We start from the raw sequence: 144179 nt of genomic DNA on the forward strand, positions 1-144179 counted from the left end.
CTACTTTCAGAATTAATTAATACGACAAGACGGCTCTTCGCTTTGCAAAGCACAGAAAGCACACTTGCAAGATGAGGTAAACTTAGGACACCTGTTTATCAGGTTCAAGTCGCTCTCCAATGACGGAGGTAGATGTTCACCATAAAGAAACGCCAGGCCAGATTTCCGTCCGTCAAATTGTTGAGCGTTGAGCGACTGGTGGATCGAACTCAGACAGGCATCTCAGCAGCGAAAGTCCTCAGGCGAGGCTGCCGTCTCTGCCCCAGAGATCAGCTCGTCGGGAAGGTAAACACGTTCGCAGCAACATCAAACCCCGAGCAACGCACTGTGCCTCCAGTAAGTCAACTCTCCTAACGTATGTCAACTATGCCCACATATCGCCGCTCGACGCCGCAGGCGCAACCCCTGCAGAAGCGCCTCCAACAGGTACACAGAAACCGGGTTAAGACGTTCCCGCAGAGCGGCTTCTATCAATATTGTACGCACGCGTCTCACATGTGGATCGCACACGGCTCAACTGCGTCCCTGATATACCCAGTTTAATCCGAGCTCTTCGTTCTTGGTCTTCCTTTCTCACTGTCCTCTCTTGTTTCTTGTACATATTCTGTATTAGCCTCTATCTCTACACCTTTTTCCACTTTTTCTCCGAATTTCCAACATCATGCTGCATTTTGCATTTTCGAACGCTTTTTCCACATAAACAGATCCTGAGAACGTGTCTTGTTTTTTCTTTGTCTTGATTCCATGATCAATCACGAAGTAAGAACAGCCCCTCTGATGGCTTTTACTTCCAAGCGTACCATACCAACCGTCAACCAATAGATCCTGCATTTTTCTCTTCTTCTTCTGAACATTTTTGTTTTTAACAGTTAGGATGTGTGTGTTACTAAGTCGATTGTGCTATACTTCTCGTACTTAGCTGCTCGTCCAAGTTTTGATACTGTGTGGATGATATTTTCGACTATATCCACATATATTCTACGTTTTCGACTATATCCACATACACTCCTGGAAATTGAAATAAGAACACCGTGAATTCATTCTCCCAGGAAGGGGAAACTTTATTGACACATTCCTGGGGTCAGATACATCACATGATCACACTGACAGAACCACAGGCACATAGACACAGGCAACAGAGCATGCACAATGTCGGCAGTAGTACAGTGTATATCCACCTTTCGCAGCAATGCAGGCTGCTATTCTCCCATGGAGACGATCGTAGAGATGCTGGATGTAGTCCTGTGGAACGGCTTGCCATGCCATTTCCACCTGGCGCCTCAGTTGGACCAGCGTTCGTGCTGGACGTGCAGACCGCGTGAGACGACGCTTCATCCAGTCCCAAACATGCTCAATGGGGGACAGATCCGGAGATCTTGCTGGCCAGGGTAGTTGACTTACACCTTCTAGAGCACGTTGGGTGGCACGGGATACATGCGGACGAGCATTGTCCTGTTGGAACAGCAAGTTCCCTTGCCGGTCTAGGAATGGTAGAACGATGGGTTCGATGACGGTTTGGATGTACCGTGCACTATTCAGTGTCCCCTCGACGATCACCAGTGGTGTACGGCCAGTGTAGGAGATCGCTCCCCACACCATGATGCCGGGTGTTGGCCCTGTGTGCCTCGGTCGTATGCAGTCCTGATTGTGGCGCTCACCTGCACGGCGCCAAACACGCATACGACCATCATTGGCACCAAGACAGAAGCGACTCTCATCGCTGAAGACGACACGTCTCCATTCGTCCCTCCATTCACGCCTGTCGCGACACCTCTGGAGGCCGGCTGCACGATGTTGGGGCGTGAGCGGAAGACGGCCTAACGGTGTGCGGGACCGTAGCCCAGCTTCATGGAGACGGTTGCGAATGGTCCTCGCCGATACCCCAGGAGCAACAGTGTCCCTAATTTGCTGGGAAGTGGCGGTGCGGTCCCCTAGGGCATTGCGTAGGATCCTACGGTCTTGGCGTGCATCCGTGCGTCGCCGCGGTCCGGTCCCAGGTCGACGGGCACGTGCACCTTCCGCCGACCATTGGCGACAACATCGATGTACTGTGGAGATCTCACGCCCCACGTGTTGAGCAATTCGGCGGTACGTCCACCCGGCCTCCCGCATGCCCACTATACGCCCTCACTCAAAGTCCGTCAACTGCACATACGGTTCACGTCCACGCTGTCGCGGCATGCTACCAGTGTTAAAGACTGCGATGGAGCTCCGTATGCCACGGCAAACTGGCTGACACTGACGGCGGCGGTGCACAAATGCTGCGCAGGTAGCGCCATTCGACGGCCAACACCGCGGTTCCTGGTGTGTCCGCTGTGCCGTGCGTGTGATCATTGCTTGTACAGCCCTCTCGCAGTGTCCGGAGCAAGTATGGTGGGTCTGACACACCGGTGTCAATGTGTTCTTTTTTCCATTTCCAGGAGTGTATATTCTACGCAGCAACTTGAATATTCGTTTGGCAGCAATTCCTGTATACCTATTTAGAAATTCCAAACGAACGTTACCTCCATTGATCACAAACCAGCGCTCTGTTAAATTCTCACTGGGTTCACTGTGCCTTCCATATCGCCTCTTATTTGAGTCACGTCATCAGACACCATATCGTAGTCGTAGCGCCATCAATGTACCCCTATTCGCTGTATACTATGCGTTTAACATTGGAATTCCCATCGCATTCTTAATGCTGAGCCCTTACTTTTAATTGCACCTAAAGCTGTCTTATTTCTTCTGTATACTTGAATCAGTCCTTCCGATGAACGATTCTTCTTCGATTTGATCAGATATTTCCTTCAACCATATCGCCTTCGCATTCCTAAACTTTGTATTTATTTCATTCCTAAGTATTTTCCTGTTTCCGTTGATCCACTGAAGTTTATCTCTTGTTATTCGAGAGTTCTTATCCGTTGGCCTCCTTGTGCGTATGTTTGCCTCTCCAAGTACTGGGATCAGCCGTTTCAGAGCTTTCCATACCTCTGAAAAGCGTCGTATGTCATTCTTTATCGAACAATATATTTCCTATGAGAACTTCAGATGCATCTCGACATTTGGTTGTACTTCAGTATCTTACAACTTTCCAGTTGATTCTTACGCACAGTTCTCTTGAACTTCAGCCCACTCATCGTCATTACTAAACACAGATCTGAATCTATATCTACTCCTGAGTGTGCTTTACAATTCAGTATGTAATTTTAAAATTTCTGCCTCGCCATCATGCAGTCTAGCTGGAATCCTTCCGGCTGATTATGAGCCTTTTAGGATTGCCCTAAAATCAGTCTGTTCCCGTTCCTTCTTTGGCAAGGCTGTTGACAGAACGAGGCTGATTCCTAAGGTCGGAACATTTCGGCCACCTTTGTTGAAGATTCTTCTTCATATTTTAAGCAGTGACTGTGGTCGATACCGCGACTCGGTGTGTTTTAACTAGTAATCGAAACCTTACCTCAAGACTAAAGGTCCCCTGATAGTCTGATTAAAACTAATAAATGTGCTCAAGAAGTCGTCAGTCTAAACGTGTTTCTATTGATTAAGAGAAAGGCTGGACGTTTGAGAAAGTGTTCCCTCTCTATGTTCATTGAAAGCTACGAACTGTACTGTTGATAGGTTTAAAGATTGGGCGGTGGTGTTCAACTGCTCTCTTAACCCCTACGCAGAAGGCGGAGGTTGCCATGATAAAGGCCTAATTTCCTCGTCACCGTATGCTCTATGTACTTACCACCACATGAGAACCTTAACGGTGAACAAACAGCTTATTGCTGAACTTTCGTCATAGGAGATTACAAAGCAAACATTTCATTTTGGGGCTTCACCACAATTTGCCTCAGGAGTGAAGTAATTGGGGATCCCACACAAATTATGCCACTCATTTCAGCACGACATCAGGATCATCCCTAGCAATAGAAAGGCCTCTCTTCCTGATCACGTGCCGTAACGCACACTGTTTAGTGGGAGGTGGATCAAGACGTTCGTGGAAGAGACCTCTCCACATCTCGATTCATGAGTCAGATTGAGCAGTCGATAAGCTAACTCGACTCTTTATAGCCAGGACTGGGTGGATTACATTACATCTTTGATCCGCAAAGTCACTGAAGCACCCATCTCAAAGTCATCATGAACGCCTAGGAGGCAGCCTGTCCTTTGGTGGAATGATAGTAGTTCGGCAATCAGACACTGACGCACGGCTACGCGAAGGTTCAAGAAGGGTTCTACAGACGAGAACTGTGTCAACTATATGAGTAGCGACTGCAATGGTGAGGAGAAGATTACAATAAGAAGAGGTCATGGCAAGAGCTCCATCAACATTCCACACCCACAAGTAAATTATATCAAAGACGTACGAGGATTTCCTCAGGGCACTCGCGACAGTTAATAGCAACCTTCTGGCAACGCTGAGATGCTTCGCCCGGGCGGTGGCTGACTTCTTAAAAACGTTACGGTCGATAACAGACATGATCTAGCTTTCAGACACTATAGCATGACACAGGATATATATATATATATATATATATATATATATATATATATATATATATGGTTGGGTTATTCGTTCCACCAACACGGAAGAATACCGCCTACCTACCTCCCTAGGGAAGTGAGGTTCTGCATTCTCTACAGCTCATGATCTTGCACTCGACTACGATTTGATAACGCACAGCATGTTTTATCAGAGGAGGTTTTCCTTCAGTTCTTTAGAGGATGATCCCGGCTACGGCATTCAGAGCAGATTTCGGTTTACTACGCAAACTCTTTTTCATCCCCGAGGGAACTGAAATGTATGAAACGATATCGTGACAAGGAAATTTCTCGTCTGCTTTGATTCCCAATGTGCCCTTCTAGCTACAGGGCGTATGAGTCCAGCAAACAGGATGGCGTAAGATACCCAAGATGCTGTCGTTATCTTGCAATGGCAGGAGAAGGAAATCAGTTTGTGTTCAGTTCCAAGTCACATGTACATTCCACCTAAGTGTTAATTCTGTTGCCAAGGAGGCTTCCTTAAACTTCCTGTTTGCTGTTTTTCCTCCCCGCATCCAGTCACCACACACTTGATCCGGAACCCTGTATGTCGGTAAGAGGCTCAGTAGCTGGAAGTGAGGAGCAATAATCTGTCGTCGGCGAAACTTGCAAACTTGCAGTGCCACTATGGCTTACGTTCTTCCGACCATGATGGACTGAAGAAGTGGCTCTTATAAAGCGAAGAATGCGAGACTGCCGCTTGACGCATGGCTGTTCCGACAGGAGGACAAACCAGCATATTTTAATTGATGACCTCAGGGCAGACCTGTGTCTCCCAGAGGACCTATCCTCTGTTACACCGCCGTAAAAATATGCAACATGTTCTATGGCTGTGTTCGGTGGCATATCGTTATAATATGTGCCTACAGAGGGTTTGTAGCGTAGGTAATTCGTCTGCGACGGACATCAGCGATCAGATGGAGCTCAGGAGGCCTATTTTGGCTCTGTAGACGTTGTTCATTATAGAAGTGTACAGCGCTTGCAGGAATAATTTGAGGGTGCAACCATTCCCCACTGACGAGTAGCCGTATTTAAAAGCCTCAGTTATTTACACAGGGTCACACTGCGGGCAAGGAGGAAACTGGATGAATGTATTGAAGGACTGCAGCACATAGTGTATCGGTGGTTTCAACAGCGATCTGTAAAAATTTTGACACCTGTACTCCAGGTTCTCGACGTCCGCTAGTACAGATGCACGTCAAGATCGACATACTGTGCGACCACCAGTAGTCGACTGAACATCATTCAGGGACGAAATTAGTACACATTTTGCACCTGCTTTACCAGCAGGAACAGTTGGGAAACGTCCTCCTGAAGTACGATTAAGGTCATCTGTGCCGCTGGCCAGGCTACCAGTGACATTGCCAAGCATGGCTACTTTGGTGTCATGAAAGAGTTGACTGGAGCGTAGAACGACGTTCTCCTGTCTTAAGTAATGAGAGTTGATTCCGCCTGCATGATAGTGATGGACATTCAAGTGTCTGTTGTAGACCTGGTCACCTGCCTATTCCATAATGCATTCGCCCACGACACACAGGTCCCAACCCACGTTTCAAGGTGAGGGAGGCCATCAGTTAGAGCTCGAGGTTTCTGCAGGGTGAAGTAACAAGTGTCCGCTGCATTGTACATTGTATTATCCCCATGGCAATGCATTTTCTTCGACAGAAAGGAATGTGCTTTTTCCTCAAGGCATTGTACGTCCACATACACCTGCTGCAACGCTACGTGCTCTTAGTGGAGAACAACAGATGCCTCGTCAGCTGAACAAGTATGGGAGATGATGAAGTTGGAAGTTACCCAGACTTCAGAGCCTGCAAGAACCATTGCCGTATTGCAACAAATGGTGCAAGATGCATGGGAAAAACTATCGCAGGATGCCATTTAGCCCTGTTACGATCGTTTGCATGCAAGAAGACGTGCCTGCGTTGTTGTCACTGGGTGAGGACTATTTGGGCATCCTTTACTGTGATATGTGTGTTTTTTTTGATCTGAATTTGTTATCACATACTCCTTTATTTGAACTACGTCAACTCTCTTATCAATAAAATGACTTTATCTTTGAGGGTGTTGCATTTTCTTCTCCGGTTGCGTATACACTCTGAAAGAACAATCAAAAAATCGACGCACCATGGAGGAATTATCCGAATGGGTTGGAAACCGGTAGATGTGACGTCCATGTACAGACAAACAATGATTACAATTTCAGAAATATTTGAACGCTTATTCAAGAGAAAGAGTTTCACAACGAGCCAAAACCGCATTGGTCCACCTTTGGCTCTTATGCAGTGAGTTATTGGACTTTCAATGATTGACAGAGTTGTTAGATCTCCTTCTTAGGGATACCGCACCAAAGTCTGTCCTATTGACGAGTATGATCGTCAAGATCCCGAGCTGACTGGAGGTCCCTGCCCATAATGCTCAAAACGTTCTGAAATGGGTGAGAAATCCGGCCACCTTGCTGGCCAGTGTAGGGTTTCACCAGCACGAAGACAAGCAGAGCCGCGCGGGATTAGCAGAGCGGTGTAAGGCGCTGCAGTCATGACTGTGCGGCTGGTCCCGCCGGAGGTTCGAGTCCTCCCTCGGGCATCGGTGTGTGTGTTTGTCCTTAGGATATTTTAGGTTAAGTAGTGTGTAAGCTTAGGGAGTGATGACCTTAGCAGTTAAGTCCCATTAAGATTTCACACGCAAGACAAGCAGAAGTAACCCTCGCCGTGTGCGGACAGGCGTCATCTTGCTGAAACGTAAGCCCACAATGGCTCACCAGTATGGACAACGTAAGGGTGCCACGGATGTCCACCAAATGGTCCTGCTCTGAAATGAAATGACCCCTTAGATCAATACTCCTGGCTGTCGCGCCGTACGGCCAACGACAGCCAGGTTGGTATCCCACCACTGTCTGGGGAGTCTGAAAACATGTCTTCGCTGATCATTGGGGCTCAGTTCGAAACGGGACTCAACAATGAGGATGATTCTGCTTCTGCCATTGTGATTCTAAGCCCCATAACCAGCAAAGGCCTGTGTGGAGGCTGAGCCGTGTGTCGGCTCCCAACATATATAGCGCTGTAAAGATTATTCTGAGTCCCTCCATTCTTTCATATTTATCGTTATGCTGCGTACGATTCCGTTGAGATTCCCCTCTGGCGGCGTGTCTGGTCTTATCGATCTTCGAGTCGTTGCTTCCTGTTAGCCTTGTGTAAGGGAATAAGATTTTTTGGGGGGATGGCCGGTTGGTTGCCTAGCGGTGACGAGTCGGTCGGTCGGTTTTTAAAATCGGGAATTACAGAATGTCGTACGATGAGACCGCGGCGTGTCGTGACAGTAGGGAGTTAGCCGTTGTTCCGAGAAGCCGCGTGGTGTATCCTGGCGGTGCGAGACGAGTGGGATGAGCTGACGGGATAAGGCTGCAAGCTCTTTCTGTGAGCACCCGCGGGCTACGGCTGTGGTTCCGAGTCACTACTTGGTGGGAGCGGCAATGGATGTCTTTAAATTTTCCGTCTTGAGGCGGGAATGATGGACTAGTAACTCGCCTAACCTGAGGAGTGGTATTTCGCCGCCGTGGGTGCAGAGAAGACGAGGGCTCCGGTGACAGAGCGCGTGGCTGCGTGACTGTGCCTAGTTGGGTACGCTGGCGACGTGTACACGGTCGGGTGTGAGGAACCTTTGCATCGGAGTTCACCTGCTGTTTCTCTGATAAACTGCAAGTTAAGTTGGTTAAAGGTTTAGATGTTAATTGAAGAATTTTGGTTTGTGCAACCAGCGTCTTTTCTGCCTTGTGGCCTCCTGTGTTCGGGTTTCCTGTCCCTGTCGCCGTTGTATTTATAGACAGGGATCTTTTCCGCTTCTTATTAGTACTGCCTGGTAGGAAGTGTATTTTTGGGCAGTGATTATTGTTTTAGGTTACATTTTTTTCTTCCTGGTGGCCTCCTGCGTTCGGATTTCCTGTCCCTGTTGCCGGTGTAATTATAGTCAGTGATCTTTTGAATTCTTATTAGTACTGCCTGGGAGGAAGTGTATTTTTGGGCAGGGATTATGGTACCTGATTTGATTCCTCCTCCTCCCCTGACGTCGCGTGAAATCGATGTGATTGCTGAATGTGAGGCGTTGTGGGTCTGTTAGTCTGCTTCTAATCTGAGCGTCCTTCGGGAGACAATTTTGGCCGCCCTTACACCCGGTTGGTTAATTATTTCTATCCCAGGGCATTATGGTGGCAGGACATGGTATTAATGTTGTTAGTTATTGTAAAATGTTAAATGGTTGTGTTTTACTTAGTTTTTTTGGCCCCTGTTTAAAAAGGTTAAGTTTGCCTTTTGTTGGTGGGTTTTTAAAATTACGTGGCTTTAAAACTGTTAGTTATTGTGAAAGGTGAATGACTGTATCTTTATTTTGATTGTTTTAATCTACTTGGCATCCTTTGAAAATGGTAGTTCTGCCTCCCTGTTAGCGAGCCCTTGTAATTTAATATCTTGTTGTGCCAAATTTTAAAAGAAGCTGGCTCCTTACATGTTCGGTAGCGAAATTGTATGGAAATTGATGGTTTTTTTTCATTACTTGGAAAGGTTTAAATGCTTTATCAAAGTCTGTATGAAGTAAAATGGCTTGGCTATTAACGGTAAAGTAAAGTTTTTAATTTCATTACTTGGAAAATTTTGATTTGTTATCAAATGTTTTATCAAACTCGGTTTTAAGTAAAATGGCTTGGCCGTCAACTGTAAAGTAAATTGTTTTCAAAAAGCACTCATGCCTACTAGCTTTTGGATCTGTTCCTGGTCAAGTGATAAAGAAATGACTTTTAATGGTTGAAATAATCAATAACTAAATTGTAAATTGCAAATCTACAGTAACCAACTAATTTTGGTCCCGTTTCCCAACTGGGGGTTTTCCTTGATTAATCGTAACACCCGTCTCAGGGACGATCTGGAGAGCTGTGAGATACCAACCTCACTGTCACCAAGTGTATGACCCGACAGCCATATCTGGGATGATACTTCTTTTCATAGGAGGAGTCCTTTGGTTGCCATCCGTGAAAGTACAGCGGTACACCAATGATATTCTACACCCCGTTTTGTTTCTCTTCATGGCGAGCCAACCTCGGGGGTGCATTACAGAACGTAATGCCCGCCAATAGGCAGCCAGAGTTTCCACTGTTTGTGGTCGTGCTTGCAAAGCTTACCTTGGGCAGCAGGTTCGCCGCAGGTCTCCCCAACTGAGGACGTTAGGAGAATTATTGACTGTGCCTTCCAACTGAGGACGTTAGGAGAATTATTGACTGTGCCTTCCAACAGCTCGGGATCTGGTCGATCAAACACTTCAATTGGACAGAATCAGGCACGATATTCCTCAAGAGGATATTCAACCACTCTGCAATTCTGCGTCGAGCCGAATAACTACTTGCATAATTGCCGGAGGTAGGCAAATGCTTTATTGACTTTCTCTATTTGTGAAACTCTTACTCTTGAGTAAATCATCCTATTTTTCTGAAACCGTAATTATTTGTTTGTCTGTACATGTTCATTCGACCTTCCGATTTCTATTCCATTCGGATAACTTCTTCGCATTACATAGGGTTTTTTCCTCTTTGTTTATTTTTTGCATTACAATGTATGAAAATGAGACGGTTGTGGTATACGTTTTTTCGGGTGTTGACAGAGCCCTGTCCAGAAATAAAGGCTGTGAGATTTTGGTTCGTAACACTGCTATCGAGTCACCCTGCCACAGACGTCTGGACCCTTTTAAATGTATCTGTCTCGGTGCTTGATTTTATTTGTATTTATTCTGCTGCGTTTTCAGGCAAAGGTCCCGAGTTCGAGTCTCGGTCCGGCCAGTTTTAATCAGTCAGGAAGATTCTGCTGTGTTTTGTCTGCATTTCAACGTCTGTATTGTATATGTCAACGTGGTATTATATATTCTTGATTACGTTGTTTGTGAGTACAGCGTGTTTTACAATTTATTGTTATAAAAATTTCGACCAACCTCGTCTCTACGAATTTCATGCAAGAGCATTGACGACCTGGCAGTTTAGAGCCGTAAAACAAATAACGCTAAGTAACCCTAACTGCACAGGTAGAAACTGATGGAATGGTAAGAGACTGGATTCGTGTTAGAGGGAACACTGGTTGAAATCCCCGTCTATCTATCCAGAGTTACGTTTGCTGTGATTCCACAACATCGCTTGTTGTGAATGCCCGACGATTCCTTCAAAAAGATCAGCCGATTCTCTTCACAACGTCACTCAACTCGAGATTGCAACGACCTCGTCGTCGACGAGACGTTAATCAGAAATTTTCCCTTATCGTCTGCACGCGTAAAGACAAGTTTAAACGCAGCGTTTGGAATTACATGGTTTTCGGCACAATGTTAAACTCTAATCTTCCTTGTCAAGCGCCAATTAAGCCTTGTTTGTATGGGTATATGTGTGTGTGCTTTAATTGTGCTTACTAACTGTTGCTGAAACAATTACAGCTGGAAAGGAGACCGACCAGTTTGCTGTAAAGAGCCAATAGCGTTTGCCCATATAGCACTCTTTTATCAGTACGACTTTTCCACATTCTTAAACATTAGGCCTTTCCATAACCAATCAACAAAAAAAATTCTAGGAACGATGAGGCAAGCATGCCACAGTACGGGTAGTATAACTCAGCTGCAGAGAGGACCCCACTGTGTTGGGAGTGAATGATGGACGTAATTCACACAGATCGAACCCTGCATTCCCCGGCGGCGACAGAATTCAATTAGCGGCTGGCAGGGTTCAGATGCCACGCGCGCCCCTCGGCACCGCTCTGCTACCTGCTGTGACCTCACCCTGTGTGGTTTTTGTGACACGTGTTGTGTGCTGATCACCGTGTTTCCACGGCCTTCTACCTGGAAAGCACACGTGCGTACATTGTCAACATTAGACTTGCCAGCGTATAACGCTTTGCTGGTAAGCTTGCAACTGTAAAGGAAAACTGAAATATATCAAACATTTACTAAAGATAAATAGAATTTTAACTTCTTATATAGAGTGAATGCGAACTCCACCACAAAATTTCGAAGGTCGTTCATGGATATTTTCCATTGTGGAACCATTTGAGCGCGAGGTCGGTAGTCAAATGCGTAGTAAGGCTCATTAGAATATTTTGTGCTAGCAATCTTGACAGAAAAAGTGTTAGCTGCTAATAACTCACCAGGTGAATCAGACGGGCGATGGAAAATGAGTGTCCAGGAGGTGCAGAGATCAACCTTCTATGAGATGTATGTACACACATAAAAAAAAAAGTTTTGCATCACCTCGGTGTCGGCCGTTGTAGCCGAGTAGTTCTAGGCGATTATCTCCGGAAACGCGCTGCTGCTACGGTCGCAGGTTCGAATCCTGCCTCGGGCATGGATGTGTGTGATGTCCTTAGGTTAGTTAGGTTTAAGTAGTTCTAAGTTCTAGGGGACAGATGACCACAGATGTTAAGTCCCATAGTGCTCAGAGCCATTTGAACCATTTTTGTATTCGCCGTGGCATACAACGAGGGTTGGAACTTTAATAGTTGTTGTTGTTGTTGTGGTCTTCAGTCCAGAGACTGGTTTCATGCAGCTCTCCATCGTACTCTAACCTGTGCAAGGTTCTTCATCTCCCAGTACCTAGAGCAATCTACATCCTTCTGAATCTGTTAAGTGTATTCATCTCCTGGTCTCCCTCTACGATTTTTACCCTCCACACTGCCGTCCCATACTAAATTGGTGATCCCTTGATCCCTCAAAACATGTCCTACCAACCGATCCCTTCTTCTACTCAAGTTGTTCCACAAACTCCTCCCCAATCCTATTCAATACCTCCTCATTAGTTATGTGACCTACCCATCTAACATTCAGCATTCTTCTGTAGCACCACATTTGGAAAGCTTCGATTCTCTTCTTGTCCAAACTATTTATCGTCCACGTTTCACTTCCATACATGGCTACGCTCCATACAAATACTTTCAGAAGCGACTTCCTGACACTTAAATCTATACTCGATGTTAACAAACTCCCCTTCTTCAGAAACGCTTTCCTTGCCATTGCCAGTCTACATTTTATATCCTCTCTATTTCGACCATCATCAGTTATTTTGCTCCCCAAATTATCCTCGTTTTGCTTTTGTTAATGTTCATCTTATATCCTCCTTTCAAGACAGTGTCAATTCCGTTCAACAGCTCTTCCAAGTCCTTTGCTGCCTCTGTGGCAACTATTTACACTCCTGGAAATGGAAAAAAGAACACATTGACACCGGTGTGTCAGACCCACCATACTTGCTCCGGACACTGCGAGAGGGCTGTACAAGCAATGATCACACGCACGGCACAGCGGACACACCAGGAACCGCGGTGTTGGCCGTCGAATGGCGCTAGCTGCGCAGCATTTGTGCACCGCCGCCGTCAGTGTCAGCCAGTTTGCCGTGACATACGGAGCTCCATCGCAGTCTTTAACACTGGTAGCATGCCGCGACAGCGTGGACGTGAACCGTATGTGCAGTTGACGGACTTTGAGCGAGGGCGTATAGTGGGCATGCGGGAGGCCGGGTGGACGTACCGCCGAATTGCTCAGCACGTGGGGCGTGAGGTCTCCACAGTACATCGATGTTGTCGCCAGTGGTCGGCGGAAGGTGCACGTGCCCGTCGACCTGGGACCGGACCGCAGCGGCGCACGGATGCACGCCAAGACCGTAGGATCCTACGCAGTGCCGTAGGGGACCGCACCGCCACTTCCCAGCAAATTAGGGACACTGTTGCTCCTGGGGTATCGGCGAGGACCATTCGCAACCGTCTCCATGAAGCTGGGCTACGGTCCCGCACACCGTTAGGCCGTCTTCCGCTCACGCCTCAACATCGTGCAGCCCGCCTCCAGTGGTGTCGCGACAGGCGTGAATGGAGGGACGAATGGAGACGTGTCGTCTTCAGCGATGAGAGTCGCTTCTGCCTTGGTGCCAATGATGGTCGTATGCGTGTTTGGCGCCGTGCAGGTGAGCGCCACAATCAGGACTGCATACGACCGAGGCACACAGGGCCAACACCCGGCATCAAGGTGTGGGGAGCGATCTCCTACACTGGCCGTACACCACTGGTGATCGTCGAGGGGACACTGAATAGTGCACGGTACATCCAAACCGTCCTCGAACCCATCGTTCTACCATTCCTAGACCGGCAAGGGAACTTGCTGTTCCAACAGGACAATGCACGTCAGCATGTATCCCGTGCCACCCAACGTGCTCTAGAAGGTGTAAGTCAACTACCCTGGCCAGCAAGATCTCCGGATCTGTCCCCCATTGAGCATGTTTGGGACTGGATGAAGCGTCGTCTCACGCGGTCTGCACGTCCAGCACGAACGCTGGTCCTACTGAGGCGCCAGGTGGAAATGGCATGGCAAGCCGTTCCACAGGACTACGTCCAGCATCTCTACGATCGTCTCCATGGGAGAATAGCAGCCTGCATTGCTGCGAAAGGTGGATATACACTGTACTAGTGCCGACATTGTGCATGCTCTGTTGCCTGTGTCTGTGTGCCTGTGGTTCTGTCAGTGTGATCATGTGATGTGTCTGACCCCAGGAATGTGTCAATAAAGTTTCCCCTTCCTGGGAGAATGAATTCACGGTGTTCGTATTTCAATTTCCAGGAGTGTATTTACAGCTCGTACAAAATAGATACGTGTTTCAAAGTTTTACTGACCTTCAAAGTAATCAAGTCACCAGCACTGTGTATAACCCTTTGCCAGCGATGTGGAAGTCGTAGGATACTCTTAACAGTGCCAGTTGTGTTGACAGTTGGAGCGGCGCGGTCTGTTGCCCGACGAATGTGTAGCAATTCTGAAGCGAATGCTGTGAAGTTTTTCCTTCAGTTTAGAAATCGAGTTGAACTCACGAGGGCTTAAGTCAGGGGAGTGCAGTAGGTGGTATAGCACTTAGCAGTCCCATCAGTCAAACAAATCAGTAACAGCTTGCAAAAGGATGGTCAGGTCCTACCTCTGTCTCTAGACTGGTCGTAGATTGAGTTCCAAAGATGAACAGCATAGAGACAGAAGTGATGGCTCTTTCAGCATGACCTGACCATCAGTTTGCAGGACAAGGCTCGAGCACGCTGGCAACGGGTTATACACAGTACTGGTGACTACTTTGGAAGTCAGTAAAACTTTGAAACCCGTACCTGTCTTATACAAGCTCTAAATAAACAGTTGCCACTATTAAAGTTCCAACCCTCGTACGTTGCTCATATCTGTCAATTATAGCCATTTCTCTTAATGCCAACATGTTGCCATTAAGGAGAGTAGTTAACATATTGAAGTGTTGCATCTGCAAGCAGTAGGGAAAATAAGTTTTACCACATTCAGGAACGTATATAAATTGTCGTAATTACTTTTATTTGTGCATAATCCGTCCTTTCTATACTGCGACTACATTATGCTGGTTAACTTTCACTGAAATATTTAATATCTCACTCTAAAGAAATTTAACAAACTCAGATAACAACTTTACGACATAACTAAGATTTAAAAACAGTAGTACGTTCATATTATCTTTGATAGTAAAAGAGACACTTTTCTAGGTATTAATTCTTAATGAGTCTGTTTCATATGACAATTTGACAACCGTTGTCCTAGTCTCACCTCGGAAAGTCCGAAATGTCGTTATAGCTGGAAGAACCTCAAGATTTACTGCAAGGAGCTGCTGATAACATTTTGCCTTGGACCATCATCAAGTTCAAATTTTATCGTCAATAATAATGTGTACCAAACAGTACATTGCTCCTTGCTATATCTGTAGCCAGCACTAACGCTACGAAAGGAAGAATTCTACATACAGCGACTGTACTGGATACTTGATGCTGTAACACATCTCCCGGTTGTGTACCTATTTTGTCTAGATCTTTTTCGAAGTTCATACTACCATATGTTTTAGGTTTTGGGTCAAAGACGTTGAGGATCGGTTTCAAAAATTTGTAATGATTCATTCTTCTTACATGGCTTGAAAAACCGAACTGTTCGTTTGCGCATTGTGTCCGTAATTTTTTTTTTGTTGTATTAAATGTTTGTTATTTGTATTTTATTATAAAGATACCGTTTTTATCATTTAGACTCAGTACACTATCGGAGATCATTCTCTCTTTTCTCACTAATTGCTCTTGTAACCCTCTCTTAGAGAGATTAAGGCGCTAGCTTGAAAAAGACACAAATGTTTTGTGACAAAGATGTAATGATGAATGATGTTAACGAAAAGCCTTTGGTTGTAAATATTTCGTGTGGATTTGGAAACCATTTCCTTTTTCCTCGCACTTAGTTTCAAGGCTTCTTCATCTAGCTTACCGGCTGATATCGATTCGCGTTGGTATTTAAAGCTATTCACGTGTTTTATTGCTTCGTACGTGGTGTTAACTGTGTTGTATTGTCGTTGATATCTGACTGTGCTTATCTTATTTTCCAAAAGATATTCGGAAGCCAGTTTGTTCTGCTGTTTTATTCAAAACAATAATTTGTTTCGTTGCCGATTCGAAGCATTCTGTCGTAATGGCTATATCACCTGCAAAAGGTAAACAGTCTGTTTCATTATTTGAATCATATTTTTTATTCGCTTTTACTGTTATTATTATTACTGTTTGCTTCTAACAACATGGCTATTTAAATCACGTTTTAAAACTGAACGTCTAAGAATACAATATGTGATTTATTTACGTGAAACAGTATATAGATTAACGTGGGGCGAAGGGGATTTAATTGAATGAGCTGTGCGGATTTATTGCGAATCGTTCGGCCGCATTGAAATTACGGCGTTTTTCTTCATTGAAGGTTTGGATTTACAATGCGTATCCTCCGTGCGGCATTCCGCTGGCCCGGGCGCGGCGGAATGCGACAGCTGTCGGGCGCAGTAAAACACACGAGGCGGCTACCGTAGCGGGGCGACGCGGAGGGCGCTTAATTCCATTTTATTTCACCTGCCGTCGGCCGGACGACGGTCCGTTTACGGGTGCAGTTTAGCGCCCAGTTTTTAGCGTAATGTCTCATAAATCTGCCCATTAGTTTTCACGCACTGTCCGTAACGGCTGCAGGAAAGCCCAAGCGAGCCACGCGTTTATCTTTCACGGCGGTGAGGCAGCAGCCCAACAGGGTCCCCTGTCTCGCCATACATTAACGATAGGCACGGCTGCGCAAATCTACTGGCTTCTCCTGTGCAGCTGATGACCGAAATTTTGATCATCGGTACAGAATTATTTGTGAGGGATAATACAGTTTTCAGGAGCTTATTATATGGTTAACTTCTCATTATAAATAGTTCGTAAAACAAGTACTTGTGATTCAGTTGATACGTACAAATTGGAGACTGCATAATTAATGCAGTGCTTCCGGGTGTTCTTCCAAACTATTTCTGTTTTACGCAAAATATTTCGACGACCGACGTAACTCTCTTCTTTACAGGTGTTGCGAGTTTTGCTGACATTTATACTCGCTGCCTGTACTGTGAACTATTTTGGTCTCGGGCTGTGTTTGTTTACTGAAGAGCTGTATGCCACTTGTTTCTCATTTGTCTTTCAGCGTCTGCACTGGCGGTTTAAACTGTAACCATCGTAAGATAAAATTCATGAGAGAACTTGAAGAAGAGTGCCAGCTACCTTTCCTCGATGTGTTAGTCAAGAGAAGAGTGCATGGATCCCGAGGTCACAGTGCAGAAGGTGTCCCAGAAATATTGCGACAGATTTATAAGGGTAGTAGAGGGTGTCTTGAGGATCAGATCGAGGATGCGGATCACATTTCAGGAAACGGCATCCAAGTAAACTACAAATCGTTAAAAACGTAATGTCCAGCGATTACCATTTGGCCACTCCTTCGGCAGCAAATGTAACTTTTAAATTATAGATTGCAGCAATCAGTCATTCTTTTTTTAAAATTTTACTATGCAGATATAGATATCAGCTAGAAGCTAGCCATTCTCAATGCTAAGAATACAAAAAGTACACAGTCAGATGATGTCATAAAATGTAACAAGTAGTAGCTTAACTAATATGGTTTGTATATTATATAGCACGATTATTTTCGCTCAAAGCATGTAAGTCCTTGTTGATGGGGCTTCACCAACCGTTCATTGAATACTACAGTTTGCGTAAGGTAGGCTGAATGAGGAACACATCGGTTGGTTAGATGGCGCTATCTACATGAACTACGTATACAAAATTCAAGGGGAGTAAACCACTTCAAATTTGCGTGAGAGTTACATAAAACGAAGCATAAGTAAAATTCTTTACATTGTAGTCCGACTTATTTCATATTTGCCGGCAAGTAATGAAATTTCCCTGTTAACTCCTTGTGTCTCATAAATTTTTTTAAAACATTTAAAAAGTTTTACCTATCTGACACAATTTAGATGTTTTAATAATAATAACGGACTCACAGGGAATGAACAAGAAAATTTTATTACTTGCCGGCAAATATGAAATAAGTTGGACTACAATGTAAAGAGTTTTACTTATGCTTCATTTTATGTAACTCTCACGCCAATTTGAAGTGGCTTTCTTCCCTTGAATTTTATATACGTTCATGTAGATGGCGCCATGTAACCAACCGATGTGTTCTCCATACAGCCTGCCTTCCGCAAACAGTAGTATTCAATGAACTGTGGCTGAAGCCCGATCAACAGGGGCTGACATGGTTTGAGCAAAAAGCAAGTTCACAGCCGGCAACTTCCTATAATTTCACTGTGAGTATAAGGCAATACCTAACACGACGTATCAATAGATGCCAAACCATCTAAATACTAAGACATAGCAAGTTATGTCGCGATAGGGAACGTGGGTACGGAAAACAAATAAAAGGTAAATGAGTGTGCGAAGACCACCATTTTGTCAGTGTCCTTACTTCCCCATACGGTTTAGAGAGTATGTTATGGTGTTCTTACTAGATATGAGTTTTGGTGTTCATAGAGATACTCACTTTATGGGCTTCAACTTCGACAATATGGTGGTCTTCCCACACTCATTTATCTTCACTTTACTGTTGATTTGTTTCACTGTGGCAATGAAGACCTGGTAAGTAATATAAAGGAAACGAATCATATCTTTTATGCCGATTTCCTGTACAACTTAGGCCACAAGATAGGAATATTCTTAGTGTTCGCTACGTATGCTATTTTTTCTTAATATGTCAGCTGCCGTTGGGTTTTGTGTCAAGCTATTTCTGATGCTGTGGCAACTACTTGTCTTACCATCCGTGATATTGAATAGGCTGTACATATGCATACTATTGTATTTCATAATTTGCTGTGTGACATTTAATTTTAAATGAAAATTGGTACTCATATATACTAGGCCGTTTCTCATGTAAAGGAATTTTAAAGGATTTTATTATTATTAAAAAAATTACGAGCTTTGTTTCTACGGAGCTCTTTATTTTATGCTGTCTAGTGCTGATCTTTTAGCGAATTTACACGTTCCCTAGTAAATTGTGATGTTACATAGATTTATGACTAACAAATATGTACACATGTTTTAGTCTAATGTGCAGGATATACACAGAGCTTTGGTTCACTGCTCCTAACAAATATATACACATATTTTAGTCTGTTGTGATGGATGTATACATAGATTTGATTTAATCCCATTACAATGATCATTTCTAATCTTCTTGTAAACTTGATTTGTACACCCTTATGTTACTACATGTACACTCTTTTATTATGCATGGGCCTGAAGACGGCAAAATGAATTTCCGAAACTGGTTGCCTTAGAAGTAAGATAAAATAAAATATCTTAAGGTGTACGGCTGCTGATGAAGTTCATTGAATTGAAAACTAAATACTATGATCGGTAGACCTCTAACATTTTCAGAAAGGGAGAGTTTCACCCAAGATTTACAGCACTTATGAATAATGTACAGAAGAAACGGTTCTCACATCGTAAAAGTGAACGGTCGTTGCGATCAAAATCAAGAACGCCTGAAAAATAGGTTCTGACTGAGCCCGAGAAAGATAAGCCAAATATCATTAATCATCTTATGCTAGTTCAGAATGTGGTGATATCATAGGCTCCTACGAAATGATAGCATCCAGTGTATTTCGCTCCATTTAGATACGACAAAAATACTTCTTTATAACGTTAAAGACTATCTAGGTCTGCGAAAGTGAGGTAAGTATCGATTGCCATGCGAATGTAGCATGTCTTACGTGGGGCACACTATCATAATAGTCGAGCAGAGATATAAGGAGCATCAGTGATACACAAGACAGAAAGACCGAAGCAAATAAGTGGCCACCGAAAGCTGCCTCGAATATAATCATAAAATGTAACATGAGGAGATCAGGATCGTGGTGCAAATGTCAAGTTTATGGGACAGCATAAATGAGAAATTTATCGAAGTATTGGTGTCAGAAAATCTAATAAACAGAAATGGAAGTTTAATTTTAAACAAATGAAAATTTGATGCCTGTCGTAAGGAAAGCGGCGTGTAATTATCTAATTATTGCCTGCAAAAATTAAATGCCAGTTATGCAAAACGTTTTTACAGATGACATGTAACACAATTAACATAAATAATGACGCAGTTAACCAACGTGCAAAAGGTCAAAAGAAAGATGGTAGTTCATGCATGAACCATTCCTGCTATAAAGGGTCATACAAGTACCTCTACCTATAAGTCGTATGCAAACTGCGACACCTGCTAATACCATACCCATCTTTTTGAAATTCTGTCATTCGGTATGGAAAAACAGCAAATATGAACAGGACATTTTTGTAGGAATTTCATGTAGTTAAATTTGTAATGGGTTACGTTTTCACAAGAAAACCCGCCAGGATAGCCGAGAGCGCTAACGCGCTGCTTCCTGAACTTTTGGGTAGGCGCGCCGGCCCCGGATCGAATCCGCCCGCGGGATTAACGACGTGGGCCGCTGTGCTGGTCAGCCTGGATGTGGTTTTTAGGCGGTTTTCCACATCCCCTAGGTGAATACCGGGCTGGTCCCCATGATCCGCCTCAGTTACACGGCTCACAGATAACTGAACACTTTCGCACTATTCCATGGATTACACTCGACACAGACAGTTGGGGTACACTAATTCCGTCCCAGTGCTATGGGGTGGCGGTAGGAAGGGCATCCGGCCACCCCTTAATCATTAACATGCCAAATCTGATTAACGATGGCTGACCCTGCGTAACTGCAGGACGAGGCTCAAGCGATAGAATTTTCACAAGAAGCTGTAGTTTTCGAGTTATTTAAGAGGAACTTACAAAAGTGATCTTAAAAAAGTCAAATACATTGGCCTTCTGCGAAAACGTATCCCAGGGCAAAATTTAACTGCATTAAATATCCAACGGAAAGATTCTGTTCTCTCTTTTCTGTAGCACTAACAGTTTGTGGCAACGACCTCGCCGGAGTTGATACACCTCTGCAGTCAGATCAATGAAGTTAAGCTATGTCAGGCGTGGCCGGCACTTGGATGAGTGATCATCCGGGCCGCCATGCGCTGTTGCCATTTTTCGGGGTGCACTCACCCTCGTGATGACAGTTGAGGAGCTACTTGACTGAATAGTAGCGGCTCCGGTCAAAGAAAACTACTATAACGACCGGGAGAGCAGTGTGCTGAGCGCACGCCCCTCCTATCCGCATCCTCAGCTGACGATGACACTGCGGCCGGATGGTCCCGATGGGCCACTTGTGGCCTGGAGACGGAATGGTTTTTCTTACTAACAGTTTGTGCGTTGTAACCAGAATAATATGAAAATCTCGAACCTGGTCACAGAAGGCGTTGTAGGTTGAATAAAACCCTTCGGGAGGAGCAACTGAATCACTCTGTATAGCCCTGGGTGGGTTCTACACTCATTACCACCACTGTGCTCTCACATCCTCGAAGACAGTGCTTTACCACTGCACACAACAGGAACTTGTCACAATGAAGGTGGCAGCCTAAACGTTTCACTGTCTTTATTTACTATTTTGGATCACCTAACCACAGAAAAGTTGTATAACAATTGGGATCTCAAATTTTATATGGAGAATTCAAAAATTTTATTCATTATAAGTCAGTGGACGCTTAAGAGCGAGTAGTACAGAGCCATGTTGAAAAATAAGATAAAATGGTGTTAAGCTCTATGTTGCCAAATTTTAGCTGGAAGACTGCAGGAAGCAAAGATCCGCAAGACTCGCAAAAACAAATACGCTACACAGGTAATTGAGCATTCAAGATACATAACCAAATGAGTGAATTAGGGGGTATGCTACTGCCTGAGCGAAACTTACCACGCACAGCGAGAGGGAGCAAGACAACACCAGACGAGAGCTCGGAAGCTAATCTTCCAAACCAAGTTATCTCCGAAACCTGCACAATTTTGAAGCTCATTTTAGAGAGGAGATTGACTGCTGCTCTCTATTTGATGGACGAGCATGTTTGGTTCAAATGGCTCTGAGCACTATGGGACTCAACTGCTGAGGTCATTAGTCCCCTAGAACTTAGAACTAGTTAAACCTAACTAACCTAAGGACATCACAAATATCCATGCCCGAGGCAGGATTCGAACCTGCGACCGTAGCGGTCTTGCGGTTCCAGACTGCAGCGCCTTTAACCGCACGGCCACTTCGGCCGGCACGAGCATGTTTCCTTTCCTACATAAAAACAAGGGAAAGCAACAGGAACTTCCAACTTAAACATTGCACAAAACATAATTAACATTCATCAGATTGGTGCCGAATTTGAACAGTCACCCTCTGTTGGTCAACACCGACTGAACCGCTTCTGGCGGCAGCATTACCGTGGGTTGGACAGTCCGTAATTTTGGACGGGAGCAGCGAACTCTCTCCCATGCCAGAGACCTGCCAGTAGGTGGCCACCTCTTTTATGTGCAAATAGTAGGGCTGACTTCACCCACAGACAACCTCAGGGGAACCTGTGACGACCGGGGTCATCTGTGCCCGTCGAAAGCGGATTAGCCGAAGGAACTGTTTACAAAAAAATGGTTCAAATGGCTCTGAGCACTATGGGACTTAACATCTATGGTCATCAGTCCCCTAGAACTTAGAACTACTTAAACCTAACTAACCTAAGGACAGCACACAACACCCAGTGATCGCGAGGCAGAGAAAATCCCTGATCCCGCCGGGAATCGAACCCGGAAATCCGGGCACGGGAAGCGAGAACGCTACAGCACGACCACGAGCTGCGGACGAACTGTTTACAGTAAGGATTTCGAGGAACACGGCCTCTGCTGTCACCTAGGAGCTGCTCCTTCTAAGACATCGAGAAAAGTCTTGTGGCGACCTTATGGGTCTCTCGATCCCTTCATATGCACTCCCTCCTTCATATTCATGTATTTAATTATCGCATAATCGTTACAGCGGTATTTGGCAGTCTTGCCACACTAGGCTTTCTAAGCGGCACTCAGTTTATCAAAATCCGACCGCTCGTCACCTCCACCAGGGCTGGAAAACGCTAAAAGACTTTGTGTTTCAGTGAAATATCACTGCGACCTCTGAAAAAGCATGAAATGTCATAGTGCATACCGGTATTCTAACTCGGCTATAAATAGCGGCGCGAGGCCAGCAGTAATTTACTGTTTCGTTCCAATCCAGACAGCGAGTACTCATTACGTCAAAACACGCAGCACCTGCAAAAGAACATTGTGGCGATCGTCGAAATATTGTACATTTAATGAAAATAACAACTCCGTAGAACGCCAGGAAGCGCGCCATTAATCTATCACGCCGAGAAAATCTGACAAAGCACATAACAGCTTCCAGTTTATGCGTAAGACCTTTTGCACTGCCTATACATTATTTAATACCTTCGCTGTGCCCATCTATAAATGAAAAATATTCGCAAAACTGTTCTCTCTTGCTGCTGTTCGCCTCTGGAACAAGCTAACCCTACACACTGAGCACAGTTCAAAACTTTGATGTACTTGCGAAAAAAACTGGGGCAATTCTTTCTGCAAAGCTCATAATTCTTCCCCAAATAATATAACCTATACAGCTACTTTCTTCTGTCAAACAGTCATGCAAATCCTTCGCTCTCCCACCACGTACTGGTCTTTCTCTTTCTCGTGTCTCGGCCAATTACGTCACTTGTCACATTTCTTGTTTCCCTCTCTTCCACCTCTTCTGTAATTTCAATTACTGGTGGCGGTCGTAATTTAAATTTACTTGCTTGTAATTTCTCATTCTAGTTCTACTTTTCACGAACTGTGAGATGTAGTGTGCCACATTGACGTCAGCATAATTATCTGCTGGGTAAGGGGGGCAGCCTACAAGCAAAAGGAAATAATACTTCAGACACCACTGACAATTAATTAACAAAATTTAATAAGCTTGTATTTTAAAGGATTAGTTTACGCACCACTTATTATGAAACTATTTACGTCGTGATCGTAAAGCTTCTCCAAAAAATAAAAAATTAGATTTTGAACAAGAATCTATAGGCAGCCGCCATCGGCGACAGCCATAATACGGCGGGCTCAGTCACCATTGTAGAATTATTTAACGGGACTCACAGCCACGAGTATAAGGACAGTTAAAATCAAATCACTATAGCAAACTAAACATTAAAATTACACTTCAAATATAAACAGAGTTTCAAATATAAACAGAGACCTAACCATTTCCTTTTCTTAACCAAATCTAAAACACCTTAAAATCTTAAACCAAGGAATATTAGACTGATGATGTGAATCTTAAAAAGTTTTGGATACTGAGCTTGACTGAACATAAAGCACCACAAATAACTTTCAACCTTGAAATATTCAATCCCTCTAAGGCAACTCCACTAAGCTTGCAGAAGGGTCCTGGTTTAAACAGCACTGATCATAACAAATGCATTGCTATTAATGGAAAAGAGTTAATTTAAGAACAAATATCTGCTTCATGCTTAATAACAATGAGAATATCACGACGGCAATAGTCAGCTGTGCAGTAGTATTTGAATCTATTTGTTTAACCACAATGAAATACAAAAATCGCAACATAAGAGCCCTTCAGAGGCAACGTTCTCCTGGTTTGCGTGGGACCTGTAGTGGTAGTAACCGAAGACGCCAGGTCAGTTGAGGACTACCTGCGTTCCTTCACACCTGACGAGAATATCGTCTTTCAGCAGCACAATTGTCCGTGCCTAGAAGCCGGAATCGTGCTACAACGGTTCGAGGAGCATTGTAGTGCAATCACGGTAGTGTCATAGCGAACATATTCCCCTGATATGAGACTGATGATTCCAAACTGGGTCGCTATCGAGCGTCATCACCACATCACAAATCAGCGTCCAGTTATTTGCAGGAATTACATGACTTGGGCACAGACCCCTGTGAGCCCTATGCGGCTCGCGTTCATGCTGTTTGTTCTTTGGCATTTTGTCATGTCGAGTGGCGTCTTGTTTCTTCCGTGCTTACTGGCGCAACGAAGTTGCTGGCTTGTCTCCTTGAGTGGCAGCAGCAGCGCTTATCGATACTAGTACTGTCGTACTATCTTTAGTGTGACCGCTAATATTTCCGGATGGAGGTGGTGTGTGTAGTGGTGAGTCGGTTGGGATGGAGCAGCGAGGAACTGTCCACGGCGCACAGGCAGGCCGGGACCACTGGCGACGTGGATGCGCAGTCGAATTGTGAGGCGCTAGCTGCGAGAGCCACAAAGTTCGTTGCCCACCGAAACTGGACGCTGAAGTTGAGTGATCAGTTAACCTGTTATGGAGCCTCAACTATTGTGACATCTCTTCGTTCATTTGCGAGTTGTTGCTCCCTGGGCTGTTCGGGCTAGCAGCAACGTATGTGTTGGAGTCGCCAAAATGTTGCATCCGTTTTCCTACATTGTGATTAATTATTAAATTGACTGTTAGTGACCAGTGAAGTGCACCAGCGGTATTTTCTGCTCTATGGCCGTTAACGCGTTACCTGCCCGGGTCATTAGCGTAATTTTATGGCAGTGTGCCTTTCCTCGTCGTGTTGATGCTGTCCATCACAGTGTGTAGTTCAACAGCTTTTTAAGTTGTTTGGTTAATATTTGCTTACTGTGGTTATTATCCCCTTGGTTGTTTTTAAACGGGAATATCTGAAGACACAGTGCTGTTCGTATCCTCGTCCTCAGCCAACATTTCCATCGCTCTGCCGTTGGTCGGACTGAAAGGAATTAGTTAAATTGTTGGTCGGTCCTTGAGCCATTCCTAGTTTTGGTTGTCATCCGATTATTTAACTTCAACTCTTGGCTGCCTACCTCACCTCGCCTTACCTTTGAGCTTCCTTCACAAGCTGACCCTTGAACACTTCTGAGCACCACTTGTTCTATTCGTTTTAGGTAGTGATTTTCTTTTTAGTTTGAAGTATTCTGCGAGACCTTCAGCCGTGTATTAATTCAGTTCTTTTTAAATTTTCATAAAGGCCTTCAGCTGTGTTAAATTAAAATTTCGAAGATTGATTTTATTTAAAAATGTCTTAAAATTGGTTCTGTCTGAAACTGTTTTTAATTCAGGTGCTAAGCCATTACTTGTTCAATGTGTTATGTGTTGCCTTCAGCTGATGATTTACATGAACCCCTTTTAATAGGGCCTTTAGCTGTGTGTATTCTCTAAAGGAAAAATTTTTATAATTAGAAAGGGGTTTATTTTAAATTGTTTGTCTGACTTGTTGTTCAGGCCTCCAGCCATCGTTTCAAATTTGTTTGTGGCCTTCAGCCTCGGAAGATGTTCTCCGTAGTTGAGAACGAAACGTCAGGGAGAAGAAGTTCTACAGATCGACCACGGCAACTTAGCCCGGAAGAGTTTACTGATAAAGACGCCGGCCGTGAAAGCCTACATGGAATGAGTCTGGGGGATGTTTCTAGAATGAAATTTTCACTCTACAGCGGACTGTGCGCTGATATGAAACTTCCTGGCAGATTAAAACAGTGTGCGGGACCGAGACTCAAACTCGGGACCTTTGCCCTTTGCGGGCAAGTGCTCTACCGACTGAGCTACCCAGGCACAACTCACGCCCCGTTCACTCTAACTACACTATATTGTTTATTAATGTGTTTCAATTATAGTTGTCCTTCTGATGTGTAGTGTAGGCGTTCAGCTGCTAAGTGTTTATAATTTCATGTTTTCGTTAAGTGTACTTTGTGTTTTTAATTGCTTCTCATTTCTAAGCCAGGGCTTCGGCCAGTCTTGTTTTTGGTGTGGTTTCGGGCCTTCAGCCCAGAAAGCATCTCAAGTTCTTTAACTAGGACTTCCGCTGTACTGTTTACTTTCGATCTTTTAAAGCAATGTGTAAATGAGTGGTTCTTAGAAAAATAAAGTTGTATGTTTGATTATGTAACTATCAGTAACTATTTAAGGCCCCATCCACAATCATAACCTTATCCTCTGCACTCACTGAGTACCTACCAACCTGGTTTCAACCTGGTGCCGTTGCGGCCGAGTGGTTATAGGCGCTTCAGTCCGGAACCGCGCTGCTGCTGCGGTCGTAGGTTTGAATCCTGCCTCGGGCATGGATGTGTGTGCTGTCCTTAGGTTAGTCAGGTTTAAGTAATTCTAAGGCTAGGGGACTGATTGCCTCAGATGGTAAGTCCCATAGTGCTCTAAGCCATTTGAATCAACCTGGTGCCACATAGCTCGACAAATGTACCAACGAGCTGTACAAGCGGTGATGATATACAGAATTTGAAAATTCGCGTCCAGAGACCTACAGCCTTATACTGTAGATGCCTCAAAGGAGCACGTAGTCATATTCTTTCCCACGACCATCCTATGATTCCTATCTCCTTTGTATATATGATGGACCAACTACAGATATTTTTGGGATGAGAAAATTGAAACCTCACACTTACAGAGACCTCAAGCGTCACCAACCATTTTCTACCGAGAGCGTAGTGCCGCAAATACCTGTAGCTTTCACACAGCCTGCATAGTGTCCACCAGTATATTGCTCTCCTATCGGCAGACTCGAGTCATCTTCTCTGCATTCTCCGCCCAAGGCTCATTGTTGCGCGCCTTCAGGAACCCTTACTGCATTTTACAAGGCCTCCTTTAAGAACGTGGGAGCGACAGAAATCTCACGCAAAATTCTATCGACTCCTTTGTAGCCATCGGGATTGCCACGGGGCACCTGCCGTCCGCATTGTGAAGGCTCGCGACGAGGGCCCCTCGTCCTGTCCAGCACACAGAAGAGCCTTCTGCGACTACTGTCATACCTGGCGTTGACGTCACTTTTTACAACCTGTTTTAAGTTAATAGTGCCCCTCGACCGACCTTCATCTGCAGCCTGTAAGTGAAACGCCAGCCCAGCCAAACGTAATTCTAAAGAGATAAGACGCCTATAATTACCGCATCTATTGACAATCACTGTCGGACAATCCTTAATAAAATAACTGAATACGTGCTATACTGGTAATGTGAAAGCCGGTACCTTAATCTACTTTTCTACATAATTTCCGTCAATATTGAGGCACTTGTCATAACGCTGTACCAGTTTTTGAATACCCTCCTCATAGAAGTCTGCCGCCTGACTTGCTAACCACTGCATCACCACTGTTTTAACTTCGTCATCGTCTTGAAGACGCAAAATCGGGGCTGTACGGAGCATGATCTAGAGTTTCCCACCGAAAAGATGTGATGAGATCTTTGGTCTGATTCGCCACATGCGGACGGACATTGTCTTGCAGCAAAACGATGCCCTTGCTCAACTTGCCTCGTCTTTTGTTCTGAATTGAACGCCGCAGATTTTGCAATGCCTTACGATAAGCTGCTGCATTGAATGTTTCATTACGAGGCAGAAATTCCACAAGCAATTCTCCTTTTCTGTCCCAAAAAAGGTGCACATGATTTTCTGGGCAGAAATTGTTTGCTTAAACTTCACTTTTCTGCGTGAATCTGAATGCCGCCATTCCATGAAGTGTTGCTTTGATTCTGATGTGACGTAGGCCACCCATGTTTCATCACCTGTAAGAATTTAGCTTAAGAAATCATCACTGTCGTTGTGGTACCGCTCAATGAAAGTCAATGCACTGTCTAAACGTTTGGTTTTGAGCACATCTCTCAACATTTTCGGTACCCAATGTGCTCACAATTTTCGGTAATTCATGTGCTCGGTCACAATGCCATACAAAACGCTATGAGAAACATTAGGAAAGTCATCCTGCAAGCAGGAAATCGTAAAGCGTCTGTTTTCTCTCACCTTATTGTCCACTTCCTGCACCAAACTTTCATTAACGACCGAAGGACGCCCACTCCGTTGTTCATCATGCACATTTGTGCGTCCATCTTTAAATGCTCTCATCCACGTTCGTACCATTCCATCAATCATGATGTTTTCTCCGTAAACTGCACAGATTTCACGATGAATATCCATCGCTTTTAGGCATTTAGCACTAAGAAATCTTATAACAGCCCGTACTTCACAGTCATCGGGACTCACGATTATTGGAGGCATCTTAAACACTCAGTACACAACGTAAAAAAGGAAGAATCAGGCTGAAATGGCGTCAGTGCGTAGACAACAGATTAGGTACCCATTGCGCATGCGCAGAACGCCGACCGCTGCGCTGCGGCCGCGGTGTGGCAAAACGGTACATACTTAAAAAACACGCCTCGTACATGCTCGTTATCACTGTGCTACCCGGGCACAGTGGTCATCTCTCCTGCACAGACTTCCCTAGCACGCCTCCCGTCAGACCCAAATTCTCAGTTTATCCACACATTACTGCCCATTATCCTCGTTACTCAAGCCGTTTCGCCGATTCCTATAAGTGTTAAAGAGTGACCTGCATCTGCACTGAAGGGATCATTGGCCAGTCTCGCAATAATTATTAATGTTGCTTCTGTTCTTTTGGACATGTCCAAAAGAACAAATACCATTTTCATTCTGCATCCACTGTCAGTCAAGACACAAAGGTATTCCCACTTATAGCTGCTAGTGGGCATTGATCTACATGACTGAGGAATGTTGGAAACTTTTGACGAATAGGATTCAAACTCGGGTCTCCTGTTTACTAGGCTGTAGTATCAAAGTTGTTTCAGTTCTTTCGGACATGTCCGGAAGAACAGACACCAAATACACAATTAAGGCGAGACTGGCCAACGATAACTTCAATACAGATTCACACCACGCTCCATCTTTTACGGGAAACACATAAATTCGCAATTGCGAATAAGGACAACCATCAGCTGTTGAATGGAATGACGACGATGAAAATCTATGCCGGACCGGGACTCGATCCTGCATTTCCGCTTATCGCACACGGTCGCTATACCATTTGGCTATCCGCGTGCGTTTCACCCCTACACCCAAACTTCCATATATCGTCAACCACGCATCAACGACCTGACTTGTACATCCATTATGAGCATTCCCGTAGAGGTCGTAACGCCGCTTCCTTTGCATGAAAAAATGAAGAATATAAAAATAGTACCCCAAAGCCCAAAAGTCCCAAAAATCAAGTTCCAAATTTCATAAATGAAAAATAAAATCCCTTTTGGAATAAGGTTGCTTGAACATTAGCACGTAGATACAAAAGAAATTCAGTACCAAGTAGCTTAGTGTTTTGAAAAAGAAAAAAATAAAACAGATAGAATCGCACTAGTTTCAAAATAAAATCATAGTAGATCGCAAAGTACCGTAATTAGAAATCACGGAGTAGGACGAGCGATCTCAATGAATACTCCTTATGAGTACTATTTCATAATCGTGTGTAATACCTAAGAAAGATCCATGCACTGTTACTGTGTTACTAGAGTTTGCCGGAGCAAGTCGTACCTCAGCATGTGCTCGTATACGTGGGCACGGCGAGGCTGTTTTTTTGAACGCTAGAGATTTCTGATCTACTACGACGCAATGAACTTATAACAAGTAAATCAGTAACTTCAAATAGGATATCACGTAGAATCGAGATAATGAAAGATTCGAAATTGTCTTAAATTGAATATTTTCAATAAAGGACTGGACATTACCCAAAGCTAGAGACTATTAATGATGGACCGATATAGAAATTAACCTTTGGAACCAAATTCTGAGAAAAGAATTAACTTTCGTAAAATCAGTTAATGGACTCTGGAACTTGCATAATATCTTGGACTTAAGTATAAGTCATTAATTCCACCCAGATAGGAAAAGCTACTTCCTTACGGCAATGTTAGGATGTGGAAATAGTGCAATAAACCAGCATTCAGTGTTATTACTGCTTTAATAACTTCTTCCATTCCATTCATTATTATGTACTCAGTAAATAATTATCTGTGTGACGACATTGATTGTCCAAGGAACGCGGTGTGCATAAGTACTCTTTGCCGCATTAACAAATTATCGCTCTGATACGAACTATTAGGCTCTAGTAAACTGAAAACTTCAGTGTAGATATTGGTGTTGTGCATGTAATGAAGATATGATTAATACCGGAATAGGAACTGATACATCGCTAGGTGTAGCTGTGTTTAAATACACCGGGGAGCACGTAATTGCTTGACTTGATCGAGACAAATAATACGCACTCGGTGGGATTTCAGCGCGGCCCAAATAGATTTTTTATATAACGTCAAAATATATAGCTCTACAGCTAGTTAGCCACACTGAGACGTTATGAGGTGAGACGTCGTACATGAAACCTACTTCTCCGGTATCGGCAGATAAGTACAATATTTCAGTGCTTGTGTCATTCTGATTACGATGCAAAGTTCCTTTAGACATGCATGAATCCATTTCGTCAACCATGCGTCTATGACCTGGGCTCGTACATTCATTATGTACACATTTCCATACGGCTGTAGAAAGGAATGACGAGTCCCCCTCCGACACAAATTTTCGTTGTCGTCATTCCATTCTACAGCTGATGGTTGCCGTTATTCGCAATTGCCCATTAACTAGATGTATTTCATAACGGCTGTAATTGCCGCAGTGCCTGTATCTTTGGACATGCATGTACGTCCAGGGAACTTTGCATCATTATCAGAATAACACAAGAATTGTGATATCGTACTTATGGGAACCGGCGAAACACCGCGAGTAATGAGATTAATGGGCAGGGCCACTAAGGAAGTAGTAGAGAATATGGATCAGACAGGAAGTATGCTGTGGCAGTCGGTGCAGTTATGATAACATATGTGCCCGTATGGGTCAATGGTCACAGCATCGGCCTAGTAAGCAGGAGATTAGGGTTCAAATGATGGTCCGCCACACATTTTCAACTTTTCCCCTTGGTACAGTGGTTGCCCGTTAGCAGCTACATGTCGCATTTGCTTTCTGTCTTGAGTAATGAACATAAAAGCGTTCTAATGGTAAGGGAACGCGCACTGGTCTCATGCGCTCCAGGACTTTCCCCAACTCAGTCTTGGTAACCCTCGATGACCTTTGCAGAAAAATACAGCGTTCATATCGCGTATTTTATAGAACAGTGAACTGTGATGTGTAGACTGGAACTGTTCAGTGTTATACGTATGAAGAAAGACTCTTGGCAGAGCTTATCACTGTTGTCATAAGACGGTTAACATAAGTGAAATGCTGAATGTAACTCAGGCTATAGCTCCAGTTGTGGACAGTGTAAGTAACCTTACAACAATCGGTAACTCCGAAATGTCAAGTAACAAACTTTCTGAAACACACTAACTCGGTAGCGATATACAGAGCCTGGCAATGTAGGTGTCGAGTCAAGCGTCTAGTCAAGGTTCTGTGATAAATGCTAATGTTTCCAGAGACATGTCAAAGACCCCGTCGAACAAAGTCAGCGTGAACTAAGGCGACACGTTCACGAACATATCAAACAAGGTAAGTAAATTACGAGATATAGAAGAAAACGAATTGTGATCAGAGTTTCAGAGTGTGGTGTAAAGTGAAGGTACAGAAATCGAAACATAGCTTTCTGATTAAGAGACGATAGCTCGGAAATTAATTAAGAACGTACGATAGATAGCCTTCTCAAAAAGTATGTTGTTGAACTCAGAGTGATTGCTTGCGAGAAAGCTGATCTTAAACTATTCTCTGGTGTTTATTAATTATGCAGAAGTCTGAAATTCCCATGTAAAAATTACAGAAGACTGTTACCGAACCTGAAATCTTTAGACAATTGTTACGTGAAAATTTTTCGTCCACTCTGAAAAATACACATTATCAATTTTTGTGTTTGATTCCAAGCTTAATTATAAGTAAAGGAAAAACGTCCAGCATTTCAAGATTTCCATCCTGTAACATACATCAAGCAGTTTCGAAATACATTATGCTCACGGTGATTGGAGCGCCAAACGATCAATGTTTGTGACCCCTACACTCAGGACGATGTGCACTCAAAGAAAATATGTATCACGAAGTGTTTTCTTACTTACAAAAAATTTGAAATAACTTTCCTGGGCAAATATTGGTCACACGCGCGGGATCGGACAATAAAGTCAACCATACTCAAGTGAAAAAATTATACCAGAAATGACACTCTCATTTGTGAATTTTACAAAGATATTTCGATAGAGATATTTACGTCGATGATCCAGATAACGAAACCATTACTGTATTCTTTCAAATATTAGCGGTGACTGCGTAAAATGTTTCCTCCAACCAAGCACATATCTAATGAGGAAGTTTATCCAGTCTCAACCAAATCGAGGCGCTAGAAAAAGCACAGCGTCAACAGGAAACAGGCAGTATGGTAATTCGACACCACTGTTCCGAAAATGAAAACAAACTTAATCAAAATTATCATTCTCATCACAGCCCAAATACAAATCGCCAGTGTTTTAAAGCACGTGCAGAATGTACAAGAGGTGAGGAGCGTACACAGCCACCTCGTAAATCAGGATATTGAAACAACTTTTGGATGAGACTCATACTGTAAATAATAATATGAAAAGTTGTGTACATGTAACACCAGTTAATAAAATTCAGTATAAAGCGGAATCTGACATTAAAAAATTTACTACACCATCCTCAAACAACCAAGAAGGAAAAATAGATGCTTCTCACATGGATGTAAATATTTTTTTAGTAAGTCTCGGTACTTTATTAGATTCAGGGAGAGAGCTGACGACTATTTCACATAATTTGTTGATGCTGTTTTAACGACGAGACAACATTTAGATTGTTCCTACGAAGAGAATTTGTGTGTTCAGCACTGTTGGCAATTAAAAATGAAACAGCTATATGACAGTCTTTATTTTAGTTCAGAGTTTATTCAGAAGAAAAAAATGTTGTGATTGGCACTGTTAATATATGTGACAGATTTTAGGATCCTAATTGTTGATAGAAGTGATCTGAAAGTTGAAGTAACATAATAAGTATATCTTAATACTGGATTATAGATCTAACAGTAATGGAATGAGAATATGCCACACAGATTACTTGGCGGTAGTGTAGGCACTGAATGAGAGAATGCGATGATGCTGGGAATGTGCCAAGAGGAAGTAACCTAGAAGAGTATGATAACTGGATTAATTATTAAAAGGTTTTGTTAATGGGATCGGTTTGACAACTAAATATTTTGTATTACTGCCTGTGGCTCTAAACGGAATAACTTCATGAGGTATTAATATATCATCTGCACTTTCAAAAGCAGAAATTAACTTACGTCGACTGAAAGCAAAGCAGTTGTTGATGACGCTCGTTGTACGGTAGCGTATGTCACGATAAAGCGACCTGATACAAAACGAATCCTTCCATCAGAGTTGTTATTGATGCATGAGCTTTAAACCGCAACATTTTCCCACAAACAGAACAACCAAAAAATATAGAGAGAATATTTGCAAAATTCAAGGACATCAAATATTTAACAAATTGTCTTCTAACAATTCAGTTACTGGCAGTTTCAGTCGTATCTGAAGAGCATAAACTGCACAGACAATATCAAAAATAGTACATTACCTTTCGGATTAAACATTTCGGCAGCAGCATTGTCCGTGCATTGAGTCAGAATCAGGAAAATAAATTACAGCAAAACTAGACAACTTACGTTAGTGACGTTGTGCTTAATTGAAAGTCATCGGAAGAATAAAATGAAGTGTCCTATAGAGTTCTGGAAGCGTTCTGAAAGTCTATATGAATTAGGATTTTCACGTAATGAAGTTAAATATCTAGGACACTTAACTTCACCGAAACAAGTTGCAATGGAAAAGGAACTGGAAAAGGAAGAAACCAAAAAAATATTCGCTAGTGACTAAAAACAAGCTGTAGACACTTCTTGGTTTCATACAAATTTTATGCGCAGTTAATCACACGACACTGTTTAACACCTCCAGCTTTATGCGCTCAGAAGATTGAATAATGTATAATTATTGACAAAATTGAATCACAACTTTTAGAAGCTCCAACATTGTGTAATGTTGACTTTATGCATGGTCTTTAGCTCAGCAGTGCTTGTAGTGAACGAAGGATTGGGAAGTAACGCCATTAAACGTATGATGTCAGTAGAGTTACGGAACATTGTACCGTCACTTTTGTAAGTAGAGCGTTCTCTGGTCGGGAGAGAATACAGAGAGACTGAGAAGCGCTCACGATGACATGGGAAAAATGATCTTTCTGAAAGATGAAGACGTCAGTAACTGTTTTATGGTACAATCACATAAACGTATGTCTGCCAACGTCACAAATATGTTGAGCATCTCCAATCTGATATGGTCATATTTTTTTAGTTTAGTGACGAATTTTACTATCAGAAGACGGTCTCAGAATTGGAAACTGCTGAGGTTATTGTGAACCTGGTTGAAAACCATCTAGAATAACAAAATAGCAAGACACATAATTTGTCACTGGAGACGTGTCCATGACTCCAATGCGCTTCGTAAACGGAATGCAACGCTTATTGAACTAATAACGCTTAGGTTAACTGGAATACATATAGAATTTAATTTAAGAAGGAATTCAGGTCAGAACAAAAGATATATTTTTTCGCTTCAGCTATTTCAAAAGTAGAAAAACGTTCGTTTGCAATTGTTACTGTAATCACACAAATAAAAGGTTGGAAATTAGCTTGCTTGCTTCTATACAGTGATACTTGCTCAAGACTCTACAAGTTCTTTTACATGGGGCCCAAGTCAACAAGTAATTTAACAGTTTTCACCATGGTACTTTCGCCAATAATTATGACCCAAAATCTTAGTAAAGATAAGTAATAAAATAAATAATGGACCACAGGTAAATCACAGAAATATAAAATCAGCGAGAACAAGATAAAACAGATTACATGTCACGGAGAAAATTCAAATGGATTACAATTAAAACTATGTTGTTGTATTGCACCTAGGACAGATAAGCTCTCAAAAATCACAGTTTATAAAATTACGTGTCAAGACTGCAGAAAAGACTACATATGACAAACTGGTGGGGCATACAAAGCTCATTTCAAAAAATGAGTATACAAGAGCAACAAATTAGCATGGGGGCTTCACCCTATGCAGCAAAAACGAAGCATAGTTAATACAGATCAAAGTTTAATAATCGTGCGCAGAACTGAGAAGGAAAAGAAATGGGTATCGTTGAGCAAGTACAGGTGTACATTTCTACACAAAAGGATGAGGATTAATACTTTAAATGAGCACAATCAGTTCCCAGACTGAATTTTTTGACGACATGTTATAGACCCATTTCATTCCACTTGGCGTGTGGAACTGCGTATAAACACTAGGAATACAAGACGTGCAGAATCCGCCTGCTGCACAACATATCCTGTTGCGGCTGGAGCAATAGCACAGAGGAGCAGAGTGCTGCCAACAGGCAGATGAATACACGGAGCACTTAGTTAAGCGCTTGACATGTTAAATTCTCTGTTTCAACAAAAAACTAAATCATTTGCAACGCTTTAATAGACGATTTTAATGGTTCTGAATGTAGATGTGAAAGAAAGGAACAGAAAGTCATACCCTGTAATTCACTTTTATAATATGTGGTTGTTGACTTTTATTCAGCTCTCTAGTCATACTGTTTATATAAAAAGACTCTTTTTCTACAGTATGAACAGTATGAATTGTTTTGAAAATTTTTGTGAACTGAATGGTGTACAGATGTCCAGTTTGTACATAACGTCTCTTCTCATCTCAGATGTATAGCACCTTTAACATGATAGATGCCAACTTGCTTCCAACTTTTAATGCTGTTTTAAAAATTATTTTTCAATGCTATTTTAAATTTTGTGTATTATGTCAACATATGTTGACTAGCAGATTGAATAGTTAGTTTCATGCCCATCAAGCGAGTAGTCTGACTCCAATTTATTGGTGCTATTTTCTCCTCAGTGTGATTTGGAATAAGGTATTGTTTCCATTAATGTGGTGAAATCAGTGTATTATACATCTTTTAATTTTATCATACACAGCATATTTTCATTTTTAACTTTTAAACTAATTTTTATTGTTGTCTGTCTTCCATATCTCAAGATGGCTGCTGATGATTCTTATGAATTATTTCGTACTGACATTAAAAGTGTTTGCATCGGCCTATAAAAATTCCAAATGTTTGTGATGACACAACTTCTGTATTCCCCTACAGTTCCCTCTAGCACCACGGAGGTTATTCCCTGATGCCGTAAGACATGTGCGGTTACCCTGCTGCCATCTTCTTGTCAGTGTTTTCCATATTTTCCTTTCTTCACTCATTCTGAGGAGGACCTTCTCATTCCTTATTTTGTATTTCGATCTAATTTTCAACATTATTCTGTAGCGCTTCATCTCAGACACTTCTGTTCCCTTCTCCCATTATCCCTGATTTACCACAATAAATTGCTGTGCTCCAAATGTGCATTCTTAGAAATTTGATACCAGTAAACGTCCGTTGGCTAGAAGTGCACTCTGTCTGTGCTAATTTGATTTTTTTGTCTTATTTCAGTACACAGAGTGGTGATAGCATTTGAGTTCATTAATTTCTAATTTCAAACGATTTTTTTCGGTATTCTAAGAGATCACCTTGAGATATTACGCAAGGAACGTAAGATTTGAAGATGATCTTTTAGCAGGTCGAAACCGGTCATCTGAAAATAAAAATAAAGAATCTGAATGCGATCGCGACTGCGTGTGTTGCAATAAGTTATAATATTATGAAGACAGGTGTTCGTCTTCTAACAATATTCCAGAAAATGATTTCTGTGTGCTTCTTGCTTCTTCCATCATGAATTATTTTGCTTCCAACATAGCAGAATTCCTCAACTTCGACTACTTTACGATCATCAGTCTAGATGTTAAGTTTCTCGCCGTTTCATTTCTGCTACTTCTCATTAATTTTTTTCTTTCTTCTGTTCACACTCAGTCCTTATTCTGTACTCATTACACTGTTCATTCCATTCAACGAATCCTGTAATTCTTATTCACTTTTGCTCAGCATATCAAAGTAGCCTGTGTTACACCCTTTTTAATCCGATCACTTCACTCTTGGTCTTCCAATCTTGTTAGTCCCTCTTGGTGGTTCGGAAATTACTGTTACAAACTTATTGAACTTGCAGAGCGGAGTGAGTACATAATATACTGAATAGGAACCCATGTCCAGAAATGTACCGTTTAAATTCTCCAACGGTTTCATTTTAGATGTTTAACAAACAAAAAAAATGGTTCAAATGGTTCTGAGCACTATGGGACTCAACTGCTGAGGTCATTAGTCCCCTAGAACTTAGAACTAGTTAAACCTAACTAACCTAAGGACATCACAAACATCCATGCCCGAGGCAGGATTCGAACCTGCGACCGTAGCGGTCTTGCGGTTGCAGACTGCAGCGCCTTTAACCGCACGGCCACTTCGGCTGGCGATGTTTAACACATCCACTTCTGCTTGAGGAATTTAATTAGGTGTAACGCAGTACAATTATTGCGTAACAGTTCGAATGGAAACTTAACGAAACATCCGCTATCACTTAAGCACACTTGTTTGATTTAACACTTAAACATACGTGTTTATATTACTCTAAAACAAAAGGAAAACGCAGTACACTGTACGTACAGAACAGTACTGATACACATCAAAAGCGGCTAGGTGTGGTGACCACCGATGTTGTGATCTACACTGTACCATGAGTTTCTAGTGCAGCGGCGGCAACTCGTGTCTGCAAATCTACCTCTGTCTCCATAGGATTATCGCGAACTAGACTTTACATACAACCCTACAAGAAGTAGTTCATAGCAGCTAAATCCGGCGCTCTAAGCGACCACATGGCTGCACCAACTCAGCCTATCCATTTTTCACTATATCGTCTGCTGCAATGTCTCCAAACGGCTCATGGGAAGTTAGGTGGTGTACCATCATACTGAAGGGGAGACGTTAAGTGACATCAGGTGACATCTGACGCAGTACGCATCATCCAGTTTACCCTACTGTGTACCAGGGAAGTCTCTCTCTAAGACTCTTCCACCAGCAGACGATGATGTGTTGCACAACTGAACTGAAACCGCCGTACCGTTTACCGCTTTCATTTCTGGTATTATGTACTCAGCGCCTCTACAAGTCCTAGAAGTTTGTAACTAGAAATGCCCAACATCCTGTAAGTCACTCATCTTTCTCTGGAGCTTATTCATTTTCCGTAAAATTTGGAATATGTAAGGCCTCTTCACGTTATCGAATGTTCCTTCCAGATCGACAAATTCTATAAGCGTATCTTGATTTTACTTCATTCTCGCTTCAGTTATCAAGTGCTACTGCCTGTCCGTTGATTTTACCTTTCCGAAAGCCAAATCGATCGACGTCTAATATATCCTCATCTTTCCCATTCTTCTGTAAATTATTCTTGTTAGCAGCTTGGTTGCTTGGGATGTTAAGCTGGTGGCGCAATTGTTTTCGCACCTATCTGCCCTTGCTGTCTACCGAATTGTGTGGATAACATTCTCCCGCGTGTCTGATGGTACCCAGCCAGTCACATAGAATCTCAACACCAACTTCAATAATGGACTGGTTGCCATTTGGCCCATTGATCTTAGAAATTCCGATGGAATATTATCTATCTCTTCTGCCTCACCTGATATGAAATCTTCCAGAACACTTTTAGAACATGTCACTAATACTGGCACTCATAAGTCTTCTATTTCAACCACAGATTTTTCTTCTATCAACTCATCAGACAAGTCTTGCCCCTCATAGAGGCCCACAATGTACTCGTTCCACCCACCCGCTCTTTCTTCTGTGTTTAACAGAGGAATTGCTATTGTGCTCTTGATGTTGCCACCCTTGCTTTCAGTTGCATCGAAAGGTATTTTCATTTTTCTATATGCCGAGACAGTCCTTCCGACGGTCATTTCATGTTAGACTTATTCACATTTTTCCTGTAACGATTTCGTCTTGGCTGCCTTGCCCTTCCTGTTTACTTCATTTCTAACTGATTTATATTGCCGTATTCATTTCTTTCCCAGAACATTTTTATACTTCCTCTTTTTGTCGATCAATGGAAATATTTCTTTTGTGACTCAAGGTGGGTCTGTGTGTGTGTTTGGACCTTATGGGCGAGGCTATCAGTGCCCTTACCATTATTAAAACAAAAGTATATAGTTAAAGCCTCTAAAATTTTTCCACATTCTAGGACTCGAATCGACGTCGCCATCACTTTATCTCACATGCGCTAAAACAACAGAGAAAGAGTAAAAGTAGCTATACATGATATTAAAACACAAGTAAAACAACTAAGGAGCTAAACGAATGACACATGCAAATGTCACCGGTTGACTACTTACAAAATATATGGGTGAACCAGTCACCCCGTTACCCCACATACGCGTAGTGGGCTTTACTAGACGGAGCTTACTGTCTGTCACTTCCAGCCACACACTCTCCCACCAACGCAAGGCTTTGGAGCTCAACAGCGAGGCCATACCTTGCAGAGGATCGCACACTGAAACAGCTGAGGATCACGACACGCTTCCTTGACTGATAGGTTCACTCTCTCGTTCCCCGCAATACCAACGTGACATGGTACACAGCAGAAAGACACCTCCTTCCCCAGTCGCTGCAGTTGGAGGAGGGCATTCTGGATATTCTCGACTACCTTATCTGCTGGGTATGAACATTTCAGAGAGTGAATGGCAATCAGGGAATTGGAACAGACAAGAAGACTGAAAGAATTTATCATTGGAAGAAGAGCGTCTCATCTGCTCAACTTCCCACAGTATCCCATATAATTGTTTGTCGAAGACAGTGAAGTCTTCAGGCAGTCGGACCTTCAGGACACTGTCTGGAAAAACGGTAGAGCAAACAACTGAGATCCCTGTTTAGACCTATCCGTAAAGACAGCTACATAGTTTTGGTGCTCAAATAAAATATCAGAAAATATCACATTAAAAACAAAGTGTAAACTCTCCTGTACTGCACCAAATCTAAAGTTACTCAAGGGACACGGCAATAACCAGGGCGCCAGACGGTTAAAACCCAGGATTTGGCATTGTACTTGCTCTACACCAAGTGACTCAAGCCTATGCAGCACGCGGATCCCGAACGACATTGTGGCTCCTGAACGGTTGGAGGAAAGCATTCCAGAGGCAAATGAGCAACAGTATGTAATAAAATGGAACACCTACAGCCGTCCTTGCGATGTTATTTATTCTATAGTATTTATTCACCATGGCATGCGGGTCAGGTCGGCGGCGAGGAATTTCCATATCTGATGCACGTTGAGGAGCTGCCGCCTGATTGTGAGCCAGATGGTGAGTGGCGGTTCCCCGGCCTCTGCACAGAGACCGGGTACGGGACTTGTCCTACAAGCACTCGTGGCCAGCCGAATCCCCTCATGGTGGACACCGCCAGTGATCTTCAAATAAGAAGACGTCCCGATCCGTATACCATGAACTCATAGTCCAACTGCAAACACACAAAAGCCCTATAAAACAGGAGAAGACGCGCCCTGTCCACTCCCCAAGACCTGAGGCTAAGGCACTTTATGATGTTCAGTGCCTTGAGCGTTGTAGCTTTCAGGTCTCTCAGATGTGCCAGTCACCACAATTTGGAGTAAAAAATGACGCCCAGTAACCTCATCGAGTCTCTAAAATATAGGATGGTGTCCCTCATATCAACGACGTAGTCAGGATTTTATCAAAGGGAGGGAGAGAGGGAGGGGGGGGGGGTGTTCGATCTGTTAAACACGACCTTAACAAAACTCATTTGTTCTTAAAATTTCTATAGAGAACGTTAAACCATTTTATTCGACAATGATTTCAGAGTTTTCACCAAGGGGAAATTGTGTGTGTATTGAAACCGGGGACCTAGGAAAGACGAATAAGCTTCGTCCCGTCGTAGCCCTCAGTGATTCAAAACGCCACAACAGGCCACGGCAGTCGACCCACCCCACCGACGCTCCACACCGAACCCAGGGTAATTGTGCGGTTCGGCCGCCAGTGCCCCCCACCCCCAGGGACTTCTCATACCAGGCGAGTGTAACCCTAAATCTCTGCGTGGTTGAGTAATGATGGTGTACGCATACGATGGAGACAGTGTTTGCACAGCAATCATCACTGAGGCGCAATAAGGGGAAACAGCCCGTATTAGTCGAGGCAGATGGAAAATCTCCTTAGAAAACAATCCACAGGCCGGCCGGCACACCAGACCTCGACACTAATCCGCCGGGCGGATTCGTGGCGGCGACGGGAACCCCTTCCCTCTCGGGAAGTAGCACGTTAGACCGCGCGGCTAGCCGGGCGGGCTATAATCTCCTTATTTGAGAATGCTTTATTTTGGAAAATCAGTAAAAAGCAGTCAAGCTCCAATCTCCCTTCATCCTCCAATGTCCTTGTGCACATTTCTTCTTTCAGTTTAGGTTTGAGACGAGGAAGTGACAAGAGCAAGTGACAAGCAGGAATGGACAAGAGCAAAATTTTTGGGACCATTATCATTATCGATAGGGCTTTTGGAATAAAGAGATCTATGTTCGACAGAGAAGCTGACAAATTTTTGGTGACGGAAATGCAAAGGATCTGGAATTATTCAACCTTACCCTTTCCCCAATTTCCTCATTTAAGTATCCGTCTCTCACTTCTTGCAAGGTACTTGTATGTGTGTGAAATAAAGACTTACGTTCTTTTTTTTCATCCCCCAGCACCCCATTTCGACGGAGTGGGGATGGGGTGGGTTAGAAGGTACTTTCAACGATACAGTTAACCTAGTATTCAGTCGAATGACAACGAAATCTAAAAGGGAAGAAACATAAAAAACAGAAAGAAGAGACATTTACAATGAATTTAAAACTTTTTAAACGTGAAAATAAAATGGACGTTTTTATTTATATGAGAGATATGATTCTTGTGTTTTTAGTTGAAAACAGTATCATTAAAAGATAAAACAAAACCGGAAAAACCTGCCCTAGGATAGGGAGCTTGTTGTTGAAGGGGAGAAGGTTGGCCGTTTAGGAGGGTAGGAATGAGGTAGCAGAAGGATAGAACACTGGTGCATAGTAACGGTGTAGTATCACATGTCTTTGTTTTAGTGCTGACACACTGACATCCAGATAACTTCACCGTGGATACATGCTGGGTGTATACCACCACCTGAGCTGACGTCACTTATCTGATATGAACGGACAGGCCAGTTAATACCGCAGTGCAGGTGAAATATTTTTTGGTATTTTCACCTGCTGATATTGCCATGACAACGAAGGACGCGGAACAGACGGTGCTAGCAACTGTTCATGGCGATCGCCGACAGGGCCCACTACCGTCGTGTGTGTTGTAAGGAGCCTCAGACTCTGTGACATGAAGTTAAGGAACCCCCCCCCCCCCTCCCTCTTTCCCGACACAAGTCACTTTCGTGTTTTCTAGCTTAGAAGCCTGAACTGCTGACAATCTGACACACTTAGACATGGGGTTTCTAAGGGGATTCTCTTTCTAAGGTTGCTTTCTTGTCATTTTTTAACTGTGGTGTTGACATTTCTGGCTTTTTTTACAGCTTTCATACGTCTAGCTCTTCGGTAGTTCACTTACGCTGTTGGTAAGTTGTGGAAAGACACTGATGGTGTCTTTGCAACGACGAGTGTAGTCAGTGTAAAATTATAAAGCTGAGCAATTACAATGTTTTGTTAGCGAAGCTAAATTACGGCGACTACTATGCCTTGCTTTTGTTATTGAATCTTGATCTCACTGTACAATTTTCTTATTCATCAACATTCTGTAAATAACACTTTTAAAGCTGCTATATTTCGTACAAATAGCAGTAAAAGTATGTGCTATTAAGTACAACAGTTTTGTCATCGTTATATATGGTTCGGGGAAGCGGATGAAGCTGTAGAATACAGAGAAGTTGCAGCATTAGAAAATTGTAGCGGAAGTTCCATGCGGATTTTCGCGGATGATGCTGTAGTATACAGAGAAGTTGCAGCATTAGAAAATTGTAGCGAAATGCAGGAAGATATGCAGCGGATAGGCACTTGGTGCAGGGAGTGGCAACAGATCCTTAACATAGACAAATGCAACGTATTGCGATTACATAGAAATAAGGATCCTTTATTGTATGATTACATGATAGAGGAACAAACACTGATAGCAGTTCTTCTGTAAAATATCTGTGAGTATGCGTGCGGAACGATTTGAAGTGGAATGATCATATAAAATTAATTTTTGGTAAGGCAGGTACCAGGCTGAGATTCATTGGGAGAGTCCTTAGAAAAAGTAGTCCATCAACAAAGGAGATGGCTTACAAAACACTCGTTCGACCTATACGTGAGTATTGTTCATCAGTGTGGGATCCGTACCACATCGGGTTGACAAAGGAGATAGAGAAGATCCAAAGAAGAGCGGCGCGTTTCGTAACAGGGTTATTTGGTAAGCGTGATAGCGTTACGGAGATGTTTAGCAAACTCAAGTGGCAGACTCTGCAAGAGAGGCGCTGTGCATCGCGGTGTAGCTTGCTGTCCAGGTTTCGAGCGGGTGCGTTTCTGGATGAAGTATCGAATATATTGCTTCCCCTTACTTATACCTTCCGAGGAGGTCACGAATGTAAAGTTAGAGAGATTCGAGCGCCCACAGTGGCTTTCCGGCAGTCGTTCTTCCCGCGAACCATACACGACTGGAACAGGAAAGGGAGGTAACGACAGTGGCTCGTAAAGTGCCCTCCGCCACACACCGTTGGGTGGCTTGCGGAGTATAAATGTAGATGTAGATGTAGATATATGGTATTAGTAATCAGAGATACAGGTGCTTTTGGTTCACTCAGGCTGGCATGTTTCGCTAGGTTTGCTCTTTCTTTTGAATTATGATGAATATATTGAAAGGAAATGTACATATGCATAGTAAGCTTTATATGAATTGCAAGGGACTTCATTTATTTGTACTAGAAGATAGCAGTTGCGTTTGGTTTCGTATCATGATTTTCACTTGTTCTCAGCTTTACATATAAGTTTGTCAGCAGACTCTCACTTTTATTTGTTGTGTGTGATCCTTACATCTTGCTAAATGACTGGCATTTGTGTACATATTCGACACTTTGTTAACATTTGTGCAAAAACTGTTGTTTAGTGCATATTCTCAAACATGATATATGAAAACATTTTTGTCTCGTTTAATGTATTTTTGGGTAAATGATACAGTTACCGTTCTTTTGCTTTATACAAAAATACTACAGACGTTAAGCTTTCATCTGACAATGAGTTCAGAGCTATTGCTTTCTGACGATTTACATACTTTATAACTATATGGAATATAACAACATATAGGGTACCGTACTTGAGTGTAGTATATAATATTATATTTTTACTTTTAATTTTTAACAAACTTGGACAACTTTCAGTAATGATTTTTTCGAGTTTTCAATAGTTCAAATGAAGTACATAATGTGTAAAATGTTTGTGTTTTAATTGTTTTCTATAGACTTTATGCTGATTGTTCCAGATATTATGGCAAATTTCGACATTATCACGTTTTGTACTCTAACAAATCTGTTAAACCAGCGGAGGCATCAGTGATTTAAAGCTGTTACTGTATTATTAACCACTGATGCCTCAATAAATGTTAAGCAAGGAACGAAAATGTTATTGTTGAACACGTCTTGCAGGAAACAGGTCTGTTTCATCAATATGGAACACGCCTGATGCTCACGTATTACGAGCACTTCAGAGAAAGAAAATTTTTCTGTTAAACTCAACATGCGCTGTGCAAACTGATCGCTCTCTTGGTTCATGAGATCCATACACAACAGCACCTAGGATGATGCAGTGTTCTTTTGATTTCCGGAAGGCATTCGACACAGCTGTTCGTAACAGTTTAGTGATGAAAATACGATATCCCGAAGTATCAGACCAGAGCTGTTTCTGAATTCAGGATTTCATAACAGACAAGAACTCTTAACGCTATATAAAACTACTTTTGGTAATACCCTAAGGAAGTACTATAGGACTATTGCTGTTTTACGGCATCTGAACACTGAGCACGAGTTCTGTCATTATTCACAGATACACAGGCTGTTCCATATATATATATATATATATATATTATGAGCTATATGTTTGTGACTATTACACCGCCATCTATCACAAAGCGAAAAAAGTGGTCCAACTAAAACATTCATACTTCTTTACGTACTACTCGAATATGTAATAAAAATGAAGGTTCCTATTTAAAAAAAAAAACACTGTTGATATCCGTTTGGCCTATGGCAGCGCCATCTAGCGGGCCAACCATAGCGCCATCTGGTTTCCCCCTTAAAGCTAGACGAGTTTGGTTCTTTGCAGTTTTTCGTTTGATGCTCATTTCGTGAGATATAAGCGTTAGTGACGTTAGACATAATTTACATAAAGAAAACCAAAAGTAAACTCTTGGATCATTAGTGACAACTGCTTGTTTAAATGTTAAGTGACTGATACGTAAAAAATTGGAAATACTTTGCTATTAACGGCTTTTACCTGCCTAAGACTGCATTGTGTTGATGCCCTGAAAATATTCTAATTTTTATACACGTAAGTCACGAATTTACAAACAACCTAATCTGACTACTGTTAATGAAATATGTGGTAGTGAGCCACTCTGAAAGCTCCATGGAATGTGTAAAAAGGCCTTTATCATGTGATAAGGTAAGATAAATCTATGTCCAAGTTCTTCAACCGTCTTTATGGAATCTTTAAGCAAGAATGCGACATTTATGATAGAAATGACGCGTAGAATACAGATGGGACTGGTCTTTGTACTGCCTAACGCCAGACAACAAAGGCATGAATTGGTGAAGTGTAAAGTCTCGAAATTTTGATGGCTGCAACACGTGTCTAGATGTTTCCTATAACTCATGGCTTACGTTAATTGAGCTGAAAATCATCTGCAAAACTAGTAAATATTTTATCCACTGATGACAGTTTATTGTGGAATGGATTCTACTGGACGCAGATTGTTTACGGACTTGTTGGGACACTAAAAGGCCTCCGGAACCATACAGTTTCATTCGTTTATAGTTAATTTTGCTGTCATCCGCTATTACGTAGAAAAAAGATGCTAAATGAGCATATGTGCCACTCTAATAATTTCTGAAATTAAAAGTTATTTCAGGAGATAATAACGCATTAGTGATTTTACGTTTATTTCAAATACTATTCAAAATTAACATCGAAATATCTGAATGATTGATAGAAGTATTCACACTCAGACCAGGTGCTTGTAGAAATACAGGACATTCACAAAAGCAGGAAGAATTCAGTATACTTTCAAGTAGAGTTATCGCGATAAAATGAGTGCGAAATTTACGTGAAATTCGACCTGAAACCACGGATGGCTACGTGACAGGCTAATATTGATCCTTACTTATTCATACAAAGCCTAGATCGGAATAAAGAAACTTAACTGAACGTACATGGATACACAAGTGCACTTGAAAAACCATGCAAAACATAATTACACAAATGCAGCGCAAGCATGCAACATTCTCACCAAAATTCCTGTAAGGTGCAGTGGAGACCATACCAAATCAATCATAACACAACATCTCCGCTCTTTGACTGTCGAGGGGACCGCGCCTACCCAACATCACAGATTTCGTTCAAATTTTTGGTATATGAGGGGTTGGGCAGAAATAAAAGGCATGCAGGTGGCACCTACTAATTGTCAAGCTTTTAGAAAAAATAGCACTTTTCACATGGGTCGTGGGAGGCATGGCCCATATATGCTAGCGTTGTTTCCATGCAACGATTGATACAGCGCAAAGAGTTCAAAAATATTGTCCGGGGGTCATGGAGCCGAGTCTTTATGAAGAAACCTTTTTATTTTTAGTTTTTGCGTTACCTACATCGAAAAAAAAACCGAAATAATGCTCATTATGTTATATCAGACAGTTGGTTTTAAACTGTGTCTCAGATGAGCTAGAGACTTGAAATCGTAAACATAGTTCAGAATTGGCTGATAACACAATGTTAACTCGCTTTCTTGTATGTTATGTAGCCGAGGATACTGTCATTTGCCGATTATCTACAGACATGAAAGCTCGGGACTGGATAAGAGTGCAATGTCAATTAGTTTTCTTGTCTGATGTGTAGCAGAGTTTAGTCTGTGCGCCACTGCCTATTCCCCTTTTTCCTGTTCCAAAGGCGAATCTTTTGTAGAAAGAACAATATCTAGTAAGGCTCTGGTGAGTTCAGATTTATCTGATTCTTAATTTCATGATTTTTTCGCAACAAATACTATGGAGGAAGCAATATATTGGTTACATTAGGTGAAGGGAAATTGAAGTAAACCTTAAACTTACCACACGCGCTTTTGTAATTTGATCAAAATGTTTGAAATCGGTTATAAAATTTCAGACACACAGAACTAAAAACTAGAAAATAACTATTTTGAAAAACTAATTTTTAAAATTCCACGATTTTAAATCGGAGTAAACAGTGTTAAACTATTCCTGCTAACTACATACTGATTCCTAACGCGATACAGACAGTCCGGAATCTTTGAGCTTGTGAAATTTTTATAGTTGTGAAAGTACTTGTAGAAACTTAAACGAAATTCATGGGTCGCAAGTAATAAATAATTGATGCATGAATAGATATGTTGGAAGTTTAACGTGTGTATCTCTTGAGGAACTGACAATGGTTATCGAAGTACCCTCATTACCGCTGCATTGCTTACTAACTCACGAGGGTGTAGTTCATCTCCTTACTATTATCAACCGCACACATTGCAGTTTTTTTTTTTTGCTTTAAGTAACACAAGTATTTTGATACCTATTCAAAATTCACTATTACAGATTTTCAGAAATATGTGCACGAGATTAGAAATCCATATACCGTTAGCAGAAATTATTTTATACTTTTTAGCCCGATTTAAAAGTCTGCCACATTAAAAATTCATTTTTATTTAAACAGCTATTGCCATCCGGGACAGGTACAGGCAGTCATGTCACATCGCATGCGAACGTCGCAATTGCTAATATCTCCCCAAGTTCGTCGTTAATGCCGAAGCGTTAATGGTCGTCCAGGGGTTTATTAGGTACGTTGTTCAGGCAGTAACTGTGTTCCCTGTGGGGTATTATACATTGTCTCTTGCAGGTGTACCATTTACTGTTCATTTTCCAAGGAGTTGAGCATGTACAACACAGGTAAGTGTGCCTTCACCCTAACAAGGAAAGTTTGTGACCTTGAACGCTCAGAACCCCACTAAATTGTACGTGGAATATAATTCGTTTGTAGGGGAAAAAGGTTGGTTGGTTGGTTTGGGGAAGGAGACCAGACAGCGTGGTCATCGGTCTCATCGGATTAGGGAAGGATTGGGAAGGAAGTCGGCCGTGCCCTTTCAGAGGAACCATCCCGGCATTTGCCTGGAGTGATTTAGGGAAATCACGGAAAACCTAAATCAGGATGGCCGGACGCGGGATTGAACCGTCGTCCTCCCGAATGCGAGTCCAGTGTCTAACCACTGCGCCACCTCGCTCGGTAGGGGGAAAAAGTCGTATGATGCAATCACATGTAAAACAACGGGTATTACCACGAGAGACATCCGAATGATTGCCTGTTCAAGGTCTAAGAGAGGAACTTCCGTAATGCGGCTACTGGTGTAATAACACAACCAAAAACACACATATTTCAATGCCGTGACTTTTTGTTGCGTTTTAGTTTGCTTAAAATTATTACACAACCAGAACAACAAACTTTTTCTGCTGACTGATGATGTTGCATAGCTAATCAGTGCTCAAATGCCGGTGTGGAATTTCACAGAACTGCTCAGAGCTGTGTGGAGCAGAGCAATATGCACATCTCACTAAATCTGCTTTTCCTCAGTCGTGATGACCCCTGTACTCAGAAAGTTCAATATCAAACGACAAACTATTTACATTTTTGAGCGATGACACTGGCATGTCTGTCTTTAGCCAAACATTTTATAACACATGCAGGAAGTTGCTTACGTAGCATATACCGAAGTCTGAGAATGAAATGATGATTCTGCAGGTTCTCTTGAAATTTTTCGTATTGTGCTCTTGCAATCTGTCTTATCAGTCACTCTTTATCTACGTACATCGAAAGTGTACAGATGGAAAAATAAAGCACTGGTAGACCGAAAAGTATAAGAGAAATTAAGACTATAATATTGATGACCTCAGAATTTATCAGGTGAAACAATTTTACCGAAAACTTGATAGTGTAAACACAGAGGGCAATAGTGAAGGGAAGGACTGCATTAGTAAAACAGGCATTTTCGAGTAAGAAAGACAAGTGTAACCAGGAAACATGTGAACATATACGTCAGAAAATGCTTACAAATCCTTTATATGGAATACACACCTCTATGACAGTGAAAGTATGACTCTGGGTAGCCCTCAGTGGCTCATCATTCGTTTTCTGGGTACGGGCTTGGCGAACCTGAGGTTCCTGAGCTAGGGACTGGGAAGTGCCGTCATTCCTTTGTCATCGTAATCTCTGCGCATGATTCAGAGAACACCGAGAGATGCGGTGGTAGAACGTTGTGTGTCACAGCGCCCGGTGATGTTGGTTTGACCACCCGGATCAGGGGATGGGACAAAACCCAATAAAAAAAACCCTCAATCTCAAGGTGTGCTGCGCGAATATGGGATGCATGGCTATTGAGGTAGAAGAGTCATGAGTGAGCAACCGCTGGGGAAAGTGCGGCAACTTAGTTCATAAGACTTACTCTGGCAACAGGGGTTCTGTCAGAGAGGATGCTTATACCTGTATCTCTATCTGCTCGTGGGACCGAGATGGAACCGTTGTTCTCCTCCTTCTTGCAGCGGAACGGTGGGCCGCTGGTAGGTAGTAACGCTGTATCTAACAAGAGGACTAGTGTAAACAGTCCTCCAGACTCAGGAATATTTCAGAGTTTTGGTTTACATAAGAACAGGACGCATGGTACTAGTCAAAATGTATTTTTTTTTTGAGTTAAAAAAACCGCCTCATCTTTTCATATTCGTAAGAGGTTAAGAGAGCATCGCAGAATCAATAATATCTGTCAAGTGACTGCGCAGTTGAACGTTGTTGGTCGAAACCCCTAGTTCCCAAAAGCGACGAACCTACAGAAAGCGAGACGTGTTGCGGAATATGCCACTGAAACTGAGCTAGAAGACACCTAGAACTACATTAAAGTGCTGTGACTTACCGGGATCTGGTGGATATTTCCAATGAAGAACTAAAAGCTTAGTTGACCCAAGAAGGCACTGCTGACGTGCAAAACATCTTCAAAAGTTTTGGTGCCGAATTGGTCAGATCAGACTCGTTTACACTGACTTTCAACAGCACCAAACTTACAAAGCATGCTAAGGCAGTTTTCCTTCACTTCAACGTGGGGCCTTAGGCCCCAACCCAATGTGCTGTTTTAAATGAACATTAATGTGTTCAGGCCACATGTGGAGGAAATTCTAGCACAGGGACGCCTAATGTGCTTATGTTAGTAGAAAACGCATATTATAGCAGCTAATGCCCCTGTATTACTTCGATATATACTCCACTGAATTGGATGATGTGACTGGGAAAGGGGACAAGGCAGGTATCGCTGTGTTTGTCAATAACACGTAAGACAATCTCTTCTCTCTCTCTCTCTCTCTCTCCCCCCCCCCCCCCCCCCCAGCACTGTTCTGCAAGTGATTGCAGTTGAAATTCGTGTGTGTCAGAAGCTCTCTGTTTGCTCACTGTATTTACCACCGCATAATGCGATAGGCTCTGAAGCCCAATCACAACATCATCCCCGACGATTTCTATTACTGGAAGACTGCAGTGCTCATCGTGTATTGTGGTGCTTGACCTCTTTTTCTTCGGGATTTGGGTCTGGGGACCCTCACGACGTCTCACCAGTTGTTCGCCCTCTGCACACACACACACACACACACACACACACACACACACTCATTTCTGTGCTGCTACTGGGTCACCCTCAGCCATCTACCTCTTTATGCCCACGAATGGTGTTCCTCAGGACAGTGTTTTAGCTCTTACCCTATTTGCTGTAGCTATCTTAAGATGACCTGTAGAATTTTTCTTATTTGTAGATGATTTTGCATTTTTCCATTTCTTCTCCAGTATTGCGACAGCGACTTGTCAGTTGCATTGTGCAGTGTACAGTGCGAAGGTTCGAGGAATGGATTGTGAAGACGGTTTTTCAGTCTTTTGCTGGTAAGTGTGTGTGTGTTCATTTTAATCCTTCTCCCCCGTGTTTTTAATTTACCTGACTTGCTTATGTGCGACACCAATTTCCCTTTTAAACTTTTTGACCTCATTTTTGACTCCAAATTGTCGTAATAAAAAGAAACAATAGCAGTCGTCGTTTTGATGTTATTATATTGCAACCATTTTCGGTGTCCCCATGGACTCCAATCGTATACACGATCCCATCAGTGACAAACATTGATGAACTGGACTCTGTAAAATACTGTAAAAGCGATGTTGTGTCTGTAACCGCCAGGTGTTTGGTTTCGTTACCTAAGTGAACGGTTGAAGTCCCGCAAACCATCTACCACAAGGATGGAAATACAAAAAATGAGACTTTTTGAAAGTTTGTACATGTCTGGAGTAGCAACGTGAAATGAAATCCTCTTGCAAAAATTGTAAACAGACAATCAGTTACAAATTGAAGGTCTATTGGAAACATTTTACCATGGTTTCAACATTTATAAAAACGTTTTCTACGCAATGAAATATAAATAACAGGATTACATTTTGAGGCAAAGGTATTTCAAAATACAGGGTGTTACAAAAAGGTACGGCGAAACTTTCAGAAAAAATTCCTCACACACAAATAAAGAAAAGATATTACGTGAACATGTGGCCGGAAATGCTTAATTTCCATATTAGAGCTCATTTTAGTTTGTTCTTCCACCTACGCTCAATGGAGCACGTTATCATGATTTCATACGGGATACTCCATCTGTGCTGCTAGAACATGTGCCTTTACAAGTATGACACAACAAGTGGTTCATGCACGATGGAGCTCCTGTACATTTCAGTCGAAGTGTTCGTACGCTTCTCAACAACAGATTCGGTGACCGATGGATTGGTACAGGCGGACCAATTCCATGGCCTCCACGCTCTCCTGACCTCAACCCTCTTGACGTTCATTTATGGGGGCATTTGAAAGCTCTTGTCTACGCAACCCCGGTACCAAATGTAGAGACTCTTCGTGCTCGTATTGTGGACGGCTGTGATACAATACGCCATTCTCCAGGGCTGCATCAGCGCATCAGGGATTCCAAGCGACGGAGGGTGGATGCATGTATCCTCGCTAACGGAGGACAATTTGAACATTTCCTGTAACAAAGTGTTTGAAGTCACGCTGGTATGTTCTGTTGCTGTGTGTTTCCATTCCATGATTAATGTGATTTGAAGAGCAGTAATAAAATGAGCTCTAACAAGGAAAGTAAGCGTTTCCGGACACATGCCCACATAACATATTTTCTTTCTTTGTGTGTGAGGAATGTTTCCTGAAAGTTTGGCCGTACCTTTTTGTAACACCCTCTATAGTCGAAAGGCTTCAGTGAAATATAAAATTTCCTTCCGAAGAAGAAGTATTTATAAACGTTGAAACCATGATAAAGTGGTTTTAAGAAAGCTTCCAATTTCCAACTGACTGGCTGTTTGCGATTTCTACAAGAAGGAAATAAAAACTGTCGTGGTTAGCACCCCTAAAGGACATGAAGTCAATGGCCCATAAGGCACTGAGCATCTTGAAGTGTCTTATCCACAGGTCCTGGGTAGCAGACAGGGAGCATGTTTTCCAGGTTTATAGGACTTCCATGCGAGCGCGGCTGGACTGTCGTTCCACGTTGTATGAATACGTGATGCCATCTTGTCTGAAGACTAATGATGCTGTCCACCGTGAGGGGGTGAGGATGGCAACGGGCGCTTACAAGACCAGGGCCATATCCAATCTCTGTTGTGCTGAGTCTGGGGAACCGCCACTTATCATCCGGTGGCAAATCCTTGCGGTGCGTCAGGCATATAAGTTCCTCCCTACTGCCAGTTGACCAGCGTACCTTACCGTTGTTCATCCAGCTACGGAACGCTTCTTTACTAACCGCTCACAGGCAACGAGGCCGTTTGCTACCCGCGCAAATTATGCATTGGTGTCACTTGATGTACAGCACTTCGAATGCCTGCTGCCTTGGTGACAGCAGAGGCCCAGAGTGGTCATAGATTCGGTGGAGTGCGGGAGAGAAGGCAATTCTACGTATGTCTCTAATGCAGTTTTATGCCGTCTGGACTGAGCACCACAATTCTGTAACTGTATTTACAAATGGATCTAAACAGGAAGACTCAGTTGATTGTCATGTTGTATTCCCTGATCGTGTCCCAAAATTTCGTTTGCCTCACGAGTTTACAGTATTCGACGCGGAATTATACTCGATTTTGTGGGCATTGTAGCAGATGAGATGTGTTGTGGATGCCAAATGTCGGTGTGTTCCTTAACTCTCTACAACGCTTGTACCCAGTAGATGAAGTATTCCAGAATATCCAGGACGCCCTCTGCCGACTGAAAAGGCTGGAGGAAGAGGCGTCGTTCTGCTAAGTGCCAGGATACGTAGATACTGCGCGGAATGAAAAGGTGGATGTAGCAGCGAAGGAGGCGAGAGAGGTCCTCAGTTAGATCAGTATGCCATCCCCCAGCATGCTATGGCCGCGTTGTTGAGATAAAGAGTCTTGCATCGAAGGAGAGTGGCTGGAAGTGGCAGACAGTAAGGTGCTTATAGGAAAGTGAACAACGCAACCGTCGTGTACGTTCTTCCAGCCACACAGATAGGATGAGTTACTGCTTCCTCATCTTCGCATTGACCACAACCGAGAGAACCCTCCAAATAGACTGAGTTTTATTTTCAGACCAGAGGGCAGAAGCAGATTTTCTAACAGGTCTGCCCTCTATTTCGACTGGATTTTCAAACGAATTTAGTGAGAATTTTCAGATATTGTGTTATGTACAACATTTTTCCTAAAATTTCAGGGAGATGCTCTTCAGTGTTAACAGGGTGACTGGCTCTTCCATGTTTTTGAAAGTGGTCGGTCAGCCACATTTCCTCGCATCATTATTATAGCTCCTATGTCGTTTCACTCATGTTTTAATCCTGGGTATAGCACCTTTCACCCTTTCTCCGTTGTATTAAGACGTGTGTTGTAGAATGACTGTGTGGGTCAACACATGTGAGGGAGGAGTGAGTGAGTGTCGTTTTCCAACTTTACTTCTAACTGTATGATAATATTTTTAGCCATTTTACCCAGATCTGTATGTAAGGCAGCTGATAAGCTCGCCTTTGAACGCCCGTAAACTCCAAACTCTGAGATGCAACTCTGGGCAAAATGCGCGGAAAGCGACTTGAAGCTGATGAAATGCTAATGTAGCGGAAAATGTCAATAACCAACTTGACGGGAAGGATAGCCAACCTGGAAGTCTTAAGCGAAGTCAGTGAAGGGAGAAGATTGTTAAAAGAAACAGAAAAGCCAAAAATTGAATGTCTTGGACCAGTCTTCTGACACAACACTTCCGTCATTATCATTCTCGAAGGGAAATTGCAAGGAAGGAAATACAAAGGACAGATTAGGATGATTCGAGAAGAAGATAGGATGTGAGGATTACATGGTACTGAAACGACGAGACAATTACAGAAGAGAGTAGTTGCATCGACAAGGCAATAGTCTTTGGGATACGTATGTCGTCTTACAATATGAACGATCATGGGGCGCTCACAGTGCTTAAAGAAGCACACATCAGGAATTTGGCAATAGTCTGTCGTCTCCAGCGTATTTTTGGGCTGCTATAGCTGTATTTCAGGCAACGGCCTTACCGCAGTGGATACACCGGTTCCCGTGAGATCTCCGAAGTTAAGCGCTGTCGGGTGTGGCCGGCCCTTGGATGGGTGACCTACCAGGCGCCATGCGCTGTTGCCATTTTTCGGGGTTCATTCAGCCTCGTGATGCCAATTGAGGAGCTACTCGACCGAACAGTAGCGGCTCCGGTCAAAGAAAACCATCATAACGACTGGGAGAGCGGTGTGCTAACCACACGCCCCTCCTATCCGCATCCTCAACTGAGGATGACACGGCGTTCGGATTGTCCCCATTGACCACTTGTGGCTTGAAGACTGAGTGATTTATATCTGTATTTTGTTATTTTCGCGTTATTAATATTCCACTCTGAGGTCTTCGATAGATGATCATTCAAATGTCTCTCGTGTTAAGGCGCCTAGTTTCGCATGCGAACAGTGTATACCACCGTTTTTGGGATGAGTTATTTATGTTTCAAGTAATTTTTTGAGGAATTCTGAGTGTTTTAGATCACGCACATACCTTGTAAGATAATTTGGTGACCCTTGAGGAGGAAAGAGAACCCAGCTTAACAGCTAACGACCACGCTGTGTCACGAGTGGAAACACTATTACGTACATGACAGTCATAGCAGGTGAGTGTGTAAGATTCCAGTCTAGTCCTTTCACTTGCGTCTCGAATACGTAGGACCCTTTCCAACATTAGGTACAAATGGTAAATAACGTACGTACATCTCAACTGTCATATGACAAACTAGGTTATCACACCCATAATCAACGTCTCTTACAGTGCATCGCCCTCCATATATTCTAGAACTTACACGAATTATGATCAAAAAAATTCCGGGGGAAGGATTGCAGCTACAGTGTGTTGAATAGCAGGTATTGTGTAAAAAATATCTCTACAGGCTTCAGACAGCTATATTTTTGCCCCTTGCTGGGTAGTTAAGTTACGTCGGAGCGAGAGAGGAGAAGTTTTTAGCATAAAAAATGTTACTGGTACTCTCAATTAGCAAATTACTATTACTTTTTGCGTTATTTTGGTCACAGTACTCCACCCTATTTGAAAGATATGTTAACAGTCACATAAATACGAGTACAACGATGAATGTAGAGTAACTATTATCGTTTATTAAAAGTAGTTGGCATGATGTAAGGTTCACTGCTTTATTGGCCTGGTTATAAAGAGAGCTTCTGCTGGTTCGAGAAAGGATAAGAAAGACTATATTATACGCAGCCATCATCTCACACATCACAAATGTCGACCACGTCCTCTGTTGTGATATCAGTATGCTGTAGCTAGGCCAGAGGAATGCATTATCCGATTATTACACTAATGATATTGAGTCACCACAATACAGTACTCCAGCTTTGAAAGATAGAAGGCCTAGACTTTTGATTAGATTAGGTTTGATTTACTTTAATTAGAATTTATCCGTAGTGAGGAGGTCCTTCAGGATGTGGAACATGTCAGAAAAACAATAATACATGACAAATGTTTACAACTGAAACAAATAAGCTAATGTACCTTCCACAGGTCCCAAGTGGAATGATTGCCCTTTTTTTTTAATGAACACTATATGAATGAATCATTTTACAAACACTAATGCACTGAATTTAAAATAAAAAAGTTAATAAACATGTAATAGAACTACTACAATACTTATTTTCAATGAACACATTACCGCACTGAAAAGTAAAACTGAATCGCGACAATATAGGATTCTGGTAGCTTGGCATCTGAAATTTCACATGACTGCAAGCCATCCTATGATTAGTAAAATTAGTCTGTGAACATAAACAAAGGAACTGCAGACAATGGCTGCGAGCAGGCATTGAATGAAATCAACGGGTGAAGTTGGAAATCTGTGCCAGACAAGGATTCGAATCCGGATCTTCTTCGAACTAGGCAGATGCCATCCGAGAACAACCATCATTGCAGCTGCACGGACTATGCTAGCACGCCTTCCCTCATGACTCAAATTCTCAGCTTAACCACTTACTTTAACGTAGTGCCCCTTGCGCGTTATTTACACTAAAGAGATCATTGGCGGCCTCGCCTTAAAATTTAGATGAGGCATTTACGGTATCGTGGCCACTATGGTCCGAAACGAAGGGGAAAATCGAAAATGTTTCGCACAAAGTTTGTAGAACTCGTAAGGGGACAAAAGAGAGTGAACTTGATTCCGTCCTTAAGTGCAATTATCAGTGTTTTTCTAGGTCAAATTACTTTTTTTCAAATGGGATGGTGTATTTTCTTCGACAGAAATGGAAAGGTAATTGAATTTTGAATAAGTTGTAGTACATTTATCCGCTAGGGGTGGTAGTGCTATGAAGTTCGACAAATAAGACAGCAAATGGTTTTCATTCACTTTGGCTTTACTGGCGACAATTTAAATACAATACTTACAGTACTTGTACACTGGATAACCATAATTCATATTCACATTACAAAGAAATCCAGTTCAGTTAATGCTCAAAGTTACGGCTATTAACTTCAAAAGTCAGTTGAAGGCGCCTCAACATTTCTTTGCTGATTTCTGCACAGACATTCCTAATTTGTTGACGTAGATTTTCAAGTGTGATTGGCATTTCTTAATAAGCTTTGTCCTTCATGCATCCGCATAAAAAACTCTGGGGGCCTGAGATCCGGGGCTCGAGCAGCTCAATGGAAAGGCCATCTACGTCCTATCGATCGATCAAGATACTCTCTGGTTAGCATTAATCGAGCTATAGCTGAGTAGTGAGATGAGCAACCATTGTGTTCAAACCAAATGGCAGCCCGTTCCACAAGGGGTACATCTTCCAGCAATCTGTAAGTTCTTGGTCCAAAAACTTACTGTATTTACGGCCATTTACTTTACCTTCAGTGGAGTATGGTCCAATGTTGGGTAACCCCGGAATTGCATACCAAACATACACGCTGCACTGCCTTTGATGCTCAGCTTCCCGTAATCACCTTCGATTTTCCACTGACAAATAATACATATTACGTCGGTATACTTGAGCATAGTTGGTGATTGTCGCCTCATTAGAAAATGATATCTTTGGAAATGTATCATCTTCAATATGTACTGAAGCCCACTGGGAAAATTCACCACGCTTCTGGAAATCGTTCTCATGATGGGCTTGATGTAGATTAGTAAGATATGGATGGAATTTTGCGAAATTCCCTTATCGCGTTCCAATTAACGGGAACTTACGTGAGGATTAGCGGCAACTGCAGCTAATATAGCGACTTCAGAATTTTTCCGCGTAGCTGTCCTTCTTCGGTTATGTTTTTTTGGTGCGACACCCCCTGTGCAGAGGACATGACCGCAAGTCGTTCAAAATTACTTACAAATGGCTGTCTGCTTTCAGGTTACTGTTCTCCGTACAAGTTGCAAGCTACCTTAGCGTTCTTACGAGTCTCATCATAAACGTAAATCACGAAGCTTCTCTCATTAATCGTGTACTGAACAACCTTGATTAGAAAACGATGTGGAGCACACTTAAAATAGTAGGTAACGTTCTTATGAGGTTTAAATTGGCTCTGGACAAACTCATACTGATGTCAGCAAACCTGTAAACTAATGAGTATCGTAAAGAGAATACAAATAAAAGACCAACAAATCAGTTCACGTAAACAAATGAATTTCCTTCACTGAATAACAATAACAAAAAACAAGGTAAGAGAGAAGTCTTGGTGAGTGAAAACCATCTGCTGTGTTATTTATCCAATATCACATCACCTATCACCTATCACTCACAGCGGATAAGTGTACTACAACATTTATACTCAAAAACTGAATGCCCTCTCAAATTTCCATACAAAATACACCGTCCCATTTAAAAAAGTAATATTACCCTGAACTAACATTGAGAATGGCAGTTAAAGGTTGAGATACGTTGACTATCTTATGTCCCGTTACGAATACTGCAAATTTTGTACGAAAACATTTCGATTTTCCCCTTCGTTTCAGAACAAAATGGCCACGACACTACCAGTGCCTCACCGTTTGTGAAACACAAATAATTTGCTGATTCACATTGCTTCTCTGAGTAAAATGAATCTTATTTCTGTTTGTCAATAACATCCACACAAGATGAGGCACCATGACAATAAATTTGTATTTCATGTTTTCATTTACGTACAGAATCTTTCTAGGTTCCCTTTACCATAGAAATATTGACCAGTAATTTACATATTCTGATACATACTATCTACAAATATACCCTTGTAGAAGCACACATCTTCTTCTTCACGCTATATGGAGAGTGACCTATTACACTGATATATTTTATGAAATGTTAGCTACATTTATTTATAAACTAGTATACTCTATGTATGTACTTATAAACCACGTCAGGAGAATTTTGATGTTCAGGTTTGGGTACATACCCGTAATTCCATGATCCACTAGCAAATAAGCTCCAGCATCAGTGTTAAATTCAATTTCAAATTGTCCATTGTACAGCATCTGGACGGCGCAATGATCTTCCATTCCAACATTTTTCGTATCTCCCAAGTAATAGAAGGTCTTATCGACCAAGGGATGAAGTAGGACGTACAGCAGAGTGTATGGTGCAGTGTGACATTCAGGCGACACTGTTATTCCTGAATTATACTGGGTATTTCCTCAAAAACATATGTATAACTCAGCAAAATGCTGGTTAAGTCACTGCATTGTTCAATGGTGTGGTATGTAGACTCCTTTATTTTAATGACTATCTGTTCTGTGATATTGGTCACAGGAGTCGACTTGGTTTACTGCCTATCCATGTAGTCAATCCCACAGCATATCATTTGCATCTTTAAACTTTGGCATTTATTACAGCCTAAGTCGCTTTTCAGCAATTGTATCACTACCTAGACAGTGTCAAACTGACATCTCCCAGGTGAAAGATCGAAGGCATGTTTCACAGACCAACTACATTCATAGAATGCAATCCATCATCTATAAATCTACTTCTACGAATGAGCATAGAATTACTTCAGTTCCTAGATGAAATGGTATGCTGACTTGCCATTTCGCTTTAAGAGACCTGGTGCCTGTCACTCCAGTATCTTGCACTTGCTAAAGGGCAAGGTTGGCTTACACAAATTCTCAAATGTGTTTTTGTACAGGTCATGAAGATAATGACTACTGCACCCATATACAGTGCCACTGCCATTAAAAATTTTCCTACATACATGTTCACAACGGACTACAACATGGTAATATGTCGAGTGCCACACTTAGTGCAATCAGAATGTAATTCGTCGCTAATGTCACATCCCTTCTTATATCGTATCAGGTGTGTGGATTGATCTCTGCCCCTACTCCAGCTCTCAACCATCGTTTTGGGGCCAAAACATGGTCATGAGCAATTTTCTGCACTGGATGTTGACCGACGACGCGTATTGCCTGTCACTTACCGGATCGGAAGTGAACTATTGCAGTTCTCATTACGTGTTCACCCTGTCGTAGTTGTTGCCAGTTGTTGTGCCTGCTGTGGTTTAGGTTTTTTGGATTATACCGGTTTCATGCCTCTTTTACTTTCGCCTGTTAAAGCGATTGTTATAATTTTGGCGCTGATCGTTATCTCCATTGTGCTTATCTCCTGGTACATTTTTAGCCCTTTGTGACTCGGGCTGCCAACTTTTTTCTTAGCAAATAAAGTGTTGTTTATATTGCTCAATTATTTCGTACACAAATTTATTATTATTGCTCGTAGCTATATTCAACTAATATTTTCAGAGGTTGAAAATGATGGGCCTATAAGAGCCCGAAACCCGTCGTGTGGTAATAAAAGAATTATACAACTGTAGCGGTATTTTCAGCCTCAGTTGCGGATGTTCGTCCAACAGGATTGTTTATAACTAATAATTGTCCTGATAAACAGATGCAAAGGATCATTGCAGTACATATTTCAGTTGTCGTTGTTGTGGTCTTCAGTCCAGAGATTGGTTTGATGCAACTCTCCATGCTACTCTATCCTGTGCAAGCTTGTTCATCTTCCAGTACCTACTGCAACCTACATCCTTCTGAATCTGTTTACTGTATTCATCTCTTGGTCTCCCTCTACGATTTTTACCCGCCAGGATGCCCTCCAATACAAAATTGGTGGTCCCTTGATGCCTCAGAATATGCCCTACCAACCGATCCCTACTTCTAGTCAAGTTGTACCACAAATTTCTCTTCTCTCCAATTCTGTTCGATACCTCCTCGTTAGTTATGTGATATACCCATCTAATCTTCAGCGTTCTTCTGTAGCACCACATTTCGAAAGCTTCTATTCTCTTCCTGTCTAAACTATTTATCGTCCACGTTTCACTTCTATACATGGCTACACTCCATACAAATACTTTCAGAAACGACTTTCTGACACTTAAATCTATACTCTACGTTAACAAATTTCTCTTCTTCAGAAACGCTTTCCTTCCCATTGCCAGTCTACATTTTATATCCCCTCTACTTCGACCATCATCAGTTATTTTGCTCCCCAAATAGCAAAACTCATTTACTACTTTAAGTGTCTCATTTCCTAATCTAATTCCCTCAGCATCACCCGATTTAATTCGACTACATACCATTATCCTCGTTTTGCTTTTGTTGATGTTCATCTTATATCCTCCTTTGAAGACACTGTCCATTCCGTTCAGCTTCTCTTCTAGGTCCTTTGCTGTCTCTGACAGAATTACAATATCATCGGCGAACCTCAAAGTTTTTATTTCTTCTCCATGGATTTTAATTCCTACTCCGAATTTTTCTTTTGTTTCTTTTTCTGCTTGCTCAATATACAGATTGAATAACATTGGGGATAGGCTATAACCCCGTCTCACTGCCTTCCCAACCACTGCTCCCCTTTCATGCCCCTCGACTCTTATAACAACCAACTGGTTTCTGTACAATTTATAAATAGCCTTTCGCTCCCTGTATTTGACCCCTGCCACCTTCAGAATTTGAAAGAGAGTATTCCAGTCAACATTGTTGATAGATTTCTCTAAGTCTACAAATGCTAGAAACATAGTTCAGTTAAGATAAATAAATAATGAAGTTTTTATCAAATTGATGAATCTTTTGTTTCTTTAATCCCAGGAATTAATATCCAACACAGAAAAACGGTCTCTCTGAATGCTGAAATGACAGGAATCGACAATAGAAGCGACGTTAATTGGTGGCAATCTGTAAAATCAATGTTTGTTTTATTAAACACTTATTGTGATCTTTGTACAGTGAGTAATTCTGCAAAAACTTCTGAATTTATGTATATATATATATATATATATATATATATATATATATATATATATATATATATATATATACGAACATCTATTTCGATTAATAATGCAGCTTCTCCATAAAGATCATCCCTATTTGAGTTTATGCAGCTTTAAATTTTCTGTTCCATTAACAAAATGATGCAATTTAATAATGATTTAGAAATTTATATGGCATATTGCTTTATATAAAAGTGTGTTTCACTCAAACCAAACACTTTATTTGGCAAATCTAGAGCATTGTCAATAAATTATGAAAAAAATTCTCTGAATTTTACTAGTCAGTTCAGGTGAGGACAACAGTTAAATTTTTTTCCATGTGTCGTATTCAGTGAGAAGACCATATTTTCTTTCTTAGCACGTTCAAACTACACTATCGGCCGGAGGGCATGATCGGAATTAACTCAATTTCATTTGGATAGGTTCGTTAATAAACAAAATTGGCGCACTTGGGGGCCTGATAATCCGTATTTCGCGATCAAGAGGTCTCTTTACCGTCAACAGATGGCTGTGTGGTGTGCAGTGACCAGTCACGGAGTAATCGGTGCCATATTCCTATATGGCATGGTAACTACCCAACAACATATGAAGGTTATGAAAGGTGGTTTCATCTACATTATCCAAAGTGACCCAGATTTTGACAAGATGTGGTTCATGCAAGACGGAGCTCAACCTAATCGGAGTAGGTAAATATTTGATGTCCTGGAGGAGCAATTTGGAGACCGCATTCTGGCTCTGTGGTAACCAGAGGCCACTGGCAAGAGCCTCGATTGGCAGCCACATTCTCCGGATCTGAACAGATGCGACTCCTTTTTGTGGAGCTATACTAAAGACAATATATTATAATATATCAAAGACAGTAACCTCAAAACCACTCCTGAGCTGAAACCAGCCATTCTGGAGGTCATCGGCAGCATCGATGTTCGTACACTTCAGCGGCTCATGCAGAATTTCGCTATTCATCTGCGCCACATCATCACCTAGGATGGCAGGCATATCGAACATGTCATAATCTTAATCCGAATATAAGCAGAGGTTCAAACCAAAGAAATACCTGAAGCCATACTTGGAATTAATGTAAATAATTTTATTCCGTTTAACAATACAGTCCATAATGCAGCAACTGAAATTCCGTTTTGCAGTGTGATATGTTACGGGTAGTTCAGCTACAACAACATTTTAGTGATCATCACCAGACGAAATTTGGAAGTGGAAGCAAATGGAGAGACCAGAAATTTATCAAGCGGTCAACATTCTACTATAATTTCTTTTTTTAGATTTGTGATGTGTTGCTCCCAGGTGTTTCTCGATCCGAAAATAACAAGAATAAAGCGTTCACTTCACCCATCACAAATTACTGTTCGAGCCAACCATCATAAAGATAATAAAACATACAGAAACATACACAAACATACCTGTATATATGCACAAAATATTTTTCCACTCACCTGTGCATTCTATCCAAAGCTACTTTAAATGCAACTCAGATATATTTATTTTTCTTTTTTGTTATTGTTTTGAGTCTCCTCACTGGTTTGATGTAGCCCATCATAAATTCCTTTGCTGGATGTATTGCAATATCTGTCATCTCCTGTATTTTCCACCCTCTACAGTACGCTCTGACACCTAGGAGATTATTCCATTATACCTTAACACACGTTCTAAACCTTATTCATTCTTCTTGTCAGTGATTTTCATATGTTATTTTGTTCGCCGATTCTACTGTGAACTCCTCATTACTCATATTATCAATTCGGTTAATTTTCAGCATTATTCTGTAGCATCAAATCTCAAACGCTTTAATCTCCTATATTCCGATTTTCCCATTGTCCAATATTTACTACGACGCAATACTGTGCTCCAAACGCACATTCTCAGAAAAGTCTTCGCCCAGTTAGGGCATAAGTTTCATAACAGTAAAGTTCTGTTGTCCAGGAGTGTCCTTTATGCCTGTTCTACTCTATTTTTTGCGTTCTCCTTGCTTCGCCGGTCAGGTATCATTTTGCTTCATAGGTTGCAAAATGACTCACTTCGTCTACATCATCATCTTATTCTTTTTGTTACCCTCATTTCAGCTACTTCACATTACCTTTGACTTTTTCAGAATTATTCTCAATCTATATTCTTTACTCATTTGAATGTTCATTCTGTTCAACAGATCCTGTAATTCTTCTTCGCTTTCGCACAGGATAACAATGTCTTCGGTCAACGTTATCACTGATATCCTTGCACCCTGAATTTTAATCACACTTTTGAACTTCTATTTCCTTTATCACCCATTCGATGTATAGACTGTAGGGGCAAAAGACTGCATCTCTGTCTTACACACTTTTTAATCCGAGCACTTAGTTTTTGGTCTCCCAGTTTTGTTGTTCCTTCTTGGTTCTTGTGCATACTGTATATCGCCCATCCGTCCCTGTAGCTTACTCGTATTTTACTCAGAATTTCGAATACACTGCACCATTTGCCGCAGTCGAATGCTTTTTTTAGATCGACAGATTCTGTGAGCGGATCTTCGTTTTTCTTATACCTTGCTTCAGTTATCAAGCACAGCTGTCTCTCTGGCGGCTTTACCTTCTCTAAAGCCAAATTGATAATCATGTAACAAATCCTCATTTGCAATTTCCATTCTTCTATATACTATTCCTTTCAACAGCTTGGCTACATGAGATATTAAGCAGATAATGCGATAGTTTACGCACCTATCTGCCCTTGATAATACCGGAATTGCGAATGAGATATCTTTTCCGAAAGTGTTATGATACGTCGTCAGTGTCGTAGAATCAGCACACCAACCTGAATATGCGTTTTGTTGCCACTTGACCCAATTGTTTTATAAACGCCAATGGACGATTGATCGCTTCTGCTTTTTTAAATTTTGACTCTAACGTAGGAACCCTATGTCTTCCATATCAACTATAATATTTTCTTCTATCACATTATCGGGCAAGTCCTTCCCCTCATAGATGCCTTCGTTATACTTTTTCCACGAACCCGTTCTCTTCTCTGCGTTTAACACTGGTATTATCCCTACCCTCTTAATGCTACCACCCTTGCCTTTGGTTTCACTGAATGACGTTTAGACGTATCTGTATGTTGCAAGAGTCCTCCTGACGATAATTCCTTTTTCGATTCCTTCACATTCATTTCACCTTGGCTTCCTCGCGCTTCCTATTTATTTCAGTCCTCCACGTTTTATGTTTTTGTCAACCTCTATATCGTTGAACATTTTTGCATTTCCTTCTTTCGTCGATCAATAGAAGTATTTCTTCTATTACTCAAGGTTCCGCAGTCTTCTTCCTTGTAGCTATGTTTGACTGCCAGCATCCGTGATTTCCCTTGTTACAGACGTCCACTCTTCGTCAGTGGAAAGCCTACGCTGTAATTCCGTATCGTAGTACACACATCATTATCGAATTCCAAACACATCTCATCGTTCCTCAGTACTTTAATATCCCAGTTCCTTCCTTACTGATTCTTCCTGACAATTCTCTTGAATTTAAGTATACTCTTCATCATCATCAAATAGTGATTTGAGTTTATATCGACTCCTGTTTATGTCTTACAATTTTTCGGAATCTCTCCCTGACCATGCGGAATATTCCCAAGTGTTCAGGTCTTTCTCAGGCATACTTCCTCCTCTCTCGATTCTTTAACAGAGTATTCGTGATTACTATGTTAAATTTATCGCGGAACTCAGTTTGTCTTTTCTCCTTGTCGTTCCTACTGCCAATCTAAATTCTCTCGTAACACCTTCTTCTATTTCTTCCCCTACAACCGCATTTCAATACCTCTTGATTGTTAGATTTTCAACTCTCTTTACATATCAAATGTCGTCTTCAACTTCCTCATATACACTATTGGATCAAAAGTATCCGGACACCCCCAAAAACATACGTTTTCCGTTTCAAGTGCACTATGGAACCTACAGCCAGGTACTCCATATCAGCGACCTCGTTGGTCATTAGACATGGTTAGAGAGCAGAATGGGACGCTTCGCAGATATCACGGACTTCAAACGTGGCCAGGTGATTGTGTATCACTTGTGTCATACGTCTGTACTCGAGATTTCCACACTCCACTGTTTCCGATGTGATAGTGAAGTGGAAAATTGAAGCGACACAGACAGTACAAAAGCGTACAGGCCGACCACAAGACCATCACACAGGAATTCCCAACTGCATCAGGATCAACTGCAAGTATTATGACAGCTAGGTGGGAGGTGTGAAAACCTTGATTTCATGGTCGAGCGGCTGCTCATAAGCCACAAATCACGCCAGTAAATGCCAAAGCCAAACGACGCCTCGCTTGGTGTATGGAGCGTAGAGATTTCACGATTGAACAAAGGGAACACATTGTGTGGAGTGACGAATCACGGTACACAAGGTGGCGATCCGATGGCAAGGTGTGGGTAAGGCGACTGCCCAGTGAACGTCATCTGTCAGCGTGTGTAGTGCCAACAGTAAAATTTGGAGGCAGTGGTGTTATGGTGTGGTCGTGTTTTTCATGGAGGGAGCGTGCAACCCTTGTTGTTTCGCGTGGCACTATCACAGCACAGGAACACACTGATGTTTTACGGACCTTCTTGCTTCTCGCTGTTGAAGAGCAATTCGGGGATGGCGATTGCATCTCTCAACACGAAGTAGCACCTGTTCATAATGCACGGTCTGTGGCGAAGTGGTTACACGACAATAACATCCCTGTAATGGACTGGCCTGCACAGAGTCCTTACTTGAATCCTAGATAACACCTTTGAGATGTCTTGGAACGCCGGCCGGAGTGGCCGCGCGGTTCTAAGCGCTGCAGTCTGGATTCGCGCGACCGCTACGGTCGCAGGTTCGAATCCTGCCTCGGGCATGGATGTGTGTGATGCCCTTAGGTTAGTTAGGCTTAAGTAGTTCTAAGTTCTAGGGGACTGATGACCTCAGAAGTTAAGTCCCATAGTGCTCAGAGCCATTTGAGCCATTTGTCTCGGAACGCCGACTTAGTGCCAGGCCTCACCGACCGACATCGATACCTCTCCTCAGTACAGTAATCCGTGAGAAACGGACTGCCATTCCCCAAGAAAACTTCCAGCACCTGATTGGACGTATGCCTGCGAGAGTGGAAGCAGTCATCAAGGCTAAGGGTGGGCCAACACCATATTGAATTCCAGCATGACTGATGGAGGGTGCCACGAACTTGTAATTTGTTTTCAGCTTGGTGTTCGTACACTTTTTATCACATAATGTACTTCCTATTTCGTTTCTGCTTCTGCCTGCGACTTTGGTATGTTTACGTAAAGTGTTGTTGCAGGCGTTGGTTTTTTTTGTCCAGTCTGGTGACAACAATCTTATTACTGAACTGTTCACAGCAGCTCGTTTCCTATTCATAACAAATTTTACTATCGTAATACAATTTTCTGCTGCTGCTAATATTATGATATACTCGTCTGATCAGAAATACTTGTCTCCTTTCCATTTTACTTCACTAACCCCCCCCCCCCCCTCCACATATATCTAGACTGAGCGTTTCCCTTTACAGATTTTCTAGCTTCCCTAAAACGTTCAAAGTTCTGACATTCCACGCCACGACTAGTAAAACTTACCCTTTCGTTGGTTATTCAGTCTTTTTCTCAAGGTCATGTACCCCTTGACGGTCCCATCGCGTAGATCTGAAGGGGGGCCAGTCAGCAATTGTTTGGCAATACAAAGATCATCATGACACTTTCTCAGTTTTAAGCCACGGGTCCTGTGGATACACTTTATTTGTTTTTAACAGAGTGGTTTCCGTTACATTCTGTAGCCATGTGCCATTGGAAATTGCTGATTCTTCAATCTTTTACATGCAGTTTCTCATCTCAAGGGCAAAAGAGTGCCCTCAACGTCGGTCTGCTCCCCCAGCCGCTTTGACAAGGCCGTTGGCGAAATGAGAGTGACTTCTTATGCGCAAGGTCCTCGGTTACCATCGTTGGTTGTGGCGAGATTCGAATCCACTACCTAGGGCGTTTTGATAACTAGCCAAGTAAGCTATCCCTAGACCACAAGCCTATTATATTAGTTTGCTGGATCATTAGTTAACCAAGCACTGGGTCCGATATCCCGTTGGCCTTTATAATTCTGCAGTCGTTTCTGCATCTTTGTATCACTGTTATACTTTTTCAGTGTAATATGTACAACATTTACTTCATCCGTTTCATGTTAAGGATTACGATTTGTGGGTGTACAAGGAGTACTCAGTTTACTATAATTATTGTTATCTGTGATTCGTAATCATAGTATGCTAAAAAACCGAATAATGGAACTTTGTTATACTCAATATGCCTCATACAAAAACAAATTGAAACACGCAACGTAAGGCTTTACCCCGCTACAGTAGACCCGCAGAAGTTGGCAGCAATCGTCTCGTAAGGATACGAAATGATGAGACTGTGCCGATATGTGACGAGTAATAATTAGGATGCTGCTGCCTAACTTTTCATGAAGTAAGCAATCCACAGGAAGACATTTATTTACTTTTCACAGTCTAGCAGAATCAGACGTGGTACTTGCTAGATATGAAGAATATGAAATTAATGCGTTCTTACTGTTCCTCAATCTAATCTTTGATTTAGACACTGACGAAATCTGAAGTTATGTTCCATTCGGAAACGACTATTTGACTCACAATTCAGTAACTCAGCCTGTTATAAGCAACATTATGATTATATATGTGAAATTAACCGCAGGAGAAACCAAGATATGCGAAATAAAATATTTTCACATACTTTATTTTTCTCCTAAAGTATAGAAAACAACTGCCCAAACTTACATACGGTATATTGTTGAATATTATGGTTTCGCAACCCTACTTCTAACCTGCCTAACGAGTCTGGAAGTATTAAACTTTCCATTGTTGGTAGCAGCTGCCCGCGTCAAATCTGTCGCGTCCAATACTGACAGAAGTTCTTCCAAATTAATTTCTGATACAGTAATCATTTGTCTACTGTGCAATGACATTTTCGCCAGTAAAATGCGTATGACACGCCTATGAGATAACGGATTACCTCAGTACCTCGTCTTGTTATTGTATTTCCCAAAGTATCTGTGTAAGCTGCCTTGCTGAACCAGAAATGGCCCTGGATTGAACACTTCCTTAAGAAGTAGTTCTTTGTCTCCAGCGGACCCACATCTGGCGAGAAATGATTTCTCTAATGCACTGTAAGTTCTGCTGTACTCATCAGCTTCAGTGACGAACATCACAGCTTCTCCCTTAATGAAATAACTTACAAAATCCATCTATCGGCCACCCGACCATGATCTCTGCATAGTCCTGCAAAATTTCCAAATGAAAACGGTAGGCGGAATGGACCTCTTGTTTGGCAGAAAAGTTTGATGTAAGCGATGGAGTATTAAATTTTTGCTCTGGTAACATTGTTTTGTATGCTGGTGTAGCACCCACATTGCAAGGGCATTAACTGGATTCACCTGGTATTCTCTGCAGGCTGCTCAGTATCAGTTCAGAAAATTATCTTCGGATCCGTGGGCTATGGATTCTCCATCTTGCACAATGTCTTTTACTTCTGCTAATTCTTTCTTAACATTATCGAGATGTTGTTTCGTCGTATTATGCCATTATAATAAATAAAAGAAAACTGGCCTACTGCAGATGGGAGCGTGGGATGTCAGATCCCTTAATCAGGCAGGTAGGTTACAAAATTTAAAAAGGGAAATGGATGGGTTAAAGTTAAATGTAGTGGGAATTAGTGATGTTCGGTGGTAAGAGGAGCGAGACTTCTGGTCAGGTGAATACAGGGTTCTAAATACGAAATCAAATAGGGGTAATGCCGGAGTAGGTTTAATAATGAATAAAAAATATGGACACGGGTAAGCCACTACGAACAGCATAGTGAACGCATTATTGTAGCCAACATAGACACGAAGCCCACGACTACCACAGTAGTATAAGTTTCTGTGCCAACTAACTCAGCAGATGACGAACAGATTGAACAATGAACGACGAGATAAAAGAAATTATTCAGACACTGGAGGGTGACGAAAATTTAATAGTCATGGTGGACTGAAATTCGATAGTAGGAAAAGGAACAGAAGAAAAAGTAGTGGGTGAATATGGAATGGGGGTAAGGAATGAATGTGGAAGGCGCCTGCTGGAATTTTGCACAGAGCATAACTTAATCATAGTTAACACTTGGTTTAAGAATCGTGAAAGAGGGTTCTATATGTGGATGAGGCCTGGAGATGCTTCAAGGTTTCAGATAGATTACATAATGCTAAGACAGAGACTTAGGAACCAAATTTTAAATTGTAAGACATTTCCAGGGGCAGATGTGAACTCTGGCCACAATCTTTGGTTATGAGGTGTAGATGAAAACTGAAGAAATAGCAAAAAGGTGGGAATAAAAGGAGATGGGGTCTGGATAAACTGAAAGAAGCAGAGGTTGAAGACAGTTTCAGAGAAAGCATTATGGAACAATTGACAAATACGGGGGAAATAAATACAACAGAAGAAGAACGGGTAGCTTTCAGAGATGAAATAGTGAAGGCAGCAGAGGATCAAGTAGGTAAAAAGACGAGGACTAGTAGAAATCCTTGGGTAACAGAAGAGCTACTGAATTTAACTGATGAAAGGAAAAAATATAAAAATGCAGTAAATGAAACAAGCAAAAAGGAATACACACGTCTCAAAAATGAGATCGAGATCTAGGCGCGCAGTCCGGAACCGCGCGACTGCTACGGTCGTAGGTTCGAATCCTGCCTCGGGCATGGATGTGTGGGATGTCCTTAGGTTAGTTAGGTTTAAGTAGTGCTAAGTTCTAGGGGACCGATGACCTCAGAAGTTAAGTCCCATAGTGCTCAGAGCCATTTGAACCAACCACAGCAGTTTGGTCACATAAGACCTTACCAATTTGCCCCGGGAATAGACAACATTTCGTTAGAGTTACTGATAGCATTGGGAAAGCCAGCCCTGACAAAACTCTTCCATCTGGTGAGCAAGGTGTATGAGACCGGTTGAAATACCATCAAACTTCAAGAAGAATATAATAATTCCAATCCCAAAGAAATCATGTGTTGACAGGTGTGAAAATTACCGAACTATCTGTTTAATAAGGCACGGCTGAAAAATAATAACACGAATTCCTTACAGACGAATAGAGAAACTGGTAGAAGCCAGTTTCGGGGAAGATTAGTTTGGATTCTGTAGAAATGTTGGAACACGTGAGGCAATACTGACCCTACGACTTATCTTAGAAGATATAATAAGGAAAGGCAAACCTACGTTTCTAGTATTTGTAGACTTTGAGAAAGCTTTTGACAATGTTGACTGGAATACCCTCTTTCAAATTCTACAGGTGGCAAGGGTGAAATACAAGGATCAAAAAACTATTTACGGCTTGTACAGAAACTAGATGAAGGGAAGCAGTGGTTGGGAAGGGAGTGAGACATGGTTCTAGCCTTTCCCCGATGTTATTCAGTCTGTATATCGAGCAAGCAGTAATGGAAATAAAATAAAAATTTGGAGTAGGAATTAAAATTCACGGAGAAGACATAAATACTTTGAGTTTTGCTGATGACATTGTAATTCTGTCAGAGACAGAAAAGGACCTCTAAGAGCAGTTGAATGGAATGGAGAGAGTCTTGAAAGGAGGATATAACTGCTAAACGAAGATAATGGAATATAGTCGAATTAAATGAGATGAAGTTGGGGGAATACGGTTAGGAAATCAGACACTTAAAGTAGTAGATTCGTTTTTAGATTTTGGGAGCAAAATAACTGATTATGATCGAAGTACAGAGAATATAAAATGTAGACTGGTAACGGCAAGGAAAGCGTTTCTTAAGAAGAGCAATTTGTTGACACCGAGCGCAGATTTAAGTGTGAGGGAGACTTTTCTTAAAGTGGAGTGGAAGTGAAACATGGACGATAAATAGTTTAGACAAGATGAGAACAGAAACTTTCGAAGTGTGGTGCTACAAAAGAATTCTGAAGATTAGATGGGTACATCACATAACTAAAGAGGACGTACTGAACAGAATTGGGGAGAAGAAATATTTGTTGCACAACTTGACTAAAAGAAGGGATCGGTTGATAGGAAATGTTCTGAGGCATCAAGGGATCACCAGTGTAGTATTGAAGGGCAGCGTGGAGGCTAAAAATCGTAGAGGGAGACCAAGAGATGAGTACACTAAGCAGATTCAGAAGGATGTATGTTGCAGTAGGTACTTGGAGATGAAGAAGCTTGCACACGATAGAGTAGCATGGAGAGCTGCATCAAACCAGTCTCTGGACTGAAGACCACAACAACAACGATATATCCTGTACTAATTTTTCAGTTCCATTACGCAAATCACCTTGAATGCTGATATCAGTATAATCTTTCATCACTTCATTCGAAATTTTTCCAGTGGTTTCCTGTGCTTTGGTTACTAGTGATTGTGCCATTTGGGCGTCGTTTTCGGGTGACCAAACCATGAGATTTGCTGTAAACTGGTTCCCTTGTGTCTAAAATTGTTCGCGGTGTGCCCTTTCCTGCTCTGCAGCAATATTACCCATTCTGTCCATGACTAACAGGCTCACAGAGCATGGTAATTCTATAACCTTGTCCGCTAGTTTCTACAACACGTCCAGTATACTGGCAGACGCTACTTTCAATGTTGATATTTCAGTGGAAAACTCCTTCATCAACGCATTTTGTCTTTCCGAAAGTTCGGCAAGTCTGGACATTAACCCGTCCGGTTTCTCCACGATTTCTGATTGCCATAACATGTTGCATCTTTGAATTTTCCCAAATTCGGCAGGGATAGCAAATTTTTTAAAATTCGTTCACCGCCGGAAACAACAATTCAAATAGCGTAGAAATTTCTCTTAAGGGATTCATCGGTCGTACTTCGGAGTGGCAGTTTCTTCCACTCATGACTTGACTCGACATTGCTAGCCTGTCCAGGGTCTTTGGTTGTCTGCTTGGTAATCTTTAGCATTGCCTAGATCTCATCAAAATTTCAAAAGCAAATCCTCGTTCCGATGCTAGAAAAATTAATATTATGATGTACTACATGATTCATTAAACGACAACAATTGTAGTAAATTCATATAAAAGAAGTATTCTATAGGCACTCAGATTTATTGTTGCGGCTCGTGCAAATCAAATTCACAAACTGCAGAACATTAATTAGTATATAAAATTGCAGTAAAAACTGCTAAAAACCTGCAGATTAGTGCTTTGAACTATTGTAAGTGGCATTCGAGTGGGCCGGTACGAAATTTTTTTTAATTTCAACCTGCAAGTGCTACTACACTGACAAAAACATCTCTTCCTTCGATGTGCAATAGTTCTTTATTCTCTTTAGTTTGCCCTCTGCTCATGTTCGTGAAGCATAATAAATAAATGAAATTTGTTTATATCACTGAATTCACATTTTACGCACATCTTACAAACCTTTTCCACCTATGACCTGTCGCGCTATGTACTTTAAAATGTAGGTATATATTCAACAAGCAATGATAACAGATATTATAAGTGCCTGTCGTATCTGGTGGCAGAACGCAAAAATGTAAAACGATTTTTCCGTGAGTTATTGTGAAAAAGATAGCGGATCTAGTAATTATCTTTAGAGGTAGGAACGCGAATACACAGCATACGATAAATCGACTATGTACCTTACTCTTTTCTTGGATGAAATTTGATTTCATATGATAAATATGTGTCATGGCGTGAAGCTATTTAATGAATAAGCACTGCGCGCAGATAATATTTAAAATCTATTCACATTTGTTACACAATAAATGCATGTATACCTCCACTGTCCGTCGTCCAAGGGAGAAAGCAAGAGCAGAGGTAGATATTTAATATGGCCATTATAAGCTTTATGATACCTTTTAGCGGCCAGAGAATTGTATTGTAAGACGACACCGATTCGAATGTTTTGCACGTCAAGCGGCTATATAAAGTTACGTAATTTCTAACAAACATAAAATATATCAAAAGTTAGTGAAGTTTTGCTCAGATGCTGGTTTTTCTGTTTGACGTTGGAACAGTGAGGAAGAAGTACAGTGTTACACCATCGTTCGTTAGTGTAAATCAATATTCCAAGGGGTGGTGTCGTTCCTGAGACGGAAAGTGTTGATTAAAGTTTGTGAGGGGTTGAGCTTTAGGTAACCAGCCTTATATTAAGAAAGCAGCTGGTAATTTGTGTAAATATTAAACAGCGGAGTCAGCACGCTTCATTGAGGCAAACGGTATTTCTGAAATGGATTCTCCATTTACTATGCAGCACTTGAAAATTAACAAGAAACACACGATTCTGCAACTGTGTTGATTTAAGCCTGCTAAGTCATGCGCCCTTGATGAGAGCAAATACGTTTTTTTAAAGAATACGATGGTTAATCATATCGTATAATGCACTAAGATCGGTGAAGACTACTCCCGTAATGTGTCTATTTACAAAAACGTTTTCAGTATGTTGAGTTCGGCTGTTGCGGGATGAGTTGTTGGACAATAGCCTGAATGAGTTGGATGAGTAGCATTATTTCGAATGTCTTGTATAACTGAGACGGGAGAGATATCGTTCTACATTTCTTCGGGTTATTGCTGAGGTTTCCAGGCTTCAGAATGACATTACTCATTCATTACGCCATAATTTTCAAATATTTGACCACCTTAGGATAATTTTAAAATGTCGTATCTACCATTCCTTAGTGCCAATACTGAAGTTCATTCTTTGTTCTGCTGTGATGTCATCCAAACCAGCTGCTTTCCCTAACTTGCGGTGGTTTACTGTGGCGTTAAAATCTAGTGTAAATTCAGAGATTTCTTCACTCCTCTTTGGACATAGGTTGCATACAGGTCTCTTAGTTTTATTCTGATGTTTTGTTTAAAATTCAGTAAAAGTTTATGAGCAATCTCATCAGCTGTTACATCCGAATAGGTGTTGGATTTAGATTTGTGTTTAGTTTCTTCAAGATTCTGTGGCCCCATGACTACTCTCTGATGTGTCTAGTTCTCCAGTTTTCTGAACTTTCTCTCTTCGAGGAGAGTGTTAAAGGAAGTAAGGTGTTTTGTCTGATGGTTTCTTCGCCCATTTGGTTCTGTTAGAATAACCTGTGCTAGTCCTCTAGGTGTGGTATTACATCTGGATTCAGATCATCATTGTAAGTGTTACAGCATACGCGAGGGATAGCTTAACAGAAGCTCTTATTAACAGCACCGATGAACTGGTCATATGGTTCTGCAACTTGCTTCAAGTTCTATTTCAGTGACCAGAATAGCAGAAAATTTTGCCTAGACCGCTTTCCTTGTGAGAATTGGTATATGACACTCCAAACTGCCGCGCAACACATCTCATGTTTTATGCACATCCCGATGATCAATGCCGTCCATCCTTTAACGCTGAATCATTACTGTAGACAACATTCAATAATACTGCCAGTGACGGCTCTGCTAATTACACCGTTGCATCATCAAAAGAACTGCCACCAACTTAGTTAAAACGGTTAAAAAACTATTTTCATGCCTCAATTAATGTAAAGGGAACAGCAGGTTAATTAGTTTGCTGAAAAATACAGTTTTTAATTAAACACAACGTCATTATTCATAATAATCATACGATACGGTGAACTTACATATGTAGCACTCAGCGTCCAGAAAAGGCAGAAAGAGTAGTTAAAAACAATCCTGCAACACTTGCTCTCTTTTTCTAAGCAGATAATTATATTTGAAAAGACGTTTAACGTAATGACGCTGTAATTACGTAATTCACTTTCTTACTAGTGGCTTTACTTACTTTACAATAAAAAAGACATCACATCATGAAAACTTCCGTAATAATCACAACGCAGCAGTTCACAAATGGAAATTTGTTTACTAGTAGTGTTCTGAATCTTGTGAGGGTGATGGACAAATGAGAAAACGTTTGGTCTAGCGCGTCAGAGAATGAAAAATCTACTTGCAGGTACCTAGGATGTAATACAACAGCTGAGGCTGGAAAAAACTTTGAGGTGTTTCTGCGCGCAAAAGAGTGGATAAACGTGACACTGCAATTACCAAATAAGATATCGACTCCAGTGAAAATGATTTTGGCTACATAAAGGGGAACTAAGAATGAAACCAAGAGAGGGAAACTTGTGTTATGAACATTAGAATGTCCGGCGCCTCAGTTGGTACAAAGAGGGCAGAAAGGAGCTGAAATATTAACCACCGATGACGAGGACGGCCCATGGGGCACGTTGTTCGACATAAAAGATGAAAATAGACGTTAGGCAATGGGAGTAGGATACATGAGGTTAGGAATTTGTTAACAATAGGAATTTGGAGATGTATGTATACGCAGAAAATAAACGTTTGCAATGTAATGAATAATAAGACGCCATGAAAACCGCAGAGTGCAACGGGGAGAAGCAAGTTTGTTTGTGACAATGTAGTGGTACTGAAGACCAGAAAGAAATCTTACGAGATAACGTTTATAACCTAAAAATTAGCTAACGTACAATGTGAAAAATTATACGTAATAACTTTGCCGAGATTCAGACCCTCAAGAGAAGCAATTAGAAAGGTTGGTGACACATTTCGTCCCTCAACGGATTCGTTGCCGAGATGTTACAGAGGACCAAGAGCTGCACTCCTAGCCGTGGGTGACTGTACCAAGAAGTAATATGGTTGTGAACTATGAACGGATGACTCCCTGGCAAGGTTTAAACCATTGAGGCAGTACTGGAAAATAATATAATGAGAGAATTTGACGAGACGATGGATAAGTAGGGGCGATTTCCGTCTTATACTTTCCATGTATGATTTCAGAATCCAGAAGCGAAAGCACTGAGGAGTAATTACCGGAGCTATTGTGCACCAGCGTTGTTGTGTTTCGTTGTGCGTGATGGAGTAGCGAGTGTATGAGGATACGCTTTTCTTTTTTTTCTACTGTGAGAGCCATCTTTATTTCTGCAGCCTTGGAGAGCTGGTTCAAGGTAGTGGAAGCTTACATAAAAGGACCACAGAGACATAAACGTGTCAGGAGCTGAAAGGTATCGTCTACACTATGTAAATGATGCAGTATTCGCTTCGTCTCATCTCAGGTCTGCGGGCAACTCAGGGGCCATGCTGTCTGCCGCAACACTCAATAGTGTGAACAACGTGAAGGAATCCTTTTGGAAAGGTAACATGTGAAGCAAGGCGTAGTCGGCATTGTGGGAGAAGTTTGAGATCCGTAATTTCTCCACAGTCAAGCCATGAAATTACGTTCTTTTAAAATCCTTTTAACGGTCACTCGTACTGAATCAAAAAGATTATTTCTCTGGAATACGCACTTTCTCACGCATTTCTATGCGTAATCGAGTCGACAGACCAGGACTACAAACCTGTCATGCAGTGGGAGAGATATTTTTCCTTCCTCCCCATCCCAGACCATCATTGGTTAACAACGGCCGGCCGCGGTGGTCTAGCGGTTCTAGGCGCTCAGTCCGGAGCCGCGGGACTGCTACGGTCGCAGGTTCGAATCCTGCCTCGGGCATGGATGAGTGTGATGTCCTTAGGTTAGTTAGGTTTAACTAGTTCTAAGTTCTAGGGGACTGATGACCACAGATGTTAAGTCCCATAGTGCTCAGAGCCATTTTTTTTTTTTTTTGTTAACAACGACTGATAAGCGAGAGCACGAGTTTTTATTTACTTACTTGCAAAATTATAATTGATAAAAACTCGTAAGGTCTGCTGTAATAGGCTGCTGAGATTCTTACACTGGCACAAACGGCCAAGGTTCAGATAGTTACGACAGAGGGCACTTTCTTCCAGGCGACCAATGAGACGGTACTTGCGCCCATAGACATGTTTGTTGCCAAGAGTTGTACAGAAGAATCTGTCTTTATTACAACTCTGCATAGAAGTCAAGTGCTCTTAGAAATTCCAGCCATTACTACAATAGTCTTCCTCATTTTCATTACATGGAAACCTGCACCCACGACGTATGGGTAGGTTCTTTTACTTATAGTCAAAACGTTCCGTGTCCCAGATTCGCAAGTCGCTACTGCCTAAATTTTGAATAAAAATCGTCAGAAGTCACTCTGATTCAGCCAACGGCTCTGACAAAGAGTGTGGAGAATCGGACAGATATTCAGGGCACGCTCCTGCCCTAGTGATGGGTAAGGGCCACTAAAAGGTGGGATAATCAGCGATAATCAACGGAATGATGACGCAGAAGCCAATGGAAACCATTGCATTAAAGTCACATAATATGTATCCACAGGACACATGGCCTGTAATTGAAAACGTGTCATGTTGATCTTTCGTTTGCCAAAAGATTCTGGAGTAGCCCTACATTGTGATCTCTCGGAGGGGAAAGCCAAAGGGGGGGGGGGGGGGTGACCTATAGAAGAAGAGTCAATAACGAATGCAAGGCTAAAGTTCTACAAGTAGGAGCAAGGAAGCTAAAATATCTGAAAAAGGGAAATGATAAAGTTCGATCTAGAAATAGCAAGAGTTAGTGAGAGGAAATGGAAAGAAGACAGAGATTTCTGGTCAGACGATTATAGGGCAACATCAACACTGATGAACTTCGTACAGATAGTATTTTTCGCGGATGACAACCCTTTCTATACTCATGAAGATTCAGCCTAACAACGAAGGCTGACGTGACGAAACTCTGTACAGCATGCTCGTATTGGATACTGTTCAACGCTTCTCTATCAACTTCTGGTCCAGAATTGTGGAGGCTCAAGTGACATATTTCATGCTGGCACCCTGTTTGAATTAAGTGCGTCATTGGCGCTCATTCTAGGATGCTGACATGAAGATTGCAGAGTACACTTCTTATTGTTGGCTATGGGATTGGTTTTCACATGATGGAGGATCATCTCACAGCGCTATTAATGATTGTGACTATCTCCGTCTTTGGATTGAAAGAGTAAATATTCCACGCCCTGAAGCGTTCTCACATCTAATTCCCAGTCAGTGGAATGTGCGTCCCCAGTAAAGCCTAAACTGTCAGACGGGATCTTAGCTTCCTACTTCGTTTAGCAACATAAAACAGTGATATTCTGTGTCATGCGGCGTTGAAATTCACGTGCTGAAATTAGTTACAATGAGCGCTTTCTATGATTGTAAGCCGCTACGTTAAACTATATAATACTGACGTCAGTAAACATCTAAGCAATTATTACCGATCATTACTGTCATATTTCAGACCAGTCTAGTAGCTTTTGCCGTTTACATAACAGTGGTCCGACACCCTATATATATCTAAACATCTTTTTTGAGGTTTTTCTTGTTTTTCGCTATTGTAAATATACAGCACTTGTAAGTATGACAGTTTTGCCGTAATAGAACGAAGTTGTACGAAACTTTTCGTGAATTTCACAGAATTCTTCTTAAACTTTTCAACTAGTCAGTCCAGCATGTCGTTCCTGAGACTTATGGCAATAAAATTTCTTAGCAGGGGCACGCGACTGGCTGTACCCATCACACCCGAAATTAATATTTTTTTGCACAGCGAAAGGGGGAAACTTTTATTAAGCAGAGAGGCTTATTAAATCGCTCTCGGGAGATAAACGTTAATTGGAAACGGCATTGCACTTTAGGGACCGGGCCATATAATTAACGCAGGAAGACGGTCGCTACTGCGACGACGTAAGCGGATTATAAAGACCCGAAATTTAATTTAAAGCTAATCGTTGTCGTCTGGGCCCTGTTCCATTAATTTTATGGGTATGAATTCCCAGCAGGATTATGTTAGCTTTTTTCGTGTGCCATAGTCGTGGTCGACACTCAAAAAATTGTTGCCATATTGGTATTTTATTTTCATGATAGCTGTGTAACAAAGACGTTAATTTTCTTGGCATTAAAGTTAATGGCGACAATTTTAGGGGAACGTACGCGAAAATAATTCACTTACAGACGTTTCAGTTCTACTTCCTCCATTACATCAATACCAACGGATGGAAAAATCATCTGTAGACTGGAAAATGTGAGGGAAATAAAGGTACAGTGCCAATTAGGGATCATTACCAGATATGTTACAAGAATCAGTATAATCATCTTTTATAGAGCGATCGAACAAAGCATACTACAAGAAATCCTGTCGACATTAAGGGTGTTAGAGGCAGAAGCCACGACACAACTGGACGAGACTACGGCGTGTCATCAGTCGTCATATTTCCGAGGATCCCAGTCCTACATTGTTCAGAATTGGCATATGTAAATGAAGTTCAGTTGCTGTGCACAACATACTGACTGGTTATTCTCTTAGGAGGAACAGAGGGCAGTAAATTTCAAGGAGTAATTATTAACTGTAATCCCTAGAAAAACTTCGACAGATGACAGCTCAATCCTGAACAACGTCAATTCCTTTAATTTCGAAAGATGCGTTCGGTGAGGTAAATGGAAAATCATAATTGACATTAAAACTGAAAATATTATTTCTAAAATGATGCACACGGTTCAGAAAATGAATTACGTCTACGGATATATATCCGTGACACTTTGAACTAAAATAGCATTGTCTGTAAAAGAAGCAATACGTCAATGGTTGTACAAATAATTATCCACACTTTTCACTAATGAAACTTCTCACAAAATAATAGGAAAGCTAAATATTTCACCAAACTTTCTACCTCGTTTAACAGTAGCACCACCTTACACAAGATTGGGAGTACAGCCTATTTGCTTGCTTATAACTCTCTCTCTCTCTCTCTCTCTCTCTCTCTCTCTCTCTCTCTCCACAACGCTCCACCGTAGTATGACTGTACGCTCTCCACTATTAACTGTCTGCTGTCAACTGGTCATTCAACTTACTTCAATGGCTCAAGTCACCACACTGCGTGTACTCTCATAGCCGGATATGTTGTCCCATTTTCTCTATTCCTTTGAGTTTACAGCGTCCTTGTTACCTTGATAGAAGCTGTCTATAATGCCGGAATTTTTTGTAATAAATCAGCAATCCGCTGTAACATTAGTTGTATGGCATAGTACAGAGTTCTCCGGAAATTTTTATAATATGACTATATTTTTGCTGGATACATGAAACACTATTATTTAATACTCGTAAGACCTGGTTGGTAGGTAGTCAGAGAGCGCACAGGTTGTGGACGGGACCGTAAACAGTTACTCTGAGTTCCACAACCAAACACACAACTATTTTTCTATGAACCACTTATTTACACATTGGCTAAAAAGATCACAACCAAACAATACGGCTGAAGGTCTAGTTAAGGAAAACTGAAGATGCTTTTTGCGCTGAAGGCCGAAAACCACACAGCAAACAAGAACGGCAGAAGGCCTGGCTTGGAAATCATAAGCGATTAAAATTAGAAGGTAATTTTTTTTAAAAAAAGGAACATGCAATGAAAATAATTAACACTTGAAGGCCTACACTACATGTCTGAAGGACAACTATAATTAAGGCACATTAATAACATTTTTTAAGCAAGAAAATTTCTTTTTGAACTTACTACAGAACGGCCGAAGCCTGATTAACTTACTGTACGGCTGAAGGCCACAAAAATTGAAACAATGGCTGAATGCCTGAAAACAAGTCAGATAAATAATTTAGAATAAACCCCTTGTTTATTATAAAAAAAATTTCCCTTAGAGAATACACTTGGCTGAATGCCTTGTTAAGGGGTTCACGCAAATCCTCGGCTGAAGGCCACACATAACACATGGAACAACTAATGGCTTAGGGCCTGGATTACAAGCAATTTCAGATAGAACGATCTTTAAGAGTAAAATCTTTTTCTCAAACAATCAATGCTCAAATTTTTAATTTAACATGGCTGAAGGTCTTTAAGTAAAACTTAAGATGCTGATTTAATATACGGCCAAGGGCGTCGCACAATACTTCAACTAAAACGGAAATCACAATTTAAAACAAACAGAGCAAGTGGTGTCCAGAAGTGTTCCATGGGTCGGCCTGAGAAGGTAGCTCAAACGTAAGGTGAGGTGAAACAGGCAGCCAAGAGTTGAAGTTTGGTAATCGGAAGGCAACCCAACCTAGGGACTACCCAAGGACCGACCAACAATTTAACCAATTCCCTTCCGTACGACCAACGCCACAACGATAGAGAATATCGGCCGAGGACGAGAATACGAACAGCACTACACCTCCAGAAATTGGCGTCTAAAAACAGCCAGGGGAACAATTACCACTCTAAGCAAATATAAACCAAACAACTGGATAGGCTGTCGCACTACACGACGAGGAAAAAGCATACTGTCTACAAACTACGCTAACGACTAGGGCAGGTAACTGGAGCGTTAACGGCTACAGTGCAGAAAATACCGCTGGTGCGCATCGCTGATAAATAACAATCAATTTAATAATTAATCACAACATAGGAAGACGGCTGCAAGATTTGGCCGACTCCAACACATCATTCGATGCTGCTAGCCCGAACGGTCAAGAGGGCAACAACCCGCAAATAAACGAAGAGAAGTCACAATAGTTGAGGTTTCATAACAGATTAACTGATCACTCAATTACAGCGTCCAGATTCGGTGGGCAACGAACTTGTCGCTCTGGCAGCTACCGCTTCACTATCCCCAGTGCGCGCACACCGTCAGTGGCCCCGGCCTGGCCTCATGTTCCAGAGACTTGCTTGTTGCTCCGTCCCAACCGACGCACTGTATCCAACACTCAGACAGCGTTACAATAACTGGCCAGTCCAAAGCCACAAGCTACACACAATTCCGCGGAAACACTTCCACAAACAACTCGAACGATACTAAAACCAGTCACTAAGGAACTACTAGGACGAATGAGACGACCGACCGAAGGACGAACCAAAGTCGTCCCCATTCAAGTCATGTGTGTCGGCAACGGTCGGGCGAGTCATGGCTGTCTAGACTTTACTGCTGCTCCTTCCCGACTCCCTTCGGACGCACGCCGACACGGAGACACTGGCTTGGACCCAACCATGCAGAGGCAACACTTGGTCATTGGCCATCCGACATCTCCGCACAAGCAAAGAACCGACCCCACGTCCCGCAACATGACCAACTGACGGGGCCCGGAAACGGTCGGGCGAGGACTCGCTGTCCGGACCTCACTGTTACTCTGTCCCGACCAAACTCCCTTGATGTCCCTTCCTGGCAGATTAAAACTGTGTGCCCGACCGAGACTCGAACTCGGGACCTTTGCCTTTCGGGGCTGTGAGTACCGGGCGTGAGTCGTGCTTCGGTAGCTCAGATGGTAGAGCACTTGCCCGCGAAAGGCAAAGGTCCCGAGTTCGAGTCTCGGTCGGGCACACAGTTTTAATCTGCCAGGAAATTCATATCAGCGCACACTCCGCTGCAGAGTGAAAATCTCATTCTGGAAACATCCCTTGATGTCCGTTCGCAACTCGGACACACGATGACCCGGAGACACTGGCTCGGACCCAACCATGGAGAGGGAACACCGGGCAATTGGCCACCCAACACCTCAGCACAAGGAAGGAACCTACCCAAGTCAGGCAACATGAGCACTGAAGGGGCCCAGAAGCGGTCAGATGACCAAATACACGTTGCCCGATGAGACGACTGACCGAACCACCAACGGTTGTCCCCGCTGAAGTCTTCTTCCGTCGGACAGTGTATGTGTGTCGCCAGCGATCTGGCGAGTACTGGCTATCCGGACCTCACTGGAGCTCCATCGCGACTCAACTTCCCGCACACCACGACCCGGAAATACTAGCAGTCGCTCCAAAGACAGTAGGACAGTGCTGTTATCGATAGCGCTGCTGCCGGCCGGTGTGGCCTAGCGGTTCTAGGCGCTTCAGTCTGGAACCGCGCGACCGCTACGGTCGCAGATTCGAATCCTGCCTCGGGCATGGATGTGTGTGATGCCCATAAGTTAGTTAGGTTTAAGTAGCTCTAAGTTCTAGGGGACTGATGACCTCAGATGTTAAATCCCATAGTACTCAGAGCCATTTGATAGCGCTGCTGCTGCCACTCACGAACAGCCAAGCCAGCAACTTAGTAACGCCAGTAAATCGAATAAGACACGAACGGCAGTACCGCAAAGACAAGATGTCATGTAATAAATGGGACGAACACGAGCCAGGCACGGCTCAACTCAGTGAAGTTTGTAGCCTGTTTATACGAAGGGCTTATTACAATAGTGGTACAAGTCCGTTATCTCACTTTTCTTCCTATAATGCTTCTGAAATTAATGATCCAAACAAACAGAAAGGAAGGTTCATCTCTAGCAAGAAGCCATATGCTTGAATATTTATAATATCTCAACTGCAGATTTTTCTGTGCTCGTTTAACTTTAGGACTCTGTATCTTAAAATGAACAAAAATGGACTTGTACCACTATTGAAATAAGACCTTCATATCAAGAATCACTTCTACAGAATTCAGGGCTAGGGCCGTCACACTAAATAAAAAAAGTCAACAGAAATAAAATTCTTTATTTGTGCGTTATTAACCTAACTGTACTTTAGAGCATTCTCAGACTATAACCTGAAAGTAAATATCCAAAATGTCTTCCGCTTACAGACCCCTGTACTACTCATATCGTTGATCCCTGTACACTGACTAACTGCCTTAGAAGCAAACTTCCGCAATAAGATGATGTAGTGTCTCAACATTAGGAAAGCCTACCAAAAAACTCTATGTTTTAAATGGCTCCACAGATAACAATCCGAAACATTACTAGGGGATGGAAGTGAAGGGTATGGAACAATTCCTCCTCTAACTATCGGCATCCCATAGTAGATATGATTAAGTGATCTCGATCAGTATGCCAGGAATGTGATGGTATGGTTACGCGTAAACCACATGCTTTCTTCAATTTGCTGGTAAACATGTACATCTAGAGTCCGCAAGCCACCTTAAAGTGTGTGACGTAGTGACATCCCGTAAATTATGTATGCTGCGGGGACATACGGTTTAAATATACGCATTTATTTTGAACTGTACAGGGGCTGCAAAAATCCGGAAACACGGTGAGAAATGCATGCTTGCATATAAATGTAGATGCTAGCCAATTCTGCAAGTTGTTTTGTTGTATTTGACTACGAAACGCACCTATACAATGTCCTCAGCATCTTGCAAAGTGTCAGTTGTGATAAGAACAGTGTTCTGTGTAGTTGTGAGTGCATTACAATGAAGCCAAATGAGTTCGAACGTGGGCAAATTATTGGTGCTCATACCGTGAGGTTTCCGTATCCAAGATAGCCGAAGTGGTCGGTGTTTAAGGTGGCATGACATCGAAGATTTTTACCTCACATCGGGGAAATGGAAGAACACCATTCGCTAAATTACATCGAGGACGAAAATGTGTGTTTAGGGATCGTGACAAACGGTCACTGAAGAGGATTAAGACGACGGATAATATGAAATCTGCAAAAGCGCGCCGGCCGGTGTGGCCAAGGGTTCTAAGCGCTTCAGTCTGAAACCGCGTGACCGCTACGGTCGCAGGTTCGAATCCTGCCTCGGGCATGGATGTGTGTGATGTCCTTAGGTTAGTTAGGTTTAAGTAGTTCTAAGTTCTAGGGGACTGATGACCATCGATGTTTAGTCCCATAGTGCTCAGAGCCTCTTGAACCATTTTTTTGCAAAAGCGCTGCAGAACTGAATGTCACACTAGTAGAGGCTGTCAACACCAAAACAATACGTTGACAGCTCCAGAAGCACGGAATTGTAGTCCGAACTGGAATTCCAAAACCAGTCATGAGGGACTGGAATGCCCTTGTAGGGGAAGGAGTAGAAGAAAAGGTTACAGGAGGATAAAGGCTTGTAACAAGGAATGAGAGAGGAGAAAGATTTATTGAGTTCTGTAATATCCTTCAGCAAGTAATAGCGAATACTCTGTTCAGGAATTACAAGAGGAGGAGGTATACTTGGAAAAGTCCGAGTGATACGGGAAGATTTCAGTTAGATTACATCATGGTCAGACAGAGATTCCCAGATTAGTTACTGGGTTGTAAGATGTACGGAGATACAGACTCAGATCACAATATAGTAGTGATGAAGAGAAGGTTGAAGTTTAAGACATTAGTCAGGAGGAATCAATATGCAGTGAAGTGGGGTACGGAAGCACCAAGGAATGACGAGATACGTTTGAAGTACTCTAAGGCTATAGATACAGCAATAATGAATAGTTCAGTAGGTAGTATAGTTGAAGAGGAATGGACATCCCTAAAAAGGGCGATAACAGAAGTGGAAAGGAAAACAAAGGTACAAAGAAGGTTACTGCAAAGAAACCATGGATAAGAGAAGAGATACTTCAACTGATCGACGAAAGGAGGAAGTACAAAAATGTTTCGGGAGACTCAGAAATACAGAAATACAACTCGCTGAGGAATGAAATAGGAAGTGCAGAGAAGCTAAGACGAAATGGCTGCATGAAAAATGTGGAGAAATCGAAAAAGAAACAATTGTCAGTAGGACTTACTTAGCATTCCGGAAAGTCAAAACAACCTTCGGCGACATTAAAAGCAAGGATGATAACATCAAGAGAGCAACGGGAATTCCACTGTTAAATGCAAACGAGAGAGCGGATAGGTGGAAAGAATACATTTAAAGAGTCTATGAGAGGGAAGATTTGTCTGATGTGGTAGAAGAAGAAACAGAAGTCGATTTAAAAGAGATAGGGAACCCGATATTAGTATCAGAATTTAAAAGAGCTTAGGAGGACTTAAGATCAAATAAGGCAGAAGGGATAGATAACATTCAATCAGAATTTCTAAAATAGTTGGGGGAAGTGGCAATGCTGGAGACATCATCAGAGGATATAAACATTCAGAAAGCAGTTAGAATCCCAAACAAGCTCAGCAAGCCAAGCTGTTTATACGTATCCATTCAATGATCAGTCAGTGACGTCCTTTGACCAATGCCTACTATCGCAGAGTCGCGCAGACGTGTGTACAAAACTTTATTTGGTACTAAGGGCCACAAGTTCTCTAATTTCACTCCTTCTGCTTTTCTGTTCAATTTGTTTCTGTGTTTTTGAATTTCTGTGGCCTCTCTGTAGTGATTATTCGATCTTGAAAATAAAAATGACGTCACAGTAATGAACTTAGTGCTTTCATGGTCCCCGTGCATGTTCTTCTACCGTCGATTTAACCTAATTGACTAGGACGACATATGCTCCTGTGTTCTTTAACATGAGTGTAATGCTAATTTGTTTGTGAAATAGTTGAGTTTTGCGTGTATTGGTAGACGTTACTGCGAGGTGCACGATATGGATACAATAGAAATAGCACACCATTTTACAATTTCCAAATTGTTACGTGTTTCTTTTTCAAAAGTATTACTCTGGATTTTCCTTAGCACTTTAAAACCTTAGTTAATATTTCACTTTTCTCTTTTTGAAACTGGCTCCGTCGGTTGCGTATGCGAACTATATCGTCAAATTACGGAACATATTTCTGCTCAGTGATCTGACTTCGTTGAAGTGAACTGGTGACCGAATTTAAAAATAACTTCATTGGTTTGATGTGGGTTACTGTAATTTCGCGATACTGTTCTTTGTCTTCGTTGTGTGTGACTGGCCCTATTTTGTAAATACCATTCATAATTTGCTTAAGAATGAGGTGGAGTGAGTTATTTATAAAAATATTCTTGTGCGCTTTCCTTACTAATCTTTGTTGTTTACGAAACAACTGAGTTAATTTTCTGATCCTGATGTGATCACCTTCACTTGTACAGTAGAGAATGGAAACACTGGAAAACGCGTAAATGTAAATGACGACATGACAGCATACAAGATCAAGGAGAACAATTTTTGGCGTAGCAGTGAACACATGCACATATTTTTCGCTGTAACCCCCACTTTCCCCTACGGTCTTTGGCGAGTAGTTTTCTATCAAGATGCGTGGTTCTTGAATTATTGCAACAGTGCGCATCTACTGTTCACTAAATTTTTACACTAGATACATTGCATGGGGGCTTAATTAAATATGATTGAAAATACTTTTTAAATTGCTGTATATCCGATTACGCTGTGTCTCGTAAACGGTTGGCTCTGACTAGTATTATTACGCTATCTGACTGCATAGAACAACAACAAAGAATGAAATGAAAATTTTCGTTAACACAATTAATTAATTAAGTCCCCAGCAACTATGAAACGTACAAAACCAAAGCACAAGTATAACTGTTCTGTATGTGGAAGTATGACTCAACGCACATCTGGCACGGTTCTTCTTCAACAAGACAAGAATTTTTAAATACCAATTATACTGACGTGATAAAAGAAAATTAGAAATACTATAATTACGCAAGAAAACCAGAATTACACTCTAATACAAGAACACACGCCAGATGCTTTGTTGACTGAACCTGTAATGACGCATTATTCAGGACATTGAAATAATGAGAAAAAAAAGAAAAGTAGTTTGTTACCTTAATTTATATTGATGAAAAGCACTCTAGACATTACAATCTCTCCACACCGACTCGCTACTACCACATCTCAACCAGAACTCTCCAATATCACATCTCAGCAAGCACTGCCTACTAGCACATCTCAACAAACACTCCTCACTACGACATCTCAGCACAGACTACCCCGAGTCCTCGACAGGCACTGACTACTACGAGCTCTCCCCAAGCACTGTGGAGGCGGCTGAATAATACTCTTTGGCGCAATCTCTAGTGCAGTGGCTCAGTGTAGCCACCTTTCATATGCCCCTCCTCCACAGGCCAGAATTTGAAGGTTATTTTTGCCAGCATTGGTGGTGAAAATACCACCAAATTCGTCTACAAAAATACAGACAAAAATAAAAGATAATATTAATACCTAAATATCACATAATTAGTTAAAATTTTGGCTTTGCACTGACCTTTCAATAACCTAATATATAAAATACAGTAGGCAATACAAATTCTTTCATACATGTGGCTTTACATAATAGTTTACACAATACACAAAAAATCAGTTTATACAAATGTTCACATAAAATACTTTTAATTATTCAAAACAAACAAATAGTTGATAATTCCAGCCCAGCAATGGTCAACAGGTGCAAACACCAACAAGTGACAACATTTTAGTAAAAGCAGTTCCATCTGTGGCACCCAGTAGTGTTGAGCAGGTACACACAGCAACAAGTCACATTATTTCAGTAAAAAACAGTCCATCAGTGGCACCCAGTAATGTTGACCAGGTACACACAGCAACAGGTGACATTATTTCAGTAGAAGCAGTTCATCAGTGGCACCCAGTAGTGTTGAGCAGGTACACACAGCAACAAGTGACATTATTTCAGTAGAAGCAGTTCATCAGTGGCACCCAGTAAAGTTGAGCAGGTGCAGACACCAACAAGTGACATTATGTCAGTAGAAGCAGTTCATTAGTGGCACCCAGTAATGTTGAGCAGGTACACACAGCAACAAGTGACATTATTTCAGTAGAAGCAGTTCATCAGTGGCACCCAGTAAGGTTGAGCAGGTACACACAGCAACAGGTGACATTTCTCAGCAGAAGCAGTTCCATTAGTGGCACCCAGCAATGTTGAATAGCTGCAGACACCAACAAGTGACATTATCTCAGTAGAAATAGTTCCATCTGTGGCACCCAGCAATGTTGAGGAGGTGCAGACACCAACAAGTGACATCATTTCAGTAGAAGCAGTCCATCAGTGGCACCCAGCAATGTTGAGCAGGTGCAGAGAGCAGTTCATAATATTCACTATCACTGATCACACTGTTCATCAGAGTTTATTAGCAGAAATTAAACATGTCCTAGTGGCACCAATCATGTAGAAAAAGTACAAGTAACAGTCCATAATATTCACTATCACTGATCACACTGTTCATCAGAAGAAATTAATCATTCCTAAGTAGCACCCATTATGTTGAAAAGTGCAGGTAACAGTTCATAATATTCACCATCACTAATCAGACAGTTCAAGCATGAACAATAGTTTGAATACACATACAAATGCTTTTACAATGCTCTTACACTAAACATACAAATTCTAATAAACACACAAATGATATCAGATAATTGTCATATTAACTATTACAAATACTCAAATATCAGTAAACCTATAATATTTATGGGTGTCAGTGCAAGCCACTACAAACAAATAAAATAATATTTAGGAGATAGGTGGGTAGGATTAGGAAAGGAAAACACACAAAACACACTCACTCATCTTTCATCCACATTAAGTACTACTGTGTAATTGAATAGTGTTAACTGTGTAAACGTAATTCTGTCAAAATTTGATGTTCATCTTGTGTATCAAGTAGTAGTGGCAGCAATGTATAACAGTCAATAATAGTTAAGTCAACGTCATAGTCATCATGTCAAGACCAATGTTTGCCAAGCCAGATCAAATGTACTGCTGCTGAACAACTGTCAGTGTGCCAAGATATGCAAATACTTCCTCTCTTCAAAAAAAAAGTATATACTTCTTAGTGATTTAACAAAGTGTGTGTATAGACTATCTTCCTTCTACTTTAGTGTTCTAGTCTGCTATCTTCATCCCCCTTGTTCTATAAGACCAACAAAAAAAAATATGCACCTCACTTACTTTACCTCTTATACACCAAAACTCCAATAATCATCAGCATCACATAATCTCAATACTTCAATAATACCTCTTACGTCGATACATATAAATCTTATCATCAATATCATTTACCTTACCTCTTGTCCACAAAAACTCCAATAATCATCAACTTCACACAATCTCAATAATACCTCAATAATACCTCTTCAATACGTCGATACATATAAGCCTTATTGCCAATATCATTTCACTTCCATAACAACTCTTTCCTCTAGTCAGTCTCCTCGAACAAGTACAGATAAAATCCTAGTGCAAACCTCATCATCCTATACAATCCGAACACACACTGTCAACACACAACCTCTGTGTAATCCATCTGACCCAAATCTTCTACTCATTATGAATTATAAACAAAAGAAATGCATACATGACCTCTAACAGACTTAGTTCAAATAACTCTCAGTAATTAAGTACGATTACGGAGTGTGAATGATCATAATATTTCACAGTGTGTACACCACTTCAAGAATTATGGCAAACAGAAACAAACATGTGGAGTATTTCTTGTGTCAAGTGTCACTTCTTATTTCAATTGCTCACGAAAAATGCAGTGTAATGACTGTCAATGGTCTAAACCTAGTTTCGGTATGTCATGACGTTAGCTTTCATCCTATTAGCATACATTTATACAGCTTCCATAAAACCTCCAGCTCATGTGACTTCTATGAAGTTTCTTGTACTAATGTTGTTCGTCGAATTATAGCAGTTCATTTTCTTATCTTAAAATATAAGGCACTGAGCGTAAGCAAAACAAGCAATAGCGAGTAAATATACCAGTAGAGAACAGAATGTCAACAAGTGGATGCAGCACAATCCTTACAACGAGGCTCTGCCAAGTGAACAATCTATAATTAATCCAATAGTGTGACCTAAACTCTCTGTTTGTACACAGTATATCAGCATTTCTATACACCAAATTAAAGAGTAGTTATGACAACAACAGATATGTATAAATATGCAATCCATACGCATAGCAGCAAACAGGTCATTAGCATCATATCAGCATAAGCAAATAAGTGTTCATATGTAATCTTAATAAGTAAACATGAAGGCGCAAGCAGATAAATCACAAAGTATAACTTACATACCTAACTACATCAGCACAATAAATCAGGTGACAATTATAATTTAAATAAATAAGCACAGCAGGCACATAATTAAAAAATATGACATCAGTGAAAAAGCAGTGCAGCCAAGCGATGCATAATATATACAAATAACAACCCAGTTCATTAATAATCATTGTCAAAATCAGTTAACGTACGCAAGCACGTCCCTTCACAAGTAATTTCATAGAACATGAAATTTAGCACAAAGTATGAATCACGTAATCGCGAGCAGCAAATTACGTCTAAAGTACGTACCTAAGTGGAAATATGTTACCTGAAAAATGAACTCAATTAACAGTTACCTTTTTTTAGTTTATTAGTTTCTTCTTCGAAATTACATTCTTCCTGAAATTTTCTCGATAGCAAGTCCTCTTAACGTCGGAGACACACAGAATTTACCTGAAGTTCTTAAATATTTTATACAACCGTATCCTGAAAAATACTGAATGTTAATAACATAATTCATCAAGTTACTATAGCTTTATACTGAATTTAATCGGAGAAATTAAACTGTGTACTTGTTTACGGCTGTCAGTGCATTCGCACTGAGCGCTCGATCAGCTGTAGGCGCGTGACGTAGGAAGCTATTGTTTGCGGTCAACGACTGCCTTGTGTGGCGCGCAGACTTGACTGTTGCTTTGAGTATGTGCCGCCGACAAAACACAGCGCGGTATCCTTGTACTCTCCGCATGTTTACATGTAGCTGTTAGTTTCTCACAAGTATGTCATTCTACAAAAATTTTTCAAAAGTATATCATTCCACAAAAATTTTAACGTTAGATATATGATGTATTCCCTTAGAGCGTCGAGATTTAAGAGTTTTTACTTCGACAGTGTTATCATGTTTAATTTTGCGAATTCTATATGGACCGTTATAAAGCAGAAAAAATTTGCAAGCCCTTTCCTTTGTGAGACAAACGATGAGACTTAATTAATACCTTTTGACCAACTGACAAGATTTTTAAACGACCAGCTTAGCTGATTTCTCTCTTCTAGCAGCCGCAGATGCAATATTTTGCAGAGCCATGTTCACAACTTCAGAATGCCGCAGTTTCCGTGTAGGCGGAAAAGGAACGATTTCAGAAATGCGATTTGTCGGTGCTTTGTTTTTTAATATCAGAATGGGTGGTAAAGAAGTTGAGTCATTAGGAAGTTCATTCAGAATGTTTTGAAAAATATGAAGATACTGATCCCACGTTCTGTGATTCTGATGACAATAAAGTCGACACAATTTATTGATTTCCTTCATCCATCTCTCTGAAGCGTTAGATTGAGGGTGAAAAAGTGAAATGAAAATTGGTTTATTTTTACGACGCCGTAGAGTACGAAGCCAAATTTTAGAACGAAACTGTGATCCATTGTCTGATATAACCTTATCAACATGATCAACTTCTTTAAGAAAATGGTTAATGAAAGCATTAGATACTGAACGAGCTGTTGCTTTGCGAACGGTGTAAAACACACATATTTTGATGTCAGTTCCACTGCTACGAAAATGTACGCAAAACCATTAGTAGAACGAACCACTGGACCGAACAAATCGACTGCAGCCATGTCTTTTAATTTCGCTGGAATGATAGGAAACAACGGTGCTCTGTGAGAAATTGTTGGCGGCTTAGCCTTTTGACATAATTTGCATTTGGCAAGAACAGATCGAATACGTTTTTCCATATTACTGAAGTAGCAATTTTCCCGTAATTTATGAAAGCATTTTCTGGGACCAAAGTGTGCATAACTGAAATGCGTATACCAAATCAGCTTATTAACCCACTCATCAGGAATACAAACTAACCAAACAGAGTTGTCGACCGATTTTCGTTTAAAAAGAATGTCATTGCGAACTAAATAATGCTGTCTAATCGCTACGCTTTCCTTTCTCCTCCACTTCTCCTTAATGTCCATCCAGATTGGATCCTTATTTTGCTCCTTAGCGATGTCCTGGAGCGAAGACGAAATAAAGTTCTCAAACGCAACACCTTGAATATACATCAACCAATAATTGTTTTCCTTGCAGTCCTCTTCAGCACTTTGTTTCAAACCCATAGGTGCACGTGATAAAGCATCAGCAACAATATTTGAAGAACCCTGTATGTAAACAATACTAAAATCAAATTCCTGTAGGTACAACGCCCATCGTGACAATCCGCCATGAGTTAATTTTGTCGAGATAAGAAATTCCAGAGCTCGATGATCGGTATAAACCTTAGTACGTCTGCCAAACAAAAATGTGCGAAATTTTGTGAAAGCCCAAACAACCGCCAAAGCTTCAAGTTCCGTTATCGAATAATTCTTTTCTGATTTAGAAAGAACACGACTTCCAAATGCAATAATTTTCTGTACTACAACGCCGTTTTCTTCTATCTCTTGAAATAAGTGTGCCCCTAGGCCTTTGTATGATGAGTCCGTCGCCAAACAAAAATCTTCAGATAAATCCGGATGTGAAAGAAGTGGAGCAGCAACTAAAGCATCACGAAGCTGTTCAAATTCTGACTGAGCTTCCTCATCCCAACGCCAATTAGAATTCTTTCCGGATAGTTCACATAAACGAGGTGTGGCCAAATCGTCCAATCTAACAAAGCGTCTAAGAAAATTACAGACACCACGGAAACTACGAACATCACTTTTTGTGGTAGGAACAGTATAATTACGAATAGCGTCTAATTTTTCTGGATCAGGGAGAATACCTTCTGTAGAAATAATGTGACCGAGAAATTTCACCTGAGAACGACCAAATTCAAATTTTTCTAAGTTCACTGTAATGCCAACTCTTGCAAAGATACGTAACAATGAATCCAAAATTTTGTTGTGCTCACTCCAAGAACGTTTAGCAATAAGAATGTCGTCAACATATGAAGTAATATTGTCACGAAGATAAACAGGTAAAATTTCGTTTAAGCTACGAATGAATGCTGCTGAAGATACAGTAAGTCCAAACGGTAATTTCCGAAACTGGTAACAGTTACCAAAGGCTAAAAAGGCAGTATATTTTCTACAGTCAGGGTGGAGTTCTATTTGCCAAAAACTTGCGCGCATATCAATCGTGGATAAGACTTTAATTCCATGGAAATGTTGAAGAAGTTCATCTAAATTTTGTGGACGGTCAGTTTCAGGAATGATGATATTATTTATCTGTCTGGAATCCAGAACCAAACGAATTGACCCATCCTTTTTAAGAACAACGTGTAATGGGCTAGTATAAGGACTGACTGCAGGCTCAATAATGCCCTGATCTAACATGTACTGAAGTTCATTCTTAACCTTGTCTCTGTAAGCCAAAAGAATAGCGTACGTTTTCCCCCGAAATTGTGTGTGTTCTTTTACTTTAAATAAATATTGTATGCCTTGTATAGTTCCTGTGTGATGACTAAATACTGTAGCATGTGAAGTCAAAATGTGGTGCAGCTCTTCTCTTACAACGTCATCTGGCACTTCAGCTTTCTTAACCTTTTCGTTAATTAATTCTTCGCTATTAATTATATCATCCATCGCGTCCCTGTATCTATTGTCATTCTCATGAATGAACACATTGTCGTCATAACGCTCAACGAAAACATCAGAAGTAAGAAACCTTAAACATTTTGTATCTGACTCAAATCTTGTTAAACACTCGAAAAATTTCAAACATTTCGGCATTCCGGCAACAGTCAAATTTACACTTCCTTCTTTAAAGTTCAAAATTGCCTTATGTGCGTTAAGAAACTCCATACCTAATATAATTTGGGTACTGAGTAATGGAACAATAATAAAATTAGCAGAAAATTCGTATCCTTGACAATTGAAATTTAGGTTGGTCTGTTGTTTGACTTCCACACTTTTTCCAGAAATCGCTCCTCGAATTGTTGTTTTAGAAACAGGTAACACAGGACAAGCAATAGTTCTTACACATATACGAAAAGCTGGTTCAGTAATGACATTCAATGGGCTCCCAGAGTCTAAAACAGCAGTGAACTTATTCTTACCCACACATACTTCAATAACAGGATGTAAAAACGCGTCTACATTATTTTCCTTTTCTTCTAACAAAATGTCTGTCATGTCTTCCAGGCGTACGTAGTGTAAAGTCGTAGTGTCATTACTTTCTGAACCGTCTGTATTGCTGCCAGAAGCTGAAGCTGCAAGTCATTGTCGATTGTTTGCGTCACGTCTTTGATTATTCGCGTCATTTCGCGAATCAATTTCTACTATTTGCACTTGTCTCTCTGAAGTTCTGTCACGTGGAGGATGCCAATTAGGTCCCTCCTGTCTGTTAGATGCAAATTCTGGGTTATGTCTGTTATTAAAATTTCTATTTTCCTGTCTGTCTGCATAACTACTTCTTGTATAATTTCGACTGTCACTTCTGAAATTATTGTTGTATCTACTACCCTGATTATTTCTATAGTAAGAATTTCTATTACTGTTTGAATAATTTCTGTCTTGATGATACCGATTACTGTTTCCGTATGATTGATCATTCCGGTACGAATTACCGTTATTATAATTGTCTGTGTAATTTCTGTTAGAACGTCTGTTATTGTCATAAGGTTGGTATCTATTGTCCTGTCTGTTACGTCTGTCATTCTCAAAGTTACCCATATAACGCCCGTTTCGATCACTATCTCTTTTCTCTGAAAATCTATTGTAAACACTGTTACTGAAAAAGTTACAAGAAGTCCCGTCGTCGTTGTCATACTCAAGTTCTTGCAACAAAGTCTTAAAAGTCTCGATGTCGTCTTTACATCTTCCGGCTAAAGCAATTTGTCTTATGGATTGTGGCAGCTTAGTTAAACAAATGCGAATTAATTCAGTCGGGATATAAGGGTTGGAAAGGAACTGATTCTTTCGAATCATGTCTTCAAAATATTCTGCTGGCGTGCGGAACTCAGACTGTTTAAAATTACGCTGCATAATCAGACTATGCATGATAAAAATCATTCAGATTATTACAATCTCTAATGAGTGCGCGCATCCGCGTCGCCGGTTCGTTTTCTAGATATCCAAACATAAATTCCAGTTTGTGTCTTAGTGGCCAATTTGGTGGGAGTGTGTACATAAATTGATCTAACCATGAACATGGATGTATGTCATTCTTAGAATTGCGGAAGATCTTAATTTTCCGAACAGTCAAAAAGTGTTTTTAGTAAAAGTTTTCTCCTCGTGGTGACAAAGACCTACCGCGTCTGTCCCAGTCCCAAAGTCGATTATTGTCAAGTTCGCGCGCCTGGCGCTCTCTTGTTGCATCCCGTATATGAAACAAATTATTTTCTTCAAACCCCTCTGCTATCTGTGATTCCAAATTTCTTTTGCTGTCTTTTCCTATAATTTCGCCTTCGATCTGTTTGACTTGCTTTCGTAATGCCTCAACTTCCCTTTTAACGCGTTCTTTAATTTTCCCTGATTTTCAACATGTTTATTTATGTTCTGATACTCTTCGGTTTCTGCAAATGGCAATGGTGCTGTATCATCTGAATCTTTGTCCCCATTTAAACTAAGACTTGTCAATTTGTCTGAAATCTCCTCAACTCTTTCCGATAAGTCACCTATTTTTTCTTTCTGTTTATCTACGTCTTCCGTAAGTGTCGCAACTCGGGTTTCAGTACTGACACATTTGGTAGTTAACTGTTCATATTGTTGTGTTAGGTTATTTAATCTGTCATTTGGCACGGATTCCTCGATTCTCTCAAATATTTCCTCCTTATCGTGTGCACGTTGTAAATTTAACTCTGAAAATTTCTGTACTGTCACGCGATCTCTTTCCTCCTGTTCTCTATCCTGTTCCCTTTGTCTAATCTCTACTGCAACTAATCTATTATTATGAGAATTCAAAATCGGTTGTACTTCTTCTCTGATTTCTTTCTTTAACTCATCTTTCATATTTTTGAAACATGTCCCTATTCGTGAGTCTAACCGTGTTTCCAGTGTTCCCATATCCGTTTTTAATTCAGATCCAAAAGTTCCCATCTCGGTTTTAATTGTTCCTATCTCTGTTTTTAATTCAGATCCAAACCGTGTTTCCATTGTTCCCATATCAGTTTTTAATTCAGATCGTAAAGTTCCCATCTCTGTTTTCATTGTTCCTATCTAAGTTTTAATTGTTCCTATCTGTGATCCGTGTGAGTCTAACCGTGTTTTTAATTCAGATCCCAAATTTAATATTACACCCATCAACTGCTCCATATTAACTTGTTCGAAATTCTTTTCGCCCCTAACATTTCCCGCGAAACCTACTTCTTTCGTCATAGCTGTAAAGCTATCTGTGTTCGATACTATTTCAGAATCTTCTATCGTTAATCTCGTATTCTGTGAATTTTCTAATTGACAAAAATTTTGAAATGGTTCCGGGCTATTTTCCCGACTTATTACATTGTTTTCCACTTCATTATCCATCACACTGTTTTCCCCTGTTGGCGAGTTCGCCATGTTAACAATTTCGTCATTCTCACTATTCATCATTTTTGCCTTTTTCATCGATCGCGTAATCATTTACAAATATACAAAACTCGTCACTGTGCGAAAATTACACACAATGCCTCCTTATCTCCTACAATACCATTCACACGAAATGTTTCCCTCAAACACGATTAACGAACAATTGAAATAATTGCACTAAATTATCAAACCCATAGACAAGACAAAAAAAAAAAAAAAAAAAATCTTGAAAAATACCATCAAAAGAATCTACACATGCAAAATAGACTACAATTACTAAACTACAAATTACTACAACAATACTACTGTCTACAATTTTTACAATCAGAAGAATTCCAAGGGACGATCCGAAGCAGCGGTCGCCACGTGCATGGGGGCTTAATTAAATATGATTGAAAATACTTTTTAAATTGCTGTATATCCGATTACGCTGTGTCTCGTAAACGGTTGGCCCTGACTAGTATTATTACGCTATCTGACTGCATAGAACAACAACAAAGAATGAAATGAAAATTTTCGTTAACACAATTAATTAATTAAGTCCCCAGCAACTATGAAACGTACAAAACCAAAGCACAAGTATAACTGTTCTGTATGTGGAAGTATGACTCAACGCACATCTGGCACGGTTCTTCTTCAACAAGACAAGAATTTTTAAATACCAATTATACTGACGTGATAAAAGAAAATTAGAAATACTATATTTACGCAAGAAAACCAGAATTACACTCTAATACAAGAACACACGCCAGATGCTTTGTTGACTGAACCTGTAATGACGCATTATTCAGGACATTGAAATAATGAGAAAAAAAAGAAAAGTAGTTTGTTACCTTAATTTATATTGATGAAAAGCACTCTAGACATTACAATCTCTCCACACCGACTCGCTACTACCACATTTCAACCATAACTCTCCAATATCACATCTCAGCAAGCACTGCCTACTAGCACATCTCAACAAACACTCCTCACTACGACATCTCAGCACAGACTACCCCGAGACCTCGACAGGCACTGACTACTACGAGCTCTCCCCAAGCACTGTGGAGGCGGCTGAATAATACTGTTGGGCGCAATCTCTGGCGCAGTGGCTCAGTGTAGCCACCTTTCAACATAACAATGTTGTTCAAATGTCTGTGAAATCTTATGGGACTTAACTGCTAAGGTCATCAGTCCCTAAGCTTACGCACCACTTAACCTAAATTATCCTAAGGCAAACACACACACACACACCAATGCCCAAGGGAGGACCCGAACCTCCGCCGGGACCAGCCGCACAGTCCATGGCTGCAGCGCCTTTGACCGCTCGGCTAATCCATCGCGGCAGATACATAACGTCTAAGCGCTAAAAAAATTGTTTTTTCATCGGACAGCATGTGGAAGTAAATCCGGTTAGTCGACGGGATTTCCCAACAATTCATACAGGAAATTCTTCACTTTTACTTTTTCTGAAGTTCATTTCAGGGAGATTATTTTCGTATAGGATAATGATTTCTACTTTGCAGCCCAGACCTCTTCCCATCTATTTCTCATTCACTGGTTTTCAAGCCATGCTTAGTGTTTAGTATTTTAATGTACTACCTTTTTTCAAACCTTGTCATTACATACATTAGCATAGACATGCTAAAGTCAGCTATACAGGGTCATAAACAAAGAATGTAAGTGTTTCAGGGTAGGCTGTGCTGAGAAATAATTGTTAAAAAAATTCGAATTGCTCCGTTTCCGTGTTATTCTCCACTGAATGAAGCCAATAAGTTTGTTGTACGACACATTTAAGTTCTTTCACGGCCTAAAACGCGATAATGCACGGACACCTGTGAGTCCGTGAGTCACCACTTGTTTAAATGCTCATTTCCAGTTGAAATGCGCATTTTCGGAAGTGCTATATTTAAGTTAGGTGAACAAGAGCTGCCTCTGTAGGTTTGGAGAAACCAAACGCGCAACAAGTTTGGCGACATTGTCAATGGCAGGCTGCTCGAATTTGCGCTCGCGACGACTTCACTGGTTCAGTTCAGTGCTAAATAAGTCGGTAAGGGCACAATGCATCGTTTTTTCTCCCTTAACAATATTTCTCAGAACAACGTCCCCTGCAACGGTCTTATGAGTTTTTTACACTATTGCTGACCATCCTGTAGACACAGAATTTAAATGCCAATCCACAATGTAAGTACTGTGTTAAAATTTCAAATATTGTTTCCACAAAAATCTTTCAAAGCCCAGTCGCATTTAGATCAGACAGTTAAATTGTGATGACTAGTTGGTTTCTGTTGTTAGCGACAACCACCTTCAGAGCTGCAAATAAGCAAAATAATGAAAACCGCCCTAGAAAGCTTCTTTGCTGGGTATTATTCAAGGTAGAGACGTCTGAGGAAAGCACCAAATACAATGATGAAACCTTCTACTCTGGTAAAACTGGCAGTACATATAATAGTGGGTAAAAGAAAAATCATCATATGTAGGAAATCAACACGCATCACAGTTGACTTTACAGTGTTACAATTTTATACTTGTAATGTAAATTGCCAAACGTAATGAAATCAGACTGGATGTGCCACTTATAATAATCATGCAGTGAAGTGCATTTGTGTAGAAAGTAAAAGGGATAAGAAATTTGGAACTAAGAGCAACAACGAAACTCAACCAGGCTGAATACCTGTAGGAATACACACCAAGAAATAAATACGTTAGAAAAATTTTTCGTAGCAGATCCATAAAGAAATTAAAGTAACTGAAGGAGATATCATTACGAAACTAAAAACCTACCGATCATGTCATTTCAAAATCATCGTACAAGTTTTAAATCGATAATTTAAAAACATACCACACTTGTACGAGATGCAGGTTGAACAGACTGGTTTTTCAGTGGAAGTAAATCACATCATTCATTAACTTGCAAGGGTATGAAAGCTAAGCTCATCGAAAAAAGTTTTATAATAACAAGTTTATTGCAGCCAAATACCCATACAGATTCATAGTAAAATGATCATAATAAAAGAAATTAGAAATTTTGCATTTTTTGATTTGCATTATCACTTATTGACCGTGTCCTTTTGGTACAGAGTTCTTTCCTTATATCATGGCGGAGTTTACACTCACATATTGCGTTTGGTTCACGACATGACATTTTGTTGCAAATAAGGGGGTGCCATTGTGGTGATCACGACTCGTTTCCAAGTTTTCCTTCGTCCATGTTCGGTCAGTCGAGGCGCTTGTGCCGTAAAATTCTGGAGGTACGTCTTCCCTGTTTTCCTTCAATATGTTAAGTAGACTTTCCAAAGCGCTGCTTTTGGGTTATGTCAGGTTTCTTCGTAAGTCTTCGATAAGGAAGGGTTCCCTCGCCATCAGGAATACAGTGCGTGTTGTTTTCGACACTCCCATTGATTTCTTTATATAGGTCGCCTACACGCTTTCTAGGGTCGTTAGATTTTTCACTGTAAGATTTGGTCCGATCATTTATATTCTATACATCAGTACTGGGAAGATTTTGGCTCTAACTAATGCTATTGCTGTATTTAGGCTAAGGTATCATCAATTGCTAATATTGCTTGTATTGCATTCACTGTTACATATTTAGTGAAACATTTTGCAGTTGTTTGTATTGTGACCCTTGGGTACTTGAAGTCTGGTACAATATTCAGTTTTCTCTCCCGTACGAAGATTTCAGCTGATGCAGGTACTCTTCCTCCATTTCTTGATACCATAATTTCTGTTTTCGCCACATTTATTTCGAAGCTGTGTTCTACACACCAATCTTAAATATCCTTATTGCAATATCGTTTGCATCTACATATGAGAATACACCCTCCCTTGGGGTATTCTTACAATTTCTTCCGCTGCAAGGATAATTAATAGGGGACTCAGTGGGTCTCCCTGATATTCCGTTCGACTGGAGAATCGGCCCCGATAGGGAGAGGCTGTCTGAGATCCTTATTTCGTTCCATCGCAGTATTGCGCTTATGTACCGAGTCCATATATTGTTTTCTCTAGTATTTTGGTCATTAATTTTCTGTTTATAAAGTCAAAGGCTTTTGTGAATATAAATACCACATGAAACTTTTCTCTGTCTTCAAGCGCTTCCAATACGCTCTTTAGCGGGAGATCTATTGCAGTCAGAGTTGATCTTCCTTTCCTGAACCCAGTTTGGCTTTCGGGGAGATGTTCGTCGATTGTTTTCTTTATTCTTTCTGTTATTATTTTTGGGAACACTTTGAAAGGCGAGTTTTCTAGGGCTATGCCTCTGTATTTGCTACGGCCCTTGGGGTCTCCTTTCCCTTTATACAGCACTTTCACTATTGACCGTCTCCACTGTCCTGGAATGCTGGCTGTTTCTATGCTCTTATTGTAGAGTTTTGTCCACATTGGCGTTAGTATTTGTGGAGTGTCTTTTAAATATTCGCTGTAAAGTCTGTCGGGGCCTACAGATTTTTTGTTCTTGGTGCTGTTGAAATGAAATGAAATGTCGTGTGACTAAGGCCTCCCGTCAAGTAGACCGCTCGCCTGTTGCAAGTCTTTCGATTTGACCCCACTTCGCGACCTGCGCGTCGATGGGGATGAAATGATGATGATTAGGACAACGCAACACCCAGTCCCTGTGCGGAGAACCGGGAATCGAACCCGGGCCCTTAGGACTGACAGTCTCTCGCGCTGACCACTCAGCTACTGGGGGCGGACCTTGGTGCTGTTAATAGCATCATTGATCTCTTCTGTGGCCAATAGCACCCACTCCATGGTCCTAGGTGGCACTGTATCCTCTCTGCCCTCTGGTCTGCCTCTTAGCCCTTCCTTGTTCAGTATGTTGTCGAAGGGCGTCTCCCATATTTTCATGTTGATGCAATGTGTTTCAGCTCGTTTTCTGGGACGTTGTTCAATATAGGGGTCTTTTGAGGCTTCCTCCACTAGTTTCTTTCCTTCTCTTGCCCAGAATGTTTTCTTCTTATCTTTTAGAGTTTTCTTATAGATATTTCGTTTTCCGGAACAAGTCCTGAGGGGTGTAGGGTTCTCTGCGCACTGTTTTAATTGGTGTAGGCTTTCCAACACATATTATCTTATACTGTGTAGAACCATTTTTGGCTCATCTTTTGTACGTGGGATTGTTGGCTTGCCTTCTCCTGTCGCTTCTGTTGCTTCCTCTAGTCTTTCAGCGTTTCGATTTGTTCTATGTCCTCTCATTTTGCTTCCACTTTCCCGAAGTCTGTTGTTCTCGAAAGTACTTTTTCTCTTTTTCTTGCGCTTTTCGCCATGCTCCTTGCAGATTTATTTCCAGAGGGATATGTTTCCAAAGTGGTGTGTGGTCCTCAGTCCAGGGAGGTGATACGTTACCCTTTGTTTTGTATATCCAGTCCAGTAGTCTCCAGCAATAATTTTAGTGGTGATTATGTTTACTCTGAATGATCAGCTGGCCTATTTCATCTGTTATATCAATGGCTGTTTTGTTCAGTTGGAAGTACACTGATACGAGCGTTAGAACTTAAATAGTGGTAACTATTTACTCACAACCGATACAAAAGAGTTACATGTTTGTACCTGTTACTGTCCTTCAAAGTAGTCACCAGCGTTGTGAAGAACCCGTTGCCAGCGATGTGGAAAGCGTACAGTGTGTTAACTGTAAGACGGCAGAGTTGTGTTGGGGATGCGGGGAGAGGAGGAAGCAAGCATTGGCTGGCGAGGGAAGTGGAGCCGTTGGGTGGGAGGGGGGGAGGGGGCAGGCACGCCTACCAGTTGCAGTGCTGGCACTACAAATTGCGCGTCATGCTTACACGAAACCAGACGAAAGGCTTGGAAGTAAAACTCGCTTTAAATGTTGATCGTAAACGAAACTGAAATCGTCATGTACATTAAAATCTATACATATGAAAATGAATGTATGTATGTTTGTCTACTATGCGCTCACAAACCATTCATCCGATTGTGATGAAATTTTGGTGAGTTGTTCTCCGTACGCCCACGAAGGTTCCTAGCCGAAAAAAAAGATTTGTAAATGGAGTGAAGCAATTTTTTCTGCTCCCTTTCCCGTTCGCAGCATTCAATCACACGCAATATAATTTTGCGAGCATCGCTACGTAATACTGGTTTCCTTCTAACCGTAGGCCTACCGGTAGGGGTTGTTGGCGACTCCCGAGATGAGCCAGCAACTGCCTCTTCACTCATTTGGATAATGTTTATCTCAACTGCAGAATAAAAACACGCAGAACAGCACTGCGCAAAACAATAACGAAGCAGACGACAATGGCTACCTTGTACAACACAGTCAGCTACGTGATGTTGGCAGCAGTCGAAACTGCGTGCCTACCGAAGCCTCCCGACGTTTACCGACTTCTACTGATTCAGGACTAGGGAGAGGTCTGCCATCTAAAAGTGTACACGCTGTAGTATACCGTCAGCAGAGCCTCTTCTGTCGATGGTGTGAATGGAGCGGTCTACTGCCTGGCGAATCTAAGGAACAGTTCTGAAGCGAATGCCACGAAATGGTTCCTTCGGAATCAAATCAAGAACTTACGTCCGGGGAGTATGGTGGATGATACAGTACTTCTCAGTCCCATGGACCGAACAAAGCAGCCACAGCTTGTGCTGTATGAGCCCGAGCATTGTCGTGCAAAATGATGGGTGAGTGGCGCAGAAAGTATCACAGCTTCTTTCGCAAAGCTGGTCGTAGGTGATACTCCAAAAACGTACAGTAATACTTGGTGACGGTCTGCTGTGCAGGAACGTAATGCGTTCGGATAACATCATAGCCAGCCGCGGTGGCCGAGTGGTTGTAGACGCTCAGTCCGGAACCGCGCGACTGCTACGGTCGCAGGTTCGACTCCTGGCTCGGGCATGGATGTGCGTGATATCTTTAGGTTAGTTAGGTTTAAGTAGTTCCGAGTTCTAGGGGACTGATGACCTCAGATATGAAGTCCCATAGTGCTCAGAGTCATTTGAACCATTTGATAACACCATCACAATCGGGACACCGTTACATTAAGAACGCTCGCTCAAAAGTCACTGTGCTTCCCTCGATTGTGTGCTCGCCGATAACGTGGTACGGGCGAGTCCATTTGCTCGGAGGTAAGGTAGATATGTCAACAACGCCTGCTATCAGGGACTGTAGTAGATTCCATTGCATAGTCTCTCCACAGCAGTGTTGCCACTATTTAAGTTCCAACCCTAGTATTATTGTAATGTGTTTCGTTTCTGTCAGGAGTGTATGTCCCTGTTTGATAGCTGCAGTTATTGGCGTTAATTCCGGTTTCATGAGAACAGTTCTTCCTCCACTGGGTCTTCCTGTGTCGCCTTGTTTTTCATGGAGATGAGTGCAGTAAAATTCTGAGTGTTACCAATTTTCGGTTGAAAATATTTCAGTTAGGACTGCTACGTCAGATCCCTGTAGAAAATCTCTTGAAGCTCTGTTCATTGCCCTTTTTGAATCATCTATATTCCTACGTCTTTGAATTCTTTTGGGCGGTGTTCTTGTGTCTTATGGAAGAGACACCCCACACTTTTCTAGAAAAAAAGCGGGTAAAACGAAAGCGTCTGACAGTGGTTCCTGCTGCCCAATATTCAGATTTATTCGCCGATTCTGAGTTGTGAAAGGGGATTCCTACTTTAAAGGATTTCGTATTTTTGTTGTTTGCCAGTTCTTCACATTTCACGTTTTCTTTGCCCTCTTTCTTATTGAGGAATTGTTTTATAGAGTCCGGTGTTGTCTAAGGTATGAGCCGTCCTACATAGAGCCAGGCCGTACTATCAGCGGCATGTAGGTTTGCGTCTCGTGGTCCAGCACATCAGTGTCTCAAGTTGCTTAGTTGGTCTTTCCTTTCTCCTAAGGGTAACTCCAGTCCAGTGCTCTTCGTCTGCATCGTTTCCTTTTCTTGGTATTGTTTCATGTCTCGCGTTGTAGGTTTTTCGTCTTCTTTCATGTGAAACGCATTTTCGGTCTCCCTCTTTGTGGTATTGGGTATCTGCTGCGGTTTTGATGTCTTTTGTGTTCTGCCCACAATTTCTTCCTTTATCATAATCTTTACATTTTTTCTGAAATCCTCCATTATGAGACTTATCTTTTCGTAAATTTATCACCGGATTTTGCCTCTACTATTGTGTCGTGGTCAAGGGGCTGATTGCCGTAGTTACAAGAGGTCCCGATAGGTGACGACGACATATGATGGTTGCCGCTCTCGGTTTCTTCTATTGGTCAACAGATGGTGCCGCTTGTTCCACAATGCTGCGCTCCCCTCCCTCTCTCTGGGGGTTGCTACCCTCACTTTCCAAGAACGCTTTGTTTCTATTTTTAGCGTTTTCGATGCACGTTTCAAATTTCATTCCACTGAAACATTCTCTCGAGGTATTCACCACCTACATCTTTCATTTCTTTCTCCAAGTACCCTCCGATTTCCACTATATTTATCGAACCTTGTAGAGCACATTTAACACGATTGTCTACTATGTTCGCCATCTTTATGCTTTATGTAACGGTAAAAAAATTGAGAATGGTTCTACACCTTTAGGAAACGAACTATACAATTTATAGCGAACAGTCCGAAATGAAACTTAAAGTTAAAAGCAGTAACAAATCTCAGGGGAAGAACATACTACGGTTGATAAAATTGTGGTTAACCATAGAATCTAAAATGACTATCGTTACATTACGTAATTAGCCGACAACGACATAAAATTCTCGTATGTCCAGCTGGATTGACCTGGCTACCCCTATCAGAGTCAAAATACAACTAACCTATGCATGCACTCGCGCAGACCTGACAGAAATATACAGAAGAATCGGTAGCTGGCGCATAAAATGTCGCATTCAGTATGGCATAAACTGATGTCCGAAATTAAGCAATAAACCGATATTTCCCCGTCCTGTGTGTAATTCACGATATTATAAAAACTGTCAACAGATGTCCGTACGATAGTGTTTCTCACGGAAGATGGCATTCCGGTCAATGGACAACTGCCCCAACGATGACGTCAGGGCACGTATCAAAAGAGATACCGTTTGCCGGATAGTCCCACAATAGTTGTGTAAACGGTCACAGAGAAGACGCCCACCAGATCCTCTGAGGTGGAGGGCCAAAGGAAGAATGGCATAATGTCAATCGTTCTGTTGTTTCTCGTATATGGCGACCGTTTATGGAGACCGAAATTGTGGCCCGAAAACCAGGGCAGAACCGACCACGTGTGACAACGAGAACACAGTTTTTTGACTGTGAGGGCACGACGCTTCCGCCTTAGTGCCTCACGGAAACTGACATCTTACCTCGCAGCATCCACTGGACATGTTGCACTGGGGCAAACATTACACGGAAGGCTTTGGCAAAGTGGACATTACTGTAGGAGATGTGCTGTATGTGTTCCTCTGACGCATCTTCACGCAACGTCTTGATTGGAGTCATCAGCATGTCACTTGGAGAGTCAAAAAGTGGGCCAATGTGCTTTTTACAGATGAGTCCAGATTTCGTCTGGAGAGTTATTCACGACGGATTCCCATCTGGAGGAAACGTGGAACGCGATTTCGGGACTCAAACGTTGTGGAAAGATCCCTAATGGTGGGGGAAGGGATGATGTTGATTACCTGAACACATCTTCATGAGTTGTACGTGTCAATCGGCAAGGTTTAACTGGTGTCGCGCATCTTGACGAGATCTTAGGACTTCACGTGCGGTCGTTGCGAGGTGCTGTGGGCCAGACCTTGTGTTGATGGACCATAATGCTCGATCTGATAGGGCACTGGTGGTTGACGTTTTCTTGGAAACGGAAGATATTGCAAGCAGCTCTCTCTCCCGATTTCAATCCCGTAGAACAACTTTGGGAGGCACTACGTAGAAGGGCTGTATCACGTCAGCCTCCACCAACCACTCTCCAAGACTTGCGAGCAGCTCTGCAGGAAGAATGGACGTTATTATCTCAACATGACATCATTCACAGCTTGCCCCATCGCTGTCAGACGTGTATTGCAGCCAGAGGTGGTCGCACCCCGTGCTGAGCACATTAACCAGCTGTCGGAATGCATGTCCAAATCCGTTAAGTTGGGATAAATGAATAACATTTTTATCTACCATTTTGCATGTTGCGGTTGTTTATGTTCTGTATTCTTTACGTTGTTTCTACTCTTCTATCAACTGTTTATTCTGTTTTGTGGCAAAATAAACGTATCCTTGCAAAATTTGAGTTTATTGTTTTAATTTTGGACACCAGTGCAGATACAACTGTGTGCCAAGCGGACGTTAAGATGTTTAGTAAAAACTGAGTTGAATTTTTAATTAAAGTCGCAAAGAGAATTTACAGTAAACATTAACGAGAAATAACTTCAGTATTAGACATAAATTCTGTAATTTTTAAATATTTTGAAAGATTATACAACGGTCGCTTTCTCTATTACTGACAATGTCAGGCACTACTCAATACAAATCTGCGTCCGTGCACAACTAATACACTTCGAGTCACTATTTTGATTGCCGCCGTTGCTAGAGTTTGCCTGCGTGTTTCACGGAAACCAACATCCCTCGCTGGCATCGTTCGATTTAATCAGCTTCCGTATGGTTAGTCGGGCACCGCGAAGCCTCCCGTGTGTTTACCTTCTCGCCACGCAATCAGCTACGTTTACACGCCTGCTGTATTTATTTACATTTCACACGCGTGTCTGTCACAAGCTCCTGTGTATGGTGCAGGAAATACGGCAATCAAATTTAGCCGTATATCACTCTCATTTTATTCTCGAGCTTGTGTCATATTTTCGGGAGTAATACCATATTAAGGTCTAAATGGGCCACGTATTTTAAAATTTGTTTGTTCCTGATTATTGGACCACCAGTTCGCTGTTCGTATTTACCGTTCATGACCCTTGAACTGTATTTGATTTTGATTATTTTTCGAATATATTCATTTGCTTTTCATCAGCTGCACTCGTTTTATTTTAATATCGATGGAGATAAAATACCGTATGTGTCCCTCACACAATATCAAAGTGAGCTGCTATGACTAAGTGGCAATCGGCTGTTCTCAGTTCCGTAAATTTAGAAGTCAATTGGAAGTGGTTATAGCCTCAAACATTTTCCTATATGCAGGGCTATTCCATGATGATATTAGAGACATTCAGAGATGAAGACGAAGGATAAAGCGACTACTAAACCCGGGATCTAAAACGAAAGAGCACTTGTTCGTCCGCCACCGGTAGCTGAGTGGTCAGCGCGACAGAAGGTCAATCCTGAGGGCCCGGTTTCGATTGTCGGCCTGGTCGGAGATTTTCTCCGCTCAGGGACTGGGTGTTGTGTTGTCCTAATCATCATCATTTCATCCCCCTCGACGCGCAAGCCGCCGAAGTGGCGTCAAATCAGAAGACTTACACCCGGTGATCGGTCTACGCGACAGGAAGCCGTAGTCAGACGACATTTACTTTTTAGCACTTGTTCATCTTTGCTAACGTCAAATACATCTTTCTACCGATCTTTGCTACTATGAACACATCTCTCCCATTGAAGCGGCGCTCATAGCTCTGAGGGCCTGCACGTCAGTGCCAATGTTTACTGGACCTTTTTCTCTTGTTTTGGTGCGTACTATCTGCTCCCAAAATACGGAAAGCAAAGGGCTCGTAGTAGAAGACGTCCACTGTTAGATGTGCCAGAAAGATATCTGGTTAAAAAAACACGGAAGGTGCCAGTTAGATACTATGAACGTATAAAGATTACGACAAATCCACACGAAAAAACTATGGTTAAGCACTGCAGAAACTATGTTCTGCATTGATATTCCCGAAATTATCAGATTAGAAAAACGAAATATTTATTGAAGGACTCCCACTGAGGTAACTATTTAAAAAAATATATATAATATTCAACCTTGTCATTCGACCCATGGAGAGATAAGGAAAATTTCATCACTCAATAAATAAAGTTGATAAACAAACACAGAAAATACTAACCATGGCAAGCAGCAAAACGAAAACGTTCAGTGCCAATTTTACGCTGAGATTCACAGAGAGAGTTTAAGCATAAAGTTCTGAGCAAATATTTTGTGTTTTCTTTTTGATCATCTTTGAGTAACCGTTTAGTAGCCCTTGATATCGTACATCCAAATTTCATCCACTTAGACTAATTTACTTCTTAAGGAGGTTCTCGAAATTAACAGACAGGCCTGGACTGTACAAACCGCTCGGAAGAAGAAAGCGCGAAGTAGATTCTCCATTTGGTCAAAATGTGGAATCATATGGCAACGTAGCTCCTCTAGCCCATCACCGGTAATAATGCCCTAAGTAACTCCACCGAACGATTGACCCCATGAGTGTGACCGACCTACTACCCCTGTGGGTGCTGAATGGAAACTCTTTCCTGTGTGCTTGGCAAAGACAGAGTAAAACGAACTATCGATCCTGTAACCTTCACGGGTCAGTCCTCATCACATAAAAGTAAAACATAAGTGACGAACTCCGCCAGTAGATACACCATCCCTACAGAAACTGTAGATTTTTCATGGCGTCACTGGACAAAGTTTTTTTAACAGTTTACAAAATATTTTTCTGTCAAACTTATAGGGCTGGGCATCTCAGTGACCTCACAGGAACTTACGAACCGCGGCAGTAGCTTGGCTGACATCTTCTGATTTGTCTGTGTGCCCACAGGTTCTTAATAAAAACATGGTCAACCACCCGCAACGAGAGTGAACACCTACCTCGGTTGTTGTCAATCAGCTTCTCGCCGATGCGTTGAGCGAATACTATTAACTGCTCTCTTCCAATTCTGTTTAAGAGTATCAGGTTCTATAGTATGAAGAATGTTATGCAATGGGGATAGTCAGAAGATGTCAGCTAAGTTACCGCCGCTGTTCGTAAGTTCCTGTGAGGTCACTGAGATGCCCAGCCCTGTAAGTCTGACAGAAAAATATTTTGAAAACTGACGGCATTGCTAACCTCAGTTGAAGTACAGAATAATTACAGGTGTCATTGAATAAAACGAACAGTCTAATGAATACAGAATATGAATTGAGAGTACATCGCAGAAAGGCGACAGTACTGAAAAGTAGCAGAAATGATAACAGCGAGAAGCTTCACATCAAAATTGGTGATCACGAATTGGGTGCAGTAAAGGAATTCTGATAACTAGGCAGCAAAATAACACGTGATGGACAGAACAAGGAAGACATAAAAAGCAGACTGGCACTGGAAAAAAAGGGCATTCCTGACCAAGAGAGGTATATGAATATCAAACATAGGGCTTAATTTGAAGAAGAAACGTCTGAGAATGTGCGCTTAGAGCACAGCATCGTACGACATTAAAACATGGACTGTGGGAAAACTGGAACAAAAGACAATCTAAGCATTTGAGATCTCAAAAATTATGTGGTCTGGTGAGGTAAGGAATAAGGAGAACCACCGCAGAATCGATGAGGAAAGGAAATTATGGGAAACACTGACAAGAAGATGGAACAGTTGTGTTGAAACTTCAGAGAAGAATATCCATTGTACTAGAGGGAGCTGTAGTAGGTGAAAACGGTACCGAAAGGCAGATATTGGAATACAACCAGCAAATAATTGAGGACGTAGGTCGGAAGAAGTACTCTGAGATGAAAGTGTAGGCACAGGAGAGGCAATCGGGGTGGGCTGCATTTAACGTCAGATGACTGATGGATGGCAATACAGAAAACTTATTTTCTCATCCTCTGACTAGTCAAATTTTCTTATATTGAGTCATTCTATACTGTTATCATACTTTATTGCTAGGCGTCATTACTCACATTCAACAAGAAGATAACAGCAATATTAAGAAGACTGTCGTTTCTTGGTTTGCACATATTCGTGTTGTCACTCATATTTTTATTAGATACTTTTCATATACTATACGAATCGTTATGTTGATTCAACATGAACGTTTGGATAGATATGAGTCAGAATCTTGAGGCCCCAATGTTGCTACGAGAAATTAATGCATAAATAAATTGCGATCTATTATCTTAAAAATGTAGGACCTCGAGCATTGTGGCCCAGTGGTAATAAATGATTATGATCCACGATGTTTGATAAGCAAGTTGAGGGAACTTCTCGTTTACCTCGACTTCTTTAAAATTTCGATGTGAATATTAACATAAGTTGTGATATTTACCAGGAAACCCGTCAAGGATCTTTTACCATCCTGGAGCTTGTCTCATTCTAGGCGTGGTATTAAGTACCGGAGAACTTCATCGGGAATTGATATGCTTCGGTTCACATAAAAATCGCCCTGCATGGCGCAGGTAATGCTATAGTTGATTTTGGAACAGTTAGGTGCCATCCCGATTCCAGTGTCGTGACCAGGTTTCTTGGTTCAGGGTCTATAGGGCAAAGAGACCGATCGAAGCGGACCGTAGATTCCCGATTCGGATTATAGCCGGGGAGTTTGGTGGCCAGTGGAGGACGGTAAACTCTTCGTGGTGCTCTTCGAACTACGCACGTACACTGTGAGCTGTGACACGTTGCATTGTCCTGCTGGTAGATGGAATCGTGTCGGGGTAAAATAAATTACATGTGGGAGGGTTGGGAGTGGACGTGGTCTCCAAGGATAGATACATTCTTGTGTTGTTGAACCGTTGCGACTAAATCACGCAGTGACACCCAAAACATTTCCATAACCAAAACGCTCCTCCCTCCGACCTGGTTCCTTGCGACGAGTGTTGCAGGCTGTTTGCTTTCAGATGTTTCGCGTTCAATAGAACATAAGAGGTCATTCATCTGAAAAGGCCACCTATCGCCACTTAGAGTACGTCCAGTTGCGGTCCGTAATGCGAAATCTTATATTCGCCGCCGATAAACAGCAGTCAGCATGGGTGGATGGACGAGGTGAGCGCTGTAAAGGCCCACATGCAGCAACGTTCGCTGAACTGTCGTTGAGGAGACGCTGTCGGTAGCCCCTCTGTTCATTTGGGCGTTTATTTGGTCAAGAGTTGCACGTCCATTCCCTCGTACACATCTCCACAGCCCTCATTAACACCTGTCATCTACAGTCCACAGTGCACCACAGTTGCCTCGACGCCAGTTTAGGATGAGGCCGGCCGTTTTGCCACGCACGATATATTTTGACCACACAGGCACGTGAACAGTTTACAACCCTACACTTTTTGGAAAAGTTTCTACCCATGGCCCGAATGCCAATGATCATGCCCTTTTGGATGTCAGAAAAATCGCTTCGTTTACGCATTACGACAACAGATACACTGTTTTCCATATACCCCGACACAAATCGTACAGTATACCCTCGACTGCTAGTACTGCCACTCGCCACTTGTGAATGGTTATTCCACGACGTTATGGAGCATTGGCTGTGGTCAAATGAAAATTTTCACTTGTTATTTATTCTCTGATTGACATTCTGAGTACTATTAACTTAAAACTCCTTATGAACTGTGAGATTTGTAACACACGTGCACAGCCACATAGTGTCACTCTTAAGAAGCTTTTGGTAATGATATTTCTCTTTGTGAACGCTTTTACATTATTGTTTTGGTAACGATTACTATTGATTTTGAACCAGTTTGATTTTGCTTATGTTATAGTGCCCTTTTAAAATTTTTCATGTAGCGAAATTTTACTTCTTGCGCACATCAACAAAAGTTTTGCATCACCTCGGTTCCGAGAGTTGCGGAACTTGTACAGAAGTTGGGACTAGAGATCAACGTAAACACCATTTCTGCCCTTTTTGTTGATCATGAAAACCACACATTGCATGTTGTATCACCATACAGCGAGACCTTCAGAGGTGGTGACCCAGATTGCTATACATCCAGGACCCCTAATACCCAATAGCACGTCCTCTTGCATTGATTCATGCCTGTATTTGTTGTCGCATACTATCCACAAGATCATCACAGCACTGTTGGTCCAATTTGTCCCACTCTGCAACGGCGATTCAGCGTAGATCTCTCAGAGTGGTTGGCGAGACTCGCCGTCCATAAGCAGCCCTTTTCAATCTATCCCAGACATGTTCATTAGGGTTCATGTCTGGATAACATGCTGGCCACTCTATTCGAGTGATGTCGTCATCCTGAAGGAAGTCATTCACAAGATGTGCACCATGGGGGCGCGGATTGTCGTCCACGAATACGAATGTCTCGCCAATGTGCAGCCAATATGGTTGCACTATCGGTCGGATTATGGCATTCACGTATCGTACAGCCGTTACGGCACCATCCATGACCACCAGCGGCGTACGTCGGGGCCACATAATGCCACCCCAAAACAGCAGGGAACCTCCACCTTTGTGCACTCGCTGGACAGTAAGGCGTTCAGCCCGACTCTGTTGCCTCCAAACACGTCTCCGACATGAAACTTCCTGGCAGATTAAAACTGTGTGCCCGACCGAGACTCGAACTCGGGACCTTTGCCTTTCGCGGGCAAGTGCTCTACCATCTGAGCTACCGAAGCACGACTCACGCCCGGTACTCACAGCTTCACTTCTGGCAGTATCTCGTCTCCTACCTTCCAAACTTTACAGAAGCTCTCCTGCGAGCTTCTGTGAAGTTTGGAAGGTAGGAGGCGAGGTACTGGTGGAATTAAAACTGTGAGTACCGGGCGTGAGTCGTGCTTCTCCTAATTACAGTTAATTAATCATTTGTCATTCCAATAATCATTAGCCTTTTCCTAATTACAGTTAATTAATCATTTGTCGTTAATTAATCATTTGTCTAATTACAGTTAATTAATCATTTGTCGTTAATTAATCATTTGTCTAATTACAGTTAATTAATTAATCATTTGTCATTTCAATAGTAAGAATTATTAGCCTTAATTAATTACAAAGCATTATTAAACAGTACCATAGTTAAATAATTATGTGTCATTACAATCTATTAAGAATCACTAGTCTTTTCCTAATTACAAAGCATTATGAAACAGTCACATTCATTTCCAACAACAAAGTATGGCATCGTTAATTAATCATTTGAAATTCCAATATATTAAGAATTATTAGCCTTCTCCTAATTACAAAGCATTATTAAACAGTCACATTCATTTCTGGTTACAAAGTATCAACATTGGAAACAAGAGCTAATCAATGGCATAATTAATAACAATTCGTGGAGTGACATTAATTATTGGCACTCAGTGGCCAGCAAGTATTGAATAAAATCATCATTCAGTATTATTCAGATTATTACGAAGTCATTATTAAAAATCAGTTAATTACAGTCATAGCATTAATAATCATGGGCATTACAAGTACTCATTACAATAAACAGTGTTCCTCATTCAGTAGTATTCAGATCATTACAAAGGCATTATTAAAATCAGTTAATTACAGTCAAATCATTAGTAATCACAGGCATTATAAGTGGTAACATTACAATAAACAGTGTTCCTCCTTCAGTAGTATTCAGACCATTACAAAGTCATTATTAAAATCAGTTAATTACAGTCAAATCATTAATAATCACAGGCATTATACGTAGTATCATTACACTAAACAGTGGCAGGTATTAGCTAGTGACAAAGCATCATTTTGAATATAGTCTCATTAAGAGGTCATTACTCAAGTGACATGCTATTCGGAGTTGATCAGTATTATTCAGAATTATCATAAACTAGTGACATTATGTGGGACTGGTAATACAGTTTTTTGGTAGCAATGCATTGCGTTGGGATCGATAATTAATTGCTGAAACATAACACTATTTGCTTTTGACCTATTGCAGCAAATGAGGATAGGTAACGTCATTCGTCATGAGTCAGCTGTAGCAAGATTATGTAACAAGGCAGTACATGTGATCACATTTATAAACGATAGACACAAATGGGTAAAAATATAAAAATGCAAGTACTAGAACAGGTATAATAAGTAACAGGTTTAGTAAGTGTCATGAAAAACTTCTCCTGGAAAAAATACAAAAACGGATTATTGACCTGAAAGAAGAAACGCACACTATGCTGAAAAGTAGTGAACTTCGAATTAACAGGTAGTGAAATGTGTATAAATTGTGTTCCATAGCTGTCCTTTCCAAAACTTTCCGTCATCCTACTATGCAATGTAACACCTGCTGTCAAAGCAAACTGCAACAAATACTTAAATAACTACGTAGCATAAATACATTACTTCAACATTATCCTCATCTGTAAAGAAAAAAAACTTCATTATCCATATCATCATAACTTCACCATTATCATCACCTGTAAAGAAAAACTTCATTATTCATAATACCATTTCCTTCATCATTATTCATCAGTATTCATAATCATCTGCAAAAAATCACTTCATTACTCATTACATAACTATTCCTTATCTCTAGCATATTTCATCACTAAAACTAAGATGTGTAGTTCTCTCTGACAGCCTGCATCAATCACCTTGTATTCTGAAAGAAAAAAATTAGTTAAGACTGCTATTCTGTGATGAGTATAGTATATTCTTGTTAATGTTTGTTAATCCTGATCCATTTACTCTTCCTCATAAAGTTATTGCATCTCCTTTCGTTTATTCCGTAGGTGAAATTCCCATTTATGTTAAATTTATTTCTTAGAATCATCATTCCTTTCTGAAATTGATGAACAAAGATTAACGTCCTGCATTTAAATCATATACCCACTAGATAATGACTGGTTTATGGTGACATAATTAACCATACAGCATAACATGACAGAAAACGTAATATGTTAAAGACGTTGACAGTGTTCAGATGCAAAAATGTACACAGAATAATACAATGCAGTAGCAAAAAAAATGTGAAACAGTCACGATGTTGAGATGTCATAAGGCAAAAAAAATGTCAAAGTCGACTGGTGTGTGTTATATCTTAACTATTTCATAGTCCATACAAACAAAACTGGAGTACAGTCATATACACAAAAAAATGGAAAATGTGCACGGTCTGATGTGTAACGACAAGAAAAGCAACCTGCTAACCTTACCTTGCCGGGCACTTGCCAAGAAAAAACACGATAATCATCAATAAGTAGTCACATAAATATAATTGCAAAAATAGTCATAAATGTGTAAATTCATCTGGAAAAATATGCACGGTCTGATGTGTAACGACAAGAAGAGCGACCTGCTAACCTTACCTTGCCGGGCACTTGCCAAGAAAAAATACGATAATCATCAGTAATTAGTCAGGTGAATTAATTGCATTAGTAAATGACATCATAGTGTGTTGAATCATACAGTGGTTTCACTCAATAAACGGTTTAATGTTTGAGATATGGTGGTTGCCTTTCGATTTTCTGGTTCTCAAAGTTTCGACGTGTACAACATTGGGGTGAGGGATGCTGCGAATCCGATATGGACCTGAGTATAGAAGTTCAAATTTACTGCACTTACCTTTTAATTTGCTGGATAAATAGTGTGTACGCACTAATATTTTCTGTCCAACGTGAAAGTCTCGGCGTTTACAAACCTGTTTTTGCTGTCTTCTCCGGCGCTCTGCGGCACGTTTGATGTTCTTCAGCGCAATGTCAATTATTTCGTGGTGTCTTAGTTGCCTACATTTGGGTAATTTTACTAATTCTTTAATTTTGTTCGGTGGTTCAACGTTTTTCAGTATAACAGTCGGAGATAGCATAGTGGATTCATTTGGAATGGAATTAATTACATCTTGGAATGAGAGTATGTGTGTATCCCAATCAATATGTCTTTTGTGGCAGTATATTCGGCACAGCTTACCAATTTCTTTCATTAATCTTTCACAAGGGTTCGAAGAAGCGTGGTACTTGGATATATAAATCGGAGAAATGTTTCTGGCTCGTAACATGCGTGTCCATACGCTACTACGAAATTGAGATCCATTGTCAGAAATTACTTTCATTACATGCCCTACATGAGATAGAAAATGTTTTACAAATGCATTTGAAACAGTTTTGGCAGTAGCTTTGCGTAACGGAGTGAAAGTAACAAATTTTGAAGTGAGCTCAACAGCGACAAAGATGTAGCAAAAACCTCTGTTAGTTCTCGGAATCGGACCAAAAATATCTACTGCAGCCATGTGTCTTAATTTAACAGGTATAATGGGATATAATGGAGGAATATGTGAAATGGTGTCTGATTTAGCTTTCTGGCAAATTTTACAAGACGCTAAAACTCGTCGTATACGTTTCTCCATGTTGGCAAAATAACAGTTCTGTCTCAGTATAAGAAAACATTTTCTTGCTCCGTAATGTGCGTAACTTAAATGAGTGTACCAAATTAGTTTGTTAACCAGTTCGTCAGGAATGCATAATAACCAATTGTTGCTGTCAGGATGAGAGCGGCGAAACAGAATGTCATTGCGTACAGTGTAGTGGTTCCTAATCGTAACATTATTCTTATCTTGCCAAAGCTGTTTAATTTCTTTCCACACATTGTCTTTGTTTTGTTCTTGTGCTATGTCCTGTAATGACGATGAAATAAAATTTTCAAATGCAACTTGCTGAATGTACATGACACTGAAATTTGTTTTACAGAAGTTGGTTGCTACGTCTTGCTGATTGTTGCCGAGAGAACGCGATAGTGCGTCTGCTATAACATTTTGTGTGCCGGGAATGTGAACAATCGTAAAATTAAATTCTTGCAAATAAAGTTTCCATCTGCTTAATCTGTCGTGAGTAAATTTAGCTGAAAGCAAAAATTGTATTGCTCTGTGGTCTGTGTAAACAGTGGTATGTCTGCCATAAAGAAAGTGCCTAAATCTCGTGAAAGCCCATACAACACATAATGTTTCCAATTCTGTAACAGAATAATTTCGTTCAGCAGGTGACAAAATGCGACTTGCAAATGCAATGTTTTTAATTACTATAGAACCATCTTCTTCTACTTCCTGGAAAATGTGTACGCCTAAAGCGGTGTTGGAACTGTCGGTAGCAATGGAAAAATTTCTAGTAAGGTCTGGGTGCGATAAAAGTGGTGCATTCAACAGAGCATTTTTCAGGTTCATAAATTCAGAGTGTGCTTGCTTATCCCAAGACCAAATAGTGTTTTTACCCGTTAATTGGCATAGTCTAGGCGTGTCTAAAGCAGAATGGTGAATAAATTTACGAAAAAAGTTAATTAAGCCCAAAAAACTGCGTAATTGCTTCTTCGTCGTAGGAACGGTAATGTCACGTAGAGCTTGAAGTTTTTCTGGATCAGGTGCAATGCCTTCTGCTGAAATTACGTGTCCAAGAAATTTTATAGAAGTTTTGCCAAAGTGCGATTTACTAAGATTAACTGTAAGTCCTTGTGCATGGAAAGTTTGTAACAGACGTTCTAAAATCACATTGTGTTCAGACCAGTTAGCATCTGCAATAAGAATATCGTCTACATACGTCGTAATTCTGTCCTTAATGCAAACGTGTGTCGGATGGCGTCAAAATTAATAACATTTTCGTGAACAAAATTCTGCGTGTCTAAATTATTGCTTACGTTACTGGAATATGCAGTCTGTGCTGTATCTGGTTAAAATCTATCGTACGTGTTATTATTTACTGGAGAATGTTGTGGCATATCCACTATATGAACTGTTCTGTTATTTCTTACTGACGTGTTACGCTATAGATGACACCTATTGTCTGTTTCATTCATGATTATTCGTTGTTGCTGATGTTGTTGCTGCTGAAAAGATCGACTGTTATTAAATGTACGCTGAAAATTGTGCTCGTCATTTTTTTTTTTTTTTTTTTTTTTTTTTTTTTTTTTTTTTTTTACGTCTGTCATGATAGTAATTTCTATACGGCGCATTGCGATACGAGTTGAAATAGTGTGTTGTCTGTACGTAGTTATTTCTTTGCTGCCATGCGTTACTATTTGTTGGACCGGGGACTATACGTGCACGCGGCGAAACATTAAAGCCTGGTTGACCTTCTAGACTGCATTGTTGGTTACGTATGCTAAGCGGCTGACTTTCATGCTATTGTGGTGGAAAACTTCTATTGTTATAAAAATGTGGTTCCTGTTACTAATAATTTTACACATACTGATGATTACGATTTTATCTGTTATTAAAGTTACGCTGGTTCTGGAGTGCCTACTGAAAATTGTCACATTCGGTAAAAATTTGTCTGATCGGGTTTTCATTACATATTCTTAATCCTAGATAGAGCAATAGTTACAGAGCAGTTTTGATAGATATAAAGGATAGTAGAAGAAAAGGCAGCAGTGCAGAAAACTAAAGATGAAACAGCACTACTACAGCTCGGGGCCCTATGCTCGCTACGGCACATATTCATTAAAGCGTAATGAATCCCCTGAGGTCTATCACGCACTGCAAATAAATTTTAGCTTTTGTGTTGCAAGCAATAGCGGCAAAATTCCAAAAGTAAATCGCTGTATTCTTGCTAATTCCAGTTTCTGCACAATACGTAATGCTGATGAAAATACAATAGCAAATTGTCGCCTCTGGCTCAAAGCAAGTTCCTGCATTACAGGTAATAGCGGTGAATGTACAAAGATAAATTGTCGTATACAGTGCAAAGCGTGTGCCTGTACGCTGTCATTATTACCCTCTTTACATTTTCTGGCGGATAAAATCTGCTCGTAATCCACGGTCTCGTCACTCAGTTTGAGAAAACGTTCAGGCTTACGTGTGAATCTGTTTGTCTGTGTCGTTTCGTACTTCAAGTTACGTAGCTTTTCAGATTTTAAGTCGCGTAGCTTTTCGGATTTTAATTCGCGTAGTCTCTGTAAATTGTTCACATTATACACGCTGCGTGAGTCAGACAAATGCTCGCAACGTGGCGGATTCTGTGACGTATTGGTGACTGAAATAGTTTTTAATTCTGTTACTTGAAAACTTTCGACATTTTGGTTGTTCTGTCGTTCACTTTTATTATTGACTTCCGTATTCGGAGTGTGTGAAACTTCCACTGACTCTAAATTAATTTCGTCGCGAATCTGTACTGCGTTTTTAGGGCATTGTTCGGTGACTGCATTAATTTCGTGTATCAGTGTTTCGTTTGCTGAACATTGTTCAGTGACTGCAATAATCTCGTCTTTATGTGATTCGGTTGTGCCTACACGTGTGCTATTTAATTCTTGTGCAACAGTGCCAACTTCTTTATTACTGTTTTTAGCACAAGCCTCAGTATCCTCACGTAATTGTACTTTATTGTCCCGACATTGCACGGTAATAGCTGTATTCAGTTCACTAACTTGTCTGCTCCGTTCGTTAAGGTTGTCTTGTTTCTCGTTCGTCAGTTTGAAACTTTCATTAATTGTTTCGCTAAGTTGTTTGTAATGGTTGTCGACACTTTCATTTCGTTGTTTGAACTGTTCAATAAGTTTGTCAAATCTTTCATTAAGCTGTTTGAAATTTTCCCGCAAAAATGCCATATATTGATCCCAATTAACATTACCTACTCCATGATCTGTGCTGTTTGACTGTGTACCTGCAATTGTCGCGTTAAATGAATCCGTCGAATTTTCAGTACACTGACCATTTTCATTCGAAAAATTTGTCTGTACGTTATTTGAATTTTCTAAATCGGGTGTGTTAAGCTCTGCAGCGCTCATTACAATAGAGCGTTCTGCGTCATCAATTGTCGTCAAGTTAACAGACGAGACAATTGAGTTCGTTTGTTCATCATTAAGGTGAAAGTCATCATTAATGGTTGTATTGCACTGATTGTTAGTGAACGCAGGATTGTCATCATCACACTGCGTGTCATAATTACTATCGGTCACGCTGTTTGAGTCGGTAATTTCATTCAAAATACCTCGCGATACACTATTCACAGTCTTTCGCGGCATTTTTTACAATAGTCACAATTTTTCAGAAAAATAAATAAGCACAATGCAAAAGCAACACACAAATACAACAAAGCAACAAATTGCCGTTGACCTGTAGAGAGAAAGTCACAATATTATTAAAAGCGTTGCGCTAAATCCCAATTATATCTAAGCAAACAAGAGCAGATATCTAACTGTTGCTCAAAAGACTCTCAACGAAATACGATCCTGGACTGGGTGTCGCCATGTGTAACCTCCCCACCGCAATTTTAAAAGAAATAAAAGCAATACTTAATAGAAATGGGAGCCAAGTGTAACCTCCCTACAAAAATTTTAAAAGAAAATAACGATACTAATTAGAAATGCTGATGGACATGGCTCTATGCGTAACCTGCCCACAATGAAATGTACTGACAATGGCAACAAAAATGTGAAATTCGCAATCTGACTCAAATATAAATTCTTCACAAAATTTAAAGTCCGTTCAGTGACAATAAAATACAATTAAACCGAAATATCGGTCTTTGGCCCTGTGTAAAACAATCAGAATTAAAGTCTTACCTCAGAATAAATCGATGTCACATATCTGCTCTTGTTGTTGCGCACCGCTTGGAGGAACTGCATTGCAAATAATAATATTCTCCTTTTTTTTGTGATTCTAGTGAAATTTTTCTTCAAAAGAAGTGGAATGAAATGGGAAGTGCAACGAGATCTTTAGTTCAATAAAAAATTAAATTTTTGAAAAAATGCTTTTGAAATAAAAATTATTATTGGGCAACTTGTTGGAGAATAATTACAATAAATAAATTTTTACATTATCTAATGATTATATTAATTAATGGTATACCTTATTCACCATCTTGACCAGTGTTGCCGACCGCCTACATCACACAACCGCACTGGGCTGCTACTACTGACCGACCGCTCTGCATGACGACTAAACCGAGCTACAGACTCGCAACGACTACTGACTACTACTGACTACTACTAACAGACTGAGAACCGCTCGCAACACTCGCGCGGTCAAGCGCAAACTCTCTGGTCACAGATGCTACAATGCCTCGCCATCGCTGCTACGTTACATACGTGTTTCAGCCTATGTTGCTGCTAATACCGATATCTGCGCATCATTTCTTGCAGGTGGGCCATATCAAACTGAAGCCACTTGTTGGTGATTAGGTAATGCTGAGCTAAATAATTTCTAGGAAGTTGATTCCTAAGTTTCACATGCTGTTACAAATAGCCCCCGTCATTTTCTTGGGATTAAAATCAGGTGTTTAGCAACTCAGTAGGGTGACTGTGAGCAGATTCGACCTGAAACGTCTGAGTGCAGGCCCGTGAACATAGCTATTACGATCTGGGAAGACGCCAGTGCCCACAGAATACTCATCATTATCATCATAATGTGCGACAACTGACAACGCGTGTTTACCTAGGACACCTTGCATTTCAAAAAGGAAAACTCGCGACTCGTCGGACCGCACTAAACGTCTACCGTCAGGTTCTGGCCTGTCTCTGTATGGTTTGACGCACTGAAGACTCCAACCATTACGTAACGTTCAGAACAACGGGTGCTTTCGAGTTACCCTACTCCATCCCGCCCGGCTGGCCGCGCGGTCTAACGCGCTGCTTCCCGCCCGACGGATTAGTGTCGAGGTCCGATGTACCGGCCAGCATGTAGATGGTCTTTAAGGCGGTTTTCCACCTGCCTCGGCGAATGCGGGCTGGTTCCCCTTATTCCGCCTCAGTTACACTATGTCGACGATTGCTGCGCAAACACTGTCTCCACGTTCGCGTACACCATGATTACTCTGCCAGGCAAACATTTGGGGTTACACTCGTCTGGTAAGAGACGTTCCCGGGGGCGGTGAGAGAGGGACGGGAGGGGAGGGTGATCCGGGGTCCACAGGTGGCCGAACCGCAGAGTAACCCTGGGTTCGATGTGGGGCGGCGGTGGGGTTGTGGCAAGTTGTGGGGTTGTGAACCACTGCGGGTATGGTGGGACGAAGTCTCTCTGTAGGTCCCCGGTTCAGTACACACATGCAAACACATTCCCTACTCCAAATGCCCATTACACATAGTTCCCTTGCAGCGTACGAGGGAAAAATGGTTGAGATGGGCTAGTGTCCATTGATAGCAACAGTTCCTGTCGGATTTGAAACCGATTGTCGTTGGCGAGCCCTGACTCAGGTCCTTGCTGTCGTGCTCCCACACTAACATACATCATCGTCGTCTTTGGTCCTTCTCAGTTTCGAACGTTTAACATCGTGTTTCATTTGTTGTAGATACGGTGGACAGTCTGCGTTGGCACATCACCAAATCTAGCAATTTCTTTCACTCTGCGGTCAATGGCACGTCCAGACACGATAGTTTATTTCTGTCATTCTATCACATCACCACATCGACCGAATTTACTCTGCTGATTGTATACAACCGACTGTCAGACACAAACCACGCCACTGTCAAGACATACGTCAGCCGTACATGATCTCATGACCGTCTGGTGCCAGTTGTGCACGAACTACAGAACTCCAAAGGGAGAAATGTGCTCTTTCAATCCTTTGTCTACCACTGGTTTCTGCCTGAAACCACCATTATATTAACCTTGTTTTGAAGTACCATGCTGTTGAAAGACAGAGACGTCTGCTAAGAACATAGGAGCCTTACAATGTTCGAAGTGCAGAGGTTGTGCTACGTGATTGTAGGAGACTGTAAATGTCGGTTTATTTTGTAGTTGCCATATTGAGGAGGTCCTTGACAGTGAATGGAAGTATATCCAAAGTTATTGTACGTAACATAAATATGAGTTCGTACTACTTCTTTTGTGAGTGCTTTCGAAATGAAAACACGGGGATACCGTGTAGCTTAGATAGATAGAAAATGTATTAGATTCTAGGTTTACTTTTGCTTCTTATTTACGGCTGTAATTTGTTATCGACATTAAGTCTTTCTGCAAGTTTAGTGTGGTATAGTGTCTAGGAAAAATACTAATTTTCTTTCAAATTAATCACATGAAATGATGGCTGCTTGAAAACTGTGTGCCCCAGAGGTTCCAAAGTCACATCACATCCTTAAAACAAATTGTTTACTTCTTGCCAGTTGTTTCTCATACTGTTATTAATAGCAACCAGCTACACTGCTCTTTGAATTGTTTTTACTTTATAAATCACCATCGATGAGTCCATTTCGGGACGTTTGTCCTTGCCAATGGCCTTGCCGCAATTTTAACACCGGTTCTCGTAAGATCACCGAAGTTAAGTGCCGTCCTGCTTAGCTAGCACTCGGATGGGTCAGTATCCGAGTCTTCCTCGTGTTGTTGGCAAGCGGAGAGCACTCAGTCCTTGTTAGGCCAATTGAGGATCTAAGTGACTGAGAAGTAGCGGCATCGGTGACGAAAACTGACAACGATCGGGAGAGCAGTGTGCTCACCAAATGCCCCTCCGTATCCGCATCCGGTGACGCCTAAGGGCTGAGGATGAAACGGCAGCCGGTCGATATCGTTGGGCCTTCAAAATGTGTTTAGACAGTAGTTGTTTTTTAGTTTCTCTTTAGATGTTCGTTGAGACGTAAATCTGAATTTAGTCGGTTTTTACATACATACATAGAAACCAACTAAAGTCAGATATCAAAGGTGTAACTATTAATTCTAGAAAAAGGAAAGATATGACAGAAATAATATTACATGTAAGAGGACCTGATGATGGCACTATGCCGAAACTGGCTCATCGTGAGTGATTTATAAAACAAAAACTATTTAAAGAGCTGTGTAGTTGGGTGATATTCATAACAACCATGTCATCAGGGGACATTTTTGCACTGCGGGCCCCAAAGAACAAAAGTGTTCTTGTATTCTTTGTTTATCACCAAAATAGATGGTAATTTTGTGAAAAATTGCGTATTTTTCCTTATTGTTGAAACTCAGACGGTTAAGTGGGTGACTCGATTCTAGGGAATTCAGAAATTAAGTTACTTATGTCGTCCTACGCTAAAACCATAGTACAAAGTGAGTCGCGCGTAGTCAGGTGAATATACATGCTCCTAGCGTCGAACACAGTTCTGCTGCGCCGGCCGGGATGGCCGAGCGGTTCTAGGCGCTACAGCCTGGAACCGCGCGACCGCTACGGTCGCAGATTCGAATCCTGCCTGGGGCATGGGTGTTTGTTAGGTTAGTTAAGTTTAAGTAGTTCTAAGTTCTAGGGGACTGATGACCTCAGAAGTTAAGTCCCATGGTGCTCAGAGTCATTTTTTGAATAGTTCTGCTGTGGTAGAGACAACAGGTGCGTCACGGTATGCGAGGAAAATACCGCGTAGCCGGAAACGTTCTCCAAAGTATGGGGACAGTACGGCTCTTATGGGCAAAACGCCTAAATTTCACACAGATTCACTGTGAAGTTCTAGGGATATAGGGATCAAATGCAGTGTTGCGTTCAGCCTTGTTTAAATAGTGCCAACAATTTGACCAATGCCGTCATACATTCCAGATGTTGAGTTTTCTATCTTAAAGAACATGTCAGGGGAAAGAGGTTTTCCTACGATGAGCACGTTCACATGGAGGAACTTGATGGCTCCGTAACCAACGGATTTCCGCCCTGGAACGCGACTGGTAGAACGTTCCGACCTTTGTTTACACAGACTCTGTTACAAATTGTTTCATGTATCTGTGACACTTTGTTGTGTACAGTAATGTAATATAATGAAAGTATAAGTAGTGCAACACATTATTTTCTCGGCCGAATTCGGCTGAAAAAATGCGGAATTTGTTGTAGAACGTAGTGGAATATTCAGGTTTCAGATCCTACTGTCTCATGAATTTGCGGTAGGTGGTAGTGCTACAAGTAGGCTTTAAAATAGCGTCTGTAACGGAGATGCGTTCCGGGCAGAGACCGGTCACTGAGTTTCTTTTGGCTGAAAATTACAGAGTCGCAGGTATTCTTAGGCGCTTGCAGAATGTCCACGGAGATCTGACAGTGAACAAAAGCACGATGAGCCCTTGTACGAGGTGGGTTTCATCAGCGCAACAACGTCATGGAAACTTGTCCGATTTTCCGGGTGCCAGCTGGTCGCACACAGCTGTGACTCCTGTTATGTTGGAACGTGCGGACAGTCTCATTCGATGTGATCGATGGACTACAATCAAACACCACGCTGCACAACTGAATGTCTCAGTTGGTAGAGCTAACACACTCGTCCTCCACTTGGGCTACTCGAAGGTATGTGCCCGCTGGGTTCCCCGTCACGTTACAGAAGACAATAAAGAGCAACGGAGGATCATCTGTGCGAAATTGCTGGCATGTTACGAGACTGATGGTCACAATTTTTTGTCGAACTTCGTCACAGGCGATGAAACATGGGTTCATCAGTTTGAACTGGAAATGAAACGGGAATCCATGGAGCAGCGCCAAACCACTTCCCCTACTAAGGAAAGGTTCCAAGCTTCGGCTGGTAACTTTACAGCGACGGTCTTCTGGGACTCTTCTGTTTGATGTTCTCCCTCATGGTGCAACATTCAGCTCTGAAGTGTATTGTGCTACCCCCCGGATAGTAAAGAAACGACTTGAGCACGTTCGTCGCCACAAAAATGCAAGTCGAACTTCTCCTCCTTCCATGACAACGCAAGGCCTATCACAGCGTACCCGAGAGGAGGTCACAAGACTTCATTGGACTTTTGTTCCTCACCCTCCCAGCAGTCCAGATCTCGCGTCTTCGGACTTCCATCTGTTTATCCCTAAGAAGGATGCACTCTGCAGGAAGAAGTACGTGGATGACGGAAAGGTTAGTGATACATCAAACGTTGAGGCTCTGAGCGCTATGGGACTTAGCTTCTGTGGTAATCAGTCCCCTAGAACTTAGAACTACTTAAACCTAACTAACCTAAGGACATCACACACATCCATGCCCGAGGCAGGATTCGATCCTTCGTCCGTAGTGGTCTCGCGGCTCCAGACTGTAGCGCCTAGAACCACTCGGCCAATCCGGCCCACCATCAAGACATTGACTCCGACGTCGACCAGCGCAATGGCACCATGCGGGCAAAGAGGCCCTCCAAGTAAGGTGATGTAAGGTCGTCAGACTGAATGAAGATTATTCTGAAAAATAGGATTTTCTTGTCAAAAGCATGGGGAATAATATAGCGTACTGGAAACCTGAATAGAACCAGTCTGCTTTCAGTATAAAAACAAAAAATAAAAAATAAGTGTAGCAATACTCACTGAATGCCCCTCATAGATTGACCTGACACTGTGTAACTTACTTTTCGGTGTTCCCTCGTATTTTTTCAGGTGACGCTGTATGAACTTAAGAACTAAATGAAGTTCTCTGCCTGCTGTGTATTCGACGCTCACGAAATGAAGCCCCTTCGCTTCACTAGCACAGGGTAAAGTTGTCGCAACATGAGTGTTTGCGGGAGGAGGCACTTTGGCAGCTTCTGGCGCAGCGATCGCCGATAAAGGCGAACAAGCGGCGTCTGCAGCTGCGCCTGCCCTGCGGCGAACCACTGAGCGCGCACTGGCTGGGCGGCGCGGGCCGCTGCGAGCGGCGCGCCAGCGAGATAAGCCCGGCTGACAAATAGCCCGGCGGCCGCCTTTATTCACCGCAGATTGGCCTGCTCCATCACGGCCGCACTATCGCCGCATCACTCACTCGCCGCCCAGATAAATTCCACCCCTCTCTGCGGCACTCTGCGGGCCGGCCAAAGGAAACGGACGTCCCGCCCACAATACACGCGCCACCACAAAAGATGCCCCGCTACAATAGCGCTCCCAGATTCTATTACAGCCTCCGTCTGTCCCGCCGACCATCTGCACTGTGTGCTATTGAAAAAAAGGGATTGTAACAGTAACTCAGACAGCAACAATGTAGACGAGAACCGGATTTGTCTACCTACATAGCTCTTACTACTGGGCGGGTGTTTTACAGCAACTGTGCCACGTGTCGTCTCGTATTACAGATGAAATCACAGGCGGATCTGGGTATAGCGAGGACTTAAGTAAGCAGTTTCTAATCACTACCCCAACCCCCTCCTCCTTGTTATATTTTCCAATAAATAACAAAAATTTTAAAGAAGATGTGAATTATGGTATTGTGCTAGTACATGTCTAAACAAAAAATTTGCAACGTTTGCGCGTTATCACGGTATAAGTGTATATTTTTATTTTTATAATTATATATTATGTTTTTGGTTGGAGTGGCTTTAAATATTGTGGGCCAGCATGAGACTTTTTGTTAACTTATACCGCGATAACACTCATACAGACATCGGCTGCCCCGAAGTACGTACGATATAATATTTTTTTTAAACACAGCGCGAGACTCACCGCCTTCTAATACATAGTTTGCGTGAGCGCTGCTATATAGAAAACAAAAGATGCGTTTTCTTACGCAAACTGTAATTATTAAAATGGGTCTCAGGGGCTACTGGTTATTTATGTACCAAATTACATAAAGATTAACTGAGATAATGCGGAATGTAATGATTTTCAATATTTCATTATTTGCAAGGCAAAACTGGAGAGAATCTCGTCTCCCGTTAGGCAGACTAAATGAAACCTACTGAACTCATTCAGTGCTGTGAATTTTGGTAACAGAAATTAATTTTAACTTTCAAATTAATGAAAGATCAAAACTGAGAAGTCTCTCGCATTTACATTTAATAACATGAATCGTCAGCATAATGGCCGACTATATAACTACTGTAACGTAATATTTGCGGCAGTTCCCAAAAGATGTTGCTTGACTATTTTAGTCTAATTTTAAATCACCACTTGGCCTGCTTAAGACTTCTTTATTCACTTTTTCTTAGCGGCTATCCCAGAATCATCACATCTTTCTTACCAAAGAATAAAAAAAAATTTAAAGATATTACATCATGTTATCAGTAATGAACTATAACTATTAACGCGTCCGTTATTGTTTCCGTTTGGGCGCTAAAGACTACACTGTTGAGCACCCATAACACCATATCCATCCATCCAACTATTAACGATCTTGGAAACTTCATAAAATATAAAAATTCCATTTAGATTTCATCACTGTTGCCTTTACAACTAAATCCTGATGAGCTCCCCGCACTACGAAGTTCTGTAAAAACGTTGCTAATTATAATTAAAGGTTGCGATCATGAGAGGTGACAACCAAGTCAGTAATACACACTTTCTAATAACAATTTCTATTATATTTTTCAAAATAGAGATAAAACTTACGTTAATTATCAGACAGCCCTACAATGGCGGCCTACCGCTAGACAAAACAAAACAGGAGAGCTAGTTCAATCAAAGCATTGTCTCTGATCTTCATGGCCTATGTTACACAGAGATTATACCAAAAAACACTGTGTTTTGTTAATTACATCGATATTTGTGATTTGATAATAATAACATACGTTCTTTACTATTTGTTATACATCGCGCACACGTACACAGTCTTGAACTAATTTATAATTCACACGTCTCATAACAAAAACTTCCTTTTCACTTTCTCCAAATGTCCATTTATGTGACGTACCGTCACAGCGTCGAAATAAAAATTAGCATCCTCCCATGTAAAGTTCTTCTTAGATTCTATTTTCCTTTACATACAGTCTAAGTCAAGAAACGACGCACTAGTAAGGAATTATCAGAATGGGACGGATGTGGTTAGATGTGATGTACATGTATAAACAAACAAATAATTACGATTTCAGAAGAACTGGGCGATGTATTCAGGAGAAAGAGCTTCACAAAGTGAACAAGGTCAACAACGGGTAGGTCCACCTCTGGGCGTTATGCGAGCAGTCATTCGGCTTGGCATTGATTGGATGTTCTCCCCTCACGGATATTATGACAAATTGTGTCAACTTGGCGTGCTAGATAGTTGTGTCCATTTGGCGAGCTGATTGAATCGCCACACCCATAATGCTGCAAACGTTCTCAAAGTGGAAGAGAACTGGCGACGCTGATGACCAAGGTAGAGTTCGGCAAGCACGAAGAGAAGCAGTAGAAACTACCGCCGTGAGTGGGCGGGCTTTACCTTGCTAAATCGTAACACAGAATGTCTTGCCATGAAAGGGAACAAGACGGCGCCTAGATTATAGTCGATGTATCGCTTTGCAGTTTTGGTGCCTCGGATGACAGCCCAAGAGGTCCTGGTATGAAAAGAAATGGCACCGCTGTCTCACTCTCGATCATCAGGCCTTATGGCTATGCCATCTAACTGGTGTCTAGGGCGTCTTCAGACATGTCTCCGCTTGCTCATCGAGGCTCATTTGGAAGCAGCACTCGTTACTGTAGACAATTCTACTCCAATAAATGGGGTTCCAGGCCGAAGACGTGTATGTAGACGCTCCGGGCAGTGGTAGGATAGCAACCTGACTTCCACCAGGAGTGATGGTCTGGGCTGCCGTCCCTTTTCACAGCAGGAACTCATTGGTTGCCATCCGTGGCACACTTACAGCACTGCGATGTCGACGATAGTCTTCGCCCCGTCTTGTTGCCCTTCAACAACCTTTGAGCAAGGGAGTGCCCAACCACCCACGTCCAGAATTCCTACTGTTTGTTTTCGTGCTTTGGATAGAAAAGTTGCCGGATCTCTCTCAAATTGAGAACGTTTGGAGTATTTGGGTCAGACCCTCCAGCCAGATCGGGATATTATTTACCGTGCCCATTGGACATAATTTGCCACGATATCACTCAGGAGGACATCCAGCAACACTATCAATGTCAAGCAGAATAGCTGGAAGCATAAAGGCCAAAGGTGGACACATGCTTTGTCTTGAACAAATCATTCAATTTTTCTGATACTATTATCATTTGTTTGTCTGTATATGTACGTCACATCTACCAATTTCCGCCCAGTTCGGATAAATCCTACCTCGTGCATCTTTTCTTTTTTTTTCCTTACACTGTTTAAGTAAATGAATGCCGTTGACACAGGTCTAGATGTGTATATATTTATGGTTTCCGTGATAATTTTTCTTTTGTTTGTCTATCATTATCACCATCATCATCATCTCAAGAGTTAAGCCATATCTGGTTTCTTCTGCCCTCAAACAATTTCCTCTCATAATCAATCTTCCTTCTTTCTTTGTTTGTCTGATAATTCAGATGCATCTTCGGTGTTCTCCCTTTTCTCACATTGTGTCAAAATGTGGTACCACTATCATCCGCTGGTCTGATGAGGCTGGTTTCTGTTTGCTGTTTTAATGCCTTCACAGCATAATGCCATTGGATTTATGAGTCCCCTTTCACTGTACGATGCAAATACTTGAATTTTCAGGGGCGTTTACAATTTCTTCTATTGGTGAACACTTCTGGAGTGTCTAGTCTGTTCCTTATTCGTAGACATCGACATTGTCTTGACTTTCTAAAAGCATTTGTCTCAGTACCACACCTGCGCTTATTATGAAAACTATGATTGCATGAGACCTAAACTGAAATTTATGACTGCACTGAAAATTTCCTGGTGTGGAGGATGCAGCGCGCTATATCGGATGGAGAGTCATCGACAGATGTTGGCGTATTATAAGAGTGACCTCTTGCTGCTCATATTGTACATTAATAGAAATGCAGACAATATTAATATTTACCTCACATCTTTCGTAGGTGGCGCACGTTCGTCTGAAGAAAGGTGCACAAATGTTCAGTTAGATCTTGATAAGATTTCAAATTAATGAAAAAGTGTGGAATTTCCATGAGATGTTCAGAGATTTAAAACTGTAAACTCCAGAAACCGAAAATCCGAAGTATTCTATGACGGCAGTATATATTTGGAATCGGTCAACTCGTACAAATACCTGAGTGTAACAATACGTACAGGGTGTTTCAAAAATGACCGGTATATTTGAAACGGCAATAAAAACTAAACGAGCAGCGATAGAAATACACCGTTTGTTGCAATATGCTTGGGACAACAGTACATTTTCAGGCGGACAAACTTTCGAAATTACAGTAGTTACAATTTTCAACAACAGATGGCGCTGCAAGTGATGTGAAAGATATAGAAGACAACGCAGTCTGTGGGTGCGCCATTCTGTACGTCGTCTTTCTGCAGTAAGCGTGTGCTGTTCACAACGTGCAAGTGTGCTGTAGACAACATGGTTTATTCCTTAGAACAGAGGCTTTTTCTGGTGTTGGAATTCCACCGCCTAGAACACAGTGTTGTTGCAACAAGACGAAGTTTTCAACGGAGGTTTAATGTAACCAAAGGACCGAAAAGCGATACAATAAAGGATCTGTTTGAAAAATTTCAATGGACTGGGAACGTGACGGATGAACGTGCTGGAAAGGTAGGGCGACCGCGTACGGCAACCACAGAGGGCAATGCGCAGCTAGTGCAGCAGGTGATCCAACAGCGGCCTCGGGTTTCCGTTCGCCGTGTTGCAGCTGCGGTCCAAATGACGCCAACGTCCACGTATCGTCTCATGCGCCAGAGTTTACACCTCTATCCATACAAAATTCAAACGCGGCAACCCCTCAGCGCCGCTACCATTGCTGCACGAAAGACATTCGGAAACGATATAGTGCACAGGATTGATGACGGCGATATGCATGTGGGCAGCATTTGGTTTACTGATGAAGCTTATTTTTACCTGGACGGCTTCGTCAATAAACAGAACTGGCGCATATGAGGAACAGAAAAGCCCCATGTTGCGGTTCCATCGGCCCTGCATCCTCAAAAAGTACTGGTCTGGGCCGCCATTTCTTCCAAAGGAATCATTGGCCCATTTTTCAGATCCAAAACGATTACTGCATCACGCTATTTGGACATTCTTCGTGAATTTGTGGCGGTACAAACTGCCTTAGACGACACTGCGAACACCTCGTGGTTTATGCAAGATGGTGCCCGGCCACATCGCACGGCCGACGTCTTTAATTTCCTGAATGAATATTTCGATGATCGTGTGATTACTTTGGGCTATCCGAAACATACAGGAGGCGGCGTGGATTGGCCTCCCTATTCGCCAGACATGAACCCCTGTGACTTCTTTCTGTGGGGACACTTGAAAGACCAGGTGTACCGCCAGAATCCAGAAACAATTGAACAGCTGAAGCAGTACATCTCATCTGCATGTGAAGCCATTCCGCCAGACACGTTGTCAAACGTTTCGGGTGATTTCATTCAGAGACTACGCCATATTATTGCTACGCATGGTGGATATGTGGAAAATATCGTACTATAGAGTTTCCCAGACCGCAGCGCCATCTGTTGTTGAAAATTGTAACTACTGTAATTTCGAAAATTTGTCTGCCTGAAAATGTACTGTTGTCCCAAGCATATTGCAACAAACGGTGTATTTCTATCGCTGCTCGTTTAGTTTTTATTGCCGTTTCAAATATACCGGTCATTTTTGAAACACCCTGTAGGAATATCAAATGGAAGATCACATACACTGTCGGATACCAGCATCCGGACAGCCGGTAGTGGACACTAAAACGGGGTGTCGCCACTCTTCTCCTTTACAACGGCTTGAACTCTACTGGAGACGCTTCTAATGAGTGCCATAATATCTTGCCAGATTGTTCTTCAGCCGCCAAAACCAGAGAAAGAGTGATGTTGATCGTTGGGTTCTGGAGTGAAGACGACGTCCTTACTCGTACTAAAGGTGTTCTTTGGGCAGGCCAGCCCATTTTAATTTAACGATTTTGTTTCTTTATCATTCGAAACTATTCGTAAAAATATAGGTACTGCAAGTGTGAAAGATTTGTAATAAACACTTCATGGAAAGAATCTTGGGAGAATCGAATGTATTGAACTGGGCTGAGGGGTGTAGTAGGAAAATGTAGGGATCCGATAGGTAGGGAACTATGAAAATGAAGGTAGACGTTCGGGTGAACTCTGGGAAGACAGAGTGCTAGGAGGTGTTTGGCTTGCGGGCAGGGCAGTGGTATTAAGAGGGCCGGCCGAAGTGGCCGCGCGGTTCTGGCGCTGCAGTCTGGAACCGTGAGACCACTACGGTCGCAGGTTCGAATCCTGCCTCGGGCATGGATGTGTGTGATGTCCTTAGGTTAGTTAGGTTTAACTAGTTCTAAGTTCTAGGGGACTAATGACCTCAGCAGTTGAGTCCCATAGTGCTCAGAGCCATTTGGTATTAAGAGGAAAGGGATGGAGAGAGATGGAGAGAGGAGCCCTGGTGTAGAGTGAATAAGAGTTATACTTGGTAGGACGGGTAAGTATCAGGAGGGATCTCATAGTGCCGGCCACGGTGGCCGTGCGGTTCTAGGCGCTTCAGTCCGGAACCACGAGATTGCTACGGTCGCAGGTTCGAATCCCGTCTCGGGCATGGATGTGTGTGATGTCTTTAGGTTAATTAGGTTTAAGTAGTTCTAAGTTCTAGGGGACTGATGACCTCAGATGTTAAGTCCCATAGTGCTCAGAGCCATTTGAACCATTTGAACCATCTGAACCATTTTTGATCTCATTGTCTGGGAGAGATTTTCGGTAGAAGTTGTTTTGGGATACTGCTCACTTCTAATATAGAGGTAGTATCTTTAGTTAGCAATCAAAATGTCCTCGGTCCCGGGTTTGAAATCCACCATTGCTTAAATTTTGATTAATAATCAGGATTGGCGGCCGAAGATTTCCGGCGTGAGAAGTCACCTTTATTCTTGCCACGGCATTACCAAAACGGAAGGAGGATCGAACAGAGGTCCAAAGCATTCTCTTGTCCTGCCCCTAAAGGAGGAAGAATCGGCAGTGATCAGCAGCGATCAGCAGCATGAGGATCTGGAAGGCGATGGAAACAACTGCATTATGGACACGTAAGTTTTATCCAAATGACAGGTGGCCTGTAATTGAAAAAGTGTCAGATGATCTCTCTATTAGAAAAAGATCCCGGAAGAGTGCCCCATTCGGATCTCTGGGGGGAGACTACCAAGTGGAGATGACTATGAGAAAAAGAAATGATAAGGCTCTACGAGTAAAGAAGGTAAGAAGCTTGAACGTAGTAGGGAGGCTAGATAATCTGGAAAGGGAGAGTCTTAGTCTAGATATAAGGGCGGGGTGCATGTAGTGAAGTGAAATGGAAAGAAGACAAGGATTTCCGATCAGACGTGTATACGGTGTCATTAGCGGCAGAAGAAAATAGTACAGCTGGAATAGGATTCGTTACAGAGATTGTGTTACAGTGAACAGTTTAGTGATTTGCTGTCGACTCTGATAAGAATCGACACCAAACCAACACCGACAACGATAGTTCAGGTATACAAGCCGATGTCGCAAGCTGAAGATGATGAGATACAGAAAGTATATAAGGATATTGAAAGGGTAATAGAGTACGTAAAGACAGAAGGAAATCAAATAATCATGAGGAACTGGAACGCAGTTGTAGGGGAAGGAGTTGAAGAAAAGGTTACCGGAGAATATGGGCTTGGGACAAGGAATGGGAGAGGAGAAAATGAAATTGAGTTCTGTAATAAATTTCAACTGTAATAGCGAATATTCTGCTCCAGAATCACAATAGGATAAGGTATACTTGGAAAAGACCGGATATTATAGGAAGATTTCAATTATATTACATCATGGTCAGGCAGAGATTCCGAAATCAGATACTGGATTGCAAGGCGTACTCAGATCACAATGGTAGTAGTGATGAAGAGTAGGATGAAATTTAGGAGGTTAGTCAGGAAGAATCGACACGCATTAAAGTGGGATACAGAAGTATTAAGGAATGACGATATACGTCTGAAGTTCTCGAAGGATAAAGATTCGTTAATAAGGAATATCTCAGTAGGCAGTACAGTTGAAAAGGAACGGACGTTTCTAAACTGGCAGTCCTAGAAATCGGACATAAAAACGTAGGTACAAAGAAGGTAGCTGCGATGAAAACAGGGGAACAGAAGAAATACTTCAGTTAATCGATGAAAGAAGAAAGTACAAAAATGTTTAGGGAAATTGAGGAATACAGAAATACAAGTCGCTGAGGACATTAAGACGAACTGGTTGCACGAAAAATGTGAAGAAATCGAAAAAGAGATGATTCTCGGAAGGACAAAATCAGCATATAGGAAAGTCGAAACCACTTTCGGTGAAATTAAAAGCAAGCGTTGTAACATTAAGAGTGCAAAGGAAATTCCACTGGTAAATGCAGAGGAGATAGCAGGCAAGCGGGGAGAGTACATTGAAGGCCTCTGAGGGGGAAAATTAGTTTGATGTTATAGAAAAAGAAACAGCAGTCCATTTAGAGGAGACAGGGAATTTGGTATTAGAATCAGAATTTAAGACATCTTTGGAAGACTTAAGATCAAATAAGACAGAAGTGTTAAATAACATTCCATCAGAATTTCTAAAATCATTGTCGATAGTGGGAACAGAGGACTATTCACGCTGGTGTGCTGAATGTATCAGTCTGGCCACATATCATCTGACTTTCGGAAAAATATCATCCACACAATTCCGAAGACCGTAGGAGCTAACAAGTGCAAGAGTTATCGCACACTCAACTTAACAGTTCATGCATCCAATTTGGTGACAAGAATAATATACAGCATACGGGAAAAGAAAACTGAGGATGTGTTAGATGGCGATCAGTTAGGCTTCAGAAAAAGTAAGCCCGCATCTCGTGGTCGTGTGGTAGCGTTCTCGCTTCCCACGCCCGGGTTCCCGGGTTCGATTCCCGGCGGGGTCAGGGATTTTCTCTGCCTCGTGATGGCTGGGTGTTGTGTGCTGTCCTTAGGTTAGTTAGGTTTAAGTAGTTCTAAGTTCTAAGGGACTGATGACCATAGATGTTAAGTCCCATAGTGCTCAGAGCCATTTGAACCAATCAGAAAAAGTAACGGCACCAGAGAGCTAATTCTGATGTTGCTTTTGATAATGAAAGTAGGACTAAAGAAAATTCAAGACATATTCATGGGATGTGCCGATCTGGAAAAAGTGTTCGACATGTAAAATGGTACAAGATGTTCGATATCCTGAGAAAAATAGGGGTAAGCTATAGGGAGAGATGGGTAAGAAACAGTATGTACAAGAACCATGAGGGAATAATAAGAGTGGGCGACCAAGAACGAAGCGTTCGTATTAAAAAGGATGTAGGACAGGGATGTAGTATTTTGAACCTACAGTTCAATCTGTACATCGAAGAAGCAGTAATGGAAATAAGAGAAAGGTTCAGGAGTAGAATTAAAATTCAAGGTGAAAGGATACCAGTGATACGATTCGTTGATGACATTGCTATCCTGAGCGAAAATGAAGGAAGTTAAATGATCTGTTAAACGGAATGAACCATGTAGTGAGTACAGAATATGAATTGAGAGTAAATCGAAGAAAGACGAAAGTAATCAGAAATAGCAGAAATGAGCACTACGAGAAACTTAACATAAGGATTGATGGTCATGAAGTAGATAAAGTGAAGGAATTCTGCTACCTAGGTAGTAAAATAACCAATGACGGACGGTGAAAGGACATTAAATGCAGACCAGAAATGGCAGAAAGGGCATTCCTGGCTAAGAGATGTATACTAGTATCGAGCAAAGGCCCTAATTTGAGGAAAAAATTTCTGAGAATGTACATCTGGAGTACAGCTTTGTAGGAAGACCCGAACACAAGAGCATTGAAGCAGTTGAGATGGGGTGCCACAGAAGGATGTTGAAGATTAGGTGGACTGATAAGGTAAGGAATCGATAAAGAGAAGGGGCTGGATAACAGGACTGTTAAGACATGAGGGAATGACTTCCATGTTACTAGAGGGAGCTGTAGAGGGCAAAAACTGTAGAGGAAGACAGAGATTGGAATATATCCAGCAAATAATAGAGGACGTAAGTTGCAATTGCTACTCTGAGATGAAGAGGTTGGTACAGGAGAGAAATTCGTAGTGGGCCGCATCAAACCATTCAGAAGACTGGCGACTCAGAAGAAAAACGTAAATGCGCGACATCACGCTGAGATTGATCGGAGGAGAAACAGTAGCACTGTTGGAATCTGGTTGCAGATAGTATAGAATATGTGAAGCTTGTCGATTTGTGTGGGGTATAGTGAGAATTTGATGAGATGATAAAGACTCTAAGTGGAAGAATCAGATGGACGCTGAAAGCGATGCCGAATGAATGACATACAAACAGTTTTGGCGGGGCGGATATCCGTAAACATTTGCATAACAGAGGGCAACGTCGTGTTAGTTACCGGTCGAGGGTTATCCCAAGGTATTTTAGCAAGTTTTCATTAGATCCATTTCTTATATGTTTGTCTGCTCGACACAATTTTGTAATTGATTTTAAACCAACCTCCCAGTGAACTAGGCCTTTAGAAACTTTCAACATAACTGAGAAGTACATGAGAATGCATAGCGATGCCTACAAAATACAAAACACGTTCCTTCACGTAATCGTGTCAATACAATTATACATTAGTGACGTGCTGGCAATCACACAATGTTGAAGAAACAAAACGCTAAACAGAGTAACCAAATCCAAGTATGTGAGCGCAGTGGTGCCCAAAAGTAAGAGCTGTCGAATTCAATAACGCACGATTGTGATGTACATTTAGAACCATCCAACACTGCAAGCAACTTAAATGTAGGCTTTCGTGGCTGGTATTTGTGTTATTGGTCATACTTGTTTTATGGACATAGGCTCGTGGACCAAAGCGTAATCCTCTACTTAACATTTCGTCTCCCAGTGCTGGGGACACCATCGGTTTCTTTAGTGATTCAGAAAGCAGCTCACCATGGCGAACTTTGTGTATGTATCCATGCAACCATCGGTTCATGACACCATGAAATCGCTGCCTAACATTTAGGAATCGCACGCGATGTATGTTACGGGGCTTGCAGTGGATAAGAGCTGATCTTGTTCGTTTTATTTAGCATTGAAAGCCACAACTTGTCTAACTAAAATCCTTCTTCTTTTATGTTAAAGTTTTTTTTGTGTTTTTGAATTTCGACAGCTTTCTGTACATCCCAGTACAGTAACAAATAGACCTTGCCCAAAACACAGTGTGAAGCAAATGAATTTTCTGGTTTCCTGGTTATAATGCGTCATCTGCTTCTGCTGATATTTCCGTATTGTCCATTCGACATTTACTCTTGTGTTCCTTATGACGCGTGTTAACGCTTCTACCTGTAGTTCCCATGTACTGTTGACCAGAAGAGCAAGGGATTTTATACAGTCCTCCTGAGGGAAGATGTGGTCATACGTCCTCTGCAGTATTCTGATATTAGTGAACCTCTCTTGATTTGAGGACCTCCGCCGGCGGCTTGTCACAACAGGAGTATATAAAATCTATTGGTTACTGTGCTGGGATTTACAGACAGAAAAGAGAAATGCGAAAACAGAAAAGCGACGTTAACAAAAGGGAAAAAGATTGTAACTGGACAAGTTGTGTACCTTTATGGACGGACATAGGCTCGTGGACCAAAGCGTAATACTCTACTTAACATTTCGTCTTCCAGTGCTGGGGACATCATCGGTGTGGTGTACTGCTGGCTCCATAACATACGTCGACGCGACTACTTGATCTTAGATAGCGGCCTGATGACGGCAAGAACCAACTGTTCCGTGGATAAATACAGGGTGAGTCACTAACTGTTGCCACCAAGAATAACTCCGAAAAAATGCTAGGAGCTGAAAAGTTTGTGGGACAAAAGTTGCTTCGGACAACGAGGGCCACAATGTGACGTTGTTTTTTCGTTGCTAGGTGGGGTAGCTTCACAGATATGAAGTTCAACTTCCTTTTTTTAAACATGATTCTATAGTTTTTTACTTATTATCTGATAGCGGCTATCGAGACGAATCCAATGATGTGTAACAGTAAGGTCTCTGAAGGTCAGCGAAGGTCAAAAACGTGGCCTGAACGTCCATTTATAAAAGGTGTTCCAAATGATGAACTGCAATCTTCTTATCATGGATCGAAACTTATCGAAGCACATGCTCTGACAATTCTCTCTCGCATATCTTCAGGTGCAGCTGGAACGTTTTTATAAACAATGTCTTTTATGAATCCCCACAAGAAAATATCCAGAGGCGTCAAGTTTGGCGAAATAGCCGGTCACGACACATCTCTTTCGCGACCAATCCAACGATTTGGGAATTGTCTCTGCAACTCTTTTCTAGCCATCACGAAAAATGTGCCGGGCACCTATCGTGTTGATACCACATTCTGTTCTTTGTTCATAAAGGCATTTCTTCCAATAACAGACCTAATGTTTCTTTCAGGAATGTGGTGTACTTTATAGGATTAAGATTTCCTTCAGTGAAGTAGGTGCCTATAATTCTGTTCTCCAGGTTTCTGATTCGTCTTGATAGCCGCTGTCAGAAAGTAAATACGAAACTATAGCACTCCATTAATAAAACAAAGTTGAACTTCATATCTGTGAAGCTACCCCACCTACATAAAAAAAGAACATCATATTATGGGCCCCATTGTCCCATGCAACAGTTGTCCCACAAACTTTTCATCTACTATCATACTTTCGGAGTTATTCTAGGTGGCAATAGTTACTGACTCACCCTGTATAAACACTTCCGTTCGCAAAGCCTGTTTTAAAGTGTTACTGTTTTCTCTGTCGTTAAAGCTTTGACGATGACTCCAAAATTGCAAGACGAAACATTAGGCAGAGAATTATGCCATGGTCCTTGGCCTTAAGCGCATAAAAGAAATATCATCAATAATGTAAGAATACTTTAATATAGCATTATCCATCGGACTAACAGTCCGCTGTTCGTGGTCTTGCGGTAGAGTTGTCGCTTCCCACGCACAGGGTCCTCGGTTCGATTCCCGACGTGTTCAGGGATTTTCTGTGCCTCGAGATGACTGGGTGTTGTTATGTCGTCTTCCTCATCATCATTAATTCTCATTACGGTCGGAGGAAGGCAATGGCAAACCACCTCCGCTAGGACCTTGCCTGCGGTGCAGGTCTCCCGCATCGTCCCCTACACTCGTCGGAGTATGGGACCTCATCGTCATTAGACTAACAATGTAACCCCGAGAACAGTAATCGCTCATACTTTTTTCTGCATTACTCTGCTTTGTGAAGCCGAATTACAGACTGTTTCCCTGTTGTTAAAGTATTTTCCTGTATATACAGATATTTCAGCTGAGAAACTGAATAAATCATGATTACATCATTGCTCTGTAACGAGCTATCAGAGTCCACTAGCCCTCATACCAAAATACTCAAAAAATATTCCTAGACATCTTCCGAAATTGTGTCGGTGATGTTCTGGATCGCTCTGTTATACTTAGCGAAGAATTTTTATACAGTAGCTTCCGTTTTTTTCCGTGCCATTACAGTTTAAAATTACAGGGATGTAAGTGGGCCCTTGAGAATGTCACATCGCCGAAACCATCCCATAGTGTGATCATAATACAACTCTTCTGAAAGTGGAATTAATTTTTTTATTTTATTTTATTTGCTGCAATTTACAAAGGACCTGCCGCCTACTGGCTAAGACAGGTGGTGTTTTCAAAATATTACATTTCCCACATACAATACATAACATGAAGCGTGCTTTATTTATTAATTCTTCTTTCTTCATTACGGTTTGGCCATCTGAGGACTACATTAATTTGCGTCAGTTTCGTTTTCTGGTCTTGTAGAATATTCTTTCATTCTGATACTTTGCAACGTTCTTCGCTTTTGTTCTGGGTCTAGTTCTATCCTCAAAAACCCTTTCAAAGCCTCCCTTTTTTATCTACAAACCCACCGGTTGTTTATCTAGCGTTCCTATTCGCATTTCTTCTGGATGCCTTTGCACCTCCTGGATCGAGAGTACTGTGGTTCTCTTGTGCGACGGAAGCTGTATTATTTGCTGTGTTACTCGACTCTGGCAAATTCTAAGGATGTGTCTGAATAAGAAGCTTCATCTTTTGCTGATGATGTCCAAGATTCTCTCTCTTTCGGAGTACACTTCTTGGTTCGCTCGATTTCAAAACTGACGGTCTTCTGTTTCTTGTGATTCCATTATCCTCCTGAGAATCTTTCGTTCAGCCAGTTCTAGTCTCTAAAGTACTTTATCAATGTCTGGTAGTTTTGCATTGATTAAAACATTCTTCTTATCTTAAATAGCCGCATTCCGTTTGTATTCTAAATTCATTTTGTTAATACTCGCTCCCATTGCTTCCTTTTCTGCGAGTCCATTTTCTCCACCCTTTTAGGTATCTAAATCTCAAAACCTTCTGAATTTTTCCTCCTTTTGTTGTCATCCATCTAGGAGCTGCCTTGATTTTTGTCATATACTGCGTCTTCTCCATAGAGATCTGTATAGCTGCCTTAGTGACTTCTCTCTGTAGTCGCATGGTTGAGTTAGTCTCCTCTTCTAATGATTCCGGCTCTTTTTTCTTGCACCCCAGTCGTATTCCACCCACTTCTTCCCTTTGTCGTCGTCACTCCCTGATCACCACATGATGCACACAGTTAAAGAGCAAAGAGGAGAGTCTATCTTCCTGTCGCGCCCCACTTTTCATCCGAAAGACTTCTGAAATCTTCCCTTTGCACTTGACCTTGGATGTTGTATTGATTAAGGTCTGTTTAATCAGTTCATTTTATTTTCTAGCCAAACTCATCTCCTTTAACGTTTGTAACAGCGTTCGTCTACCTACTACTTCATAACCAATCTAAAAATACTGAAACCTTGCACACGAAATTTGACTCCCGTGTTTTTACCAAATTGAATGCGTTTCAGATTTAAAATTAGTTCGGCACATGATCTCCGCTTTCTGAAGACTCTTTGGAACTTAACAATTTGTGGATTTAGTAGTTGTTCCACTCTGTTAAGCAAAGCTTTCGAAATTCATTATAGGTCACTGTATTAACGATATCTCACCGTATTTCACATGCACCTATTCATCTCCTTTTTGTGTAGGGGATGTATTAGCACCGACGTACATCCATCTGGAAGCTGCTATTTTACCCACACTTTACTTGTGATATGTGTCAGT

This window comes from Schistocerca americana, chromosome 4, assembly GCF_021461395.2.
Source record: "Schistocerca americana isolate TAMUIC-IGC-003095 chromosome 4, iqSchAmer2.1, whole genome shotgun sequence".
NCBI classification, from domain to species: Eukaryota; Metazoa; Arthropoda; class Insecta; order Orthoptera; family Acrididae; genus Schistocerca; species Schistocerca americana.